The following is a 144179-nucleotide window of genomic DNA, read 5'->3' on the forward strand; positions in this document are numbered from 1 at the left end:
GTGTACAGGTCCACAGGTCACTGAAAGTGGCAATGTAGGTGGATAAAGTAGTCAGGAAGGCATATGGCATGCTTGCCTTCATTGGCAGGGGTATTGAGTATAAAAGCTGGGAAGTCATGCTGCAGCTGGATAGAACCTTGGTTAGGCCACACTTGGAATATTGCATGCAATTCTGGTCACCACATTACCAGAAGGATATGAAGGCATTGGAGAGGGTGCAGAGGAGGTTTACCAGGATGCTGCCTGGTCTGGAGGTTGGAGAAACTCGGTTTGTTCTCACTAGAGCGATGGAGATTGAGGGGCGACTTGATAGAAAATTATGAGTGGCATGGACAGAGTAGATAGTCAGAAGCTTTTTCCCAGGGTGGAAGAGTAAATTACTAGGGGACATATATTTAAGGTGAGAGGAGAAAACTATAAAGGAGATGTGCGGGGCAAGTTTTTTTTTACGCAGAGGGTAGTGAGTGTCTGGAATTCGCTGCCAGAGGAGGTGGTGGAAGCAGGTACGACAGTGGTGTTTAAGAGACAGCTTGACAAATACATGAATAGGATGGGAATAGAGGGATACTGACCTCGGAAGTGCAAAATGTTTTAGTTGATGGGCAATATGATCAGCGCAGGCTTGGAGGGCCGAATGGCCTGTTCCTGTGCTGTACTTTTCTTTGTTCTTTATCAAAGACCTTCTGGAAGTCCAGATATACTACATCTACAGGATCCCCATTATCCACTTTGCTTGTCACATCTTCAAGGAACTCTAGCAAATTAGTCAAACTAACTGGTCTATAGTTTCCTACTTTCTTCCACCCCTCCCCCCCTCCCCCCCTTTTTGAATAAGTACATTATATAAGCATTTTTCCAATCCACTGGAACCTTTCCAGAATCCAGGGAATTTTGGAATATTATTACCAATGCATCCACTATCTCCATTGCCACTTCTTTTAAGACCCTGGGATGTAGGCCATCAGGTCCTGGGGACCTGTCACCCTTTAATCCCAATAGTTTGCTCAGTACTTTTTCTCTAGTGATAGTGATTGTTCTAAATTCCTCCTTCTCTATACCCTCTGCTCTACCTGTTACTATTGGGGTGGTACTAGTGTCCTCCACCGAGAAAACTGAGGCAAAATATTGATTAAGCGTCTCTGCCATTTCTCCGTTCCCCACTATTAACTCCCCAGTCTCATCCTCCAAGGGACCAACATTCACTTTAGCTGCTCTCTTTCCTTTTATATACTTGTAGAAGTTTTTGCTATCAGTTTTTACATTTTGCTAGTTTTCTTTCATAATTTACCTTTGCTCTTTTTGTTAGTTTTTTAGTAACCCTTTGTTGATCTTTAAAAGTTTCCCAATCTTCCAGCCTGCCACTGACCTTTGCAATTTGGTATGCCTTAGTTTTTGCCTATATGTTATCATTAACTTCCTTGCTTAGCCATGGATGCTTTTACCCCCTCTTGCCATCTTTCTTCCTCTTTACAATATATTTTACTTGGGAGGAATTGAATATCTCCTTAAATATCTGCCACTGTTCATCAACTGTCCTGCCTTGTAGTCTTCCTGCCCAGTCCACTAGGGTCAAATCTGCCCTCATGTCTATGTAGTTACCTTTGTTTAACTCCAGAACACTAGTGTGGGACTCAAGTTTCTCGCTCTCAAACTGAACTTGAAATTCTAGCATGCTATGATCACTCTTCCCTAGAGGGTCCTTTACTCTGAGATCATTAATTAATCCCATCTCATTACACTGGCCATCCATCCATCTCCATCCCTGGCACCTGCTCATAACCTTAGTATTAGATCTGACCTGAGATGGGCTTCTTACCACACATCTGCCATTATCAAGACCACCTATTTCCATCTTCATAACATTGCCTAAATGCCCTTGCCTCAGTTTATGTGCTGCTGAAACCCTCACCATGCCTTTGTTACACCGAGACTTGATTATTCCAATGTCCTTTTGGCAAGTCTCCCTTTTCTACCCTCCGCAAAATTGAGTTTATTCAAAACTCTGCTACCCATGGCCTAACTGACACCAAGTCTTGCTCACCAATGTCCCCTGTATTTATTGATCCGCATTGGTTGCTGGTCAAACAATGCCTCAATTTTAAGATTCTCATCCTTTTTTAAATTGCCCATCCCAATCTCTGTAATTTCCTTCAGCCATATTGACCCCTAAATCTCTGCGCTCTGTAAATTGTGGCCTACTGGGGATTCCACATTTTAATCACTACACCATTGGCTGCCGTGCCTTCAGCTGCATAGGGCCTAAGCTCTGGCATTTCCTCCCCTTAACTCTCCACTGCTGCTCCTCTCTTTCCTCCATAATCTCGCTGTTTAAAACCAACCCTTTGTCCAACATTTTGGTCATCTGGCCTAATATCTCCTAATGTAGCTCGGTGTTTAGTTTTGTTCCGCAGAAACATAGAAATTAGAAGCAGGAGTAGATCATTCGGCCCTTTGAGCCTGCTCCGCCATTCAATATGATCATGGCTGATCCCCTAACTCAACACCATACTCCTGCTTTCTCTGCTTACCCCTTGACACCTTTAGAGTCTAGAAATCTATTTCCTTCTTAAATATGTTTAGTAACTTGGCCTCCATAGCCGTCTGTGGTAGAGAATTCCGCAGAAAAAGTTTCTCCTCATCTCATTCCTAAATGGCCTACCCCATATCCTGAGATTGTGACCCCTTATTCTAGACCCCCCCCGCCCCCTCCCGCCACCCCCCCACCCCCACCCCCAAGCCAGAGGAAATGTTATCCCTGCATCCAGTCTGTCCAGCCCTGTCAGAATTTTATACGTTTCAATGAGATCCCCTCTCATTCCTCTAAACACCAGTGAATACAGGGCTTATCGGCCCAAACTCTCCTCATACGACAATCCTGCCATCCCAGGAATCAGTCTGGTGAGCCTTCACTGCACTCCATCTATGGCAAGTTCCATGATCCACAAACATTCACTCCCTCCACCACCAACACACAGTGGCAGCAATGTGTATCATCTACAAAGTGCACTGTAGGAACTCACCAAGGGTCCTTAGACAGCAACCTCCAAACCCACAACCGCTACCATCTGAAAGGGCAAGGGCAGCACACACATGGGAACACCACCACCACCTGGAAGTTCCACTGTAAGCCACACACCATCCTGACTTGGAAATATATCACCGTTCCTTCACTGTCGCTGGGTCAAAATCCTGGAACTCCCTTCCTAACAGCACTGTGGGTGTACTTACACCACATGGACTGCAGTGGTTCAAGAAGGCAGCTCACCACCACCAAGGGAGGAGATCGCAGGGCCTCTGACCCAAATTTTTAATTCCTCTCTGGCCACAGGGGACGTGTCAGAGGACTGGAGAACAGCTAATGTGGTTCTGCTATTTAAGAAGGGTTGTAGAGATAAGCCAGGGAACTACAGGCCAATGAGTCTCAGTGGTAGGGAAGCTATTGGAGGAAATTCTGAAGGAGAGAATCTATCTCCACTTGGAGAGACAAGGTTTGATCAGGGATAATCACCATGGCTTTGTCAGAGGGAGGTCATGCCTAACAAATTTGATTGAATTTTTTGAGGAGGTGACCAGATGTGTAGATGAGGGTAGTGCAGTTGATGTAGTTTATATGGATTTCAGCAAAGCCTTTGACAAGGTCCCACATGGGAGACTTATAAAGAAGGCAAATGCACATGGGATACCGGGTAATTTGATAAGGTGGATTCAAAATTGGCTTAGTTGTAGGAGACAGAGGATGATGACAGAAGGATACTTTAGTGACTGGAAGCCAGTGTCCAGTGGCGTACCACAGGGATCTGTGCTGGGTCCCCTATTATTCGTCATTTATATAAACAACATAGATGACTATGTGGGGGGTAGAATTAGTAAGTTTGCGGATGACACAAAGATTGGCCGGGTGGTTAACAGTGAGGTTGAGTGTCTTGGGCTACAGGAAGATATAGACGGGATGGTCAAATGGGCAGATAAGTGGCAGATGGAATTTAACCCTGAAAAGTGTGAGGTGATACACTTTGGAAGGAGTAATTTGACAAGGAAGTATTCAATGAACGGCATGACACTAGGAAGTTCTGAGGAACAAAGGGACCTTGATGTGTGTGTCCATAGATCTCTGAAGGTGGAGGGGCATATTAGTGGGGTGGTGAAAAAGGCATGTGGGACACTTACCCTTATCAATCAAGGCATAGATTACAAAAGTCAGGAGATCATATTGGAGTTGTATAGAACCTTGAAAAGGCTACAGCTGGAGTTCTGTGTGCAGTTCTGGTCGCCACACTATAGGAAGGATGTGATTGCACTGGAGGGGGTACAGAGGAGGTTCACCAGGATGTTGCCTGGGATGAAACATTTAAGTTATGAAGAGAGGTTGGATAGATTTGGGTTGTTTTCATTGGAGCAGAGAAGACTGAGGGGTGACCTGATCGAGGTGTTAAAGATTATGAGGGACAGAGTGGATAGGGAGCAGCTGTTCCCCTTAGTTGAAGGGTCAGTCACGAGAGGACATAAGTTCAAGGTGAGGGGCAGGAGGTTTAAGTGGGATGTGAGGAAAAACCTTTTTACTCAGAGGGTGGTGACAGTCTGGAATGCGCTGCCTGGGAGGGTGGTGGAGGCGGGTTGCCTCACATCCTTTAAAAAGTACCTGGATGAGCACTTAGCACTTCATAACATTCAAGGCTATGGGCCAAGTGCTGGTAAATGGGATTAGGTAGGTAGGTCAGGTGTTCCTCACATGTCGATGCAGACTCGATGGACCGAAGGGCCTCTTCTGCACGCTGTGATTCTGTGATTCTGAAGGGCAATTAAGGATGAGCAATAAATGCTGGCCTAGCCAGCGATGCCCACATCCATGAATGAATTTTTAAAAATGCTCCTGTGAAACGGTTTGGGAAAACCGCAGTAGGTAAATGCATGTTGTTGTCGTTGTTGAGATGCTTATTGGCAGTAAAAGACAAGACTTTTATCCCATCAGTCTGCATTGAATTCAAGCAGTTCATTGTCTACCTCACTCCACCATCAGCCTCCATTACAAAGTTGATGAGGCTACCTTTCCTCTAGACGGGTACAGTGACATAAATGTCTCTCATGCAAGCGTGATTAAACATTCAGAATATGTGTTTCATAAAAAAGGCAATCAATAAGCAAAAATAGTGTCAATATAGTTTAAATAAATTTAAGACGCTTCACTACTTTAAAGGTGCTACATAAATGCAAGCTGTTTTTGTTACCCGGAGCCAAGTTTTCATTTTATCATTTAATTGGTCATAAAAGGTTATTTCAATGCACAAAGGAATGTTTTATAAATCAGAACAGATACTATTTGTATTGCAACAACTAGAGGTAGGGTAAAGCTGATTGCAAAAACAGTGCTCAGCCTTCCTGACATACCTGAGACTTATAATTCTTTTGCTATGACAAGCTTTTGCATGATTTAAAAAACACATTGAAAGTCAAGCATTTAACTTGGGCACACAATTGCAATAATGAAAAATGAACCAAATAATTACTTCTATTTGAATTCCTTCCTACAACAAATCAAGGCATTGATGCCCGGAACTATTATGTCAAGACTATGCAGAAATTTATTACTAATGCCAAATGGGCCTTTAAAAACAAATGTTACAACAGAGACACTCTGCATGCCTGCAGCTACTGTATTCATCAATGTCATAATAGGACATTGTCAGCGCTGCACTATCATACTGGCCAAAATGCTAGGATAATAGGGAAACAATGTGTGCTTATAGGTAGACTGAAATTGGGTCAAACCTAATACAAAAGTGTCAAAAATCATGCCAAATGTGATTTATAAAGTTAGCTTGATTGAAAGATCTTTATTAGAGTTGTCCTTCAAGACTTCACTGTGCCTGTACCAACCTGTGCTGGAACATTTTTATATTAGGTGTAAAGACTTGTTATAGCATTGCTATGACTCTGTGCTTGTGGGTTAGTAAATAGGCTGTCACCATGGGTAGATTGTAAGTGGTAAATATTCCAAACAGCAACAATGATAGTATTATAAATCAAGGGCGAATCTCCTTCACACAGTGTGCTGCTAACCTATGCAGGGCAGAAGGTTCCAACTTCTTTCCACAATCTGTACTGTATCAGTGGAGCTCAATTCAGGTAGAGGTTTGAGTTCTAAAATGGACCTCAGCATCCCTGCACTAGGAAGGGAAAAAATTATTCAGAGTGCCCACTTCTCATCTTTCCAGTGGCTTCTACTGTAAAGAGTATGTCTATGGACATCAAAACAAAACATGATTGAGGTTGGCTGCCAGGGTATCTTCCATGGTGAATTGTCTTCCAATGTTTCCGTTGAATCTTATTCCTTAAGCATGGCCATTTGGACAACAGCCCAAATGGCTCATACTACTGGCAATTTGAGAGTTTTTTAAAAACTAGTTCAAAGTCACTAGGAATAATCTCTAGATGAGAATGGCTGACACTGTGTTGATTCCATCCTCTCGAAACTGGGGTTAGGTTAATTCTACAAGATCATTACTAGGGCTGCATACATTTGTGATCAAGTCAAACACCTTGTACCTGGCACAGAGGAGTTGCTGCAGCTGTAGACCTTAATTTTGTACGAGTCAAAAAGGACTGTAATGAATACCAGCAGGGAAGGTTTATACATCAACTTATTTCAATCTGTGGAACTATTCCAGACATTGTTACTTATTGATACTCTGTCCTTTATACGCAGATGTTTGAATGCTAAACCAGGGTTATTGGAGCATGTTTTAAGTCACAAGTATGTTCTTGGATTGTCTCCAAAAATAAAGAACATTTTTTTTTCAAGCTTTTCTATGCTAACAGCAGCTATCAGCATCAATAACCTGAGATACCAGTTCCAGATACCGTTGCTTCTGGTTGTGCTATCTTGCTATGCCATTGAATAAATTTTTAAAAATGATGGGGGACAGCATATTTTTACAAATCCCTTGTAACAAATGGCAACTTCTTGTAGCAAAAATATGAATGAGTGCCTGCATGATATTCTATTTCTGGTATGATACCAGAAGTGCTGATCCCTGTTTGGGAGTCACACAGATTGCCAACTCTCCCAGCCACTCGCCTTGCAATATTCTGCGGTGAGAGTGAATACCTTTGACATTAAAGCAGCATTTGACTGAGTGTGGCATCATGGAGCCCTAGCAATAGGAACCACCTCCAATGGTGCAACCATACCTAGCGCAAAGGATAATGGGGTTGCGGTTGTTGGAAGCCAATTATCCCAGCCCCAGGATGTTGCTGCAGCAGTTCCTCAGGGTAGTATCCTCGGCCCAAAAACTTCAACTGCTTTGTAAATGTACTCTTCCTTCCAACATAAGGTCAGAAATGGGGATGTTCACTGGTTGATTGCACAGTGTCTCTTTCCATTCACAACACTTCAGATAATGAAGCAATCCATGCCTATATGCTGCAAGACCTGGATAAAATTCAGGCTTGGGTTGATAAGTGGCAATTAACACTTGTGCCACACAAGTGCCAGGCAATGACCATCTCACAGAATCACACAGTGCAGAAGAGGCCCTTCGGCCCATCGAGTCTGCACCGACACAAAACACCTGACCTACCTACCTAATCCCATTTACCTGAACTTGGCCCACAGCCTTGAATGCTATGTCATGCCAAGTGCTCATCCAGGTACTTTTTAAAGGATGTGAGGCAACCCACCTCCACCACCCTCTGCATTCCAGACCGTCACCACCCTCTGGGTAAAAAGGTTTTTCTTCACATCCCCCCTAAACCTTCTGCACCTCACCTTGAACTTATGTCCCCTCGTGACTGACCCTTCAATGAAGGGAGACAGCTGCTCCCTATCCATCCTGTCCATGCCCCTTATAATCTTGTACAGCTCGATCAGGTCGCCCCTCAGTCTTCTCTGCTCCAACGAAAACAACTCAAATCTATCCAACCTCTCTTCATAACTTAAATGTTTCATCCCAGGCAACATTCTGGTGAATTTCCTCTGTAACCCCTCCAGTGCAATCGCATTCTTCCTATAATGTGGTGACCAGAGCTACACACAGTACTCCAGCTGTGGCCTCACCAAGGTTCTATACAACTCCAACATGATCTCCCAACTATTGTAATCTATGCCTCGATTGATAAGGATAAGTGTCCCATATGCCTTTTTCACCACCCCACTAACATGCCCCTCCACCTTCAGAGATCTATGGACACACACATCAAGGTCCCTTTGTTCCTCAGAACTTCCTAGTGTCATACCGTTCATTAAATACTTCCTTGTCAAATTACTCCTTCCAAAGTGCATCACCTCACACTTTTCAGGGTTAAATTCCATCTGCCCCTTATTTGCCCATTTGACCATCCCATCTATATCTTCCTGTAGCCCAAGACACTCAACCTCACTGTTAACCACCCGGCCAATCTTTGTGTCATCCGCAAACTTACTAATTCTACCCCCCACATAGTCATCTATGTTGTTTATATAAATGACGAATAATAGGGGACCCAGCACAGATCCCTGTGATACGCCACTGGACACTGGTATCCTTCTGTCATCACCCTCTATCTCCTACAGCTAAGCCAATTTTGAATCCACCTTATCAAATTACCCGGTATCCCATGTGCATTTGCCTTCTTTATAAGTCTCCCATGTCAGACCTTGTCAAAGGCTTTGCTGAAATCCATATAAACTACATCAACTGCACTACCCTCATCTACACATCTGGTCACCTCCTCAAAAAATTCAATCAAATTTGTTAGGCATGACCTCCCTCTGACAAAGCCATGGTGACTATCCCTGATCAAACCTTGCCTCTCCAAGTGGAGATAGATTCTCTCTTTCAGAATTTTCTCCAAAAGTTTCCCTACCGCTGACATGAGACTCACTGGCCTGTAGTTCCCTGGCTTATCTCTACAACCCTTCTTAAATAGCGGAACCACATTAGCTGCTCTCCAGTCCTCTGGCACCTCCCCCGTGGCCAGAGGGGAATTAAAAATTTGGGTCAGAGCCCCTGCGATCTCCTCCCTTGCCTCCTTCAGCAGTCTGGGACACAAATCATCGGGACCTGGAGATTTGTCCACTTTTAAGCCTGCCAGCACCTCTAATACCTTGTCACTCCCTACATCAATTTGCTCAAGAACCTCGCAGTCTCTCTCCTTGAGTTTGATACCTTCATCCTCATTCTCTTGGGTGAAGACAGATGTGAAGTTTTCATTCAACATTTCATTGTCCTCTGGCTCCACCCACAGATTGCCCCCTTGGTCCCTAATAGCCCTACTCTTGCCCTGGTTATCCTCTTCCCATTGATATACCTATAGAATATCTTGGGATTTTCCACACTTTTACCAGCCAGAGCTTTCTCATATCCCCTCTTTGCTCTCCTAATTGCTTTCTTAAGCTCCTCCCTGCACTTTCTGAACTCCACTAATGCCTCCGCTGATTTGCTTCCCTTGTACCTGCTAAAAGCCTCTCTTTTCCTTCTCATCGTAACCTGAATATCTTTGGTCATCCATGGTTCTCTGGGCTTGTTACTCCTTCCTAACACCCTAGTGGGAACATGTTGAGACTGTACCCTCCCTATTTCCTTTTTGAATGCCCCCCTGCTCCTCTGCAGATTTCCCCACAAGTAACTGTTCCCAGTCTACCTTGGCCAGATCCTGCCTTATTTTACTAAAATCCGCTCTCCCCCAATCCAAAACATTTTTGTGCAACCTATCTATTTCTTTGTCCATAACAAGCTTAAATTGTACCATCTCCAACAAGAAAGAATCTAATCATCTTCCCTTGACATTCAACAACATTACTCTTGCTGAATCCCACACCATCAACATCCTGGGGTTACCATTGGCCAAAAATTAACTGGCCATATAAATACTGTGGCTACAAAAGCAGGTCTGAGGCTGGGAATTTTGTGCTGAGTAACTCACCTTCTGTCTCCCCGAAGCTTATCCACCACAAACAAAGCACTTGTTAGGAGTGTGCTTTTCACAACCCCAGGATGTCCGAAAGTGCTTTCGAGTCAAAGAAGTACTTTTGAAGTAGGCACAAGTCTGTCATGTGATGAAATACTCTCCACTTGCTTGGGTGACTGCAGCTCCAAAAGCACTCAAGAAACTCAAGGCTATCCAGGAGAAAACAGCCTGCTTGATCTGCACCGAATCCACCACCTTGAGTATTTGCTCCCTCTACCACTGGCATACAGTGGTAGCAATGTGTACCATCTAAACGATGCACTGCAAAAAATTGCCAAGCCTCCTTCAACAGTACTTTCCAAACCCACGACCTCCACCACTTCGAAAGTTAAGGGCAGAAGACACCACCTCCTGCAAGCTCCCCTGCAAGCCACAGATCATCCGGGCTTGGAATTATATTGCCTTTCCTTCGCTATTGCTGGGTCAAAATCCTGGAATTTCCTTCCTAACAGCAATGTGGGTGTACCTACACCACATGGACTGCAGTGGTTCAAGACGACTCACCACCACCTTCTCAAGGAAAATTAGGGACAGGCAACAAATGCTGGTTTTGCCAGTCATGCGTGAGTAAAAAAATGAACCAACTGAAGAACACTCTATATTTGTAAAATGCTGTACACTCTGATTGAGCCACCGAAAAATGGTGAAAAATAAAGAGGTCATGTTTGCATCCCTATGAAGAAGAGAAAACTGAGATAATTTCAAATCCTTTGATTTTGTTCATCAAAGTTGCCTTTCTTTGGTCATCCTTGTCTCAACAGGAAGTTATGAGTACTGTTGCAACATATTACCCACAGATCTGGCATGATACAAAACAATATCTGCTTATGGTTACCAAAATTAAGTCACACCAAACTAGAAATGTTAAAATACTGCCAAAAAGGGATTAACAAATGCATCCAGAAGCCACATCTGAGAGAAAGATCTTCATTATCATTGTTTAAGTCTGCTTCCCCCTTTCTTCTGCTATTTTATTAGTGACATGGCCTTGTTATAGCATATCTTTGTGTGTGCTTGTACTAACAAAAAATGTGAATTTGTATACCTAATGAGAAGGTGGTAACCACACAAACATGAATTTCTGCAATATAAACAACAATAGCAACAGATAACAGAAACATTAAAAAACTGTAAAATTTACAATCATGTTGAATATAACAATTAGAATGTATCACATATAAATTCTTATTATTTTAATATCTTAGGCAGATAGTTGTACATGTAATCCCTTAATTACAGAATTTTAATGGCACAGAAGGAGGCCATTCAGCCCATCGTGTCTGCACCAGCTCTCCAAATGAGCAATATGACCTAGTGCCATTGACCTGCCTTTTCCCCGTACTTCTGCACATCCAATACCCTCTCGAAAGCCTCGGTTGAACCTGCCTCCACCATACTTCCAGGCAATGCATTCCAGGCCCGAACCACTCGTTGTGTGAAGAAATTTTTGTCACGTCACATTTGCTTCTTTTGCAAATCACTTTGAATCTGTGCCCTCTCGTTCTTGATCCTTTTACGAGCGGAAACAGCTTCTCCCCACCTACTCTACCTACTCTAATCCAAAATCTGTATATTGGCTAATTTCATATTGCTAATTAGTAAGCAATTTACTGCTCTCAGTAAGATGATAATTTTGCTCTGTTCAAACTAGGAACAATGACAAAAAAAATGATTAGAAATTAGAATGCGTACAAGAGAAGCCTGGTGACGCCAAAGGTGATGAACTATTAAACATTGATGATGTACCTCAATGAGGATTGATGACCCTCTGATACCTCAATAAGGAAGGTTCCCAATCTTTGCTGAATCTTTCAATGGAAAGCAATACCAGCGGTGAAAATAGATGCGTAAGCATTCAAACTTTGCAATGGAGTCAGAACTTTATACTGGAATTAAATGAACTGTCAGCCATAAGGATCAAACATCATCACCAGCTTGCATTTATGTAATATTTTATGTAGAAAGTCGTCCTAAGGCACTTAACAGAGGCACAATTAAAGAAAAATTAGTACTGAAACAAATAAGTTATTAGGAAGAATAATAGAAAATTAGTCTAAGCAGCGAGTCTTAAGGAAATATTTAAAAAGGAGAAAGAAATAGAGACAGAGGGGTTTACTGAGCAATTCTAAACCATGAAACAACTTCAATCCTCCCTCCCCTCAGGAACCAAGTTGCCAAGGAAAATAGAGACAAACTCAGAATTTACTTCCAGGAATCAACTTCCTCATTCCCCAATCAGGAAAAGGGTTGCACATTCATCATTAAGCTAGCCAGGATCAGACAGTCACACTGCAGAAACAGTGAACAAACTATCCTTGCTAGTCCATCAGCAATCAGTACACCTACACATAAATAGTACAAACACTTCACATAAGTGAGATTAGAAGTTTCTAAAACCAAGTGGGAAACTGCAGAATATGAGCCAGTGAAAGTAACTGAAGACATGGTTGATGGGTAGTCTTTTGAATGTTAGAAGAGAAGGAGAAAACAGAGAGCAAAGCACATGGACTATGGTAGTTGATTACTCTGCTCTGATGAAGTGCATGGAACTGGTGTGCACAGTAGTCAGAAAGCAAATGACGAAAACTGGGACACAATGTCACCTGGGACAGAATGTGCTAAATTTTATGGTGGGTGGGCGAGGGATGGGGTGTGTGGGGAAGGCATATTGCTCAACCCAGCCACTGAAGAAAAGCCCGTTCCAAACTGACCAACTATAAAAAAAGGCCACCCCACATCAATAAAGCGCTGGGGCCGACTAAGCAAGTTGAGGGTCAGACTTCTGTCCCTCAGTAGAAGGATGTCCAGCCCTCAGGAGGTGTTTTTGCAGTCCCAGAAGTGCCAGAAGACTGTGGTGGGTGCTGCTGAGACTGCAAGGAGGCCTACAAAGAAGTATGATGGACACCAGGGACAGGGAAATTGAGCCTTTTTGGGAGGTGAGGGATCGGGCACCTTAGAGAGGGGGCCAAGGGTGGGGGTGTTGGGTTTTGGAGGCCAGGCAGGGAGGCACAAAGAAGAGTAGGTTCTTAGGGGGAGTGCCCCCGATGTGCACAGGGCATTCCCCAAAGGACATACCCCGCTTCCTTCCTGCCTGCTCACTAACTTTGGTGAAGATAAACGGCTTTCCCACTCGCACCTGCCTTCCACTGCCCAGCACATTATACTCTTTCGAGTTATCAACAGTCACAGATTGCAACTCTTTGAGTACAATCACAGTTCTTGGTTTTCCGGGAGCGGGACATGAACCCACAACCCTCTGATTCAAAGGCGAGGGTGCTATGAACTGAGCCACAGCTGACACCTCCCCAGCATATTATAACTCTTTTGAGTCAAAACAATTAACTAAATTAACAATAACAAGGGAGAAATTAAGCACAGCCCCTAATTCAGGTCAGCTGTAAAACCAAGGACAAAGTTTAAAGGAAACTTACAAACATTAAACCAAAATGTGATTAAAGGGGTCAACAAAACACCCCAGTCCCCGTGGTGCCCACCGGGCACGGAAGGCCTTCCCCAGCATATTATAGCAGAGCAAGTGGATTGAGGTCCTTAATAGGCCATCAGTTGGCCACTCAAAGGCTTCAATAGGCCTAATGATGGGTGGGTTAATGGGTGCCTTATTATGAGGACCATATTATAGGGATTGTTTTATGGGTAACAAGTCAGGGGTAGGTGAAAAGATGGTAGACGACCCGCCTGTCATATTTTATGTGTCTCTCCCTCCCTCTGAAAACAAGTCAGCTGGGGAGCATAAACACAGCCCATTATTGAGGAAGATTGCAGAGATTGGGTTGGACAGAATTGTACATGAAGACAGTTGAACAAGAATAGTGGGCTGGATTTAACAAGGGTGAGGTCATTATTGTCTTGAAGCTGGCCTTCTGCTCCCATCGGGGAGGAAGTCCTGCTTCCAAAATCTGCCAACCAAACAAATAGCTGGCAGCTCCAATCCCAATGGTGTCACCAGGAGCTGTAGCCACTGCTGAGATTGCAGCAGTCCGAGAGGAAAGAGCATTGCGATGGAGCATAGACTTTAGGTAAGTCCAGGGTTTTGACAGGGCTAGACTGGCAAGCCTCAGTGAGGGTAGACAAGGAACGGGATGTAAACGAGGGTCAGACATTCTTTGGGTGGGGGGGGGAGGGGGGTGAAAGTGGTGGGCCTCTGATGGGCACAGGGGCCCTGAAGAGGATGCACACAATCCCTTCCCAGCCCCTTCCCATCCAGTGAAACCTGGCGGGCTGGAAACTTGGTGCCAGCCTTACGTAAAATTCCAGCAGTGACAGGAGGGGGCTCTTAAGTGGCCATTAATTGGCCAATTAAGGGCTTCAATTGGTCCATGGGTGAGCAGGTCTTCCAATACCTCTCATGCCACTAGTAAAATTGCAATGGGAAAGCAACGAATAGGCAGTGGGAATTTTACGACTCACCTGTACGGGTTGCCAACCCACCCATGAGGGTGGGTTGGGGTGGGGGACAGGGGTGCCAAAAATTCAGCCCAGTGACTCTGTGTGTAGGACATCCTGCAAATGTTAGAAAGTAACTCCAGCTCTCCATCTAATTAAAAACAATTGGTAGAATCGTCCCAGATTTGAACTAAGTGCAATAGCGGGAATGAAAAACGACGTTTTACCCACTGGCCCCCGTGGCAGGTTTTCGCGCTGTATCATACCCTTCCCACCTCATACATTATGCAGTCACGGGAGACACGCCGGATTGCTGGCAGCACACCACATGGTTACATCACCGCTTCCTCATGCCAAGTGCCATATTCAGCCGTGCGCACACTTCTCAATGCTTGAGGCCCAGGACTGGTCCACTGAAGACGTAGCCTCAAAAGCCAGGAAGATTGCAGCCCCTGATTCAGTGATGCATCCATGGGACATCTTCTGGACACCTTGGAGGCCTGACATGAAGTCCTCTACCCCAACTTTGGCCGCAGGAGCCCATCAGTCTCACCACACCAGTTTGGGAGGCGGTGGCAAGCACATCACATTTACTGGCATCTCACTCACTGCCAACTCAAGGGACATCATCACTCACTCTCTCACATGCACTCTCACATCTCAATCTGGCCTCATCTCCTTAGGAGACTGCCTCCTCATCCCAACCATGGCTTTACTCAGCACAAACACACTTCTCATATAAGATAAAAGCAAAATACTGTGGATGTTGGAAATCAGAAACAAAAAACAGAAAATGCTGGAAAAACTCAGCAGGTCTAACAGCATCTGTGGAGAAAAAAAAAAGTTAACATTTTGAGTCCCTATGACTCTTCTTCAGAGCTAAAGAAAAGTAAAATATAATGAAATTTATATTGTTTAAGGAGGGGCGGGGGGAGAGGTGAAGCAGGTGGAGCTGGATAGGTGGAGGCAAAGGAGAGATTGCCAGAGATGTCATCGACAAAAGGACAAAGGGGTATTAATGATAGTGATACCAGCTAAAGGAGGTGCTAATGGTGGCATGGTAACCATGACCCAGACCTTCCTGTCACTTGCCATATCAACACCCCATCCTGCTCTCATGCCCACATAGAGCCATAGAGGTCTACAGCACAGAAAGAGGCCCTTCAGCCCCTTGAGCCTGCGCCGGTCAAACAAGTACCTAACTATTCTAATCCCATTTTCTAGCACTAGGCCCATTGCCTTGTATGCCATGGCATCGCAAATGCACATCCAAATACTTTTTAAATGTTATGAGGGTTTCTGCCTCTACCACACTTTCAGGCAGTGAGTTCCAGATTCCCACCACCCTCTGTGTGAAAAAATTCTTCCTCACATCCCCTCTAAACCTCCTGCCCTTTACCTTAAATCTATGCCCCTTGGTTATTGATCCCTCCACCAAGGGGAAAAGTTCTTTCCTGTCTACCCTATCTATGCCCCTCATAATTTTATACACTTCAATCACGTCCCGCCTCAATCTCCTCTGCTCCAGGGAAAATAACCCCAGTCTATCCAATCTCTCCTCATAACTAAAACTCTCCAGCCCAGGCAACATCCCAGTAAATCTCCTCTGCACTCTCTCAAGTGCAATCATATCCTTCCTATAATGCGGATTCCAGAACTGCACGCAATACTCTAGCTGTGGCCTAACCAGTGTTTTATTCAGTTCCAGCATAACCTCCCTGCTCTTATATTCTATGCCTCGGCTAATAAAGGTAAGTATCCCATTTGCCTTCTTAACCACCTTATCTACCTGTCCCACTACCTTAAGGGATTGGTGGACATGCACACCAAGGTCCCTCTGCTCCTCGGTACTTCCCAGGATCCTACCATTCATCGTGTATTTCCGTGCCTTGTTTGTCCTGCCCAAGTGCATCACCTCACACTTATCCGGATTAAATTCCATTTGCCACTAATCAACCCAACTGACCAGCCCGTCTATATCCTCCTGTAATCTAAGGCTATCCTCCTCACCATTTACCACCCCACCAATTTTCATGTCATCTGCGAACTTACTGATCAACCCTCCTACATTCAAGTCTAAATCGTTTATATGTACCACGAACAGCAAGGGACCCAGCACCACTGTGGACACAGGCATCCAGTCACAAAAACAGTCTTCGACCATCACCCTCTGCTTCCTGCCACTCCGCCAATTCTGGATCCAATTTGCCAAATTGCCTTGGATCCCATGGGCTCTTACCTTCATTATCAGTCTCCCATGCGGGACCTTATCAAAAGCCTTGCTGAAGTGCAAGTAGACTACATCAAATGCATTGCCCTCACGTACACACCTGGTCACCTCTTTGAAAAATTCAATCAAATTGGTCAGACATGACCTCCCCTTAACAAAACCATGCTGACTGTCCTTGATCAATCCCTGCCTCTCCAAATATAGATTAATCCTGTCCCTTAGAATTTCTTCCAATAGTCTCCCCACCACTGAGGTTAGACTGACTGGTCTGTAGTTCCCTGGTTTATCCCTTCCTCCCTCCTTGAATAACGATACCACATTGGCTGTCCTCCAGCCTCTGGCACCTCTCCTGTGGCCTGAGAGGTATGGAAAATTATTGCCAGCACCCCTGCTATCTCCTCCCTTGCCTCACTCAACAGCCTGGGATACATTTCATTCAGGCCTGGAGATTTATCTACTTTTAAGCCTGCCAGACCACTTAGAATCTCCTCCCTTTCTATGCCAATTTCTTTAATTATATCAATGTCCTTCTGCCTGATTTCCATACCCACGCTGTCCCTCTCACTTGTGAACACCAACACAAAGTATTCATTTGGAACTCTACCTACATCTTCCGGCTCCACACACAAATTACCACTATGGTCCTTAATGGACCCTACTCTTTCCCCAGTTATCCTCTTACTCTTAATGTACTTGTAAAATAACTTTGGATTTTCCTTTATTTTACCTGGCAATGTTTTTTTATGCCCCCTTTTTGATCTCTTAATTTCCTTTTTAAGTTTTCCCCTACACATTCTATACTCCTCCAGGGCTTCCGCTGTTTTGAGCCCTTGGTATCTGCCATAAGCCTCCCTCTGTCTCTTTATCCAATCCTGTATATCCCTCGACACCCAGGGTTCCCTGGATTTGTTGATCTCACCCTTTGTCTTTACTGGAATATGTTGGCCCTGTACTCTCCCTATTTCCTTCTTGAATGAGTCCCACTGCTCTGACACAGATTTACCTAAAAGTAGCTGCTACCAGTCCACACTTGCCAAGTCACATCTGATCTTATTAAAGTCAGCCTTCCTCCAATTTAGAACTCTGATTTCTGGCCCATCCTTGTCCTTTTTCATAACAACCTTGAATCTAACGGAGTAATGATCACTATCTGCAAAATGCTCCCCCAAAGATACCTCCACCACTTGCCTGGCCTCATTCCCTAAAATTAGGTCCAGGACCGCCCCCTCTCTTGTAGGACCTTCTACGTACTGGCTTAAAAAGCTCTCCTGGATGCATTTTAAGAATTCCGCTCCCTCTAAACCTATCACACTATGACTAACCCAGTTAATGTTGGGGAAGTTGAAATCCCCCACTATTACTACCCTATTACATGTCCGTTCTTGGCCTGCTGCAATGTTCCGGTGAAGCTCAACGCAAACTGAAGGAATAGCACCTCATCTTTCAATTAGACACTTTACTGCCTTCTAGACTTAACATTGAGTTCAACAACTTCAGACCATGAACTCTCTCCTCCATCCTCACCCCCTTCATATTCCCTTTCTCAATATTCATTCTCATTTCTTAATTTTTATTTTTTACCACTTATTTTTATTTAAATTCATTTTTATTCATTGTTTTTATCCTATTTTCAATCCTTTTTCTCACTACCATCCCCGCCCCCCCACCCCACCCCCACTGGGGCCATCTGTCACTTGTTCTTTCCAGAGTGCTTACCCTTGTCCTGCCATTATCACATTCCATTCTCCAACCTTAATGACACCATCAGCATCAACTTTAGCCAGTATCACTATCTTTAACACCCCTTTGTACTTTTGTCCATGACATCTCTGGCAATCTCTCCTTTGCCTCCATCTATCACTGGCCTTCCATCCAGCTTCACCTGCTCCGCCCCCCCTTAAACAGTATAAATTTCATTACATTTTACTTCTCTTTAGCTCTGAAGAAGAGTCATAAGGACTCAAAACCTTAACTCTGTTCTTTTTTTTCTCCACAGATGCTGTTAGACCTGCTGAGTTTTTCAGCATTTTCTGTTTTTTTTTCATATGCACTTCTCATTTGGCCAAGCATGCGCCTTGCTCACACTCTCTCCATCTGTCTTTATGCAGGGCAAGATCATGCACAATAGCCGAGTGAGGTCCCAGACTGGGGGTGGAGTGCCGGGCATCAAGGTCATCACTCCATTCGAGAGTCGAGCATTGGAGCTGGCTGAAGAGGACATCAACCGTTCCTGTGGTGATGGTGAGGTTGGATTCTCTATTGCTGGAGATGGTCATTGGCTGTCATTTGTGTGGTGCGAATGTTACTTGCCACTTGTCAGCCCAAGCCTGGATATTGTCTAGGTCTTGCTGCATTTGGACATAAACTGCTTCAGTATCTGAGGAGTCGCAAATGATGCTGAACATTGTGCAATCATCAGCGAACATCCCCAATTCTGACCTTATGATGGAAAGAAGGTCATTGATGAAACAGCTGAAGATGGTTGGGCCGAGGACACTACCCTGAGGAACTCCTGCAGTGATATCCTGGAGCTGAGATGACTGACCCCCAACAAGGACAACCATCTTCCTTTGTGCTAGGTATGACTCCAAATAGCGGAGAGTTTCCCCCTTGATTCCCATTGACTCCAGTTTTGCTAGGGCTCCTTGATGACACACTCTGTCAAATGCTGCCTTGATGTCAAGGGCGGTCACTCTCACCTCACCTCGTGAGTTCAGATCTTTTGTCCATGTTTCAACCAAGGCTGTAATGAGGTCAGGAGCTGAGTGGCCCTAGCGGAACCCAAACTGGGTGTCAATGAGCAGGTTATTGCTAAGCAAGTGCTGCTTGATAGCAATGTTGATGGACCCTTCCATTACTTTACTGATGATCGAGAGTAGACCGATGGGGCGTTAATTGGCTGGTTTGGATTTGTCCTGCTTTTTGTGTACAGGGCACACCTGGGCAATTTTACACATAGCCGCATAGATGCCAGCGTTGTGCTGGGACAGCTTAGCTAGGGATGCGGAAAGTTCTGGAGCACAAGTCTTCAGTACTATTGCCAGAATATAGTCAGGGCCCATAGCCTTTGCAGTATCCAGTGCCTTCAGCCATTTCTTGATATCACATGGAGTGAATCAAATTGGCTGAAGACTGGCATCTGTGATACTGGGGACCTCAGGAGGAGGCCGAGATGGATCATCCACTCGACACTTCTGGCTGAAGATTGTAGCAAATGCTTCAGCCTTATCTTTTGCACTGATGCGCTGTGCTCCTCCATCTTTCAGGATCAGGATATTTGTGGACCCTCCTCCACCTGTGAATTGTTTAATTGTCCACCACCATTCACGACTGGATGTGGCAGGACTGCAGAGCTTATTTATGATCCGTTGGTTGTGGGATCGCTTAACCCTGTCTATCACTTGCTGCTTATGCTGTTTGGCACACAAGTAGTCCTGTGTTATAGCTTCACCAGGTTGACACCTCATTTTTAGGTATGCCTGGTGCTGCTCCTGGCATGCCCTCCTTCACTCTTCATTGAACCAGGGTTGATCCCCTGGCTTGATGGTACTGGTAGAGTGGGGGTGTGCTAGGCTAGGAGGTTACAGATTGTGTTCAATTACAATTCTGCTGCTGCTGATGGCCTACAGCACCTCATGGATGCCCAGTCTCGAGTTGCTAGATCTGTTCAAAATCTATCCCATTTAGCACAGTGGTAGGGCCACACGACACGATGGAGGTTATCTTCAATGTGAAGTCGGGACTTCGACACCACAGCGACTGTGAGATGGTCACTCCTACCAATACTGTCATGGACAGATGCATCTGTGGCAGGTAGGTCAAGTATATTTTTCCGTCTTGTTGGTTCCCTCACCACCTGCCACAGATCCAGTCTAACAGCTATGTCCTTTAGGACTCGACCAGCTCGGTCAGTAGTGGTGCTTGGTTGTGGACATTGAAGTTCCCCACTCATAGTACATTCTGTGCCCTTTCCACCCTCAATACTTCCTCCAAGTGGTATTCAATATGGAGTAGCACTGATTCATCAGCTGAGGGAGAGCGGTACGTGGCAATCAGCAGGAGGTTTCCTTGCCCAAGTTTGACCTGATGTCATGAGACTTCATGAAGTTCGGAGTCGATGTTGAGGACTCTGAGGACAACTCCCTCCCGCCTATATACCACTGTGCCACCACCTCTGCTGGATCTGTCCTGTCAGTGGGACAGGACATACCCAGGGATGGCGATGATGGTGTCTGGGACATTATCTGTAAGGTATGATTTCATGAGGATGACTATGTCAGGCTGTTGCTTGACTAGTCTGCGACACAGTTCTCCCAATTTCGGCACTAGTTCCCAGATGTTAGTAAGGAGGACTTTGCAGGGTCGACAGGGCTGAGATTGCATTTGTCATTTCCGGTGCCTAGGTTGATGCTGAGTGGTCCATCTGGTTTCATTCCGTTTTTGTGACTTTGTAGCGGTTTGTTACAACTGCGTGGCTTACTCGGCCATTTCAGACGGCATTTAGGAGTCAACCACATTGCTGTGGGTCTGGAGTCACGTGACTAGGTAAGGACGACATATTTCCTTCCCTAAAGGATGTTAGTGAATCAGATGGGTTTTTACAACAATCAACAGTGGTTTCATGGTTATTATTAAACTTTTAATTCCAGATTTTTATTGAATTCAAATTCCACCATCTGCTGTGGAGAGCATTACCCTGGATCTCTGGATTACTCATCCAACAACAATACCATGACGCCATCGCCTCCTCTGATGTCCCAAATAGGATAAAAGCAAAATACTGCGAATGCTGGAAATCTGAAACAAAATCAAAAAATGCTGGAAAACCTCAGCACGTCTGACAGCATCTGCGGCGAGAAAGACAGAGTTAGCGTTTCAAGTCCGTATGGCTCTTCTTCAGAGCTGAAGGGAAGTAGAAATGTGGCGAAGTAGATACTGTTTAAAGGGGACGGAACAGGTGAAGCTGGATAGGAGGCCAGCGATAGGTGGAGGCAAAGGAGAGATTGCGAAAGATGTCATAAACAAAAGGTCAAAGGGTTGTTAATAGTGGTGGTACTGGCTAAAGGAGGTGCTAATGGTGACATTAAGAGTGGAAAGCAGAAAGTCATAATGGCCGGACCAACGTAAGCACTCTGGAAAGTGACAGATGGCCCTAGTGGGGGTGGGGTGGGGGGAAAAAAGATCAAAAAGGCTAAAAGCTGGGGATAAAACAATGAATAAAATGGAAATAAAAAATAATAATAATGAAAATAAGTGAGGAAAAAAATAATAAAATAAATAAATAAATAAACATTTAAAAATAAAAATGAATAAGAAAAAAAGGGGGGAATCAGAAAGGGGTGCGGATGGAGGAGAGAGTTCATGATCTGAAGTTGTTGAACTCAATGTTAAGTCTGGAAGGCTGTAAAATGCCTAATTGGAAGATGCGGTGCTGTTCCTCCAGTTTGTGTTGAGCTTCACTGGAACATTGCAGCAGGCCAAGGACGGACATGTGGGCATGACAGCAGGATGGTGTGTTGAAATGGCAAGCGATAGGAAGGTCTGGGTCATGCTTGCGGACAGACCGAAGGTATCCCGCAAAGCGGTCACCCAGGCTCCTTCACTTGAAAAGTGTGTTTGGGCCCTTGGATGGTGAGGAGGGGGCAAGTAAAGGGGCAGATGTTGCACCTCCTGCAATTGCATGGGGAGGTGCCGTAGGTAGGGGCTGAGGTGTTGGGGGTGATGGAGGAGTGGACCAGGGTGTCCCTGTGGAATGCCGACGGGGTGGGGGGTGAAGGGAAGCTCTGTTTGGTGGTGGCATCATGCTGGAGTTGGCGGAAATGGCGGAGGATGATCCTTTGAATGCGGAGGCTGGTGGGGTGAAAAATGGGGTCAAGGGCGACCCTATCATGGTTCCGGGGGGGAAAGGAAGGTGTGAGGGCAGAGGCGCGGGAGATGGGTTGTACTCAGTTGAGGGCCATGTCAACCACCGTGGGTGGGAAACCTTGGTTAAGGAAGAAGGAAGACACGTCAGAAGCACTGTTTTGGAAAGTGGCATCATCGGAACAGATGCAACGGAGGCAAAGGAACTGAGAAAATGGGGTGGAGTCCTTCCAAGAAGCAGGGTGTGAGGGGCTGTAGTAGAGGTAGCTATGGGAGCCAGTTGGCTTGAAATGAATATTGGTGGATAGTCTATCACCAGAAATTGAGACAGAAAGGTCAAGTAAGGGAAGGGAAGTGTTGGAGATGGACCATGTGAAAGTGATGGAGGGGTGGAAATTGGAAGTAAAGTTGATAAATTTTTCCAGGTCCAGATGAGAGTATGAAGTGGCACTTAAACAGTCATTGATGTACCGAATAAAGAGTTGTGGGAGGGGGCCTGAGTAGGACTGGAACAAGAAATGTTCCACATATTCCATAAAGAGACAGGCATAACTGGGGCCCATGCGGGTACCCATAGCCGCATCTTTTATTTGGAGGAAGTGAGACAAGTTTAAGGAGAAATTGTTCAGTGAGAGAACAAGTTCAGCCAGACAGAGGAGAATAGTGGTGGATGGGGATTGTTTGGGCCTCCGTTCAAGGGAGAAGCGGAGACCCCTCAGACCATCCTTGTGGGGGTTGGAGGTGTAGAGGGATTGGACGCCCATGGTGAAGACGAGGCGGTTAGGGCCAGAGAACTGGAAATTGTTGATATGATGTAGGGCATCAGAGGAAACACGGATGTAGGTGGGAAGAGACCGGACAAGGGGAGAGAGAACGGAGTCAAGATAGGAAGAAATGAGTTCCGTGGGGCAGGAACAGGCTAACATGATCGCTCTACTGGGACAGTCCTGTTTGTGGGTTTTGGGGAGGAGGTAGAAGTGGGCTGTCCGAGGTTGGGAGACTATGAGGTTGGAAGCTGTAGAGGGAAGATCTCCAGGGGAGATGAGGTCAGTGACAGTCCTGGAAACAATGGCTTGATGTTCGGTGGCGGGATCATGGTCCGGGGGAGGTAGGAGGGAGTGTCTGAGAGTTGGCACTCAGCCTCTGAGGTAGAGGTCAGTACACCAGACAACAATAGCACCACCCTTGTCAGCGGGTTTGATAACAAACTCAGGGATTGGACCTGAAAGAACGGAGTGCTCTGAAGAAGGGTCATATGGACTCGAAACGTTAACTCTGTCTTTCTCTCCACAGATGCTGTCAGACCTGCTGAGTTTTTCCAGCATTTTTTGTTTTTGTCCCAAATAGGATCCCTCTCTTAATGCATCTCCACTTTCTCTCCTGGCACATCTGACATGTCACCCTCAGGCAACCATGACCCCAACCCCAGTGCTGAGGGCACCTCGGATGAGGACCATGAGGACAGTATCATTGAAGACCCATCACAGCACTCACCCACACCCTCCACCATCGCAGCAAAGCACACCTTGGTGGGACCTAGATGCAAAATAGCCTCGGGATCATAATCTGGTGAGCACACCACACAATCTGTTCCACAGCAGGCAAAGGTAGGGACAGCCTTGGTCACCAGAACTTGGATGACTGCTGGAAGCAAAGCATCTGCTGAGTCTGAATCAGATGATGAGCCTTTGTTCTTGGTCCTCAATAAGTTGTTGGAGCTGCAAAGGCAATCACAGGAACATCAGGATGGGATGTCTGGTGCACTCTTCAGATTCCAAGGGATGAAGGAGGAATCTCAGTCTGAGGTGATAGCACCGGTTTGCTGAAGCATTGAGGTCAACACTGGCAAGATGGCAGCTGCCATGGAGACCTTGGTCCAGGGCATTGGTCCTGCACGGCTGTGCAGGCTGAACTCTATCACTGATGCCATGGTTGGCCTCCAACAGTGTCAATGCGAGAGGGGTGCTGGGCAGTTCATTCTCACTCCAGCATCCCCTACTCCTCAAGGTGTCAGCCAGGATAGTTGGCACCCATAGCGAGGAAGACTAGCAGTTCGACACCCTGGGGCCATCCACCCAGGAATGTCCGGCCGATACAAATCCCTTCTCCCTGTGATTCCCGCAGCTCCAACTCCACAGCCTAAGAAGGGTGCAGCTGGCAAAGGAGGCCAGGGCCCTCCAGGTCTCGGCCCTCCAGAGGATGCCCACCAAGTTCATCACAAACAGGGCTTAGCAGTCAGCAGGCTGCCTCCACCTCTGCTGTGGATGTCAGGGGACCACCAAGACATAGGAAAGTTAAGAAGGTGCAATTGCACAGCCTGAACATGGGTATTAATCACTTGTACATAATGTTCACTGTTGTCAATAAACTCCCAAGAATGTCTCCTTGCCAATGGCTCCTTGTCATGATGAGCAGTGTTCGTGTCACTCAGATTTGAAACCTTGGTCCCTGCAAGATAAAGGCAGGTGTCTCGTTTCAGGGCCTCTTCCCTGTACAGTGTGTAACCTTCAGACCAAAGTGATGGTCCGGCTTCCCATTCACTGGACACATCAGTGATGCCTGTAACTTGATGGCGCTTGCCATTGCTTCTAGAATGTTGTGGGCGGGCATCACAGAGTTCCATTATTCTCTCTGTGTGCTCTCAGCAGCTTTGAAGTGGGGCTGGCCTCCCCATCTTTTCAGCATCTGTGACTGGTGATGGTGTGCTCCTGAAGAGGACAGGTGCTGAAGGCTGGCAAAGGATCAGGTGCATCGAAAGTTTCACCGCTGCATCTCCATGATATGACCCTGATCACAGAGTGAAAGTGAGCTGACCTGAGCCAGACAGGAGTCAGACATTCACAGAGGCTATGTGAAGTTCTAAGAAGTGTCCACACTGCATGCCACCATCATCCTCCTGGGATCTAGCGACTATTAGGTCCTCCACTGCATCTCCATGACATGAGCCTGAGCACTGAAGAAGCTTGACACTGTCCAGGACAAAGCAGCTCGCTTGATTGGCACCACAACCACAAACATTCGCTCCCTCCAACACCGACGCACAGTAGCAACAATGTGTACCATCTACAAGATGCACTGCAGGAATTCACCAAGGCTCCTTAGACAGCACCTTCCAAACCCACGACAACTACCATGTAGAAGGATAAGGGCAGCAGATAGATGGAAACACCACCACCTGGAAGTTCCCCTCCAAGTCACTCACCATTCTGACTTGGAAATACATCACCGTTCCTTCACTGTCGCTGGGTCAAAATCCTGGAACTCCCTTCCTAATAGCACTGTGGGTGTACCGACACCACATGGACTGCAGCGGTTCAAGAAGACAGCTTACCACCAGCTTCTGAAGGGCAACTAAGGATGGGCAATAAATGCTGGCCCAAGCCAGCGAAGCCCACATTCCATGAATGAAGATAAAAAATTTGTGCTGCCATCAGTCGCACAGGAGTCAAATGTTCACAGATGCAAGGTGAAGATGTCAGGACTGTCTTCAATTCATCTCGTCATCATCCTCCACGAAACTTGTGGCTGTGAGGGCCGCCTGAGCACGTCTGCCTCATCTGGCCAGTGCGTTGGCCTCAACGCCAGCATTCTCGTCACCCCCTTCGATGTCCTCCTCATCGGAGGAGACATGCACCTCTTCAGCCAGGTCCTCCCCCCGTTGCAGTGCCAGGTTGTGTTGGGTGCAGTAGGCTACGATGATGTGCGATGCCTCGGTGGACTATATTGCAGTGCTCCGCTGGAGCTGTCGATGCAAGCGTCCATGCACAAGTGTATCCAAAAGGTCACGGATGCCATCTTCACGGGTAGCCCTTGTCCCCAAGGAGCCAACACTGCAGCATCTGTGGACCCTGGACGATTTCAGGGATCTGAGACCTGCTAAGGATGTAGGAGTCATGGACACTCCCTAGAAATTGTGCACAGGCCTGTAGAATGCATTTGTGGTGGTCGCACACCAGCTGAACATTCAGCAAGTGGAAGCCCTTGCAGTTGACCTAGCTGACTGCTTGTTGCCACAGGGATCTAAGCGCCACATGAATACAGTTGATTACACCCTGAACCTGTGGAGAATCAGAGATCTGTGCAAATCCCAGTGCTCTTGCTTCCTGGCTTTCTTGATCCCGGGCAAAATGCACTAATTTCTGTGCTTTCGCAAAGATGCTGCCCGTGATCTCCTGGATATACTTGTGTTTGTAGGCTTGCGAGATCCCGCACAGGTCACTTGTGGAGCTCTGGAAGGAGCCACTGGCATAAAAATTGTACGCCGCGGTCACTTTCATGGCTTCTGGCAGTGCTTGCCCTCTATGTCCACGTGGCGCCAAATCCTCCAGCAGATAGCATATGTGACCGACCAGTTCCCTAGATGGGTGCAGTCTGCTGCGATACTGATTCTCAGTCATCTTCAGGAATGAAAAGCGCTGTCCATAGACCTTGGGTCTAGCGAAGCACCTACGTGCGACAGCTGTCTGCGGACCTTCAGCTGCTTGCACAGCAGGCCCTACCACCCCTTCATCTTGAGGGAGGTGCTCAGCCCTTTGCCCAGCCAGGTGCCTCCGCCGCCCTCTTCTCCTTCTTCTCTGCTCCCTGTAAGCCATGAGGAATATCGCAAAATCACCAGGCTCCATGATCCTAATTTTCTCCTCCTGCAGAATCAAAGAGAGACACCTGGCTTAGCATATGTGTCCTAAGAGCCTCTCTTGGTTAAGTCTGAAGGCCCCTTCACGCATGCAGGAGGGTGCTGGCCACCACTTGGATGGCCATTGTGTAGTGCGCTTCAATGCTGTCTGAAACCCCTCTGACCTCCACCCCACTCCACTTGACCGATTGGCAGTGGCTTTGGCCACTGGACTGCATGCTGTGCTCTCAGCTCAGGTGCAGGCATTCTCCTAACCCTCACTGCAAGGCTGTGCTGTTAGCTTGAACTATGAGGGATACTGGTCCAAACATTAATAAAGACATTGCAAGGGGCTGTGACTGCCTCCACCACTGACTGCGCCATAGCTATCTTTTGCAAGAGGATTCTACAACTTGCCCAGTTATCAAATTGTTCTGCTGCCCCCGAAAACGCACATTAATTTGCAGTCTGCGTCCGAGGGGTGAAAAGTCCTGTTGGCACTTTCATATTTTTGCATTGCTTGAGTGGGCAGAAAAGCTTCAGAGGCCCAACTCCAAGCTTTTCACTGGAGCTGCTGCTGAACGGTCTCCGCTGCGGACGATGCTCACTTTTGACAAGATTTTACAAGTGCGTGGCCACTTCCATCACCACCCACCGTCCCCCAAACCTCCCCCGGCATGTGCTTCTGTACTTCCTTCTGTACTTCCTTCAGTCCGTGCTGCCTTGCCATCGCCTCCCCTACCTCCAGGCCTCACCTGCACTGGGGCCCTTGCCCTGGCACGGCATTGAAAGCCAGCCAGGAAAAGGCAACTTGCCTGTGCGCCACCTCCGCCCCCCCCCCTCCCCCACCCCTCCAACCGAATGCACGGCGCCTCTTCCTTGATGTTCTATGGGCAATGCTCATGAGTGCTGTGCAAGGTTGTGTGTACTTGCCTCCAAGTTCCCCTCGAAGTTCAGCTCGACAGCTGCATGCCTTTTAAAGGCAGTCTTGAAGCACGCCGTACTGAAGTCACGCAAACTTGGGCAGTAAATTTGACGTGGGGGCTTGATTCTGGTGAGCAGGGTTTATAACGAGATGCTAATATATCAAAATTAGGTTATCGATGTGCGGCAGCGGGAAACACAGCCCACCATTGACGGGTGGAGAGGACGATCGCAAACTGGTTTCACAATGGCGTGAAACGGATTTTTGGCCTTCTCGCCATATTGTCCCCCCTGCCTACCATCACACCCACCACCAATGGAATCAGACGTTTCCGCTAAATATCAGCCACCCAAAGAAAAATTACGCTAAGATTGCAGAAAATGTATTTTGTTCTTACAAAGCAACTGCAATAACACACTTGGCATGTGAAATTCTGAGACTTTTCCTTGGAATACTGGAGAAATGTATGCAGCCACTGGTTCTTCCCACTGGCTATCAACTTTCACAGTTACGGGTTCTCTCTACATATACAGACCAATGATTCAGTTTCCCCACACTGCTCAGTATGGATTTTCCTCAGCCAATAAGGCCAGATACTAGTGGACTTGCAGCCATAAATAAAATTCAGAATTGTAACTTTTTGAACAACTGTACTCTGAAATCCACTACAAGATGGAGGGGCAGATTCATTTTGCAGAACTACATTAAGTAGAAGCAGCTCAGCAATGTCAAGGGGATTGCAGAATGCTCTACCATATCTAACCACTTTTTTGAAGTAATTTCAATAAGGACTTAGCTGTTCATTCTCTTCATATTCAAAGTAGTTTTGGCGTTGTCCATGCATACTACCTTCACTGACCCATTGAATGCATACAATAACTTGAAGATAATTAAAAGCACCATTTTATTGACCACATCCATTCAAGCAATGCCTTTGTTGTTATAAATAAATTTATCTTCACAACCTAGCCTTTATAGATGTTGATTCTGTAATTACTTCTATACTCAAATACCCAACGTTTCATGGTGAGAACATGTGTGGCAGATATCTTGAAGAACTAGAAATGCCTTAGGTTGTCCATTTATTTTCCTTTAATTCAAAAGAAAACACTATTTTGCATTTTGACTTAAATTAACGGAATTTGAACATTCTTTGCCCTAGGCAGGACGTGAAAGTTCATGTGGTTCTGCTGTTTGCAATCACAGCATTCAAATTATGCATAATTTAGTTGCCATAGTTTCAGTCTGGGATCACATAAAGTCGAGCATAATTGTTACCAATGAGAGAACCTCTACACGTACCTTGGGACATCCAGCATGTGTTCATAACACACAGAAAAGGACCTGAATTAGTAGGAAATTACTTAAGTACACTCTACTGTTTCCTTCAAAGGCACATGAAATCATAATGAATGATAACAGGAACTTCTTTAAATGAGCATGAGTTTAAGGGATATTTTAAAGTGAAACAATTTACTGTAATGATATGGTACATTTAAAAATATCCTGTTAATTGGTCTTTTGTCAATAAAATTCCAGAGGTATATTCCCATACTGGTTTTTGTTTTTAAATGGTACTGGGAATAAAACAAAGTATCTTGGATACCTGCTGTCTTGGTATAAAAGATCACCAGGAATATTTAAACATATATTGAGATCTATCATATACAGCATTGACAAACCAAGTTTTCGGGTTATTAAATCTTCTCAAGGTCTCTTTGTACAATTAGTGCAAACAGAATTTAATCTGACAATGTGATATTCTAATTAAAAAAATTATATCTGTTTAGTGTAAATGAGAAATACTGGCAAAAATCACTCATTGTGTTGACAGAAATATCAACACAAATCATCCAATGATGATGAGACATAAACACAAACATTTACATCAAGCTAAAAACTGGAACTCTTCTTGCCTAAACTTTTACAAACTGCAAGCTAAGCACTAAATTAAAAGCAGCTACCGAAAGTGCCTTGTTTCAATGGAATTCCAAATTTTCATAGGCCTATGTCATACAGACAAGGTCAATTTTATAATAATGTAGTCAACAGGAATTGGCTCAAGGATACTAATGTCCCAGAATTTGACCTGAACAAGAGGACACTTTTATATTGAGTCTTTCTAGCCACTGACCTTTGTGAATCCATTAGGTTTACTCTGGAAATGCTGCTGGCTATGCAAGACCCTCGAGTTGGGAACCAGCGTCCCTCAGTTTATTAAATGCAATGTAAAAGTAGTTAAACTGTGAGCTGCTTTATCTCTGTCATCTCCTCCTCCCTCTTAAAATAGGGAAAAATTGTTTTTCTTTTAATTTAACAATTAACTCAAGTGTTTGGAAAGTTATTATTCCAGGCATCTACCATTGTAGATCTTTGTCAAAGGTGGAAGTAATCTGACATCTAAATGATTCAGAGATGAACAACAGGAACTATATGTATCCCAAGTCTATGATGAGTTTCTAGGGACAATACTAGGGAGTGGTAAAATTGGCTGCAGTTACTCAAGATGGGGGAAAAACAGGGTCAAAATTCTCCCTTCTAACCACTAAATAATGATCCCTAATAAAAGTGAAAGTGTTTAACAGCTAGAGCTTTGGGGGATAGGATTGGATTTAACTCTTATGTCTTCTTTGGTTAGATAACTTGTAAGCATCCTTGATATATGTTCACAGCTGAATTAGTTACCACTTGGGCAAGGTGCCCTGGGATGTTTTATTATGTTATAGGTACTATATAAATAAAGCTGTTGTTGTTATTAACAGCATCATCTTATGTATATAAACCATTCAAGTTTCAATTCCATTTTTATACCATCTGAACCCATGATGTATTTCTTTGTTTATTTTTTTTCTTTACTCTATCTAAATGTTATGAATCTAAATTGCCCTATTTGGCATATTAAAATATATAATTTACTTTTTTTGTTGCTTAAGGATTGGTATGATTCTTTGAAGTCACCACATTCTAATTAGCAGACTGCTGAAAGATTACAATAATCTACAAGGATTACAGGTAACAGAGATCTGATTGAGTAATATGCAAATGCCTTTATACAGATATTGCTATAGCATCAAAAGCCTTAACTAGCGTATTTTGGTTAAATGATGTGTATTTCATTTTTCAGACATAATTAAATTCTTTGTGCACTTCACAAATGTTGTCCTCCTCACCAGAAGCCTCTAACTTTTGGCTGGGGTATGTGTACTATCTGGTTCTTGCTGTAGCATCCTTTATTCACATTTGATCTACAGCTGTAAGCATTGCAATGCTATTTAATTGTAGTGGGGGTGGGTGGGGAGACATCACTGTCAACCCAGATCGTATCATCAATTAAATTCCACATATATGCATTTCCAGCAGAAGTCACTGGATAATGATCAGAAGAAGAAACTCAGGCTGATTTTTCCCCTCCTGAACCTCAGAGGCCAGTTGTAACACCTTTATAGCCATCCTGGTTGTGATTAGTTAACTCAGCACAGACCTGGGATCAAACCTAGGACCCATATGTTATTATGCTTCAGCTACTTTTTTGGATGAATTCACAGGGCAATTAGAGCATCCCTAAAATTTTCTTTCTTAATGAGATGTATTTTATGAACTTAATCTTTAGTTTGAAATTATATTTTCCATTACATTGTTCTTATGATTCAAAGCCACTAAAACTCATAGCAGCTTTTATACCACAGGTAGAGGCAATAACCATGAAAAATATTTTCCACAGGCGATTGACACCACCAGCTGCAGTGATTGAATTTAGTTTTTACAAGTCCCTCAGTCCCAGAAACTTCCTGTTCCCAGCATCACATTTGATTTTTCCATTTGAATTTCAATCTCCTTGACCTAAATATTTTTTTTAATTAATACTGAAAAGAAAACTTATAACATTACTTGCTATCTCAGCACAGAGGTCATCCTATACAGAATGTAAAGTGCATATACACAGACTGAACTACACATGTCCGTAGCTTGAGTGGCATTTGTACAGCACAGTCTTGCAACTCTTAACTTCTATCATATTTTGGTAAAAAATAAAAAGGACATTTTTAAAAATTCATTCATGGGATGTGGGCATCACTGGCATTTATTGCCCATCCCTAATTGCCCTTGAGAAGGTAGTGGTGAGTTGCCTTTTTGAACCGCTGCAGTCGATGGACTTTGCAGCGTTGACAGAGTTTGTCATTGTCGTTTCTGGTGCCTAAGCCAATGCCGAGTGATCAGTCCAGTTTCATTCCTTATAGACTTCATAGCTTACTAGGCCGTTTCAGAGGGCATTTAAGAGTCAACCAGATTGCTGTGGGTCTGGAGTCACATGTAGGCCAAGTAAGGATGGCAGGTTTCCTTTCCTAAAGGACATTAGTGAACCAGATGGGTTTTTACGACAATTGACAATGGTTTCATGGTCAGCATTAGACTTTTGCTTCTAGAGTTTTATTGAATTCAAATTCCACTAACTGCCATGATGGGATTGGAACCCGGGTCCCCAGAGCATTACCCTGGGTCTCCGGATTACTAGCCCAGTGACAATAACACTACACCACTGCTTCCCTAATCATTAATGGTACTAGACATTTAAATACATTAGGGGCAGAATTTTCCCCCCGTTGGGGGGGGGGGGGGATGGGGAGTTCAGGAGTGGGCGCATGGAGGCGCTCCTCCGATTGGTGCCCCCAATAGGCTTGCGCTTCCTGTGCGGATGGGAGGGGATTCCCTGAGCCGAGAGTACTCTCTTTCATGCTTGCACGCGAAAGAGCGCATTCATCCCCCTGAGGCTAAGAGCTGCCTCAGGGAGGTTGGCTCCACAGTAAAAAAATTTAAAAACAGAAAAAAAAAAATTCCTGACATGTCCCTCATTTGACACTGTCACAAGAGTTGGGACATGTCCATCACTTTTAGTTACATTTTTATTAAATTTTTAAAAACCTACATGAGACCTCATCCTGCCAGTGGATGAGGTTTCATGCTTTTTCCAATGCCCGCCAGGGCTCCCGGCCTGCCCACCAATCTTAAGGTTGAATGGGCAGGTCCACTAATTATGCTAATTACTTTGTCAATGGCCTCAATAGGCCATTGACAGGTTGGCAGGCACACAGCTGATTCGGATGAGCCACCGCCGACCTGAAAATTTATAAGAGGTGGGGTGACGTCAGGAGTTCTGCCCGACATCATCCCATGTCATTTTACGCATCGGCGAGCGGGCCCCACCGCTCGCCGACTGGGAAATCCTGTGTTAGGAGTAGTATATTGTGTTCCAGGGACTGCCTTCAGCATTTCAAACTTACCCAAATAACTGTGAAAAATGTGAATGTGGTTGTTGCTTTTGAAGCTAGGAATCAGTGACAGCTCAATCCAGCCCAGCCTCCTAGACACACACAGGCTCCTGGCATCACCTGAGCCTGAAGGAAGCTGCATATGATTAAAGTTTCCACTTCTATTTTGAGTATTACTAACTTCTCATAGACAGTCAGGGATGGGCAACAAATGCTGGCCGTTCCAGCGACGCTCACGTCCCATGAAAGAATTAAAAAGAACAGCTATAAATATTGAAGGGAAACCTAATATAATTAATAAGACATCTTAATTATATAGGTGGCTGAATTCATAGAAGTATTAAATAACAACAAAAAACGCTTGAACTGCAGAGCAAATCAGCATCTGGAAGGAAAAGCAAGGTTAATATTTTAGGTAGAACTCTTTAACAGAACTTCTAAAAGTTCAGAACCCCTTTTCTCTAATCCCCTTTTTTCTACATTCATTTTTATGGTTTTACCCATTTATTTTTATTTTTATTCATTTATCCACGGTTTTATCCCCCATCTATCCCCCTTCTATCCTGTTTTCTATCCTTTCTTCCCCCCACCACTGCCCCCTCCCCACAACCCATCCCCTACAGGGCCATCTGTTACTTGTTCCATGTTGTTCTTTCACACAATGCTACCCTTGTTCTGCTATTGTCACATTCTGCTTTCTCACCTTTATGCCACCATCAGCATCTTTTTTTTAGCACTAACCACTACCATTAACTATCCCTTTGTCCTTTAGTTCATGACATCTTTGTCAATCCCTCCTTTGTCCCCGCCTATCGCTGGCCTTCTATCCAGCCCCACCCCCCTTAAACAGTATAAATTTCATCACATTTCCACTTCTCTTCAGCTCTGAAGAAGGGTCATATGGACTCGAAACGTTAACTCTGTTTTTCTCTCCACAGATGCTGCCAGACCTGCCAAGTTTTTCCAACATTTTCTGTTTTTGCTTCTAAAAGTGTTCCCTGGGGAAGTAGTTTGTGTCCTGTATATATAGAATCATCCAAGTATGAACCCTGCTTTGAACTACATGAGAAAAATGCTGCCGTTTTTCATTTCATGAAATAAAGCACATGTTAATTTAAAAATTCAATATTAGATCTTGCAGTTCACTGTCATGTGAGAGAAACATCCTGCTATGGAGAAATGTAATATAGGCTTTGTAAACAGATTATACTTCCCAAACAAAAGGGAAGAATTCATTCAAATAATTTTACATTATTGGGGACACTTCATAATGTATATTGTACACAAAATCCATCATTATTTCTATATATTAGTAATAAATAAATTGTAGTAAAACATTCTGAAGAAATTTCTCTAACATTTTAGCACAGTTGTTAAGTCATTCTTTTGGAAAGAATCATAGAGCTTGCAATAAATAACATCTTACATGTGCTTCAAATATCCCAACGAGCTATTTCTGTAGTGCAATTACTGCTATAATGTATAGCCAATTTGTACACAGCAAGGTGCCACAAATGTTAGAGATAAATGACAAGATCATTTTATTTTTTAGGTATTGAGCAAGGAATAAATATTGGCAAAGCAATGAGAGGACTCATCTACTCTTCTTCAAATAGTGCCATTGGATCTTTTACATCCACCTGAGAGGATGTCCAAGTCCTGGCTTTGACAAATTATTCAAAAGAGGGAACCTCAAACATTTTAGCACTTCTTCAGTACTGCAGTAACGTGTTAGCCTAGGTTTTGTGCTCAAGTTGCTGGAGCGGGACTCCAACCCACAGCATACTGACTCAGAGATGAGAGTGCTACCATTGAACCAAAGTAGATCACAATAGGTGATGATGCGCTGAATTTTTAGCCCTGAAACCATAAAAGGATGAAGCCTGAAAACGTTACATTATGACATCTAGTTTTAGCCACTACATAGACCTAAAATTTTTGCCTCTGGCCATTAATAATTCTTCCCAGCATGCACTGATATTTTAGAGTTGATCGAGTTGCTGAAGAAATTATCTTGCAGTATAAACGATGTGGATTTTATAGCAATGATTCCAGTGTTGGCAAGCCATTTTTTGAGGCTGTAGATTTTGTATTGTAACATTCTATAGAGTTAATGTTTCACCCTTGTTTATATAATCATAGATTCTCACAGCACAGAAAGAGGCCAGGCGACCCATTATGCCTGTGCTGGCTCTTTTAGAGAACTCTCCGATTAGCCCCACCAACATCTGCTCACTCTTTTCCCATAGTCATAAAATTTTGTTTCCTTTTCAGGTATATATTCAAACCCCTTTTAAGAGTTGCTATTGAATCTGCTTCCATTAATATTTCAGACAGTGTATTCCAGATCATAACAGCTCTCTGCGTAATAACATTTCTCCTCATTCCCCCTTTGGTTCTTCTGCCAATTACCTTTAAATTTGTATCCTCTGTTTACTGGCCCTCCAGTCAGTTGAAACAGTTTCCCTTTGTTTACTCTAAACAAAACCTTTCAAGATTGTGAACACCTCAATTAAATATCCCTTTAATCTCTTCTCCCAGTTTCTCTAGTCTACAGAAATAGCTGAAGTCCCTCATCCCTCTACTTAACATATTGACTCTTGCACTTGCAGTCCTGCTAACATTGTAAGAGTGCTAATTCTCTACATGAACTGAGATGGTGAGTGACCATGCTTTGGCTGGTGGGTGGAACACATCACAATCCAGCCTGAGCTGATCCTCAATTGTTATTTGCACATGCACACTTCCATGCAGGGTCACTGGATAATCTTCTAGAGTGGAAAGATTTCCATTGTTGAAGCCCTAAAGCCAACTGTAGCACCCCTGAGTTTGAGCCGGACATACTGATCATTGAGCTGGACATATTGGTCACTATGGGCTGAATTTTCAGCTCGTCAGGTGGGCACGATCGTCGAGCCCAGGAGCAGCCGGGAAACCGACCCCCAACCGCGATCGGCCCACGACCACGATTTCACGCTGGCAGGCCAATTAAGGCCCACTCAGCATGAAATGCGACTTCCCAGTGGTTGGGAAGGGCCAGGCGGGGGCGGGGGCCTGGCGACCAGGTGACCAATTTAAAAATGGCATAGGCAGCCCCTTGAAGGTTGCTGGTGAAGAAGCATACAGACTGCATTGTGGACTATGGCCTCGGCAGCGGATGGAGACACAAAGCAGGAGGGCAGGTCGGGTGGGTACTCGGCCCCCTGCTTTTCAGAAGTGTGCCTCGTGCTCCTCCTGGAGGAGGTGGCTGCCAGGAGGGACACCCTTGTACCAAGGGATGAAAGGAGGAGGCCACCGCGCCTAACGAAAACAGCTTGGGAGGAGGTGGCAGCGCAGGTCAGCAACCATGAGGTTGTGTGGTGTAAATGGGTGCAGTGCCGCAAGAGGTTCAATGACCTGCTGCACTCAGGAAGGGTGAGTACTAGGTTGGCATGGATCAGCGTGGTGAAGTGTTAAGGGCTGGCCATCCCCCTGTGGAGCTCAGGGGTTTTAGAACCTGTGCACCAACTGTCAATGACGCCAGAGCTGACCAAGGGGATGAGCCCTGGTAGCTTGGGCTGAGTGCCTTGCAGCTCGAGGGCCAAGAATCGGATGTGCCCTGCAAGGTGTTCCTCAGGTAGGGTCGGCCAGGCTGCAATGGCACTGCAGATACAGAATGGACCAATCAATACTCCTCTGTCCTTTCAGAAGACAAACCATAACCAATTGGAGATGTCATGGACAGCAGAGGCCCGCCCAACCTGCTGTTGCTGACCACGATCAAGCAGGGTGCCCTGGAGAAAGAGAGCCAGCACGTTCCCCATGCAACCAGTCCTGGAGAGGCAGGGATGTCAGACGAAGGTAACAGTGCAGTGCACAGAGCTGAGAGTTTGGGATTGTGCAGACATTCTTGTGTAGTCTCTTAATTGATGGGAGCCTCAAACCTGGAGTCTTCATTGATCATTGAAAGGCGATGGCACCCTGATGCAGATCCCTATTGTCTCAGGATGTCTGGCATGTACAGTGATAGTGATGACTTTAACTAATGACATGTCCTTGTTCTCCCTTATATTTGCCAACCCAGAAGGGCCACTCCTGATGCCAGAGGACCACTGGGCTTCACCTGTACCTGCATCACACCCGCACTCTGAACCAGGCTCCAGCGCAGATACCAGCACCTCAGTGGGCATTAGATTGTTGGCTACATTGTCGGTGCACATTGGTGAGGGTCCTTCACACTCACTTGAGATGCAGGTGGAGGCAGAGAGTGCCCAGGGTGCTGGCAGTCAGAGGACTGCTGGAGACCAGGATGATATTGGGTTGAAGGCAGATGATTAGCCTCTGAAATCATCCATTAGGCAGCAGATACTGGACCACCAGAGGATGTGAGGGAGGATCTGGCAGAGATCAATGAGGGAATGCGTGCCATGGTCTCTGTTATGGAGGAGTCCATGCGGATCATCAACTCTGCGGTGACCCTCATGGCCGAGCGCACTGCTTCCTCCATTGAGAGAGTGGAAACTCTCATGGAGAGGCAGCTCCAGGTTTCAGAATCAGGGGTTCCGGGAGTTGCACTCGGACCTGCAAGCCCTCACACAGGCAATGACCTCAGGTGGTCAGTGCCAGTGTGGGAGATGGATGAGGCACCCAGTATCCTAGCTAGGTGCTTGTCCATCAATGGCGAGCAAGGAGGTCCATTGCGACCTCATGTTGGCGCACGACCTGCTTGACGTCTCTGCGGGCTCCTCTGAGAGCACTCAGAATGATGGCAGCAGCTCCTCCACCCCTCTGCCAGCGACCGTGGTATCTGATGAGGCTGCGATGACTGGGGAGATGCCAGCCGTGACACTGGCCGCTGCCTCCCAGGGGGGGCCAGTACAGGGTCCACTGGCCAGAGGAGAATCACCAAGGTCATCAAGGCCAACAGGACATCAGAGTCAGCAGGCTGCCTCCAATGCCGTTGCCATTAAGGGAGGGCACCAAGACGCAGCACTCGCAAATGTAAGTTTAGCGCATCATGAGCACAAGAGGGACTGTTCATGGGTGATCTTCTGTTCAGTTATGTTTGGTTTATATGCCTACTGTTGTGGACATCAACATCAGTATTGGTCATGTCAATGTGATTTGAATGTGTCAATAACATTAAATTTGCTTTTGTTGTGATGGCCTGAGTATGCTTCACCTTTTATTTTTGGTGCAGGGTATGCCCTTATGTAATGCTGGACATAAATAGCTCTAAACTTTATTGCACAGGCACTGAGTGGACTTTGGGTTCACATGACAGGGACATTTCAGACTTCCTGGATGGAGGCAGCAGCCCTGGCGGATCTTTGGCAGCCTAGCTGAAGGAGCATTGGATCAAGGCGTCCCTGGTATCCCTGAAAGTTACAGAGGTCTGCCTCCATGCCCTCAGATTTCTCCTCACCATGCTCCTCATCTGGCTCACTACTGGATTCATCCTCTGTGGCCTGTGGAGCTGCCTCAAGATCCCCTTCCTCCAGTGGATCCCCCTTTGCCAGTGCCAGATTGTGGAAAGCACAGCATGCAGCCACAATCAGTGACACCTGTTCTGGGGGGTATTGTAGTATACCCCCTGAATGGTCCAGGCATCAGAAGCGCATCTTGAGAAGACCTATGGCACTCTCTATCACCACCGTTGTGGAGGCATGACTCCTATTATAACGTTGCTCTGTTTCTGTTCTTGGGTGGCGGTGTTGCGTCATAAGCCACCTTTTCAATGGATAGTCCTTGTCACCCAGCAGCCATCCATCCAGCCGAACTGGAGCACTGGAGAGTATTAGCACCTGTCAGTGTCTGAGGATATAAGTGTCATGGGAGCTGAAAGGGTAACTTGCACAGACTTGCAGAATCTGCATCCCGTGGTCACGAACCATCTGAACGTTTATCGAGTGGAATCCCTTCCTGTTGACGAAGGCACCCGGCTGACCTGCTGGTGCCTTGATGGCCAAATGTGTGCAGTCGGTTGCACCCTGGATGTGGGGGAACCCAGCAATCACCGCAAACCCTCCGGCTCACTCAGCCTGGCTGGCCTTGTCTGTACGGTAAAGAGTAAAGAGCAGTACCCAGCTGAACAGAGCTTTTGTCATCATCTTGATGCAACTGTGGACAGCTGATTGGGACACTCCACACAGATCCCCCACTGACCCCTGGAAAGAGCTGGTTGCATAGAAGTTGAGGGCCACTGTGACCTTCAGAACCACTGGCATGGGGTGTCCACCCACACAGTCTGAGCTGACCTCAGGCCCAATCATCTGACAAATGGAGGTTACGGTCTCCCTGGAAGACGGAGCGTCCTTCGGCATTGCACCTTGGACTTGCTGAGGTAGCTGTATCACCACAGGATAGCGGCATCTTCTGCGGCCCCTTACGCCTTGGGCTACCTGCTGGCCCTGCACCCCTTGTGCCTGTGCCTCTCCTCCCACAGATCACTCTCCTGGAAGCTGCATTGGGACAACTGGCTTCCTCTCCCTTCTGCCCCTCTCTACCTCCTCTGAGGAAGTGACTCGAACAGAGACCACAATCCCCACTACCAGGGTAAAAGAAGGCTGTCTGATACCTGGAAGGGTCCACATGGTCTGAATCCTCTGGGAGACACTAATGAGTCCTGAAATGAACCCTAGAAATGCTAACAATGAAACCCCAAACAGAGATGAAGCTGTCAAGTACCAATAAGCAACCAGCAGCAAACTATCTCCAAACCTCCTCACTACTCACAGTGGCAATGCTTTTGACCCTTTTTAGCCCGCCCTTGGATGAGGGTTTGCAAAATGTTGGCTGCCTGCTTGCCCATTTTGCCCGTGCAATGAGCGCGAAATCGCCCAGGCAACATGAAATCTTAATCAATTTCCTTTTTAATGGCCTTAACTGGTCTCTTAATTGATGGCGGATGCGGCTCCGACACCCACACTCTCCTGCCGACCGAAATATCGCGCAAGCGCGGGATGATATCAGACTTTTCGCGAGACACCATCTCTTGCAATTTCATGTCCAATTGGTGTAAAATTCCGCCCTATATCTCAATAACATGCTTCCATTATCAACTGAGCCATTAGGGAAGGTATAAAGCAGGATTTCTAATCCAGAAATACCCACCACCCACCCCGGAAGTCCCCAGGTAAGGACTGCACAGCAATTGCCCGGGAAATCCAAACTTCCCTGAAATGGGAACCATCCGAAAGTATGACGTAAATCACAAATTTTGGAATGTTCCAACTGTCTTACAGTAATAATTACCTAGAAAAAGTTAGAAGAGTTAAAACCACTTCTAACTTCTGGGTAACTATTGTAGTGCAAACGTCCCTCCCTCCCACCCCAACCTCCCACGGGACTCCCATCACTTCCCCTGAACCCCCCACCCCCCAAGGGATCACTCGACTAATCCCCGACCCCATGGGACACCCCCACAACTGCCTTCCCCTCTCCCAACTACCCTCCCCACACCCCCACCGACCACCCGGTCACACCCCACTGACCACCTGACACCCCCATTGCCCACTGACCATTGGACACATCACACTGAACTCTGCCCCTGCTAACCAATCTCCACTGACCACCCACCCCCACCAACTAACCACCTCCCCACTGACTACCTGAAATCCCCACCAACTAACCCCCCTAACCAACCCCCCCACAATGGCCAAGTCTCAACTGGCCACCTGACCCTCAACCCCCCGACCACCCAAATCCCCAGTGACCGCTTGCCCTTCCAAACACCGAACCACCCCCACCCACCATCTCCCCAATGACCTCTGACCACCAGTTGGTGGGGGGGCGCTGACTACTCGGCCCCACCCCCCCACCAACCACCTGATCCCACCCACTGACCATCCCCCTAACCATCTACCACCCCCTACTGACCACCGAGCTACCCCACTGACCACCCAAAACCCTCCCACTGACCACCTGAACCCCTACTGACCACACGCCTCTGAACACCCAACTTCCCCACCACTGACCACCTCCCCAATAACCGGACAACCCCCAGCTGACCACCTGACACCCACACCCACACTGACCACCAGCTCTCTCAACATCCACCCCCCCACCACCATTGACCACCTTTCTAATGAACACCCCTCTGACCACTTGGCCCCCACACCCATATTGACCACCTGACTCCCCCATTCACCACCTCCCACTGACCACCCGACCCCCCTCCCAACAACCCAACATACCCCCCTGACAACCCCACACCCGATGGCCCCCCAGTCCCAAATGGACCTTACAAACCTATATTGTCACTGGCTTCTCAAAGTGGCTGGACCTTTAAATATCTGCTTTGCAGCGGCTAGTGCTGTAAAAAAGGGGGCATGGCTTCCTTATCTCGACAGAAGGCTTAGAAATCTGCTGTATTACGCTGTTCTCACCTGGCCTGAGTCAGAAGGTTGGATGAGAAAGAAACGGCTTCATTTCCAGGTAAGCAAGTAGGAGTGGAGTGGTAATCTGACTTACTACTCCATGCAAGTTATGTGCCCTTATGTCTTCTTCACAACTTACTTTCCTACCTATCTTTGTGTCATCAGCAAATTTGGTCCCTTCATCCAAGTCATTAATATAACTTGTAAATATTGGAGGACCCAGCACTGATCCCTATGGCACTCCACCCTTCAGACCGTCCAAACCGAAAATGACCCATTTATGCTTAATCTCTGTTTCCTGGTAGCTGAGCAATTCTCTATCCATATCACCCTCTACACGTTGAGGAAACTTACCCTGTCATGCATTCCCAACGCAACACATCCCTATTTTCCTAGCCCCCAAACCCGGTCTCTGCTCCCTCCACAACGAGGTTGGGAAAATTCAGCCTGCTGATTAACACCACGCCTAATGGATTTTACTGTATCCTTAATTAGTCAGGGAACTAACCAAAATGTGCTTTGTTTCTACATCCCATCTGATTTTACCCTCTATTGAAGTCAACAAGAAAATCAGCATTCCACCTGACCCCATGGGTTTCCCACCTGACAAGTTAGGTTAAAACTGCCCCATACATGTTTCCCAATGAAAGGCGTGTTACTGAATTTGTAAAAACAAAGATATATATTTGAGTATTTGAGGAAAGAAAAAAAAGTCAACATTTCGAGTCCGTATGACTCTACTTCAGAGCTAAAGAGAAGTAAAGATGTGATTAAATTTATACTGTTTGGGGTGGTGGAGCAGGAGAAACTGGATAGAAGGCCAGCGTTAGGTCGAGGCAAAGGAGAGATTGCCAGAGATGTCATGGACAAAAGGAAAAAGGGGTACTAATGATAGTGATACTGGCTAGAGGAGATGCTGATGGTGGCATTAAGGTCAGAAAGCAGAATGTGATAATAGCAAGACAAGGGTAAGCACTCTGGAAAAAACAACATGAACAAGTAACAGATGGCCCTTGTAGGGGTGGGGTGGGGTAGGGGACGGGACGGTGGTGGGGAAAAAGATTGAAAATAGGATACAAGGTGGGGATAAAACAATGAATAAAAATGAAAATAAATTTTAAAAAATAAAAACAAGTGGATAAAAAATAAAACTGAAAATGAATATTGAAAAAAGGGGATATAAAAGGGGGTGAGGATGGAGGAGAGGCTTCATGGTCTGAAGTTGTTGAACTCAATGTTAAGTCCGGAAGGCTGTAAAGTGCCTAATTGGAAGATGAGGTGCTGTTCCTCCAGTTTGCATTTTGCTTCACTGGAACATTGCAGCAGGCCAAGAAGGGATGTGTGGGCATGAGAGCAGGGTGGAGTGTTGAAATGGCAAGCGACAGGAAGGTCTGCGTCATGCTTGCAGACAGATCGAAGGTGTTCCACAAAGCGGTCACCCAGTCTGCATTTGGTCTCTCCAATGTAGAGGAGACCACATTGGGAGCAGCAAATGCAGTAGACCAACTTGAAGGAAGTGCAAGTGAAGTGCTGCTTTACCTGAAAGGAGTGTTTGAGCCCTTGGACGGTGAGGAGGGAGGAGGTAAAGGGGCACGTGTTGCACCTTCTGCGATTGCATGGGAAGGCGCCGTGGGAGGGGGTTGAGGTGTTGAAGGTGATGGAGGAATGGATCTGGGTGTCCTGGAGGGAACGGTCCCTATGGAATGCCAACAGGGGATGTGAAAGGAAGGTGTGTTTGGTGGTGGCATCATGCTGGAGTTGGCCGAAATGGCGGAGGATGATCCTTTGAATGCAGAGGCTGATGGGGTGAAAAGTGAGGACAAGGGGGATCCTATCATGGTTCTGGGAGGAAGAGGAAGGTGTGAGGGCAGAGATGTGGGAGATGTGTTGGACACAGTTGAGGGCCCTGTCAACCACAGTGGGTGGGAAACCTCGGCTAAGGAAGACAGAAGACATGTCAGAAGTGCCGATTTGGAAAGTGGCATAATTGAAACAGACACGACAGAGGCAAAGGAACTGAGAGAATGGGATGAAGTCCTGACAGGAAACAGGGTGTGAGGAGTTGTAGTCGAGGTAGCTGTGGGAGTCGGTGGGCTTGAAAAAAGCTGTGGGTCAGGGCCTCTTTTTTTGGTACATCGATGACTGTTTTTGTGCTGCTTCATGCTCTCGCCTGGACCTGGAAAAATTGATCAATTTTGCTTCAAATTTCCACCCATCACCTTCACATGGTCCATCTCTGACACTTCCCTTCCCTTCCTTGACCACTCTGCCTCAATTTCTGGTGATAGACTGTTCACCAATATTCACTACAAGCCCACCGACTCCCACAGTTACCTCGACTACAGCTCCTCACACACTGCTTCCTGTAAGGACTCCATCCCATTCTCTCAGTTCCTTCGCCTCCGTCGCATCTGTTCCAATGATGCCACTTTCTAAAATGGTGCTTCTGACTTGTCTTCCTTCTTCCTTAACCGAGGTTTCCCACCCACTGTGGTTGGCAGGGCCCTCAACCGTGTCTGACCCATCTCCTGCGCTTCTGCCCTCGCATCTTCCTCTCCCTCCAAGAACCATGATAGGATCCCCCTTGTCCTCACTTTTCACCCCACCAGCTTCCTCATTCAAAGGATCATCCTCCACCATTTCCGCCAACTCCAGCATGATGCTACCACCAAGCACATTTTCCCTTCACCCTCGCTGTCAGCATTCCGTAGCGACTGTTCCCTCCGGGTCACCCTGGTCCATTCCTCCTTCACCCCCACGCCTCGTCCCCCTCCCACGGCACCCTCCCATGCAATCGTAGAAGGTGCAATACCTACCCCTTTACCTCCTCCCTGCTCACCGTCCAAGGGCCCAAACACTGCTTTCAGTTAAAGCAGCGCTTCACTTGCACTTCCTTCAAGTTGGTCTACTGCATTCGCTGCTCCCAATGCGGTCTCCTCTACATTGGAGAGACCAAACGCAGTCTGGGTGACTGCTTTGCGGAACACCTTCGATCTGTCCGCAAGCATGACCTAGACCTCCCTGTCGATTGCCATTTCAACATCCCCAACGCAAACCGGAGGAGCAGCACCTTATCTTCCGATTAGGCACTTAACAGCCTTCCGGACTTAACATTGAGTTCAACAACCTCAGACCATGAAGCCTCTCCTCCATCCTTTTATATCCCATTTTTTTCAATATTCATTTTCAGTTTTATTTTTTATCCACATTTTAAAAAAATTATTTTCATTTTTATTCATTGTTTTATCACCACCTTATATCTTATTTTCAATCTTTTTCCCCACCACTGTCCCTGCCCCAAACCCCCACCTCCCCACACGCCCCCCGACCCCCACAAGGGCCATGTTGTTCATGTTGTTCTTTCCACAGTGCTTACCCTTGTCCCGCTATTACCACATTCTGTTTTCTGACCTTAATGCCACCATCAGCACCTCCTCCAGCCAGTACCACTATCATTAACACCCCTTTGTCCTTTTGTCCATGACATCTCTGGCAACATCTCCTTTGCCTCCACTGGCCTTCTATCCAGCTTCACCTGTTCCACCCCCCTTACACAGTATAAATTTCATCACATCTTTACTTCCCTTTAGCTCTGAAGAAGTCATACGGACTTGAATCTTGAACTGTTTTTTTCTCTCCACAGATGCTGCTAGACCTGCTGTGTTTTTGCAGCATTGTGTTTTTGTTTCAGATTTCCAGCATCCGCAGTATTTTGCTTTTATACATTTCAGTGTTTGCTTAAATTTCTCAAGTCTGCAGCCTTTGGCAAATAGGTGCAAACTGTTCCCTACTCACAATCATGATTCTTGTGTGTTGATTGGCTTTTGATTTCCCATTTCCTCTACTGCTCTCCTGAAGGTGCTAACTCTTGCTGGGAAAAGTTCCATAAACCACTGCTCCATTACAGCACCAAGCAATTAACAGAAAGTGGGATTAAAAACAGAACATATTGGACAGACTCAACAAGTCCATGCTGAGTATTTCCAGCATTTTCCCTTTTAATTTAAATTCCCAGCATCTGCAGTATTATGCTTTTGTAAGAGAAAGGGCCCTATGAGTAGACGTATAGTCCAAACCACCAATTTTGCAAATAACCAAACAATCTGTTGAGCTTTCTATACAATTGAATAGCGTCCTTGTATAATGCATGTCGCAATTCGCCACTGTTGACTGTTGAGGAGCTTTATTTACACGTCCTGCATCTTCCTGATCAGTATGAGCATCAGATAACATGGTCAGTATATCAGATTGGCAATGCATCCCTTGCAACTCCACCCCGTGCCTTGCAAACTCAAGGCAGCAAACAGTCCGCAAGTTTACCGCGCGCGGCAGGCTGGGAACTGTAGTCCCCACCGTGCTGGCGCGCTGACGGCAATGAACGGCCGCTAGCGCCATAGGAAAACTCCAGCGACCAGAAACCACCGCGGTGGGGGGCGGGGCGGAGGGCTGCACGCCAAGCGCTTTGCCTTGTTTTGGTCACGTGGGGGCGGAACGCTGTCCAATGAGGGCCGCCCGGGGGCGGAGAGGCTCCGGCCGAGTGGAGATTGTTCTTCACACGGGGAGCGAAGGAGACGATATCGATCGTCGCTGTTTGTACCTGCGGTGAATCGAGAGCGAGAGAGGCGAACGGGATAAGAGTGGGATTTATCCAAAAGTTCACAGGGAGGAAAAAAAAAAGTAGTACCAACTTTCTTCTGCTGCTGCTGTCGCCGCCACCATCTTCCCGATCGTCGTTTTTTTTCCCCCTCACCTTCGGTTTGGGTTGAAAAGCTTGAAAGTTTTTGAACCGTAGGAAAACATCGCTCCCCCCCCTCCCTCTCTCCTCAAACCCCCCCTCTCCTCACCCCCTCGTCCTCCTCCATCTTCACCACCCCGGTCTTGGATCCGGGAATCCGGGTTGGCGGGGGGGGGGGGGGGGGGTGGAATTCAAACCATGTCCCCGATCGTTCAACGGCCGTTGAGCGCGCCGGCGCTCCTCTTGCTGAGCGGAGCGCTCGCGCTGGCGCTGCTGGGCGCCCGGACCCCGAACGCCGCCGTCGCCGCCCTGGAGCAGCCTCGCGCCTGCCCGGCCCGCTGCTCGTGCCCGGGTCAGCAGCAGCAACAGCAGCTGCAGCGGGAGCTGCTGGACTGCAGCCGCCGGAAGCTGAGCCGGGCGCCGGCCCCGCTGCCCAGCTGGATCGTCCGCCTGTGAGTATCTTCGCTTCGTTTTCCGCACCTTCCAGAACGCGCGCCGAGATGCGATGCAATCGCAGTATTTATTTATTTTTATTATTATTAGTAGTAGTCACCGCACCGCAACTTTGCTCTCCTTGAGTTTCCAGCAACTTTTCTAGGCTGCCAGCTTTGGTGGGGGCCGTCTTGGGTCCAAACTCTCTCTCTCTCTCTCTCTTGCACACAGTACGGGCCACATCGGTGGGGGTGGAGGGGAAGAAAAAAGGATTTGGAATGGGTCTGCCAAAGTTGCGGCTGAGTTGAGGTCTGGATGATGGATCGTGGTGCCAGAAGTCTTGCTGCGTCTGCGTTTGATTCTAGAAATGCATTTTCTGGTTGCCATCCAATTAAAACAGTTGGTACCAACCCTCTCTATAACACAAGCCAGTTACAATAACTGCATTCAGTTAACAGCCCGTGGATTGCACTGGTCTCGCAGATGGCGTTTAAAATCAGGTTACGGTATTGCCTTCGGAATATGTCGAGTGCCGTCCAAAGTGTCCCAATTAAATTCCGCTCTAAAAAATTGGTCGCAATGAAGGTTCTGCGCTGCGAGTTTATTCAAGACGGTTTCCTCAATTGCACGGTTGGTTAACTTAGGAACGGCATGAGTTAATATGGACCCAAATGGTCCCGATGTGTGATCTGAGACCTCTGATCTCAGCCAGGTTGCAGCGTGCTAGCTATTTTGTGGCCCAGGTTTGGTGGAGGAAAGTCTACTGGGGTTCATAATTCTGATCGTTATCTGGATGCACATGCTGTGGAATATTGGGCGAGGACAGAATTGTATTTGGTCTGTGATGCTTTCTGCAGTGGAATAGTTGATATAGACTCAAATATGAACGCCCCCCCCCCCCACCTGGGTGAAGTACCAGAGTGCTGACGGTACATATGTCCCCAACTGTGTCCAAATGGAGCAAAGGTCCTCAGAAGGAAGAAGTATAGAACAAAGAAATCGATAGGAAAATAGAGGGGAAAATTAATTGAAGGATTATGTGGTAGTTGGAGTAATATTAATAGTATAGTTTTGTCCATAAAACTATTAAAGAAATCAAGGGATAGACACTCTCTTAAAGTTTTGCAATTCTCCAACCACATTTGAACATGAGCTGAAAAGGGTCTAAATGTTGAACAAAGCAGGAAAACTTGCAATTAGTTGTGGCTAATTCCTTTTAAATTAGCTCATCTGGAGGTCACGCTGCCTTATTCACAATACTTGACTAGCTCTTTTAACACACTTTTTCAAACATTTGAATGCCAATGGAATGAATAACTTCCAAGGATTAAATTGTAATAAATGCAACAGATTTCCAAAATAAGTTACATGATTTATAGAAAATGTGCCCTTTGTCAAATTAAAATGCCTAAACTTTGTATAGGTTACATATTAAATAATAGGTTCCAGTATATTCTATCTGACATTGAAAGTGAATGAATTTCTTTGGGTGAATACCCTTTATGAGATGTTCTTTTTTTCACCTCGTAGTGAGTTCTAACATTGCACTTTTTGTTTAGAGCCAAATTTTGAGGTTTAGTTGGATCAAACTTGGATTCCAGCTTTCCTTTATTATTGAACAATTATTATTAATAATACATTTTATTGTGCCTCATTTTAGTTGCTGTAAAATACCAGCTCCTTCCAAACATGAAATTAATTTTTCCAAGTTTTGTTAAGCATGATAAAGTGGCTCAAATTCTAATTTATGTGGTTAGAATTTCATTTTGACAATATCAGGTCAACCATTAAATGTGTTCATAATATTTAGGAGTTTGGAATTGCTTCACAGTAATGTCTTCTGAAAGATAATAAGTAGATTTTTTTGTATTAAGTATGAGCTAATAATGAAGCTCATGGATAGTCATGTTTGAATTATTCCATTATTTCATTCAGAGATTTGGATTTTTACTCAAACGCTCCTCTTGGTCAGTGGAGAAGTGTTAATGAGAAAAGCAGCTGTGAATAGTTTCCAGTTGTGTAAACAAGTACTAGCAGTGCTGTTGGTGCACAAGCTGTGATCACCCTTTGGAGAGTTCTGCCAGTTGTTCAAATATCAGTGAACATCTCTTCTGTTTACACCAAGCCATGTGTTAATGTTATCAGAGTGTAAATACTTATTAAGCATATTCACTAGCAATCAAATGTTTCCTGAGGAAAGTAATAGGCTGTGTTGGGGTTGATTTGAGGAAGTGTTTCATATAATTCACTGTCCTCCTGAAGCTAGCCTTGTGAACATGGAGTAATATAACAACTCTTCAGACAACATATCATTGGCCCATTGAAAAAACAGTTCTGAAATCTTCCTTTAATGTCCTTGCTGTGATTCTGGAATTGCTTTTGGAAGTTTTTTTTTATCCCTTTCCTAATAACAACAAAGAAATGAATGTAGACAGTGCTTTTCATGTCTTCAGGATATTCCAAAGTACTTCACAGCCAATTAATTACTTTTGAAATACAATAGACAAACACAGCAGTCCGTTTGTACACAGCTAAGCCCTTTAAAGCTCAAATGAAGTAAGTATTGTCTAGACTCTGGAAGAACTCCCCAGCTCTCCTTTGGATAGTGCTATTGGTTCTTATGTCCACCTGAACAGGTGGACATCATTCTTTCATTTCTTAACCAGCTAGAGGGGTTATAGTTTTTTTTATTCAGCCATCCTAGTTTGTAATCTGTTACACAACATTGTCACCCCATTCCAAAAAAAAGTTACCTGAACCACCTTTTTGATAACTATTACTTTATTCCTTGTTCCCTCCTCTTTCAATTTTGTGACCAAATTTAAATAGACCTCTTTCAAGCTTTTCCATCACCATCTCTTTATTTCCAAAGAGTGAAGTCCCAAGACAGATTATTTTAACTTAATCTTAAAATTCTGGAATCAGCTTTGGAATTCTCATTCTGGACTCCTTCTGTCTTTCCTTTTGTTACAAATATTGGAATTAAACCTCAGCACTAAAGATGCCCCCCCACTATGGCCATAAAATACTTCACCATCATCTCTTTAACCTTTAACAATTCTCTCATCTGTAACAACACATCTCAACATTTATTTGTTTACCAACAGTTTTAACCTATTCACCAAAGTCTTCAGGAAATCCACCTTCTTGTTCTTAAACATAATCTCTTGATTTTACACTTGTTGAAATTTATCTGTAACCTTTCTGGCGATTTACTTAGCCTATCCACATTCCTTTGAATTAATACCCATCAGTTAGCATTACTGGCCACTGCACCCAGTTTGGTGTCTTCTGCAGACACTGGCAACCAGTTTCACTTTTGACACCCCCATGTACCACCATATTAACTTGGCTCCCTTTCAACCAGCATAAATTCAACCCTATATTTTGCTAGATGTCTTATAGTTGTGGAAGCATCATGAAAATTTAAAAGTTCCACGATCCCCGCATTCTCTCAGGACCTTGTGGCATTGAAATTTGTCAGTTTAAGTGCTCTGTGAGAACCAAGTACTATTTATAAATTTTTAAAAGTACAGTTTAAAAAGTAAAAGTTGAGTTGGCAATAAAGTATTGGTGCCAACATGCGATCAGCTGTGATGTTTTCAATGTATTGTACAATAAAATCAGATGTTATTTTGATCACATTATGCTTCCCAAGATAGCTTGATACAGTCTGTCAAATGATAGCACAATAATTTATTTCCTTCAACAGCATTTCTCTAGCTTCTTTATGAAGCACTCACAAGGTATTTCATAGAGGAAATGCAGTCTGCAATGGTCGAGTTAGCAGAGATGGCATAAGAATGGTCAGAAATAAGATTGAGGAGGCTTTTAAAGACTGAGAAGAAGCTCAGTGGGGGGGTCTGGTGCAGGTTAGACTGTGTGTTACGGAGACTCAGTTACCATTATTCATCTTTTTTCAGGCATTGGAAAAGGTATTCTACTTTGTAAAAATTCTCCTGACCATTATCAGCACCATTCTATGACCGATAAGCAGCAGGCACAATTAGAATGAGGAAAGTTGAATATTTTTCATGTTTACAAGCTAAATAATTTTCTATATGCAAGTGACTTGGACAGTTATTAACTTGGAACATAAATGCAATTTAGGGAGAATTAAAGTTTTTCAGTAATTCCCAATTTATTGAGATTCCCAGCCTATTCCAGACCCTCAGCATGAGGCACTGGGCAAGCCTTTACCCCACAGTGCAAAATGAAAAGGAGCCAATTCCAACGTCTAACAAAAATGTCATCCTGGGAGCAGATTACATGCAAAAGTGAGTAAGGTGAAAAAAAAGGAACATTTAATTGATGAACTCCTTGATGTGAGAATTTAAAAATAAAAGCTCCTTCAATTGGGAATCAAGTTTCGAACCTCATGAACATTTACCTGATGCTTTGTTTTATGTGTAAATCAGTTCCAGTACAATTTCATGTTAGTCTAGTTCAGTTTTGTCTACGGTCTAAGTCTCTACTTGAATACAATCAGTGATTTACACCAATGCTAAGTGGTTATAATGTAATTCCCGGAGTCGCAGCATACCAGATTCCTGAGGGAAGTGGAGTCAAGGCTGTTGTCTCGAAGGGAATTTCATTCAAGTTGCCACACAGATTGTAAAGTCCCTGGCCTGATAAATTGCATGATCTTCGCTGACGGTCTGCAGTTGGCTTAGTGTACTTATTTTAAGGAAGGGGAAAATCAATTTGCTTCAATTCCTGATTGGTATTCATTAACTCCTGCTGAACGTGCAAATGTGTTACCTAAGGAGGCTAGGATCTCGCTTTCTGTGATGACTTCTTTGATAAATAGCTCTTGTTAAAAAGCATATTGGTCAGCCTTGTGTATTGGCATCAGACAGTTGGTGCCAGCCATAGAACTACTTCAGTGTGAATTGCTGCTTTCAGGGAGGAGGGGTAAAGGAAGAAAACTGTAGGGGAAGTAAAGAGAAATTAACTTTGAGTGCCAAAATATGCACTCTGTCGTAATGAGATTTTTTTTTTCAGAGCACACTCTTAAGACTGAGCTGTTCAACTTGTGTTGGCATTTGAGTAACTTTCAGTGAATTGAATTAGCTCTTTGTTGTCAGTGGATTGCTGTTTGACTGGTTTATTTGTTCTTTGAAGCTGTGGTCACAGTCATAATTACTTTAAATACTTCAGCACCTGTCAATTGCAGTGTAAATAAAAACGTGGAGAAAATTAACTTCTGCTTGGAGAAGTACTTCCAAATGAAAACCATAATTACAACCTAAACTGACCAAAAAAATAGTTAATTGGTTATTTTTAATGTTGGCTTTACTTGTTAACTGATCTTTTAGGTCTGTTCGGCCAAAAAGTAGACATAAATGGCTCTAGCATTTTTTTTGGCTATCATATATAAGGGTCTGTTCTGTACAAGTTTACTCAAATCCAGTGGTTGCGTAACTAATAAAATGTGAGACAATAAAGAAGTAATGCCTCATGCCATTTGTTTTCTATGGTCTATTAATGTTTGATCCACATTCCATAAAGTTTTTAAGTGGCCGTGTTTGACAATAAATGTGAAATGTTTGATGAAAAGACCATGCAACATAGTATGCCACATCAGACAATTCTTGCTTAGAGTTTTACAATAAGGGCCTTCCTAGTGTCTCTGGTAAGTTTACTTTGGATTGCCAGTGGGTTGCGGCATACCCCTGTCAAGAGTCAGCATTAGCAGGGCATGTAGCCCAGCATAAAAGCAGCTTCACACTAGATAATGAGGGAACAAGTGATAGAAGTGTGTACAAACAATAGGACTAAATAATTAATTGCAGCAGAAATAAATCACTTCTCAGACCACACATGGTTATAAATAGAACTAATAATTATCTGGGACTGGCTAAGACAATAATCTAATTGGGGGATTGCAAATGTGAGGGCAAAGCTGAAGCTGTTGATAAATTTCTAAGATTAGATCATAGCTTTGAAATCATTCTGAATCAACAATTATTTATAATTTATGTATTATTGTTTTGGAAGAGTGAGAGAATATTCAATCTTCAAAAAAAAAGAGACTTGTGGTGTCTGGCTTTTTACTTGTAATCTTTACGCTGTGGCTACTCAACACAGCAAGCACACGAAGACTTATGATTGTGAGATCACTACTGATTTATCAAGGAGTAATATTCGTTATCAATTATACGTGGAATTTCTCCAATGTGTGTTTGCTAATTTACGGAGCAACTGACATGACTTTTTTTAGAATATTCTAACAGTTGTTTAGATTTGCATTCACAATTAGCATTAAGTTACCTTGTATGTTTCTACTAATGGTCAATAAATCCATGGCCCACTATTAAACCCTTCAGCAAAATTCTGTCTAAACAGCACAAATTCACTTGGGGAAGAATTTTCGGGTAGGCAAGGAGGGGCTGGGTCCATTCGCCAACGCGTAAAATGAGGCGCAGTGACGTCAGGCGTCTGTCATTCAGACTTTCAGTTCGGCAGGCGTGCACCCGAGTCGGCTGCGTGCCCACCAAACGGTCAAAGGCCTGTTAAGTCCATTTAAATATCAATTAAAGTTATTAACTGAGCTGCCCGTCCAATCTTAAGGTTGGTGGGCAGACGAAGAGCCCAGGCGGCCTTCGCGTTTTTCATGAAACCTCATCCACGGGCGGGATGAGGCTCTATGAAGGGTTTACAAATTAAATAAGTTTTTTCATTAATGTTCCTTGACATGTCCCAGCTCATGTGACACTGTCACGAGGGGACCTGTCTTAAAATATTTTATTTTCTTTATTTAAACTTTTAAACCTTAAACTAATTTCCGAGGGACCTGTGTGCCTCAGGGAGATTTCTGCGCTCTTTTGCGCGCATGCACGAAAGAGCGCAGGCCCTGACTTGGGGAATCCCACCTGCCCCCATGCAACACCTCCCCCCCCCCCCTCAAAACGGGGGAAAATTTCTGCCCTCAGAATGGCAATCTTCTGGTACAACAATAAAATAAGTATAGCATGTAGAAGGAAAAAGTTTGGTATGAACAGTCATCCTTTTCCTGAAATTAGCACAGTAACTGTTAAGATCCAGTTTTAAAAAAACTGATTTTATTGCTATGGCAGCCAGGAAAACACATGGCAATGAGCTGTTCTCCACAGCTGCTTTTCTCCACAATCCAAACCAAAAACATTTAACATACAGATTGATTTATGAGTCACTCAGTATTGGTGTCTTAAAGTAGTTAATGCTTTGCTCTCCCTTCCCAGCACTTTTTTTTGCTGAATTAGCAGATCTACCACACTATGGTATTGATTAAAATCTATTTAGTTTTGCTTATGCAGATATTTTAACTATGGGATTAAATTTTTCGCAATGCAGGAATGGCCCTATATACCTATGACTAAATGGCAAAACTGCTATCCTGTAACACAAGTGCAGTTTGCAATTCTCCTGAGTTATGAAATTAGCCCCTTACAGTCTTTTGGCCTCCAGTATTTACCCCAGGTGCAGATTGTTTACTGGGTCACGATGTGGCCTTAGTTCCCTGCAGGAAGAATATATGGAGGTATTAATTTCTTCCAAGTGACGGTTGTTTTGTTCTGTTTGGTTTGGGGCTATTTCCTTACTTTCTTTGTTAACACCTTTCAAACAAGCATGAGAAATAGTTTTTTTTATAAAATGGAGAGCACGAGAACTTGGCTTAGCTAATTGAGGTGGGTAACTATGAACTGTTGACTTAACTATTCATTGCCCTTCAATGTACCAAACTCCTTATATTATGCGATCACAAATATATCTGAAAGTACTTTTTTGTGAAGATTTTAAAAGTACTTTTGAACTAAAGCAGGATCCAAGAATCGAGTGCACTGGGGGATTCAGTTCTGTGCACTGCTCCTCGCTATTTTGTTCTAGGTTGGGAGAGAATTTATATATGCTGTTCTGGGCACTGCTGTTAATATGGAAACACAGCAAATGCACACACAAGTTTGGCTCCTCATTTATTGCAAGAGCTAGCCTTGACCCAAAAGCTTAGTTGTACACTATGGGTTGTGTACACAGTGGAGCTTTGCAGATGGGAGATCTGCCTGTCTGCAATCAGCTGCTCTTATATTTTGTACAAACATCTGAAGTTGCCTCCAGAACAGACATCTTTTAATGTATATTATTTACAAATTCATAGTAACATTTAACAATACGTGGTTGCTGTTCGATTTATTCTGTAAGTAACAGGTAATTGTTTCCAAGTGCATTGTTTGTGTTAAATACTCAGGTTACTGATAAAACCACTAATCTATGTCTACATCTTGTGATTGAGTATTTGAGTATTTCCCACCTCAGCTTGTATTTAAGTTCCAAATTGCCAAAAAGCAAAATTACCTTTGCTTTTATTTCTCTTTTCTGTCCTTCTCCCCCCTCATTTTGATATGAATGGTAACCCTTTGGTATCTTAACCTATCATATTCATGAGTAAGTGCTGATAATGACTTGGTAGATAGTTAAGCCACCTATTCATACATGTAACAGATGCTGCTGCATTGTCATCAGTCACGGGAACCCTGACCCAAATCCACTGTGGCATTCAATTTGAAATTAAGGGCTGGATTTTGGTTTCCAAGGTGGGTAGCTTGAGTCGGGAAAACTCCTGACATGCTGGATTCACCTCAGGAACAAATGCCTCAAATCGCAAGATTTTCAGTCTGGGAGGAGGGTTGTGGGATGAAGTCTGACCCGCCGACCACAGAAGCAAATGCTAGGAGGATGTGGGGGAGGGCGAGTGTCAAGGTGGGCTGGTTAGAAGATCCGCCTTGGTTCTCTGGGACTTGGTTCCATTTGGTTTAGAAGATTTTAGGCCCTTAAACCCTTGTCCCCTCTACCCAACCCCCATGACCCCATATAAGCTCTGTGGCAGCTTATGTCTCCTAGCCCCCCCATGGCATTCATACTCTCAACTCATCCAGGATCTCAAGAAGTTTAGAGTGGGATATGTAAAAACCTTCAGATCATGGCAGTTAAACAGACCTTCTCTGCTCTTCAGGAGCATTTAGTTATGTCAAGTTGTGACTCCTATGCTAAGTTAAGGCCCTTGCAACAGCTAAAATGGGGCCTGTTTGAACTCAGCACTAAGCTCATGTGGCCCTGCTGAGTTCGGTTTCCCTCCTAAGTGAATCATACCCCCCCCATTTTTTCTTCAACTGGATCCAAGCCCTGCCCACCATTTTTATAGGTCTTCCCGACTCCACAAAAATCCAACCCCAAATCACTTGACAGAACAGGGATTAAATGAGGGCTCTTAATCTTCTATATAGCTCAGTTATTCATCAGACAATATCACAGATCTGCCTTTGGAGGCAAATCAGTTATTTTTTTAATACCCTGTCATCTGTGCATTCATTTGTAACAATAGTTTTTAACATTTTGTTTTAGACTGATTAATTTAGGAGATTTATGGTACGAGCAAGAATTTACTTGCAAAATAAACGAAGAGCAAATGCCAACAAGTAATTCATTGTGTGATGTGGTTTGAGAAGGCACTACATATGATGAGGCACTACATAAATACAAGTGTTGCATTTGTTAGCTGCCTTACAGGAGACTTTTTTAAACCCTAAATGTCACCTGTACTCCTGAAAGGAATGACCCATACTTTCAAGTTGTTAGCCCATCCTTAAATAGCACGTCCAAATAGTTATGTGGGATTAGTGAGTGTATGTTTTGTTCTAGGGACATCCAAACTTTATGGACCACATAGTTGCATACTATATTAAGTAGTAATCTGTATTTATATTAAATTGTTTATATTTGGATTTTACAAGTAGGGGAAAGAGCAGAAGTTATGATGAATTTTAACAAAATAAGATCACCTAAGTACTTAGTAAATTTCAGAGCTCTGTTGTAGAAATGGCTTTAATGCCTTTGAGAATGCACATAATAGATTTATCAGTATAATATCAGGAATATGAAACTAGTCATGAGGAGAAAGTTGAGATGCTGGGATGATTTTCTACTGGAACAGATACAGCTGAAAGAGATTTTAAATCGCAGCCTTGAAATTTGTGAAAAGAGTTGATAGTAAGTAGTCTTTCTCTAGTCACTATAATTGCAGAGTATTGAAAAGAGGTTATTGATTTTAAAATGGTCAGTGAGTGAATGTGGAGGAAGGCTAGGATGCATTTCTTTACGCAGAATGCTGTAAGACTATAAAATATTTTTGTTACAAGGAATAATTGAGGCAGAGACCTATGCATTTATTTGCAGAAAGTGTAGATAAATATTTTGAAGATACTGGGTTATGGAGAGGGAAAGCAGGATAGTGGGGTTTAGTTTTTCGATCACTTCAGCCAAGAGCTGATACATCGTTTCACATGACATTTGCCCACGTGGATAAGAAGTCTCCTGTTTCATGTGGAACAGTACCTTGGTAACAAGCTAGCACCTACAGAAAGGAAAGAAAGACAATGGTATAAATAAAATCTACAATGAGTTCTAGCTTTTGGTATGAGCAAACAAATTACAGGAAATCCCTGTTGATTCATATTTTCTTCTGACCAAATTGCAAGTTTTTTGGACTACTTGATACTGTTGTCCACTGAGTTCACATACTCATTTTTCAACAGTGGGATACTTGGATATCAATTAGGAGTGAAAATTGCAGCTGTGTTCTTTCAAAAATCTTCTCAAACCTATGAACAGAATAATCAAATGCAGCCCCCCTTTGACTGAAAACAACTAACCCAGCAAAAGTAGGAGATGAAAATTGCCAACTTCTGATCTGTACAGATTAGTGTTCTGCTGGGCAGTGACTGGCATTTGTTTCTTTGAACCTATTTACAATTTTTTTTGTTTCGGTCTGCAGTAAGTCAAATGTTTTCCATTAAATTTTTTTTTTTGTCTGGTTGACTTTTCCTTTCCTCCTAAAGGTGGTGATGACTGGTTGCAATTTCTGCAAATTTCTTTTTTTTTGGGTGGGAATGGGGAAGAAAGGGGCATTGCAGAGAAGCCACAGGTCGCCTTCACCCAGAGTCCAAATGCACACTTCACATCAAGGTTCAGTGGATAAAGACAAGAAGACTGACTATTTTTTTCTCTTCACCCCTTGCCCCTTAGCCAGTGATACTGAGGGTGATCACTTTGATCTCAGCAGCTATAGTGGAGGCAGTCAACCAAACCTTGATCAGCCATTAAACCTGGGACATTTTGGCCTTTTTGGCTCGGTTCCACTTTTCATAATAAAATTACCAACTTAGCCACGTGGACAGGACTGATGAGTTTTAATCACACTTGTGTGTGAATTTTTTTTCCATTTTATCAGCTGCAGTCCTAATATAAATTCAAATTTAATTTGAAACTTAATTCCTAAAACTAGTTCAGACAATTTTGTACCAGAAGAAGGTAACAAAATCAATAGTTTTAGAGGCTTAGTTTCTTTGGTCAAAACAACTGTGTCTAGAATTTCATTCCATAAATGGTGATTGTCTTGCCTTGGGATTTTTTTTTGGTGTGTGTGTGTGTATAAAGAAATTTATATGTGAAGTGGGACACAGCACTTTTCAAGGGCAAGTTGCCATATGTAGAAAATTCCTTAGCTGAAAATAATCCTTTACTAAAACAAGCTGTTCTTCTAGTAGAGACTTGCACCTATGTGCTTCCAGACTATAGTGTCTGTATTTTCTAAAACCCGTTGCATAAAAGTGCTAAATGGAAGGCTTTTCCACAAATGGAAAAAGTGCAGCTCGAGGTCCTTTTTTCCTCCCCCCACCCCCCCCAAAAAAAAAGCATTTTGGAGAGATAAGTTACTTCAGAATTCAACTGCATTATTTTTCTTTGCACTTGCAGTAGTGTGCCAGATTAATTGAAATACTTGACTGGTTCCAAAAAAAGTGATAAATAATTTAAAATATCTTTCTTAAACTTGTGTGCACAAGAGTGCTATAAATTGAGCTTGAGTGTGGTTCCAAGTTTCTCTCAAATCCATTTACCACCATGCACTCTAGTGTTTTTAATTTCTGCTAAATAGTTGTATTTTGACTTTTTGTAATCCTCTGCAGAAAGTAGTTGGGGCAACTTTATTTCAAATGGATTGAATGCTGTTTTCGCTGTCACTGATAGACTACAGATGGGATGGAGCTTGTACTCCAAGCAAAAGTGTCTGGCTCCAGTGTGGCAATTTTGCACAGCAGTTTTAGTAATTGGCGGATTTTGTAGTTTGAATCCTTTGCCAGCTCAGTACATGTTGCAACTGCAGCAGAACAGTTCTGCTCGTGTCTGTAGCTGTCTGGTGGGTCCCTTTACAAACATGCTTCAAATAATTTTTTTGAAGGTTTTTGGTTTAAGTTCTCTGGCATGGATTGCAGTTTTAAAAACTACTGATCATTAACCTCCCAGCTTAATTCATGACAAGGTTGTGCACAACCGTTGATGCAGAACAACTGATTGATTTCAACCAGAATAACATGTAAAAGCAAAATACTGCAGATGCTGGCAATCTGAAATAAAAACAAAAAATGCTGGAAATACTCAGGTCAGCAAGCACCTGTGCAGAGAAAGAGTTAATGTTTCAGGTTGAGATGACTTTTTGTTAACACTGTCGTTCTCCACGGATGCTGTCTGACCTGAGTGTTTTCACCATTTTCTTAAATGTTTCAGTATAAGTCAGAAACTTAATTCTTTCCAGTGAACAGCACACAGCATAAATTTAAGTAAAGACTTTCAGACTTTGACTCTTGCTTATATTTTTATATCCTACAGCATTGGAAACTTTTGCATTAGTATCCTTGTGGTTTAGTGATGTGTATCCAGACTTTCACTTGTATGTTTGAGAAGATTGAGTTGTAAAAAAGAAAATGTGTTTTGTTTTTGATTTTCTTCTCCCTCCAGCATGCTTCTAATACTTAGAGGCGTGTCGATTAAGCATGGTGCAGTATTATATGCTTTCTATTAGTTGTTCAAATCCTGTCTGAAAGCATGGTAACAGTTTGAACACGTCCTTTATTGGCTGAAAAATGTAATTTAAATGTTTGCGATTCAGCACGTTGTAAACATCTTGCACTGCAAAATTCTAAGTATATTAGAAACAACAATATGTTGTTAAAAAATCTTTGTCTCCATTTTCTTCTGAAGGCAGTGCTCCATACATTCTGTGGCACAGATACCTTTGCACCAACAGCTCTCTGTCATATTGTCTAAATAATCATTCAATCATTCAGTTAGCCTGGACAGTCACCACTTGGCACACAGTTTTACCCCAAAGGATGTCACAGCTGATCCTGTTCCCAGCTCGTCTATTTATAAGCTGTAACTTCCCAATGACTTCCTGGATCAGTGCACCACATATACAATTTCTAGTATGAATGATTAGAAAGCAGAGCAGGAAACCTGACCCTATTACCGTCTGTTCAACTCTGTGCCCCCAGAATACAATTGGAGTTCCACCACTGCTGTCCTGCTGTAGACAACTTAATTTGGAACAAGAATTAAACCTGTGACCTTCTTGGTTTGTGTGTCTCAGGGTTATGCTGCAAAATACCTACTGTGCTATCAGGCAGTTACTTTTTGTAGTTTAAAACTTGTAGCTTATTTATGAACTTAACTGATTTAAAAATTCAGCATGAGATGTGCATGTGAATTTAACTAATTTTCCCATGACCCCAGCATTGTAGTTTGTGCAGGTGTTTTTACTGATTATTCTGTTATTTTGTTGTAAATTACATACATTGAAATGGAATTACACATTAATATGTAATGTGTGTCATATTTTACAGGGATTTGAGCCACAATCGAATTACTTCTATCGATAGCAGCTTATTTAACAATCTTCATAACCTACAGGAAGTGTAAGTCTCTCAATTTCCTCTTAGAGATTAATATGACTCAAGTTGCATGAGATTCTAATCAATTTATTATTCATTTATAACTGTTTCACAATTTTTGACTTCCAGAAAAATAACCCACAACGAATTAACTGCGGTACCGAGCTTTGGAATTGTGGCTTCAAACATTACCCTTCTTTCACTGTAAGTGTCAAATTTTTACATAGTCTTCTAGCTTTATTTGAAATTTACGGTACCATCAGGCAGGCATGTATTGTGATGGTGTCCTGAGTTTCCATGGAAGCTGGATAGTTCAGGGAAAAAATAATCCGCACACTTTACGCTTGTGGCATGATCTATTATTCCAGAAGTGTATCACTTGGCATTGTGTCCTCTTGGTCAGAAGATTGTGGAAATGAGATCTAGACCACAGTTAAAATAATAATTTAAGTCCTCAATTTACTGTAGCCCTGAGTGTTGCTGCATTGTTGGACATGCTGTTCTTTGGATTAAATGTTAAAACAGTGGCATGAACCACCTGTATTGGTTTTTCAGGCTGCATTATTTAGAGAAAAGCAGTTCTTTTGTATTCTGACTCCTACATCTTAAATCACATTAACTGTTCAATCACGCTACTAGTCTGTAGCAAGTAACTGGTGCAGAATGCCACATTTGCCTACCATATGACTCGGGCTGTGGACAGGACTTCAAACTAACAAAGGTGGGGGAGGGTTTGGATGAAGGGAGATTTAGAAATCCAAAGAGAAAGGTCGTGGCATCAGAACAGTTTATCAATGTGGGTAAAGGCAACCAGAATGGAACAGGAAGGGACAGAGAGTTTAACATACATTGTACGTCAGCGAGTAAGGTAATTACAGGGAACAGAAGTAAAAAAATGAAATGAAAGGTTCTTTATCTGAACCCACAAAGCATCTGTGATAAGATGGATAAATTAGTGGCACAAATAGGGATAAATGATTTAGATCTAATTGCCATCACAGAAATATGGTTATAAGGTGATCAAAGTTGGGAAATAAATACTCAAGGGTACACACTATTTCAGAAAAACAGACTGAATCGCAAAGGAAGAGGGTAGCCCATATCGTAAATGATGATATAAGACATTAGTGAGAATGTACCTGGCCTCTCAAGATCATGAAGTAGAATCAGTATGAGTGGAAATTAGGAATAGCAAAAATCCAAAACACTGGTGAGAGTAGCTTATAGGTCCCCTAACATTATTTATACTATTGGATAGATAAACAAAAAATTATTGGAGCTTATAACAAAGGCAATGCAATAATTGTGGGGACTTTAACTTCATATAGATGAGGACAATCAAATTGGCCAGAATGGTCTAGAAGATGAGTTTGTGGAGTGTTTTCATAACAATTTCATGGAGTATTACACTGTAGAACTGACTAGGAATAAAGCTATCTTAGATCTAGTATTGTGTAATGAAGCAGGGTTAATTACTAATATCATGGTAAAAGATCCACTGGGAAACAGTGATCATAACACCATTGAATTCCAGTATTGAAAGCGACATAATCCAATCACAAACAAGAATCTTAAACTTGAACAAAGCCAATTACATAGGTATGAGGGGAGAACTGGCTAAAGTTAATTGGGCAAATATACTGAAAGGTATGATGGTAAATGAATAGTGGGAGACATTCAAAGAAACAATTAAAAATGTTCAACAAAAACCCATTCCATTGAAAAACAGAATTGAGCAAGAAAGACTCATCTGTGGCTCACTCAGGCAGTTTGGGATAGTATTAGATTGAAATAAGAGGCTTACAATGTTGCAAAAAAAGCAGCAGCAATTTTGAGGATTGGGAATATTTTAGAAACCAGCAGAGGGCTACCAGAAGGTTGATTAAAAAAGGGAAAAACATGAGAGTAAACTAGCCAGAAATATAAAAGCTCTTACAATCTTTTAAAAGTATGTAAGAAGGACGAGCGTAGCTAAAGTAAACACTGTTCCCTTAGAAGCAGAGGCTGGAAAAATCGTCATGGGGAATGAGGAAATGATAGAGGCATTGAACAGTTATTTTGTCCATCTTCACAGTGGAAGACACAAGTTTTCATACCAGAAATTGACAGTAACCTTGCAGCTAAAAAAGAGTGAGGAAATTAATATCAGCAGAGAAAAAGTATTGAAGAACTTGAAAGGACTAAAATCCGACAAATCCCCTGGACCTGATGGCTTACACCCTAGGGTTCTAAAAGAGGTAGCTGCAGAGATAGTGGATGCGCTAGTTATGATTTTCCAAAATTCCTTAGATTTGGGGAGGGTCCCACTAGATTGGAAGTTGGCAAATGTTACACCACTTTTCTAGAAAGGTCGGAGAGAGAAAATCATGAACTACAGGCCAGCTAACCTAACATCAGTTGTTGGGAAAATGCTGGAATCTATTAAGACAGAAGTCTTAACAATGCATTTAGCAAAACATAGTATGATTAGTACAAGTCAGCATGGTTTTACTAAAGGGAAATCTTGTTTGACAAATTTTTTAGGAGTTTTTATGGATGTAACTAGTAGGATAGATAATGGGAACCAGCAGATATATACCTGGATTTCCAAAAGGTATTTGATAAGGTGCCACACAAGAGCTTAATAAGGGCTCATGGAGTTGGGGTAATGTGTTACCATGGATAGAGGATTGGTTAATGGACAGGAAGCAGAGAATGGGCACAAATGGAGCATTTTCAATTTCGCAAATTTCTCCATTGTTGATTACGGCTAAGGCTCAGATAGATTTTTAGTCTCTCAGGGAAACAAGGGATATGGAAAGCAGGCAGAAAAGTGGAGTTGAAACCCAAGATTAGCCATGATCGTATTGAATGGCAGAGCAGGCTCAATGGGCTATGTGGTCTACTCCTATTTTTTGTAACAGCCACTGCACTTTAAAGCAATACGTTGTGTGAGGTGCTATATTAATGTAAGTATCATGTGTTGGATTTGTATTGTTGGAAAACTTTGGTACCTTGTATACTGTATGTTGTTTGAAAGCTGATTGTAGAAGATAGACATTCGTGAACTTGCCCTAGGTAGATGACTGCCATTGGGGTAAGGGAATTATGAATACAAGGATTGTGTTTGAGCTGGATTCACAAGCTCAAACTTAAATGTTGTATTTAAAAGCCACTATATGAATATATTCATGTGTGCTGTTGTGCTCGTTAGCTAATGGTGTGTGACTCTATTCTGCACTGCTTGACCACTGCATTGAATAGCTTTGACCAGAACATGACCAGAACTGCTTGATTTCAGTAACCTCACGCTGCCTTTATGCAATAATAGCAGGAATATGACATGACAAGTGATATCTTACAGAGGATTTGTTATTTATGAACCAGTCAAATGGTATTTTCAGTGATCAGAATCAGAGATTTAGGGGAGAGAAAGAAAGAGAGAATGCTTATCCATTGGAGCGCTGGTTCTCTGTAGTAATCCTGGTTACGTGGAAACGTCTGAGAATTGTCACTATAGAACCCTACTGTCTGCCCATTTATCCATCAGATACCTGCAGGACCAATTTTGTAGGTTCTAACAATCTCTTAGCACAGAAGAATCAACAACATTGAAAGTTAAGGAGCCCCATGGCATTGTAAACTGAGCTCCAGATGCATTTTAAATCTTCAGAAGCAGCCAGGCGTTTAATGTTTACTGCTCATAGTACTAAAATAAGTCTTTTGTGTTGTTAATGTTAGTTATTGGCCCCAACTCCCTGCTTTTTCCCAATTTTTAAAATCACATTGAATATGAATGTTTACAGTATCTGTATTTTGCTACAAAAGGTAGAACCTCTGAATGCTTCTATTGAAAGCAGATCAATCTTAATAAAACACCAAGTGTTTTTTTTAAATTTTATGTTGCACATACAAAGTCCCTCAAACCACAAGAGTGTAGGTGTGGCATGTAGGTCCAGACCTCCAATTATGCTGTTGTTTTGTAATTTAGGAAAACATATGACCACTTTGGTTTAACTCTTGCTTGTGACTTTCTCCATAAGTAAGCATGGCTCCCCAAACAGTTCTCTTGAGATTGAACATTTGTGTACGAAAATGTGCGATCAGGGCCTGTTTCCTTGTGCTACGTGCAGAATATGTCATGTGCAATGTCCCATCAGCATTGTGATTTTAAAAATAATTCTCCCAGGCATACCAAACCTACCATGTTTCTCTCAATATAAATTGTCGTTAAAGTTTCCAAGCATAGAATTAAGCACCGTAAAGTACTTAGTAATCTTCCAAATTTTCTGCTTATAGCCAATTTTAATCATTTCTTTCTACCACCTCATTCCCATTCAAAAGCCTTGCTGCTGCCCCTTATTTCACCAAATCTTTTCTTCCACCTTCCACACATATATTTACCATACATACCAATTGGAAGTGGGAATCCTAACTCTCTTCTTCGGCCCATTCCCACTAGTTCAGGGGTGTTGAAGTCAAATGTTTCATCTCAACTGGGGTTGAAACCAAACCTTCCTTGTCTATATGGATCAATGCCCCAATAAATAGTGTTTATTTTGTTATTGCTGGTTTTCACTTCATTGCTATTGTGAGAGTTTAACGTAGCCTGGAAATTGAACCTAGGTCCTCTGGTTTCTTTGGCTTAGTTATCTGCTGTCTTTATCAACCAAGTCATTGAGTAGTTGTGCATTGCAGTCCCACTACTCCATTTGAAGGAGTGTTAATATTTGTTTAATATTCAGATCGGTAGTTCCATTTTTATTCCCTTTGCTGAAATTTCTTTCTTTGAAGTTTTTCAGAAAGTTGCAAAATTTGATCTTTGCAGATACTGTATTCATATAGAAGCAGCATGAGCTTCGGAATGATACTGCAGAAACCTTTCTAGAACCAAACAACACAGCTCCAGCTCAAGCTAGATCCAGGGCTAAAGAGCAGTACTCTTATAATCAACATTGACGGTACCATATGTTGTTATATTTTAACATGAGCCACATGGATATAAAGAAAAGACTTTCATTTATATAGCTCCTTTCACAACCTCCAGACATCCCAAAACTTTTTTCAGCCAATGAAGTACTTTTGAGTTGGACTTGCTGTTGTTAATGTAGGAGATGCAGGCAGTTTGGCTACAGCAAGCCCCTAAAAATGGCAATAAGATAATAACCCGCTCTTCTTCAAAATAATACCATGGGAACTTTACAACGACCCTAGAGGGCATTTGGGGTCTTGGTTTAATGTTTCATCCGAAAGATGGCCCCTCTGACAGTATAGCACTCCCTCAGTACACACAGGGCATGTCGGCCAGTATTTTGTTCTCCAGTCTCTGAATTAGGAATGAATCTTCAACTTCTGACTCAGATGAGTATGCTACCACCGAACCATATCTACCATATGTAATTGTATCATGGTCATTTGTTGCACATTGTCTGAATGGAATTAGATAACTGTTTTGTTTTGATTTTCCTTTCAACTTCTTCTGAAAGCATCATTTTGTGTATGGATTATAGTTCCACCAAAATACATGACATCCTGCAGTGAAGTAGTCATTCTTTGTGAGGCTAGACTGCGAGTGTTGGTAGCCTGGGGCAGGGAACCAGCGAAGATCAATCCTGTCCGCAGGAACACTTGAGCCAGACTTTTCTGTCCTTTGAGCTCTAGGAGAGCAGATATTGACACTGTACAGCTCAGCTGCAGAATGCCCTTGTTACAACCAGAGACCTTGCTTCTGTTTCTTTACAAAAAGCTTCAGTTAGGATTGTGGAAGTTGAATAGCGATACATTTAGCAAATGGGTTATAGAAAAAGTTGACCATAAGAGAAGCTATGTGGTGTCGGTGGTGAGTATTCAGGAACACCACATTGCACAAAATGCTTGAATTAAATCAATGATGTGAAGATTGTTTGACCTCTTAAATGCGTGACAGACCAGAAGGTCAATGGTTTTGGTCTTCAGTTGACTATTTTGTCAGTCACATGCATAAGTTTTGTGTTTTTTCATTTACAAAGGTGATCTGAATTATTTTTGAGCCTGTCTGTTATCTCCATACTATTCATCGCCCATTTATGTGGTTCCTGCATAGATTTTGACATAAATACTTACGAACTAATGTTAGCTGTCGGGGGGAGATAAGTCTTGGCATATTCTCTTACTGCATTTGGTGACTGCTGGCTCGCAGTTTCAATGGTGTCAGCAGTACTTGGTTGTTAATTGTATATCAATTGGGTGTTAATTGTATTCTGGCTGTGGGTATTAATTGGAGACTCAACTGTGCACTTACAGGAACAGGCTGAAAGGGGGATTTTTTTTGGAGATGCACAATATACAATACTTCTCTGTAGATAGAAGCTTGTAAGTGGGGGAATAAAGACTAGTTTCCAATGTTCTATCCTTCACCATCTGGCTTTCTGAGTTTTCACATTGGCACCTCCTCCAAGTAGCTGTTGTTCATGTGTGATTTCTAAACAGTGACAGATGACAGCCTTGGTGGGACATTCCGTTGTTTGGGAAAGGTAGTTTTTTTTAAATATAAATGTGATGAGCTTAATGTGTCTGTTTTAAAACTGTATTCTGTGGAATTGCATCATCATTTGCAACTTTGGCACAACCTTCACTGCATGTGTGGCATTTCCTATTGGAGAAGGAACACACATTTGTAAGCCATAATACAAAATTTTTTATTCCGTGGTCCCTTTAATGAGAAACAGAATCATCTACACTTTGAAGGGCTTTGACTCATAAGATGAAATGAAACTTGGGAATTAGTATTGAATGTTAGCAGATAAACACGGGATGTTGGCTAATCAGACTTTACTCGGGGAGAAACTATACCATCACCATGTGTTAATTTTTAGCAAGGTTCTCCACTTCAGCCAATCAAACTTTCATTCTTATAGAAAGTGACATACCACAGTTTCTAACCTGAAATTAACATGTAGAGTAATTACTTCAAAATGAGTTTTGAGAGTTACGTAACACAAATTCCCAGGAAACTATTCAATTAATTAATCTGATCACAGCTCAATTACTTACATCTGGTGATTTATTGGGGTTTATTTTATTAGGCCCAGGTCAGCTGGTCCAGTCAGCATGTCTGCAGTGCTGCTTGAATAAGAGTTAAGTGACACATGATATTAATGTGAGCTTTCCAGGAGTGAAGGGGAAAACCAGATGGCACTTGGGAAATATGCCATTAAACATGCAAACTGTTTTATGCACTAATATTTAAAGGATAGGAGGCGAAACCTTAAGAATTTTTCTTGGGAAAGTTGTCAGGTGAAGTATAAATGCTGATTGTCTGTGGTCCACAGTAGAATTCTTATGAAAAAATGAAAAGTCTGATTTTCATAGTTAAATTAACAGCCGACGTTAATGAGCGTTGCATATCAAAGGCTGCTTTTATATTCCACGAGGCCTTTGTTGATGTAGCCAGATCCTGGAATGTGAGTTTCATGCAGCAAGTGGCAACACCACAGAAACAAGCTGGTTTTTCACTTGGCAAATCTGGCAAGTTTACTTTGTTGCTAGCTCTGTGAGGCTAGGGGGGTGGGGGTCAGGATCCAGCAGACCCAGTGTGGGACTCAAACAGGCAGCTGAATACCCAAAGGACTCCAAAGAAATCCCTTTTTCTGTCCGCCATATGAGGTACAAATAGATTAAGATGGCCTTGTAAGCAGGTCGATTTGTGCTATGAAATGTAAATGTGAAGATTACAAATAACAGTGTAGGTGTATAAAGCTTTATAACTTGGGGTGGGCATAGCTTTGAAGTGCGTAAACAAATGCTGGGACATAATAAAATGAGGTGATTTTAGATTGTAGAAATGTGAGGAAAGAAGAGAAGAATGTTGTGTTCAAGGCAAATGTGACAGTAGATTGATGGCTGTTTATTGATCTGAGATTTGTAAATTGAGACTGACGGTTTAAAGATACTGGAGTAGTGCTATCTGTGGCTTGAGCAGTGAACCAGAATAAAGCTTATATAAAGGGATGGAAAGCTTGTTTTTGTAGTATTATTAAACCTCTTTTGAAAAATCTTCTCAAATGAGTTTTGTACCAAGATAGAGTTGCCCATTGCTTAAAAATTGCAACATTACAAAAAACACAGCTGCTTTACAGTAATGAATGAATCAGAACTGAAATTCTAGTTCATACTGTTCTACGTAACGCACTTGTATAAATGAATATAAATAATGTTCGGTATTCTTAAAATGTCTGTGCCATGGTTTAAGAAGTCTTAACAATAACAAGTGAAAATAGTTTAAGCATTGAGTGTGGGTAGGAGTAGGAAATAACAGTGTCAATCTTCATTATTGTATAGCCTGGGGTATAAAGAAGTATAGTAATTGTAGTGCTTACATTATAGACAGCTGATATTTTATTGGATTAAAGATAATTTACTAAATGTTCAATTTAGTAAATTCTGCCCTGTAAGTTGAGGACATAAAAATAACCACTTCATGTGACATTGTTGCCTTTCGCTTCAGAAAGATTAAATTCAACATATAAGATTAAAAATGCTCCATATTTTAGGTGGTAGGAAGCTGTGCATCAATAAATTCAAAATCTTTCTTCTGTTAAATTTAGCTTTAAAGCCATTCCAGTGACAAGAACCGCTACTTTGACTGTAACTTTGGAAGGTAAATGAACTGGCACTACTGAGTATACATATACCAAGTCCTATTTGAAGTGGTTTTTCCTTCTCCCTGTCAAAACAGCAGCATTCTCCGCTGGTTGGAGTCATAGCTAGTACAAAGGAAGATGATGTGGTTGTTGGAGGCCAATCATATCAGCCCCAGGACATCACTGCAAGAGTTCCTCAGGGTAGTGTTCTAGACCAACCATCTTCAGCTGCTTCATCAATAAGTGACCTTCCCTCCATCATAAGGTCAGAAGTAGTGATGTTCGCTGATGATTGCAGTGTTCAGTAATATTTGCAACTCCTCAATACTGAAGCAGTCAGTGTCCATGTGCAGCAAGACCTGGACAACATATTCAGACTTGGTAAATGGCAAGCAAGATTTGTGCCACGCAAATACAGGTCAAGTATCCTTTATCCATAAATCCGAAAACTGAACAAGTCCAAAAACCGCACTTTCTTTGAACCTCGTCGAACTTTAGCACGGGACATATAGTTGTTTGTCTGCACTGTTTACCTTGCAATTTTTGTGGTGAACATGTGAAAAAGAAACTTATTAAAGGTACTCTTTATTATTCAGTGATGTATCTAACTTTGCTAGCCATTTTATTTACTTTGGACTATAGCTTGCCTAGGCTTAGGCTATTGTAATGTAAGTTTATATGCAGTATCCAAAAACCAAAATTATCTGAAATCCAAGACGCAGTTGGCCTTGAGGGCTTTGGATAAAGGATACTCGACCTGTACCAGGTAATGACCATCTCCAAGAATCTAACCATCTCCCCATGACATTCAATGTCATTACCGTCACTGAATCCCCCACCATCAACATCCTAGGGGCTACCATTTGACCAGAAACTTAACTGGACCAACCGTATAAATACTGTGGCTACAAGAGCAGGCCAGAGGCTGGGAATTCTGCAGCACATAAGTCGCCTCCTGATTCCCCACAGCTTGTCCGCGATCTACAAGGCACAAGTCAGGAATGTTGGAATACTCTCCACATGCCTGGATGAGTGTAACCTCAACTACACTCAAGAAGTTCAGCACCATCCAGTCAAAGCACTTGATTGGCACCCCATCCATATCTTAAACATTCACTCTTTCTACTGCTGACACATAGTGGCAGCAGTGTGTACCATATGCAAATACACTGCAGCAACTCATCAAGCCGCCTTTGACAGCACCTTCCAAACCTGAGACCTCTACCACCTCGAAGAGAAAGGCAGCCAACCCATGGCACCACCACTAGCAGTAATTTCCGTTCCAAGCCCCACACCATGCCGACTTGGTATTGCATCGTTGCCCTTCCTTCACCGTAACTAGGTCAAAATCTAGAACTCGCTTCCTAACAGCACTGTGGCTGTACTTATACCAGATAAAGTGCAGCGGTTCAAGAAGGCAGTTCATCACCACCTTCTCGAGGGTAATTGAGGTTGAACATCAAATGCTGGCCTAACCAACAACACCCACAGCTCGTGAAATAATAAAAAAAATTAGAATAGTGATGTAAATGGGTGTTTTTTGGCCGTATATTTTCTTTTGGTTTGATGTGGGCTGTGTGTTCAGCCTGTCCCCATAGGTCCGTATTGTGGTTTGTCTCCTGCTGGCATGTATTGCCAGACATGGAAGCAGGTTTGGTGGCCAAAAATGAAAACTGTAATTTGCTACTTTCAAATAGTTTCCAAAACCAATTGTTGGTGCTGTGTAATTTGCCCAGAAATGTAATTGGAGCAAATATCAGACACCAGTGGTTCTCACCATACTGCAGAAATAAATACACTATTTTTCTCTCTGTTATTCTCATCTCTCTTGTCCTAATTCAGTGTTTCAAGAACTGAACAATGCATTGACGTCGTGGAGTAGGTGTCATTAGTATTAGTCCAGGTTTGAATTGCATTCTTCACGGTATCTTTTACACACTTGGAATGTGTGAAACTCTGTATCTAATGTTGTATATTTGCTCTGTCTAAATCCAAAGCACTTGGAATTCCTTTCAAATAGTGTTAAGTACATCTTGTACAAGATAAATCTGAGCTTCACTCTGCACTCACGGTGCTCACCCACCTCTCTCCCACCCCCCCACCACTACCACCACCAAACTATACTGCTCCTTTCTATCTCTGACTTCTGATTAAGATTATTTGAGCTTATTTGTACAGTACTAACTACTTTGCATCCTGAGGATGATGGGTCAGAGAAAGCTGAAGGCATTTGTCTCGCTCAGATAGTAACTTCATGAATAGGCGATTGTAATGCCTTTACCTTCCCCATCACACTCTAATTTCACATGTTTCACAAGATAGATATTGATTGCACAAAAAGTTGTATTGTCGCATTAAATCATCCTGCTAATAGTTTCTGTAATGTGTACAATCTTCAAAAATCAAATCATGACATAAGAATTTAAAACTAAAAAAACCCTGCATGCTGGGTGACTAAAGTGTTTTAATCTAAGTTTGCGTAGATGAGATTCTCGAGGATTTTTTTTTTCCCTTCACTCTCTCATGGGATGTGGGCGTCACCGGCAAGGCCAGCATTTGTTGCTCTTCCCTAATTGCCCTTGAACTGTGTGGCTTGCTAGGCCTTTTCAGAGAGCCAACCACATTGCTGTGGATCTAGAGTCACATGAAGGCTAGACTAGGTAAGGATGGCAGATTTCCAGCCCTAAAGGACATTAGTGAACCAGATAGGTCTTTATGACAATCTGATAGTTGTCATGATTGTTATTACTGAGACTAGCTTTATAATTCCAAGTTCATTAATTGTATTTAAATTCCACCAGCTCCTATGGTGGGATTTGAACCCATATCACCAAAGCTTTAGCTTGGATTCTGGATTACTAGTCACTGTCTCCCCATGATGTTATGTGCTGAAATAAAATTTTATACTTATTGCTGCATTGTGCCAAGAGTACCAGTTTATAGCTGTGATTTAATCCAGTAAGTCCCCTTAACCTCTGCCAGACAGTTCTGTCATGAGATGGAGAAGGAATATGAGCTGAAGTTGGCTTTGTCAGCTGTTGCAGACCTCCCAGCAAGCAAGCTATGAAGTGGTATCGTCTGAGGCCTCGGTACAGGTGGCTTGCTCTGGGGAAACAAAATGGAACACCCAACATGTAATTCTGGAAAAAAAAAGTGGAATTCTTTTGAATGTATCTGTGATTTCACAATTTAACCTGGTTTAGGGGAAAAGGGCACGAAAATTTGAAACTGCTGTAAAAAGAATTTCCAATTTTCTCTTCCCTTTTTAAACACACTGATTCCTTTAGGGGAGTAGTTGCACGAGCAGCAGCCAAACTCCAGTACCACAAGTGTTTATTTTCACCTGGGAACCTTGATGGTGGGTATCCATAGACTATTCCAAACATGAAGGGCATTACAGCTGAGCTTGGCCCTGTCTCATCCTGTCTTAGCTTAGCATGTGCCCACTTGCAAATATGGTTGCTATAGCAGTATAGAGCAGGAGAATTGAAGGACAGTTAAGACAAGGAAACTTTGCACAGAAATTGGTTAGGGTCCCCTGCTACCACATAGTGCTGTTGAAGCAGAGTGCATAAATTCTTCTAAATTGGAATTACTTCGATAGACGGAGAAAGGATGTGGGAAGCAAGCAGCTTCCAATAGGATTGGAGAAAGATACCAATGCAGACTTGATTGGCTTGTTTTAGTATAAAAAGGGGGAGGCGGTGACATAGTGGTAATATCACTGGACTAGTAATCCAGAAGACCAGGCTAATGCTCTGGGGACACGGCTTCACATCCCATGATGGCAGCTGGTCGAATTTAAATTCAATTAATAAATAAATTTAAAGCTAGTCTAATGATGACTACGAAACCATTGTCAGTTGTCGTAAAAATCCATCTGGTTCACTAATGTCCTTTTAGGGAAGGAAATCTGCTGTCTTTACCTGGTCTGGCCAATATGTGACTCCAAACCCACAGAAATGTGGTTGACTCTTAACTGCACTGTGAAATGGCCTAAAGGCTAAAAGAAATAAAACCGGACGGACCACCTGCCATTTATCTAGGCACTGGAAACTACAACGGCACACTCAGCCCTAGCGACCCTGCAAAGACGACCTGACTGACATCTGGGGGCTTGTGCCAAAATCGGGAAAGCTGTTCCATAGACTAGTCAAGCAACAGCCTGACAGTCATACTTACAGAACCATACCTTTTGCAGATAATGTCCCAGACACCACCATCCGTGTGTCTGGATATGTCCTGTCCCACTGACAGGACAGATCCACCAGAAGTGGCAGCACAGTGGTATTCAATCAGGAGGGAGTTGCCCTGAGAATCCTCAACATCGACTCTAGACCACACGAAGTCTGTAGGCATCAGGTCAGACATGGGCTGGAAAACCCTCTGGTTACCACCTCCTGTCCCCTCTCAGCTGATGAATCAGTATTCCTCCAATTTGAATGCCACTTGGATGAAGCACCGAGGATGGCAAGGGCACAATGTACTCTGGGTAGGGACTTCAATGTCCATCACCAAGTGTGGCTTGATAGCACCACTCCTGACTGAACTGGCTGAGTCCTAAAGGACATAACTGCTGGACTGGGTCTCTGGCAGGTGGTGAAGGAACCAACAAGAGGGAAAAACCTACTTGACCTCATGCTCAAAAGTCTACCTGTCAAGGATGGATCTGTCCATGACAGTATTGGTAGGAGTGACCACTGCACAGTTCTTGTGGAGACATAGTTCCGTCTTCACTTTGAGGATACCCTCCATCGTTGTGTGGCACATCACCGTGCTAAATGTGATAAATTTCAAACAGATCTAGCAACTCAAAACTGGGCATCCATTAGGCACTGTGGGACATCAGCAGAATTGTATACGACCACAATCTGTAACCTCGTAGTCTGGATATTCTCCACTCTGCTATTACCACCAAGCCGGGCTATCAACCCTCGTCCAATGAAGAGCGCAGGAGGACATGCCAGGAACAGCACCAGGTATAACTAAAAATGAGGTGCCAACCTGGTGAAGCTACAACTCAAGACTACTTGCGTGCCAAACAGCAGAAGAATATGTGATAGACAGCTAAGCGATCCCACAACCAACGGATCAGGTCTAAACTCTACAGTCCTGCCACAACCAGTTGTGAATGGTGATGGGACAATTAAACAACCCACTGGTGGAGGAGGCTCCACAAATATCCCCATACTCAATGATGGGAGAGCCCAGCATATCAGTTCAAATGACCAGGCTGGCATGTTTGCAGCCATCTTCAGCCAGAAGTGCCGAGTGGATGATCAGTCTCTGCCTCCTCCTGAGGTGCCCAGCTCCACACTTGCAGTCTTCAGCCAATTCGATTCACTCCACGGCTGAAGGCGCTGTATACCGCAAAGGCTATGGGCCCTGACAATATTCCAGCAATAGTACTGAAGACCTGTGCTCCAGAACTAGCCATACCCCTAACCAACCTGTTCCATTACAGCTCCAACACTGGCATCTATCCGGCAATGTGGAAAATTGTCCAGGTATATCCTGTCCATACAAAGCAGGACAAATTCAACCCAGCCAATTAACACCCTTTCAGTCTACTCCTGATCATCAACAATGTGATGGAAAATGTCGTTGACAGGATCATCAAATTGCACTTGCTCAGCAATAACCTGCTCCAACAGCAGGTGGCTACAAGAGCAGGTCCAAGGTGCAGAGTAACCCACCTCCTAACTCCCCAAAGCCTGCCCACAAGGCACAGGTCAGGAGTGTGATGTAATGCTCTCCATTTGCCTCTAAGTGCAGGTCCAACAACATTCAAGTTCGACACCATCTAGGACAAAGCAGCCTGCTTGATTGACACTCCCTCCACCACTAATGCACACTGGCAGCAGTGCATACCATCTATTAGATGCAATGCAGCAACTTGATAAGGCTCCTTCGACAGTGTCTTCCAAACCCAAGACCTCTACCACCTAAGAAGGACAAAGGCAGCAGATGTATGGGAAGGCCACCATCTGCAAGTTCCCCTTCAAGTTGCACACCACCCTGATTTGGAACTATAATTGCCATTCCTTCTCTTGTCGCTGGGTTAAAATCCTGCTTCTGCCTTCCTAAAGGCGCTGTAGGTGTTCCTACAGGACAGGGGCAGCTGAAGTTCAAGAAGGCAGCACACCACCACCTTAAGGGCAATTAAGAATGGACAATAAATTCTAGCCTGCCCACATCCCATGAATGAATTCCTTTAAAAGCCTTTGGAATCCTCCTTTGACCAATCGTGTCTGTTCCCGCTGCTTTCCTATAGATGCTACAGTGAAGTACATTACCCCTGCTACTGTCCTGAAATTAACTAACACAGCAAAACCTAGTAATTTGAATCTGGGACCTTCCTAATCAGTGTGAGCCAGAAAGTGCCCTTGTATGCTTTTCTGCCCTATCAGTACTATTGGCTCTGGATGTGCATGGCTTGCACAGCAGATGGTCAGACCAAAGTAAACTTAGTAGATTTAATGCAGCTAGGAATGCCCAGTAAAATTGGACCTTTCCAGCTGCTAGCCTTAACAAATCTGGCAAGTTTATTTTAGTAAGATTTGTTGAAATGACTGACTCCTTGCAGATGTGTGATTGCAGGGTAGCAATAATCCTCCAGTACCACTATTGGCAGACTTTATGCGACACTAATATGCAACACCTCAAAGCAGAATCAAGTACTGTCTTTTTAATTCATTTATTCATTATGGGATATAGACATTGCTGCCAGGGCTCTCGAGAAGGTGGCGTTGAGCCTCTTGACAACTGAGTGGGTTGGTTAGGCCATTTTAGAGGGCAGTCAAGAGTCAACTGCATTGCTTTGAGTCTCTGCCATTCTGCCCAATCTAGGGCAGGATAGCCGATTTCTTTGTTGAAGGCATCAGTGAACTACATGGTTTTTATGACGATCTGGTAGTTTCATGGTCATCATTACTGATACTAGCTTTTTAATTAATTTACTTAACTAATTGAATTTAAATTCCTCAGCTGCCATGGTGGGATTTGAATTCCTTTCTCCAGATCATTTATTGGCCCCGTAACATAACTATTATGCCCTGTTTTTACAAATACACCTCCAGAATTGTATAACATGCTAACACAAATACAACAATATAAAAGCAGGTAGAGTATCAACTTTCCTCCTTTTAAAATACACTTTGGGCTTCTTTAATAGGCCTGGAGTGAAGTCTTCGGCCATTTACAGTTCTAATCTGAAATCCCTAATGCCAAATTGTGTGAGAAGGTATTTGAATGTGTTAAGTTTCGTACAAGCAAGCCAAAGTTTGAATGGTTGGTTTCACATCCAAATTCAAACTGGATATTCGGGTTTCATTCTTTGCAAGCACTCCATTTTGAGTATCTGCTCACGTTTCGGTTTGCAGTGTGCATTTCTATTGTTTGAGAAAAATTAACTAATTGCCATTTCAAGATCTTTGGGACACCCACGCACAAAAGATGCCTTATTACAAGTTGTGGTGGTTTGTGTTAAGCACCAGGTGAAAATTTGCTCTAGTTACCTAGCTAGTTCAAATAGGCAGTTGTTCAAGTATTGCAGTTTGATTGCTGTATAGTCCTTTTCTACTCCTTTTTCCTTTGCAGTCAGTCTCAGAATAAGGCGTTGGACTGAGATGAGAACTTTTTTCATTCAAAGGGAGCATTGTGGATGCTCAGTCATTGAGTGTATTCAAGGCAGAGGCCAATATATTTTTGGGTATTACGGGAATTAAGGGATAGTGCAAGAAGATGGAGTTGAAGTAGAAGATATTGTTGAATGACAGAGCGGACTTGAGAGGCCAGCTTGAGCTCCTATTTCTTATATTCCTATGTCATACTGACTCTTTTATTAAATTTGTAATGTTATTGCAATGTTTTGTGGAATAAAATTACTTTATTTAGAGTGAAATAAGTCTGTGATGTTTGTCTATACTGATCAAATCTGACCGTTATACTAGCAGATAATATACGGAGGTGAAACAACAGCTTGCATTTATATAACTCCAAGTAAAAGAACATCTCTGGGTGAACAGTAAACAAGAAGTGAAGGGATTTGAGATTGAAGGCATATAGTAATGAATTTTCTACAAGGCGTTTGAAGGATTGAGATGGAAATAAGGCCAAATTGTTTTGGAAGAGAATTTCCAGGGGGCAGAAATGTAATCTTTGAAAGTTTGGCTACATTTGGTGAAGTGGAGGGCTGAGGTCATAGTCTTGAGTTGGAAGAGCAAAAAGTGTGGACTGGGAGGCATGGGTTTGGATAACCTTTTCAAGAAAAGGTGGGGGGGTTAAAAAATGAAGATCACAGTCATAGAAAATATTTGGAGGGATTAGAAACAGCTGAGAGCGATGGGCAAAAATGAGAGTGATGGCTGTGAATGAAACTTCGGGCGAGAATAGAAAAGTTTGCACCTTGCCCCTTTAGAGGCTGCTCATTTATTTATTATTAAGTTTCTAGGTTTGCTGTTTCGAGTGAGAAGTAAGCCGATCGGTCCTGCCATGTACTGTTGCTGTGGATCCTAAATTTTTTTTTCGGATTCATTTAAATTTCAAAAATATAACTCACTACTGAATTAATTGATAATTTCAAGAATGTTTATTAACGATAGTTGGAAACGATTTATGAACTGCGTTATCAAAACTACAGTGTGAGCTATGTCACAGCCCTCTTGCATTGGTTGTTGGATGAAACAATCAGGAACATTTCACAGATCAAACCCAAGACTTTCCAGGGTTCAATGGCTCAACTACCCTCCTAAGCAACTGTGGACGTCCCCTTCCTTCACAGCTCATTCAAAACAAAAATGTGATTTACCAGTTTGAATGCAAGAAATCCCTATCTTTTAATTAACTTTAATAGTTCGCAGTAACAAAGGTGTCCATACATAGAAGATGACAAAATCAGTGTGTATTCCTTGCATTTTCTGCTAAACACTGAGGATAATACCAGTCATAGAATAAATGCTATGCAACCTTTTTTTTTCTCTTCTTCCTTTTCTCTAGATTTAGCATGCATTATTGTTCAGGTAATGGCAGTCTAGTTATACTTTGTTCAGTTTTTTCCTTCCCTCATCCAGAGATGCTGCGGCCAACCTGCAATGTCCCCACCGAAAGCCTGTGTAGAATTGGCAAGCTCAGCGTCTGCATGATTCAGTACTAAAGCCTAAAGTGTACTTCCTTACAATCATCAGCAAATTGTTTATTTTAATTTTGATAGTATGAGTCCTTTAAGTTGTTTGAATTGGACCAATAGTTGCACATCAGTCATGGTCTCACATGCCTAACACTTTAGGTAAGTTACAGAAGAGCACATGAAACATGTCCAGTGAGGTAATAACCTCACTTGAAAATGGAAATAAGTACAATAATGTGAAAGATGCAAACTTTTCTATTCTCTCCCAAAGCTTTATTCACAGCCATCACTCTCATTTTTGCCCAGCACTCTCAGCTGCGTATAATCCCTCCAAATATTTTCTATGACTGTGATCTTCATTTTTTTTAAACCCCCCCACCTTTATTTGAAAAGGTTATCCAAACCCATGCCTCCCAGTCCACACTTTTTGCTCTTCCAACTCAAGACTATGACCTCGGCCCTCCACTAATGTCCCCATTTGTGTAGTTTTTCATTTCTTGAAGATCTAATTTGTCCGTTTTCTTTTTTTTGTCACGTTCCTTAGTTATTTTACGCCCATCAGACAGAAAGATGCAAGAGTTATCTCTTCAATAGTTTTACAATATATATTATGCAATGAGCAAGACTGCAGTACAAAAAATTCAATAAAAAGTACCTAACTCATCATCATCTCTGAATTTGCTATGGGGCCTGTGAGCAACTCATCCTATAACTGTTTTCCATGTTTCATGGTCATCGCCCCTGTATGCTATTATGCTGTTTCCTTTGTCTGCTCCAGAACACAACATTACTGCTGGATCACCTTTAATCTACTGCTGGTTTTGTACTAGACGTTGCACTGATTTCACAATGGTTGAACTGGAGGGACGAAAACTGATAATCAAATATTATTGATGGACGTAAAATAACTGAGGAAAATGACAAAAAAAAGAAGAAAATGGACAAATTAGGTCTACAAGGGATGAGAAACTACACAAATGGGGACATGGGACTGGGAAAGACTACTGTGGTCCATCTAGCCAGCCACACTATCTAATAAATTACATATCACTTGATACTTAGCCATTTCCTGAGCGTACAGGTGCAATCAGCCCTCACTGATCGTTCCCCTTCAATCAGTTATATCTCATCTGTTCATCTTCTCAATTTGCATCATCTCACACTGCTGTGGGGAAAAATTCTTCTGATTTGTTTGTTGTAGTAAATTCATAGCTGTTTATAAACAACCATTTTGCAAAATTTCCTGCAGCATTTTGCAGACAACTTGTTTCTCAAACCTAATATACTTTGTGTAAAAACAGTCCACCTGACACTTGCTTATTCCAGAGTACTTAATTTTTGTGTGTGTGAGCTTTAGCATTGACTAATGGCAAGCTTCACAGCTCAGCCATCTTTCTGCACCCATGCATATACTTTGCAGCTAGAGTTACTTGTTGGCTAGTAACAGAAACCCTGCTTTAGGTGCCAAAGCCAATTGTACTGGTATTGCTGTCACTTTTGTGCCAGATCGACACCGCACATATATTGAAAAAGACCAGTTTCTTGTTCCAGAGTTTGCTTTTTCAGTGCTGCTCTCCAATTTTCAAAATTTCCTGAATTCAGTGAACTGTCTGTTGCAATTTCACTAATTTGAATCCCCCTTATTTCTAGACTTTTAAGATCCATGTTGTCCAAATAAGGTTGCCCTTTTTTTTATTAAGCGCATCTAGCCTTTTCACATGTGTCTTCTGAAAATAACATTTAGATCTAACTACTTTATACACAGGCTGGCGAATGTATGGAAGGGAGGGGGCTGGTCATTGAGGGCAGATTGCACGTGTAAGTTCAAGAAATGGCTAAGTATCAAGTGATATGTAATTTATTAGACAGTGTGGCTGGCGAAATGGACTACAGTAGTCTTTTCCAGTCCCATGTCCCCATTTGTGTAGTTTCTTATTCCTTGGAGATCTAATTTGTCCACTTTTTTTTTACCTTTTCCTCAGTTATTTTACATCCAGCAATAATATTTGATCACCTGTTTTTGTCCCTCCAGTTCAACCATTGTGAAATCAGTGCAAACTCTTGTCCAATGTGTAGTACAAAACTAGCAGTAATGTTGTGTTCTGGATCAGACAAAGGAAACGGCATAATAGCGTACAGGGCGATGACCATGAAACATGGAAAACAGTTATAGGATGAGTTGTTCACAGGCCCCAAAGTAAATTCAGAGAAGATCGTGTTAAGTGAGATACCTTTTTTATTGAATTTTTGGTACTGCAGCTTTGCTCATTGCATAATATAAACTGTAAAACTATTGAAGAACTAACTCTTGCCCTTTTAGAAACTTTGTTTGTTTATAATTAAGTCTCTAGGTTTGCTATATTGAGTGAGAAGTGAGCCCATAGGTCCTGCCATGTATTGTTGCTGTGTAATCCATTTGAACTTGAATAATTTATTTTTGTATCTTGTGTCACTCATTCCACCCCTGAGGACTCGGGAAGGCCACTTATATCATGGGCCGCTGTCTCAAGACCTAGCCTTAAGAGGGCTGCAGTTCCAATTCAAAAGGTTGTGCTAACTTCCTCAGCGACTGCGAATGTTTCAAACAGAAAGTGTTTCTTGAAAAATTGATTGCTTTGCACTTGCAATGTGATTACATCAATGATACGAAACAGTGGTATTTTTCGTGTACTAGGTTGGAGTGTATACTCAGCCACTGGGATTTTCTGGTCCCGCCCACGGTGGGAATCGTTGTGGCTGAATGGAAAATTTGATGACTCAGCCAAGGTCGGTTGACCCTGGGTGGGAATTTCCAGTCCTACAGCAGGCGCAATCAGAAAATCCCAGCCTACGTCATGACAGCATCATTATGAGTGCATACATGTACATAGTGATGATTGTGCCCCTGCTAGCACACTTTTTACTGGGCTCATTGAGACTTTGAAACAGGCAATGAGATTGAAGAAGCAAGGGTTAATACAAGACAGCCTGCACATTTTTTAATAGACAATCTTGGCTGAGTAATCTGATTGAGTATTTTTGAAGTAACAGAAAGGGATGATAAAGGTAATGCAGAAGATGTATATATGCACTTTCAAAAAGCACTTAATGAAGTATCACATAACCAACTTATTCAAAAAAGCAACTTTGGTACGTAATTGGCCAGGCAATAGGAGGTGATGCGTAGCGCTGAATGCATGCTTTTCTGGAGAGGAGTATGCAGTGGGAATCCCCAAGGATCATAAGGACTATTCTTTTTGTCTATATAAATAACCTGGACTTGGTTATGGAGACTAAAATTTTGAAGATTGCAGGCAATACACAACTTGGCAACGTAGTAGATAGTGAGCATTGTAGCAGACTTCAGTATGAACACAGTCTGGTGAAACGGTCAGACACATGGCAAGTCCAATAATGTAGATAAGGTTGCACTTTAGATGAAACAACATGGAGAGTTAATCTAACTGGTACCGTTTGGAGGGATGTGCAAGAACGGAAGAGATGTATATTCATAAATTTTGAAGGTGGCAAGATAAGTTTTAAGGCAGTTAAAGTGCATGGAACTGTTAGTTTTATAGATAGGGGCATTGCATTCAAAAACAAGGAAGTCATGCTAAACCTTTATAAACCTCTGTTTAATCCTCAGATGGAGTATTTTGTATAATTCTGGGCAGCACACTTGAAGGGTGTCAAGGTCCTAGCAAGGGTAGAGAGGAGGTTTGCCGGGAATGAGGGACTTAAGTTATATGGAGAGATTGGAGAAGCTGGGATTGTTCTCCCTAGAGCAGCAAGGGAAAGGTGAGACCTCATAAAGGTATTCAAAATTCTGAAAGGTTTTTATAATTTTTTTTTCCACCTTGCTCTATTTGCACCGTGGGTCAGTAATCAGAAGTTGTATATTTAAAATAATTAAGCGTTATTCAGATTTGGAATGCATTACTTGGAGGAGTGGTAGAAATGGATATCATTGAAGCTTTTAATAATTAGGCTAGTGTTTGAAGATGAATAATTTGCAGGATTATTGGGCAAAGGATGGGGTGTAGCACTATATTGGACAGCTCTTTTTCAAAGAGCCAGCACAAGTTTGGCAGGCTGAATGGCCTCCTTTTTACATGCTGTAAGATTCTATAGTCCTAATGTATATATGGAAAATGTATAGAAAACTGTCTATTCTGTTTCTTTCCCCTTGTGTTTGCAGTTTTCCCCTTCAATCCACCCTTGCCTTCTCACATAAGTTGCAACTTGTGTACCGATACAGTTCCATGGGTGATGATCACAGCTCTTCACAACTGACTGCACAGTAAATATTGGCTGTCTGTTCAGCCATGGAGGCCAGTAGGAGCTAAGGTGACCCTGTCCACACAGGTATTTGTAGCAGAACCACTGGCTAGTGACCAAGAAAAAACATTTTCTTTTCTCTCCCTCATCCTATCCTAAGAACACTGAAGCAAACCCAATGCTCTGTGGACTTGGATGAGTTACTGAGTAGGCCAAGCACTGAAGCTGAGAGTTTTCGAGCTCACATTAGTTTACTGTTCCATTACCTGATGCAGTAGTTCCTGAACCATCAGAGGAGAGATCCCTGTTGTTTGGATTGTGTGATTACTGCTCGCAGGGTTGTATTTCCCCAGCCTCCCCCTGTTTGTGTAATTTTAAAATAGTTAGTCTCTCATCTCTCAGTTCAGCGCGAATACAAAATAAACAACCCCCCAAATGCACTTAGCAGATTAGAGGAGAGAGAAATAAAAACAGAAAATGCTGGTAAAACTCAGCAGGTCTGACAGCATCTGTGGAGAGAGAAACACAGTTAATGTTTCAAAACTATTCTTCAGAGCTAGAGGAGAGAGGAAGGTGTGTTCTGTATTGGACATGGGAAACCAAGGGCCTTTCTCTTTGACCTGCGGGGGCGAGCCCTGCACGCCGACTCATAAAATGACGTGAGGTGATGTCGGGCGTACGTCCCGAGGTCACCGCGCGTCATCACGATCCTTCGTTCGGTGGGCGTGTGCTGGTGTCACCTGTGCGCCCGCTGAACTGTCAAAGGCCTGCTAAGGCCATTAATGAACCAATTTAGGCAATTGACGGGGCTGTCCGTCCAACCTTAAGGTTGGCGGGCAGGCGAAGACCCAAGCGGCCTTCGTGTTTTGCATGGAACCTCATCCATGGGCGGGATGAGGTTTCATGAAGGTTTTATTAAAGAAGTAAAAACATTTTTGACAATTCATAAACATGTCCCAGCTCATGTGACACTGTCACATGAGGGGACGTGTCTGAATAATTTTATTCTTTTCTCCAAACTTTAAAACTGAACTTAATCTCCCTGAGGCAGCCTCCGTGCCTCGGAGATTTCTGTGCTCTTTCACATGCATGCGGGCGGGCATCATGCTGGGCGGGCCTTAATTGGCCCGCCCATGTAAAATGGCGGCGCGCAGCCGATTGCGGGCGGCGATCAGCCCTGCTCCTGACCAGCTCGCCCAACAGGCAGAAGATTCTGCCCCAATACTCGTGAGCCTGAATGCTGGTATTAAAGGAACACATTTATTTTGAAAGTTATAATTTTAACATATTAGCATGTCAGAATCTCTATTAATATCATTAATGGAATATGCACATGCTTAGTGTGAAATGTAATTTCCTAGAAATGACAATTTAATCGGAAGCTTAATACTTGCTATTGGAACTGAATAAAAAGTGGAAGTAAATTCCAACTGTAACCCATGAAGTTATACAGAATATATTGAATCGGTGTTGCACTTTGCTTGCTTATACCAGCATAAATAAACTCCCTTTATAAATAAATCAGATCTCCAAGTAAGCATCCATAAATGGTTTGTGCAAGTTTTAGAAATATTTAGTTATGTAAATTTTAAATGGTGGAAAATTGTACATTTTTCTAATTGATCCCCTTTGGTGATCATTCATGATGCTATCATTTGAGCATTGGTAAAAGAAAACTGTAATAAAAGTTATTTGAATGTACTTTTAAAATAATTCCAATAACTATTTATGGGTAAATTTCAGGAGTAAAACTGCTCAGTCAGCATTTGAGGTTTTTATGCTCAGCCAGAGATGTTTGAGTTAGTAGAAATCAATTCTAGACCAAGATACAGACAGTGCTTCTTTTTCTTGTTTTATACATTTACAGATTGGTAATTTTACTCTGGTAGAAATTTCACCTTGCCTCTTGTCAATTCAAGCCTCAGTCCAAGCACACAATCTTGTGCATTGCAGTTGCAATGCAATAATGACTGACTACAACGCACTGAGAGATGCTGTTCTTTAGATGAGATGTTCAAAATCTCATGACAGCATTTGAAGAAGAGCAGGGAGCATACTGGCTACTGCTGTTTTCTCAGTCAATATAATCAAACAGCAGATTAATTTAGTTACTCATTTAAATTTGCTGTTAGAATTTTTCCTGTGCATGAAATGGCTCCAACCATTGCCTACATAAGTGACTACAGTTCAGAGTTGTTCATCATTGCTTGCAAGTAATTTTAGATATGTCAAGATTATATAAATGCAAGTTATTCGTGCACTTATCCAGCTTTGAATCATCGTTCTATTGCACAGAATTGGACCCCACACCTTTGCTGGCTTTCTCAAGCTTTATCCATTTTACCTTCTTCATTGTCTTATCATCTTCCTGTAACTTTTGTAAGATTTCCCTTTCTGAAATAAATACCCCCCACCCAACCAACCAAGCGTACCATGGCAGCTGGCTGGCCGCCTGATAGTTCTAGTGGGAAACCTGATCCAGTTTGAGACATGCTGGACTGTGGCTGGAGATCTGGCACCCAGAGAGAGCCGGTCAGTTGCAGGCTGCCACAAATAAGTTATCAACTTTTTTCAATGCTCTACAGTCTTTTTAGCCTTCTGAACTCAAGCTGCTATGTTTTGGTTAAGAAGATATTTGTTTTCTCAGAGTGCAACAACAATATTGATTTTTCCAATTTTGTCTACACCTCTAATATATGCTATTTTGCTACACCACACTTTTGACAGGAAAAAGGTTATAATTACCGAAAATAAGGTTCTATTTAATTTTTTTCATACTAAATGTAAATTAATTATAAGTATGGTACTTTGCGTTATTTCAAGAGGTTGTGTTTTTGTAAAAGTAGATTTTGTTCAGCTGATTTTGATTTCTCTGCAGGTCTAATAATAAAATTGTTGAGATACAAGCTGAACAACTGACACCATTTCAGTCAATGGAAACACTGGACCTCAGTAACAATCACATTTTTGAACTGAATACATTCCCTCCTCTACAGCTTCGATATCTGTAAGTATATTGGATAGTTTCGAACGCATTTTCTGATAATCGTGCTGAAAGAATTCTGCTTAGCAGATAAGTGACGCTTCAGTTTAAGCAGAGAAAACTGGAGCCTTTCAACTTGACTTCGTTCAAAATATAGAACCCTATTTATTTTGCAGGCTGCCTTTCACCAGGCAAAACCCTGTTGAATGCATTAAATTTCCCTTGGAAGAATGCTTTCCGACATTCCCCTGAGCACCATGCTAGTAACGACAAATGTAAAAAGTAGCCACAACAACAGCTTGAATTTATTTTGTGCACGTAATATAATATAGAATAATGCCCCAAGTCTCTTCACAGAGGTGTAATAAAAACAAATGGATTTCAAGCCAGTGGAGGGAATATTAGGAGTGGTTATCAAGGAGGGTAATGATTAGCAGAGAGGCAAGAAGAGATGGCAAGGTTGGCCAGGAATGTGTATGGGAGGTGTATTGACAGGAAAACAGTGAATTTGGAGGAGAAAACACACTGGTGAGCTGAGTCACAGCTAATAATGACTTTCCCATTACATTGGGGAACTTTCCAGCTCTTCCCATTTGGTATTTACAGCACCAATTGTGAGATAAACGAGTTAATCAGCCACAGACCAGCTTCCGCCCGACATCACAGAATCACAGTGTGGAAGAGGCCCTTCGGCCCATCGAGTCTGCACCGACACGTGAGAAACACCTGACCTACCTACCTAATCCCATTTACCAGCACTTGGCCCATAGCCTTGAATGTTATGACGTGCCAAGTGCTCATCCAGGTATTTTTTAAAGGATGTGAGGCAACCCGCCTCCACCACCCTCCCAGGTAGTGCATTCCAAACCGTCACCACCCTCTGGGTAAAAAAGTTTTTCCTCACATTACCCCTAAACCTCCTGCCCATCACCTTGAACTTATGCTCCCTTGTGACTGACCCTTCAACTAAGGGGAACAGCTGCTCCCTATCCACCCTGTCCATGCCCCTCATGATCTTGTACACGTCACTGCGCGTCATTTTATGTGTTGGCGAGTGGGCCCCGCCCCCACTCGCCGACGCATAAAATCCTGCCCTAAGGATTGAAGCTAAGATTTTGGATGTGAATGTGGAATGACATCTGTTTTTTTAAGATATTTTTGGAAGGGGGAGGAGGAAGAACTAACAAGAAATCAGATTAAATTTGTTCAGTGAACGCTTCTGCAAATGTCTTTGGTGTAGTTTTACAGATCACAGATCCCTAATCATGAGTGTGTTCTTGTTTAGGTACATCAACAATAACAAAATAACTTCTCTGGATCCTGGTTGCTTTGACAATCTTTCCAACACACTTCAAGTCCTAAAATTAAACCGGAACAAAATTTCAACTATTCCTTCCAAGATGTTTAAGCTGCCACATCTTCAGCACTTGTAAGTTCATTTTGTGTCAAAATTGCAAAAAAAAAAGCGAATGAATTTCTGGTTTAAATATTCAAATTCTACGGCCCCTGTTCAATTTTGTTTAAAATGGAAAAATTTGTTGTTCTGCCATACCAGTCTTTCTTTATTTAATTTTTATTTTGTTGCAGGGAACTCAGCCGCAACAAGATTAAAAAAGTGGACGGCCTTGCGTTTCAAGGACTTAGTGCTTTGAAATCTCTTAGATTACAAAGAAATGGCATTACTAAACTCATGGATGGAGCTTTCTGGGGACTGAGTAACATTGAGACCTTGTAAGAACTGCTTTTAATTATTTAGCATGGTTTTACATGAACAGTTCATAAACCAAAAATAGAATTGAGTTGTGAATCTTAGACACAGTAAAATATTTTATGTTCAGATGTTCACAAGTTATGAAATCACTTCATTTGAGTTTTAACCAAAAAACATTTTCTTTTTTAAACCAAGTACTCGGTTCAGCAAAATATGTAAAAAAAAAGAACTTGGTTGTAAAATGAGCTGCTTTCTACCTTTTTGGCCTCGCAGCTTTGGCAATTGACTCTCATTCCAGAGACTCCAGCCACATGGCTTCGCTCTTTTATATTGCCTTTGCCAAGCTTTTTAACTGTGTAACAAACAGGTAAAAGAAATAATAAAACCCTGTTTTTCAGGGTAATGCAAGTTGACATTGTTGTTAATTTTTTTTTTCAGACAACTAGATTTTAACAATTTAACAGAAGTAACGAAAGGATGGTTGTATGGGTTGCTCATGTTGCAGCAACTTAACCTCAGCCAGAATGCCATCAACAGGATCAACCCAGATGCCTGGGAGTTCTGCCAGAAACTCAGTGAGCTGTGAGTAGCTTTTATTCCATTCCAGTTTCAGTGTAGACAAAAGCCAAAATGTTAGCTTTGTGTTTGTGAGTATTTTTCATAAAGTTTTTTTTATGAAGATGACCAAAGCAATGCTTCTTATAAGAGGTAAGATACAAGATTTCTTTTCAAACCACAAATGACTTGTTTGTTGTGCTGCTCTTTTTCTACTTCAAATTTAGGAAGATGTGGTAAACCAAAGAGCAGAGACAAGGCAAGAGAGACAGGTATTAATATGGACAACGATAAACAGACTGTGAGGAAGGGACAGAGAGTACAAATCTATGAAATCAGCAGATAAGGCTAGATGCTACAAAAAGGACAAAACTAAAGGCTCTGTATCTAACATGTAACACGTAGCATTCAAAACAAAACAGATGAACTGATATGGTACTTATTTAATTCTATTTGCACTCTGATAGCCATTACAGAGACATGGCTACAGGATGACATAGATTGGGACCTGGATATTGAAGGGTATGTAACATTTAGGAAGGACAGAAAGTTAGGAAAAGCTGGATGGGTGGCTTTACTAATTAATGATGGTGCTAACACATTAGAGAGGGATGACCTAAGTTCAGGAAACCAGGATGTAGCAGTGGTTTGGGTTGAGATGAGAAATGATAAAGGCAAGAAGTTACTTGGAGTCATGTACAGGCCCCCTAATTGTAACTACATAGTAGGACAGAATATAAAAGAAGAGATGATGGCAGCTTGCCAGAAAGATACAGCAATAATCAAGGGGGACTTTGATTTACATATAGACTGGAAAAATCAGATGAGTAAAGATAACATAGGTGGGGAGCTCATAAAATATTTTCTGGATAGTTTCTTAGAAAGGTACGTTCTGGAGCCAACCAGAGAGCAGGCTATACTAGACCTGATATTGTGCAACGAGATATGATTAATTGATAACCTCCATAACGAAGGCACTCCTAGGTAGCAGCAATCATAACATGATTGAATTTTACATTCATTTTGAGGGAGAAACAAGTGCGTCCGAGACTAGTATTTTAAACTTAAGTAGTGCAATTCTGAGGGCATGAAAGCAGAGCTAGCTAAAGTGAACTGGCAAATGAGGTTAAGGGATATGTTAATAGAAGTTCAGTGGCAGACATTTATAGGGATATTTCAGAATACACAGAATATATACATTCCAATGAGAGAGAAAAATTCCAAGGAGATGGCCCACCATCCATGTTTCACTAAAAAAAATTAAAGACAGTATCAAACTTAAAGAAAAAGCATATAATTACGCAAAGACAGGTGGCAGGTCAGAAGTTTGGAAAGAATATAAAGGCCAGCAAAGAATGACAAAAAGATTGATAAGGAGGGAAATGTTAGAGTATGAGAGAAAGCTAGCTAGTAATATAAAGATGGATGGTAATAGTTTCTATGGGCAGAATTTTTACCTTGGCAGGCAGGCGCATGCCCGACCCGCTCGAATGTAAAATGACGTGCGTTGACATCGGGCGAGCGTCCCAGTGTCAACGTGAAGTCCCGCGATATTTAGGTCAGTGGGCGCGTGCGGTAATCGGCAGCGCACCCGCCCGCAATTAAAAGGCCAATTAAGGCCATTAAAAAGATAACCTAAGTTTTTTGCTGCCCGTCCAACCTTACGGTTGGCGAGCAGGCGAAAAGGCCAAGCGGCCTTTACATGTTTCCAAGGGCGGGATGAGGTTTCCAACAGCAAATAGCAGTAAAATAAAACATTTTACACTTCATTTATAACGTGTTCATGTGACAGAGTCACATGAGGAATCAGGTTTTATAACATTTAAAAAAAATTTTTTGGAAAACTGTTCATCTCCCTGAGGCAGCTCTGCGCTTTGGAGATTTTTAAGCGTGCACTCACGCGCAATTGCGACGTTCATGCTCGCCGCCTTCCTCTGCCTGCACAGGCAGCGCTGAGCTCGCATTTCACTCGCATTTAATTGGCCCGCCCGCCTGAAATTGCGGCCCTGCCCCGATAGGTGGCAGTCAACCTCCCGACTGCCCCCATCGAGCCCGCCCGATGAGGGCAAAATTCTGCCCTGTGGATATTTAAATAAGAAAAGAGTTAACAAAGTGAGCGTTGGTCCTATAGAGAGTGCATCTGGAGAATTGATAATGGAAAGTGAGGAGATAGCAGATGAACTAGGCAGGTATTTTGCTTTGTTTTTCACTTTAGAGGACACAAGTAACATCCTGGAAATAGCTGTAAATCGGGAAATGGAAGGGAGGGGGGAACTCAGGGAAAATTAAAATCACCAGGGAAGTGGTATTGAGCAAATTGTTCAAAGGCTACAGGCTGAATAATCTCCAGGTCCAGATGGACTTCACCTAAAGTCTTGAATGAAGTGCCCAGTGAGATAGTTGATGTACTAGTTTTAATTTTCCAAAACTCCCTGGGCACACTTCCAATCCGCTCGAGCGTAAAATAACACGTGATGACATCAGGCGAGCATCCTGACGTCATCCTGACGTCATCCCGTGCTCACATGGTGATGTTGGGTGAGCGTCCCGATGTCATCCAGCGCTCGTACAATATTTCGGCCGGCATGGTTGCGGAAGTCGGAAGAATCCCTGCCGACAATTAGGGCAATTAAGCCCTTTTAAAGTTCCAATTGACTCCGATTTTTCATGGCCCATCCAACCTTACAGTTGGCGGATGGGTGAATCTGCCAGGTGGACTTTGCATTTTTGATGAATCCTCATCCGCAGCGGGATGAGGCTTCCGTTCTTAAATTTTTTAAAAAATTGTTCGAATAGAATTTTCATCATCGATATGTTCAGGTGACTGATTCTGATGCGTGGACATTTTTTTCTGAATTTTTACCTTTATTGATTTGCTTTTCAAATCTTCAGCTCCCCCGCACCCATGTTTACATCAATGCCCTCCCCTCTCCCTCTCCCGCCCTGGCATCGCTAAGCAGTTCAGCGTGCTGTTAATTGGCCAGCCAGCGTGAAATCTTGGTCGGGGGCTGATCGCGGCCATCAGTCCATTCCGAGGCCACTCCCAGGCCTGCCGATCGCACGCGCCTGCCCAACTAAAAATTCTGCCCCCTAAATTGGGGGAAGGTTCCTTTAGATTGAAAAATAACAAATATAACTCCTTTATTCAAAAAGGGAGAGAGACGGAAAGCAAGGAACTATGGGCCAGTTAGCCTAACATCTGTCAGAGGGAAAATGTGAGAAGCTATTATTGAAGATGTTCTAGAAGGACACTTCAAAAAATTCAAGGCAACCAGGCAGAGTCAACATGGTTTTGTAAAGGGGAAATCATGTTTAACCAATTTATTGGAGTTCTTTGAAGGGGTCACATGGGCTGTGGATAAAGGGGAACCGGTGGATGTACTGTGCTTTGATTTCCAGAATGTATTTAATAAAGTGCCACATCAAAGGTTATTGCAGAAAATAAAAGCTCGTGGTGCAGGGGGTAACACATTGGCCTGGATAGCTAACAGGCAACAAAGTTGGCACAAATGGGTCTTTTTCTTGTTGGCAGGATGTAATGAGTGGTGTGATACAGGGATCAGTATTGGGGCCTCAACTTTATACAATTCATATAAGTGACTTGGATGAAGGGACGGAAGGGATGGTTGCTAAATTTGCTGACGTCACAAAGATGGGTAGGATAGTAAATTGTGAAAGGGACGTAAGGAAGCTACAAAGTGACATGGATAGGTTGTGAGTGGGCAAAGATCTGGCAAATGGAGTTTAATGTGGGCAAATGTGAAATCGTACATTTTGGCAGGAAGAATTATTAAAAAAAAGCTTATTTAAATGGTGAGAGATTGCAGAGCTCTGAGATTCAGAGGGATATGGGTGTCCTGGTGCATGAATCACAAAAGGTTAGTATGCAGGTACAGCAGGAAAGCTAATAGAATGTCATCATTTATTGTGAGGGGAATTGATTATAAAAGTAGGGAGGTTATGCTTCAGGTGTACAGGGTATTGGTGATAACTATTTGGAGTATTGTGTACAGCACTGGTCGTCTTATTTAAATAGAGATATAAATGCATTGGAAGCAGTTCAGCGAAGATTTACTAGACTAAAGCCAGGAATGGGCAGGTTGCCCTATGAGGAAAGGCTGGACAGGTTAGGCTTGTATCCACTGGAATTTAGAAGACCAAAAGGGACTTAATTGAAATCTTTAAGATCCTGAGAGGTCTTGACAGGATGGATGTAGAGAGGATGTTTCCTCTTGTGGGAGAATCTAGGTTGTTGTATTTGTTTAAATAACAGAAATGACTACACCTCAAAAGTTACCCTACGGCTACGGTTTATTTGGGGCTATTTTGAGATGTCCCAATGATGTAATGATGGTGTATAATGCCTTTTTTGTGAAGATAACTTTCTTTAGAAATTAGTCATTGATAATGGATAACTTGTGGTTGATTGACATTAATCTCCACATTCTAGCATGGAAGCTGTGCTCAAAGGGAGTGCAGTTTGGAGAACCAGAGCTACTGTTAATTATTGAATGCTGTTTGGCAAATGGCTTGGGCCTCTTTTTTATAAAAAAAAAAAATCCCTCTTTAAATTCCTGCATTAGGTCCTTTTATCAAAAACTTTTTGGAGTCTGGGGAAGGGTACTGGGAAATCATTGCAGACAGTGTCCCAGTAGAATCAGTGCTTGAAGTGATCCTTTCATCCGCCAGTCACGAATACCCTACTGACCATACACCCCTGTGGGGATGCTAGTGCTGGAGAGAAGTGGGTACCTGTGGAATTTTGGGGCTGTTGACTTTAAACAAGCATTGTAATGAGAATGCTACACATTAACCAGCAAATATGGGTTGTTTGTCCAATTGTAGCTTAGCTTACGAAATTTGTGCAAAATTACAACAATCTTTACACTGGGCTGTTTTTATGGCTGCCCCCCACCCACCCACATGAATGCAAAGTGGGGCGTGATATTGTCGGGTTGGCAATGTGACATCATCATGTCAGTCTCCAAAATTATGGCAGGCGAGTGGCACAGAAATTGGTAGCCCGCCTGCCATTTTGTAATTATCAGTAGCAATTAATTAGTAATGACCCAGTCGCCCACAAGTTTTCATCGCCCAATGCATTTTTCAGACGTGGGACTTGAAAACATTTGGTCATTTTTTTCTGGCAGCTGTGACAAGGGAGCATGAGGGCAGAAGAAAAGGCTTGCAACCAGAACCATGGCTGAATGTAGCAACAAATTCTGCTGGGGAAGGTGGTAGTGTTGTTTCAAATAATTTTTAAATCCATTTTGAACCTTCTTTACAAATAAAAACAGATATTGAGATCAGAGGGCCTTTAAATTTGTACCCGTGACCGACTTCCTGTTGCAGCATAACCCCTCTGCTGCCTGACATCCTGGGCAGACTCACGATTTGGGTGTGGAGCGGCGTCCCCTTTCCACATCTAATTGGCTACCTTCCTGCTGGGCAGCTACTAATTGGCCAGCCGACGCGTGAGTCAACAAGCTGAAGCAGCGGTAGCTAGTAGACCACTCAGTTTCTATAGTGTCTCTCCCTCACCCCCGCCAGAAGAGCATAAAACCCAACCACATGTTGCATATAACCTGTATGAGTTGCTTTAGTTTAAATGGAGATTGTTGCTAGTGCAAAGATCATAGCAACAGTTTCAGGCAGGAAAACGTCCTTTGTCGATTTAGCCCGCCTATCCACTCTAATCCCTTGCTGCATTTCTAATAAACCGGAATCCCATGTTAATACTTGGGTTTGTTTATTTTCAGCTATGCGTGGACATGACCTGTCATTTTAAGACAGATATATATTTTTAGGAGCTGGTAAAACTGGGTGCACAAGTTTGCTGCCATGCTGCAGAATATTGATTTCACAGTGTAATTTCAGGAGCTGAATCTCAATTAGTAAAATGATATAAAAGCAATCCTACTAAGCAGGGTAGAATTAAACTCGGGTCTCTCGTGGGGCAATTTAGTATGTATTGTAATAATGAGCCTTGAAGCAAAACCCTCCTATTAACTTTCTGACTCACTGGTACAGTATTACAATACAAAACAGACCCAAGTTCAAAACTGACTGTCTAAACTTGAACAGTTGCGGTTGTGCTGAGATTTGACAAAATTTCAGTACGCTCCATTGTTTTAATCAGACACTGCTAGCTACCTGCTGGGATATCTAATCTTTTAAGGGTTTTTTCTCTCCCTCCAGTTTTTCTTTACAAGTCCTCTCCTAAAAGGATCCATAATTTGTCATTATTAGGCTTGAGTTGAGGAACAGAGGGTGAACTGTCAAATGGTTGGGAGTCTTTTTTTTTATACAGAGGGAGAAGGAGATGGGTGAGCAAATTTGTGGGCAAGTTTCAAAGGTGTGTAACAAAAGTAAGAGTAGTGATGTTGAGAGAATTGCATTTTTCTCAGACTACATTAAGGTAATGAAACACTAATGGTTTGGAAGGAGAGGGATTTCTCAAATATGTAGAGGCAACTTTTGGATCAATATATCTCCACTGCAACAAAGAAGGAAGCATGTTGGATCGGTTTCCGTACGACAGTTGGAGTGTGATACGGTAGGATATCGTATAACAGTGACCGCAGCATAATTCAGTTTAGAGTCACTGTGAAAAGAGATCAGAAGTAAAACTGCTCAACTGGGGAAGAGCTAATCTGCGATATAAGAATTTATCTAGCACAGATTGAGAGGAAAAAGCAATTGCAGGGTAAAGTAGTAACAGATCATTGGGGGGCATTCAAAGAAAGTGAATGTGCAGATTATAAACTAGGTGTATCACCTTGAGGGGAAAAAATAGAGCATCCATTACAGCACTGAGCCCAATTTGAATTCCACCAAGACCACTCCGCTCTAGACCTCACTACAGCCCTGGTCAAAACATGGACCTTGCTACCATACTATGTGAACTTGAAAAATTTGGAACTGACCAGGGATCAAACCTGATGTGTTTTTGGTTTGTATGGTCCAACAGGTTACTAGATAAACTTGTTGAACCATTGGAAAGATATTGAATTTGAGATCACTTAAGTATAACTAGTATGGATCCTCGTACCTTTATTTGCTGTTCATGATGCTCAATTTATTTTTCCCATTGACAGAGATGTTTCATTCAATGAGTTAACACGTCTAGAAGATTCCAGCTTCGTTGGCCTGAGCCTCCTTGGACAGCTGTATATTGGAAACAATCAAGTGAGCTACATTGCTGATGGTGCCTTCGGAGGACTTTCCAGCTTGCACAGCCTGTAAGTTTTATAAATGTCCTCTGTTTGTTTGTAGGAAAATAATAATGGTGTACGTGTGAAACACAAGTGTTTATTTCAGCCTACATTTGCCAAGATGTTTTCTTGGTGCTTGTGCTCTCGTCAGGTTTCTGCCCCGCCACAGTACCAAAACAGCTCTTTATGTCACAGATGACAATGTGTAAGTGTGACAGTGGTAAACTAACTTCCCTCATTCTTCTCCTCTGTGCCTTTGCACAATTGACCCCCACATTCTCCTCTATCATCTAGCTGGGTTGGATTGCACTCACCTGGTTCCACTGTGATCTATCCAGTCACAGCTGGAAAATCACTTTCGATGGCTTCTCTTCTCAATTCTACTCCATAATTCCTGGAGTCCCCCTTGGATTTATCTTTGTCCCCCCTTATTTCCAATCTTGATGCTGTCCCTCAGCATTCAAAAGCAAAGCATCAGTTTCTGCATGTACACAGTTCTACCTCAGCACCATCTCTCTAGAACCCTCCACTTTACCTAAATTGTCAGATCGTTTGTCAGCGTCCATTAGGTGCCAGAAGCTACAAAGGCATTCTCATTCGACCCTACAAGGTCCTCCTCAATACACGTGTAAACTTGTGCCAAAATTGGGAGAGTTGTACCACATATTGGACAAGCAACAGCCTGACGTAATCGTACTCATAGCCAGTGTTCCAGATTCCTCCATCACCATCCCTGGTTATGTCCTGTCCCACTGACAGGACAGACCCACCAGAGTCGGCAGTACAGTGCTATACGGTCAGGCGGGAGTTCCCTGGGAGTCCTCAACGTTGACTCTGGACCCCATGAAGTTGCATGGCATCGGTTCAAAAACAGGCAAGGAAACCACTTGCTGATTTCCATCTACCACCCTCTCTTAGCTGATGGATAAGTAGTCCTCCACATTGAACAGCACTTGAAAGAAGCACTGAGGGTAGTAAAGGTACAGCAATCTACTCCAGGCGGGGGATTTAAATGTCCATCACCAAGAGTGCCAGTGTGGTCAGTAGTGATGCTGCTAAATCAGAGTCCTGAAGGACCAATCTGCCAAACTGGACCTGCAGCAGGTGGTGAGAGAACCAATGCAAAGGAAAAACCTACATAACTATGCCCACTCAATCTATCTGTTGCTCTGTAAAACACACAACCCAATGCCAGAACAGCCAGAATTTGGAGTGGGGGTAAAACATTCCTTGGGGAATGAATAAAAACAGAAAATGCTGGAAATACTCAACAGATCATGCAACATTTGAGAAGTAGTTCTGCTGGCTGCTTCTAACTGCTGTGTGCTGGTAGTGGACTAATATAATCAGCTTGCACCTGGGTTAGGTGACTTCACAGGCCAACAAAGGTGAATGTTGAAACTTTTAATTTGTTGTTAAGTCCACCCAGCAATCGAAATGGAGCTCAGATGATTGTTGCTTAGCCTTATCTAATCAGATTTCTTATCTGTTCTGCTTGTACAGTGGTTGTAAGAGCTTATTTCACCCCTCATGTCTGTACTTTTTTGAGTGGGTTTGAAAGGAGCCAATAAAACATAATTAGTGGTAACACTCTGAAAGCTTGATTCGTGGTTTAGTGGATATAAAATCCAAGGAAGCTCATAAATGATGCATGTAGGGCCATTGAAGGGCAGGTGTATAGCTGGAGATGATTATTAAGACCCTGGGCCATTCAGCTGGCCGGTGAAAGGATAGTTGAACCTGTTGTCCGTTTGAAGTTAAGTCAGTGTAATTTCATGTGGGCCCTTTTTGTGCCACAAGAATTAATAAGAACCTATTCATCTTAACCGGTCTTTAATATAAATTGATTTATGCAGCTTTTACCAATGGCAATGGATTATTTTTGACTTTCAAAATGTCTCCTCACCTATAAAATCTTTACGCAGTTTATTTTTAAAGCTTAGAAACTTCTGTTCTGGTCAGTAACTTAGTAGTTGTCTTTTAATAGCTTGGTGATGGTAAAAGCTTATAACTGAACATACTCGGTGAAATATAACCTTTTTATGCAAATAACATGTATTTGTATTAATATCAAAGGTGGCTTACAGTTCAGTTCAAGTAAGTTTGAGTTCTCGGACACCGTTTTTTAAATTTAAATAGCATTGAGCCAAATTGATATGAAACAAATCCATATTTTACAAAACATTTACTTATCTATTCCCTTTGATTCCTTTTATTTTTAATCCACCCAAACAGAGACTTGAAAAACAATGAAATATCGTGGACTATTGAGGACATGAATGGGGCTTTCTCTGAATTGAGCCAACTTAAGAAATTGTAAGTGCTGGTTATTTTGTTTATGATGGGATAATCACTAAATAACTAGGATGGTTTCAGTGTAATGTTTTGTGCGTGTGACCTGAATTTAGATGCAAAGATAGATCAGAGGTGACTTTAAATGTTGAAGCAAACTATTTCAGGCTCAGTGAGCCCTATGGTATGGAAAGTAATGAGGGCCCTCTGCTCTAGGGTGAGGAAAGTAAGCATGTCTGCGGATATGCTTTGATCAGGGCAGCTCGATACAGCCATGCAATTGGAGATGCTGTTGGAACTCGAGGACCCTGAGCTTTATTTTGAAAATCTAAAATAGGATTGTGCTTGAATAATAAGTCAGACAGAAATTACCTCATATAGTGCAGAAGACAGGGCAGGTATAGCAACAAAATTGGATTTCTTGTTAAACAGAGTGATCTTGCCTGCGACTGCAGATTTTAGTTTCAGAATTTTCGACTAAGGGGTTAGCAAAATGGTGCTGCAATAGTTATTTCACAAAAAGTTTGTGTGATCTCTTGCTTGCAAAATGTGTCTCTTATTAGAATATAGAAGAGATTTTTGTATGAAGTGAAGCTTGATTCATCTATCTATTCCAAAGCCCAGTTAATACTGCTGATTTTACTCAAATGTGCACAGTTCTGTTGCCCTATAATTAAAATGAAATGCTTATTCTCTAGGGGACTACAGGGAAACCGAATTAGATCAATCACAAGAAAAGCATTTTCTGGCCTGGATGCACTTGAATACCTGTAAGTATCTCTTAATTCCAGCACAAACGGTGCTGAATGCTTCAGCCCGTTAAATCATTAGTATGTACTTGCTGATAAAGTGGTAAATGATCATTTTAAGTGTGTATTAATTGTAGTGTATCGATGTAGAGATGAACACTTTGAGCCACGCCAAAGACCTGTGGATTTTAATTGTTTTTGCTTATCGTCACTTTACAATCAAATTATGTTATTAGTAGCCTTTAAGCAATCAGAGCTTACTAGTCCTCTGAGTGCAGTCACTCTTTTTTAATGTTTTTAACCCAATATTTTAAATTAGACAAAGTTGGAGTAGTAATATGGAGTAAAAAAATTACTAACTGTGTAGAGAAAATTTTAGTGGGTGTTGTACTTCATGAATACACGTTTTAGTACACTTTTTTGTTTTTTTTTTCCAGTGATCTGAGCAATAATGCAATTATGTCTGTCCAAAGCAATACCTTTACTCAAATGAAGAAACTTCATGAATTGTAAGTGAAACATGATTGTGAATATTCTGTAACATGAAGGGCTGCAACTAAATTTTGGATCTCTCTTGGGTGTATTAAAAGCAAAGTGATTGCAATGTTGCAGTTTGATTTTGAATTCTTTTCTCTTGTGAATTTATTTTACTTGCATGATATTAGAGCATTTGTTTTTTTAGGTATTTGAACACTACAAGCCTCCTTTGTGATTGCCAACTAAAATGGCTGCACCAGTGGGTGACAGATAATGGATTTCAGCCATTCATTAATGCAAGTTGTGCTCATCCCCAGTGGCTGAAAGGCAAAAGTATATTTGCTACCAAACCAGAAGACTTTGTATGTGGTAAGTGATGAGCTTTTTTTAAATGCAAATTAAAATCTCTTAAATCATTTAAGAACCAAAAATTGTTAATATATGCCTAATATGAATTATTCTCAAATGTCTTGTTAATCCAAACTTTGCATAAAGCATCTGTCTCTATACAAATTATCACACTGAAATATTCCGCAGTTACTGTGGGTTTTTGTTCTTGTTTAGTTTAAATTTAATTGGAAAATGATTCCTCACAGATGACTTCCCCAAACCTGAGATTATTGAACAGCCTGAAACCCAAGCAGCTGTAAAGGATTCCAATGTCAGTTTCATCTGCTCAGCAGCGAGCAGCAGTGACTCGCCGATGACATTTGCCTGGAAGAAGGATAATGAAGTGCTTCATAATGGCGAGATTGAGAACTACGCACATCTTCGGTCTCAAGGTGGCGAAGTAATGGAATATACTACCATCTTGCGCCTTCGACATGTGAATTTCAGTAGTGAAGGAAAATACCAGTGTGTCATTTCCAACCACTTTGGTTCTTCCTACTCCAACAAAGCTAAGCTAACTGTGAACAGTATGTATCAACTATTTTCACTGCTGAAAGTTAATGTTGGTATATAGTTTTAAATATATTTAATTTGAAACTTTCCACCTGAACATTTCGTAGCACACAAAAGCCAGTATTGGAATGTTTGTTAACACCTCTTTAGACATCTGAAACACTTCACATACAATTAATTACTTTGAAATATGAGAACTGTTCTGTATAAACAAGGACGGCAGTCATTTTTTGCACAGGATTTCTCCCCCTGTCCCTCCCCCACTCAAACAGCTTGTCAGATGAAAGACCAGTTAATTTTTTTGGTGATGCTTAGTAGAGGAATGATGGCCAGGGCATCTATTCTTTGATTAATATCAGGCACCCTCATTTTTAATGTCTGATTTAAAGAGGCAACACCTCCAGCATCCCCACAAGAACATAAGGAATGGGAGCAGGAGTAGACCTAGACCCTATGGCCTGTGAAGCCTGCTCCACTATTCAGTACGATCATGGCTGAATATGGGCTTCAGCTCCATTGCCTGCCTACTCCCCATATCCCTTAATTCCCTGAGAGACTAAATATCTGTCTATCCCAGACTTAAATACAAGAAATTGCACTGGGATGTCAGCTGGGATTGTGTTCTGAAGTCTTAGATTGAGGCTTCAATCTACAAACTTCTGATTGTAGCGTGAGAGTGCTACCAAATGAGCCAAGCTGGCACTTGTGGCACAGTGAAATCCTTGCCAATAAGTGCTGGTTATTTTGAACCCCTTTTTCCTTCTCTAGTAGGAACTTCAGAAACACGTGTTCTCATTTGTCACAATGGCAGCAACGTGTTTGGTTTATGTCCATTTTTCTTGCCCCATCCTGATGGTCTTGTGAGGCAACTGTCTTGGTACATACGCCTGCTTTAACAGAAAATAGGTGTGCTCAAAAATGATGCTGTTTATATTGAGTTGACAAGTTGTGCTCATGGACCAGTGTTCTGAGATCACAGTTTTTTTTTTCTTTTTATATTTGTCTTTTATTCCTGTAAGCCTTTCACTATTTTATTGTGTGTTCAAACTTCGATATATAATCAATGGAAAGTATGGAAATAGCAGCATTAACTATGTGCTAAACTGATTTTAAAAATGCCATGACTTCACAACTGGCAATCTTATTATAACAACGATGTAATCCTGTGTCCTGCTTTACACTTCATTCAGTTAATTTGATCAATTTTGCCTAAAATTACTTTAATATGTAGTACTCTTAGATGGCAATTTTCTCATGTCATGTTATTTGTGGGGAGGCAGTGGCGTAGTGGTAATGTCACTGGACCAGTAATCCAGTGACCCAGGCTAATGCTCTGGGGAATATGGGTTCAAATCCCAGCATAACAGCTGGTGGGAATTTAAATTCAATCAATTAATAAATCTGGAATTAAAAGCTAATCTCAGTAATGGTATGCTTTGGCGCGCTGCGTATGTACCTACAACACATGGACTGCAATGGTTCAAGAAAGTGGCTCAAAACCACCTACTCAAGGGCAATTGGGGATGAGCAATAAGTGTTGGCTGAGCCAGCAATGCCCACATCCCATGAAAGAGTTAAAAGAAAGGCCATTGTCGATTGTCGTAAAAAACCCATCTGGTTCACTAATGCCCTTTAGGGAAAGAAATCTGCTGTTCTTACCTTGTCTGGCCTATATGTGACTCCAGACCCACAGAAATGTGGTTGACTCTTAACAGGTAATTTGGGATGGGCAACAAATGCTGGCCTTGCCAGTGAAGCCCGCATCCCATGAACAAATAAAAATAAATAAAATTGCCTGGATGATATTTGCTGCTTTATTGACTCTATTGTAGCAACACATGTTGTGCTCTGCCTACTAGTTAAACTGAGAAAGAAACTGTTTATTCCTTTATTATCTGGCCACCTCTGTGTCACAAACGGCAGTCAGTGTTATTGGAACAAGTAGCAGAAGTGTATCAATCACAGTGGAATGAAGAGAGAGAGACAGAGAGAGAGTGTGTCTCTCACAAGTTCACATATAAAAAACAATTGCTGGAAATCTGAAATAAGCAGAAAATGGCAGAAATACACAGCTGGAAATCAATGATACTCCCACAGAACAGATCAAACCTCGCTACCTGTCTTGCTTCTCATGGAAGGTGACTGATCTGCTTGCTATATATTTCCTGTGAAAGGAAAAAAGATGGGTAGTGATACGTCATCTGCTCTGTTAAAACGTACACACCTGAAACTTCACTACCTGTCTTTTCTACCACGGATGCTGTATATTTCTGGCATTTTCTATTGCCTTATTTCACTTGTAGTTAAGGTGTGAGTAGACTCATGGTTGTGTATAGAATCCAGATGTCCATTAATGTCCAATAATATCTTCCATAATTTTCTCTTTTTGTGCTTTTCAGTGTTGCCATCCTTTACAAAATCACCAACAGACCTTACTATTCGGGCAGGAGCAATGGCCCGTTTAGAATGTGCTGCTATTGGTCATCCAACGCCACAGATAGCCTGGCAAAAAGATGGTGGCACTGATTTCCCTGCTGCACGAGAAAGAAGGATGCATGTTATGCCAGAGGACGATGTATTTTTTATTGTAGATGTGAAAATAGAGGACATTGGAATCTATAGTTGCACAGCTCAAAATAGTGCTGGAGCCATTTCAGCAAATGCAACACTAACTGTACTAGGTGAGTCAATGTCGTCATTTAACAAATGTAAACAGAAATTTTAGAAATAAATGTGTCATTTTGTTTTGTAATATAAAACAGAGAAAGTCTTGTTTTCTTAAAATGTTCAGCTCAACATAGTTGAGAAATTATATTTTGCAGCTTGTGTGATCTGCAGTATTTAGCCAATGCATTCTTTTTGAGTGACGTTAACAACAAAATAAATAGATTCTTATTTCTTATGATATGTTTTTTTGATCCAGAAACGCCTTCATTTGTACGTCCTCTGGTTGATAAAACAGTAGCAAAAGGTGAAACTGCGGTTCTGCAATGCATAGCAGCTGGAAGCCCTCCTCCAAGGTTAAACTGGACCAAAGATGATAGCCCTTTAACAGTGACTGAAAGACACTTTTTTGCTGCTGGAAACCAGCTGCTGATTATTGTAGACTCCAACCTGGAAGATGCTGGGAAGTACACCTGTGAAATGTCAAATACCCTTGGAACTGAGCGGGGCCATATACGTCTAAATGTCATTCCTATACCAAACTGCGACTCTACACAGAGTGCTGCACCATTCGAAGAGGATGGATGGTCTACGATTGGAATTGTAATCATTGCTGTGGTCTGCTGTGTGGTTGGCACTTCTTTAGTCTGGGTGGTTATCATTTACCATACAAGAAGGAAGAGTGAGGACTGCAGTGTAACAAATACAGGTGTGAACACGCTTTGTGCTTGTAAGCTCATAATTACTTAACACTAAAAACACAGATGTCCTATCTTAACTTTCTCTTTCCATTCCTATTAATTTTGAGGAGAAGAGTTGGAAATAATAATAGCTTGTATTTTTAATAGAACTTTTCTCTTTCACCACCGCACCCCCAACCCTGCTTCCTCCACTTGACTGCATTCAGTCTTGCCGGGATAGGGTACAATTCCATAAATAGAGATCACCTGATTAAAAGTGGTTGTCGTTTGTGACTGGACCTTGACCTGTTAGTATTGGTACGCTATTCCACAATGGGGAGGATCACAACCTAGCTTAATCCTGAAATTGTTTCACATCCAGGCATGTATACTAACAATTGGGGAAAGATTTTTATTCTTTCCCCCCGCCCCTTCATGCAAACATCCTGGGAGTTGTAGTATTCTGACTTCCCATTGAGATAATTTAAGTCAACACATATTAGGGATTGAACCTGAGATGTTACTAACATGTAAGGCTTAGCTATTCACTGGATTGAATTACAAAGCCATCATGGGAACTGGCAAACTTTTTCCTATAAACTCTTGTTTTTATTTAACCTGTTCTCCCTCCCCATCCACCCTTATTATAAGTAAATAAAAACAGGAATGGTCCCAAGATAATTTAACTCATCGCTTGCACCTGCATTTGCATTTTTGTGTTATGACACACTGCAGTATTTTGAAGGCATTGGAGACAAAATGTTCTACATTTATTCCCAAGTGTAAAACATATTGTTTCTGTTCTAACAGTTCCTTAAGCAGAACAGTCTGCTTTAAAGCAAACTACCTTCTGAGTTTTTAATTATAAAAATGATATGGAAGAAAAATAGGGATAAAAAAGCACTTTGAAATTTTAATATTTAGAACTTTTTTAAAAACAGGTTTTGTTCTTTCAGATTGACTGACTTGTCAATTACAGATGACATACCTAGATAATATTGCAGCATCACTAGACATTATCCCTGATCAATATAAAGACCCAGCATCTTTGCTTACTTTTTCTCATTCCTCCCTGTCATTCTTTCTCTTCTGAAGGCTGTAAACCATGCTTTTGTAGACATTCACTTTTTGACTCTGGGGTTAATTACAGTCAGCCTGACCCTGTCTTCCATTGGTGTCCCTAAAGTCCTCCAGTAGGAGGAACCGAGTAGTGACCAGAAACAAGAACCCTTTCCCTCCTTGCCAGTGGAGCTCCTGAGGCCAATTGTTTTGTACCCATCATTGCCCTCAGTGAGTTGGCCTAACCTAACACAAGTGATAGTGTCATATTCAGTTCTCCTTGGCCTGCAGAACTCAGTGCCACCTCTTATGGAGCACTTATACACACACTGAGCTTCTTACCTTGCTGCTACTTTATTTTCCTTAATGGAAGAATGACATGATTTTGTAGTCTTGTGGATTTCAAATTGAATGCACTAAATTACAAAAAGTGGCTCTTTCAAAGTTGTAATTTTTATGGTTAATACAAGGGTATAAGACCATAGAAGAGATTATAATAATTACATACAACACACCAGAGTGTTGTTTAGAAAGGAGATTACAGAGTAATTTCCAAAAGTATTTATCCATCACTTGCCATATTCAAAATTGGCTGCATTTGCCATAAATGTATTAAACCTAAATATGTTCTGTACTAAAGGGACCTAACATGACTTTAAGGAATTTTACTCGGTAGGTTTTCTAAACTGAGTTAAAACAAATATGTTCTTATGATAATTTATAATTTTAAATTATAATATTTGTTTCACAGATGAGACAAACTTACCTGCAGATATCCCAAGCTACTTATCATCCCAGGGAACACTATCAGATCACCAGGAAGGGTATGGACGATCAGAAGCTGGAAGTCACCATCAGCTTATGACTGCTTCTATGAATGGATATTTACTTCAGCACAGAGGAAGTGATGGTAAGCATTCAAACTAATTTGCATGGGGAAAATCATTAATAATCCAACTGCCTTCATTTGCACTGAAAACTGGTGAATGTTGACAACTTGTACGCACACGAGTCCCAGCTGCTAAACCAAAATGATATGCTTTGGGCATTGACTTCCACGTACAAGTATTCCAAGGGAGTTGGTTGGCTGTCTTTTAGAGGGAAGATGAAACTATTCTAAAACACTCCCTTAACAGTTTGATAGCAAGCAGCAGGGCGGGATTGGAGATATTTTTGAGATGTGATAGCACTTATATGAATGTAACTTCCTTTCTTGAGGTTTTTGTTAAAGTAGTGATGTGCAGGAAAAGAGATTTTTTAGAACAAATAAAACCAAATGCATATGAACCAACTTGATTAGAAAATGTGTTTTTTTTTGTTTAAGATCTTTGTCACATTGACAATGGAAGTGACACAGATATAGAAGGTTTGGCCGACCCACTAGTTTTTCATGACCCGGACCGAGCAGGCTCAGTGTACATGGGAGGAATTGTGTATGATTCTGAAACGCTGGAAGGAATCCATCAGCAAGGTAAATGCAAGTAAAGTACTTTGATACAAAACCGCAATACTGCAGGTGCAGAAATGTTGACCATGCAAAACGTCTCTGTTTTTCACTGTAATATTTTGTTATTCAAACCAGGTGGAAGCTCCGATCAGATGGTAGCTTGTGCAGGTGCCTACAATGATTCCAGCATACATTCAAAGAAAAAAGAATATTGTCAGTACACCCAGGTGTCCCCAGAAGACCCCTTCGACCAAGCCATTGCAAAGATAATGGTACAGCTCCCAAATTCAAACTTGTTCAATTCTATGCAAACTCTGCACAAAGGATCTGCTGTCAGCATTCCAGTTTCCATAAATCCAGGAAAATTTCCAGCGACCATGTATGGTGGTAGGTATTTTTTTTTCTACTGATTGTACAATGACAGGATTGTAAAAAGCCTAATCGCGCACGTTGAGTGACCAAATGTTAACTTTTTTAACCATTGCAGTATTCCTTTTTTTAAGGGCAGAATTTTTCATCCTGCGGCAGGCGCATGCCCGACCTAAAAGGGAGTAAAATAGTGTGCGGTGACGTCGGGCGAGCATCCCGACTTTCACGGTGCAGTCTCACGATCTTTCAGTCGGCGGGTGCGCGCGAGAGATGGTGGCGCGCCCACCGACAATTAAGAGGCCTATTAAGGCCCTTAAGCAATTAATTTGTTTTTATTTTTCACTGCACACTTAACCGTTCAGTTGGCGGGCGGACGAATAGGCCAAGCGACCTTTGCATTTTTTACGAAACCTCATCCACAGGCAAGATGAAGTTTCCAACGGTTACTAAGAAAGAAAAACAGTTAAAAAAATTTTAACGTCAGTTTTTACATGAAGAGGGACATGTGACTGAATCACATGTGGGGACATGTTTATATCATGTGTGAAATTTTTATTTTTGTATTTAAAATTCTTGAGTCCCCTGAGGTAGCTCTGTGCCTTCAGGGAGCTTTCAGTGCGTGCTCCCCCACACATGCGCAGACTTCAGCGCTCGCGCTCCTCCCGCCCCCACCCCGGCAGCGCAGAACGTTTCAGCATGTCTTTCTGTTAATTGGCTAGCCAACGGGAAATCGCAGTTGGGGCCTGATCACCTACGGTGGTCCGTTTTGCAGCCGCTCCCAGGCCCACCTGCCACTCCCACCTAACGAGGGGAAAATCCTGCCCTAAATGTCCATTTTTTTCATCAGATAATATTTAAAGGTGATGTAGCACTGATTTCATTTTTAAAATTGTTTCATTGCTTGATAATTAAAGCACAAGCACATGTGTTTTTGTAAATTTCACTGAGAATCTTACTGTGCTGTTTCATCCATGTTTTCTTCATTCAGTGACAAAATACACATGCTGCGCGCATGCAAAAGTCAATTTGTTTCAATTACTTTCCATAACCCAGAGCTATTTTGGCAAACTAGTGCTCTTACCAGCCTGACTAAAATCACTTGCCTTGTCATAAACTTCTTGTGTAACTTGAAATTTAGAAGCCTATGAGGTTCAGCTACTCACTGAATAAACTGGTATCAGAGGAGCTGTCAGTAACAGTTCAGAACCTTTTTTTTGGCAATGTATGATCACATTTCTATAGTAAAGTATATAGACCTAAAATTGGACTATTAGATTTAATTGAAAAAAGGATATGCACTGCTTTTTAACTAGATCCTTTTAGATGCAGCATCAGTTCAGTGTCAGTGTTTGTGCTAGTTTCTCATGAGCTTTTTTTTTGGGACTTGGGTTGAAAAAGGGAGAAAGATTTGTGTCAATAAAACTAAACTGGCAACTTGAGTAATGTTCAAAGAACACTATGGTTTTTGTGGTTCAGTGAATCTTCCTAATTCTGCTTTTGTTCAGGATTAAAAATATACAGATCCTTTCTGCTCCACTGGATAAGGAGGGGAAAGAATTTATCTTATGGCTCCATCTTCCACTGGACATTAATATGTCGCCAACTTAAAAATCCTTTAGTAGATTTAGAAGTAACTTCATGTGTGACTTTTTTCCCTTTGAAAACCAGCACACTTGGAACTACTATGGTCCATTTACATTTCTGTAAGATCTGTCACCACAAAAATTGAACTACTTCGTTATTTTTCAGATTACATTGTGTGTTACCCTCAGACTTGTTATAATATTCCAGTTGCCAGCAAAAGCGGTTGCTGTAAATTTTATTCTGAAGTTTGAACAAGACAAAGGATAAAGAGTACGCAAATGTTTCATGCATTAGCTAGACCTTTTTAAATTTGTAGTCCATTTGTATTTCTGTGTGTACAGAGAACATAAGATATAGGAGCAGGAGTAGACCATTTGGCCCCTCGAACCTGCTCCACCATTCAATACGATCACGGCTGCTTTTCTGCCTCAACTCCACTTTCTCACCCATTCCCCATGTACCTTGAATCCCTGTGTTACAGTACTGTACTTCATTCTTGATGTTTTGTACTATATTGGCCCATGTCTTTTTCTGAAATTTTTATTTATATATGTTGCATTACAGCAAATGTGCTTTTCAAAAACTAAATTTGATATTTAGAACTTGGTGGTAAAAGCAAAATTGTATAGATTAGCAGTTTGACAATTTGTGCAACTAACTTGGAAGATCTCATGCTTTTTTGACATTTGCCTCTCTTTTTTGTTTCAAGGGACATTTGGAAAGCCCTTGTGGAGAACATTCCAAGATCCCTATTCTGACTGTTCCCAAGCAGCTGCATCTCAGTCATTAACTCTTCATCATAATCCTCATGACTCATTGGACACTGACTCTGAGGCTGAAGAAGAGTCAGCAAATCCCTCAGTTTCTGTCACTGGGCAACACAGTAGTACTTATGAGCACAGCGTTGATAAATGCAGGACTCCAACATTTCGACCTTACAGAGTTAATACGTAGACATCACCACCACACTGAAATTTATTGTACCAAAGAAAGACTTGGAACAAACTACCTCATAAAGCCGTGTTGCTTCAGTTCTCCAGAAACTGATTCTTTCATTTAGGAAATACTTGTATCTTGAACTGGTTGTAGATCGGCATAAACTGATGATTGATGGACCAAGAGGAAGCATTGCCAATGTATGCTTTTATTTTGAGAACACTATCCTTCTGAAGTATGATGAATTTGCTATATTTTTTATTATTTTATACTTTTTTTTACTGAATATTATAAATTTTTCACCTGTAAATTATGTAAATAATTAACCAGTATTTTACCTATGTTTGTATAATAGGGGATACTTTTTTTTTACTGAAACTTCTTGTTGGTATGCTAGAATTTATCATTGGCGGTACAGCATGTTAGCTATGTGGTGCTAAGTCTGACTATAGGTCAGAATTTTAGTGCCTTGTTTGCACATTTATGTTGACAATAAAATGACATTTGGCTTTAAACTATGTTTCTAAAGGAGCCTGTTGTATTTGTGTTCTGACTTGAGTTTGTTGACTACATAATCTTTGTAACTTGCATTATGCTCTTAACAGCCCAGCGTAGCCACTGTCGAAGTTGATTGAGTAACCTTGACAACATACAGAAGAAGAAAATTTGCACTTAGAGGTGTGATATTTTGTGTTGAGCCTAAAATGATGAACATTGGCATTAGACTGCAGTATATGTACCTTATGAAGGAGCTGTAGCAGTATAGATATTTGTGTTTCAGCAGGATAAGTTTTGTGATCTAAACATTAGGTGCCTATATTTCTGTGGTTTATATTGCTGTAGTACACCATAATGATCGATATAAAACGTAAAGATCAACTCCTATTTTCCTTTTAAGGAAGCCATAATTGCTCAGGTCCTACATCTTGTAATTTATGGATCTTCCCAGATAAGATCCTGTTTACTGAGCACTATGGTAAATTATTTTTAAAGGGCATTCTTTGTGTTGCTGTTGAATCCCTCAAATTGTATACAGAGGAAAATATCACTAAAGTTAATTTGTTATTTTCTGTCCCTAATTGTTCTGTCAAGAAAATAAACTTATTCTTGCCCATATCCCTTATACTTTCAGATTTCTGGTGGTGCCATGCTACCCAGTCAGTAGGATATGTGTACAGATTGTCTGGAGAAAGTTACACTTTCTTTAACAAAATACATAATCTTCTCATTCTTTCCACAACTTTAGTGTCTTACCTGCTTCACAGTGACATTCTGACAGCCTGGATTCTATCAGAATATTATGTATGGCTAATTGCAGATACAAATCATTGTCCTGTATTCAAAGTATGTATAGTAGTATGTCTAGCCATTGGGATTTAAGCTTTTCTTAAAAAGTCTGTGTGCATTCAAAACAAACCTCAGGTTAGTGTAAGATTTATATAGTTAGGCAATGTATAGATATACTGCAAGAGAGATTCTAAAGGCATCAAGGGGTATGGGGAGACAGTGGGAGCACGGTGTTCAGATAGAGGATCAGCCAGGCTCGAAGGGCTATTCTTGCCTCTATTTTCTATGTTTTAATTAATTTTTTAACTGTTCACTCTTGACTTCTGACTGAGTCACAGTTAACCTATTTGTAGTGTAAAATCTATAGAAAGGTACTACTAAAGAATTCCCAACTGATTTGTTTTAATTTGCGCATGCATTACATGAAAAGAAAGCAATGACTCATTTCCCCCCACTAGGAATTACAAGTTGGATTTCTCAACGTTCATGTGATTCAAAGGACTTGAACATTCTGATTGAGAATAAGGGTCCTGACTTAGCAGACCCGCCTCAGTTTAAAAGTCCCCCGTTACACCCAATTTTCACTCTGGGAAGGCAGGGGCCCGATAGGTTTGAGTCTGCTGACCCTGGGAACAGATCCTAGGCGGCCTCAAGCATGGGCAAATGCCAGGGCTGCTAGTTAGAAGGCCCGATTTAGTTCTCTGGGACATTAGTCCAAATTGTTTTAGATGCAGTTTAGCCCTCACAGCCCTTCACCTCACCCACCACCCCCCTCACCCTTCATTTCCCCATTCCCTCATTGACCTCTCCCATGCCCTTCATAACACCTCATCAGAATTTTGCAGCTTTTGTGCACCCTGTTGTACATTTCCAATACCTCTCCTCTTGCTTGACTCTGCTGGTTGGGCCAGATTTTCAGAGTTGGGAAATCTTTACAGACCTTTAAAAATGTTGGGTGGGAACTGGATGTGGAAGTCCTGCCTCCATTTCTAATATATCCAGTTTTTTGCAGCAGGAGGCAGGGTTTGACTCACACATGAGGGAAACCCAAACTCAGCAGGGTTATTAAGCTTAGTGCTGAGTTCAAACACCCCATTTGGACAGGTCCAAAGGCTTCAACCCACAGTGTGAGAATCACAAATTGATGGAGTACACAAATGCTCTTGAAGGGCAGATAAGGTCAGTTTAAATCTTATGATCTGAAGTTGTTTTAGATTATCCGTTCTTTTGAAAAAGGCTGAATATGTCAGTGACAGTTCAAAAAGAAACCCTCTGCTGGACTGCTTTGATTGACTTGACAGGCCATCTGGTATAGGTTAGAAAAAAATTACTATCTGTGCGGTTTCAGTAGAGGTCTTTGACATTTCCCTAAAGGCTATTCATTATGAATGCTTGGCTAATTTCCAAAAGCTACAATTATCTTAGCAGGGGAGTTTGCAGTTTGATTGACAGTTTAAAGAGGCTATTAAAGGAGTAGCTCACTTTGAATAGAAGTTTGTTCTTATAAGAGATTAACCACTTGATATTTAAAAGCTTTAAATGGATTTCATGAAGGGGAGTATTTTTTTTCACTATCAATTTTATATGACTCAGAGCTGTATTAGATAGTTTTTTTTAAAATTCAAACATTTCCGTGGCTCCTGAGGTATGTCCTTAGTGAATACTGGATGAGTGGCTATAGGGGTAGGTGGGGGATGAGTTGGAATGAAGGTGGCATGTGAGTATGAGAGAACATGGAGTTGGGTGGGAGGGTGAGGGCTGGTGGACCTAGCAGCTTCTATAACAACTGTGACAAAGTCCCAGGGAACTGAGGCAATGCTTGTAATCAGCTCACCTTGGCCTCTGCCTGCTCCCGGGGCTGCCCAGGACCTGCTTCTGGGGTTGATGAGCCTGACTCTATCCCACCCCCACCCCTCCCCATCACCCCCGCAGCGAAAATTGGGCATAATGGAGCCCCTTTAAACTGAGGTGTGCCTGTCGAGTTGGGAAATTTCCTGACTAGTTACCACCTTGACAGTGAAAATCCGGTCCCCTTTCTCCAGCACATTTATTTCAAGATTCTTGGCATCCAATTTATGCCTTGTCTGTTCCAACCATATTCCCCTCTTCCCTTGACTCTTGCTGCTTACCCCTCACTTGATTTGTTGGTGACGAATTCTTCAATGACTACATCCATGCCTTCTGAAGCTGTCCCCCTAAACATCACATTTCTCTGCCTTCAAAAACCTGCTATAAAATTCTCTGACTTCGTTTTGCACCACAGTTCCCTAATTATTCCCATACTTTGAGTTTGTGCATTTGGTTGACCATCCTAAGTTGTTGGGTATGCAAGGAGTGCAGTACAAAAATAAACTGTTGTTTTAAGTGTGCTAATTTACTACACTGTCTGGTTTTGCCTACCCCAACTCAGTCTTCCCTCTTTTCTTGAAGTCATGTTGGAGGTGATTACACCAACAATGGTAATACCAATGCCTCATGCAAAAATACATTGTTTAGGCTCACACTTAAAGAATGTGCACTGGACATTCAACTGCGCTGTTCAGTTGTAGTGGCATCTAATTCTCATTTGACTGACATGTCCACTTTCCAGTGATGGCCATTGAATAGCTACCTGGAATCCTGTTGGGACACTGAAGTTTAACGATATATTTTCGCAAGCACCTGGCCTGCGATCAGCTAACTCATCACAGACTTGGATTTAATTTAGAATTTTCAATTGTAGCATCATTCGCAATCTTTCAATTACTCTTTGTGTGAAAAGGTGCTCCTTGATTTCACTCCTAAATGGCCTAGCTCTCATTTTAAAATATGCCCTCTTAATCTGGATTATTTCCCTTATCAAATCCTATTATTGCTTTGAACACCTATTAAATCAACAGTCAGTGCTAAGATTAAGGGGATACATACCAAGTTTATGCAGTACGTCATAATTTAACTCTTCCCCTGGTAAGCAATATATTTAATGACTGTATTTGCTCAGCCAAGGGGCTAATCCACTTAAATGTTCAATAGATAAAAAAGACAGGTTTGTAGTTTCATTACTTGGTAATTCACTTAATAACTACATACCTGTCCTCTATAACTTTCTTTCTGAACTACTCCACCTTACTTTGTTTTCATCATTGCTTTGCATTTATACCACTAATTTACATTTTCAGTTGGAGGTAGAATTCTCCAAACAGTGAAGGCTGTCAACAACATTTGTTTTCACATTCTCTGCAGTTCAGCCTTACTGCAAGTACTTCAGCCAGAAGGTATTCCTGGGATTGAAAAGTGATCCACAATAACTCAAAACTTCATTTGCAGCCGTTGGTCACAGTTAAGTTTTAGCCTTTTATTTCTTTGTGGCATCATCATCTCAATTTCTGCAGCTGCAGGAGTGGTCTGAGGCTACATGGTAATGCAATATGAAATATTGAAGTAATTTTGAAGCAACTGGTACTAAATGCAAAATTAAACCTGGGGAATCTCACTTATTCAGGAAGAAAGGGAGAAAGAAAGTATCAAGAGTTGAAGATTTGCATTTATTGCATGACAACTGGCAAACATTGGTCTTCACGGTAAACAATCTGGTACAATGAATTAGGATAATTCATTTTCGTTTGTATCTGGATTTACTGCACCAGCACAATGAGCATTCAATTGTTCGCAAGTTACTTTGATCCATAACATTTTTTCTGTGTAGCTGTTTTAAGCACCATGTTGCACAAAGATGGCAGCTTGAGACTTGAGTGTAGTGAGGACGAATGCTTAAATCCAGGAATTTGGGATGTAAGAGAGTTTTAAGGGTTGATCACTTTCTAAAGGCTAATCAAGTTTGCATTTAACACAACTGTAACAGTAAATTGTTGTTTCTTTCAGTCTTATTGATAATCAAAGTCCTTCCCTGTCTAGAGGCACTTGCAGGGTAGTTAATTTGGTAACTATTTAGATCAGGTCCCTAGCCAGCAGTGACTGACTCTAAGTGAGTAGGTTTAAACTTTCTAGCCACGATGAGATTCAGCACATGCACAAAGTAAGTCACAACAAGGTGTACACTGGAGACTGAGTGCAACGAGGCTGAGTGCTTAAATCCAGGAATTTGGTGCAGTGAAGGGGGAGGTATTGTTCTGGCCTTTCACAAAAAAACTATCTCCTGACGCCGAACTAAAGCACGAAGTTGGCACCCTCTCCGTCTGCTGACACATACGTGGTTCCTCTCGCCGCTGCTGTCATTGTGCACCCGTTGAACACTCAATGCCTCCCACTCATCGTCCTACTTCAGACTCTTTGCTACCTCCTTGCTGTTTCATTCGCCACCTCGCTTGCTGCCCCAATCCCAATGTTAGACCACCCTGCTCACCGCCCCCTCCCAATACTTGGCCACCTCGTTTGCCACTCCTCTCCTGAGCTCTTGCTGTCAGTGAGTGGTAAACAGTGAAGAAGTAGAGCAACAAGTGGGAGGGAGGCAGTAAATGATCAGGAGTGGGGTGGCTAGTGAGGCAGCAAGGAGGGTGACGAGCGAGACAACCAAGGTTTGGGAGCGGGGCAGCAAACAAGGTGGTGAGGTCGAATCGCAATAGTAATTCTTAACTGGTGTTTTGGGGTCCAATATTCTGTGAAAACTGCAATCCTTAACCATGGTATTAGGCCAACAGACTGAGATCACGTATCATTAAAATCTCTGCACATCGGAGAAACATTTGAAGAAATACATTTTATTTCTGTTGCACTTGTTAAAATATCTTTTCGCCGCTCAAAATTACAGATGGTCTTATTCTTTGATGCAGCCAGCTACCTGCGGCATCATTGACAGTGTTGTCACAGGCACTGCTATTGCATATGCAGTGAGTGCACCCCCAACAGTTGTGGTGTCACGCAACACAGCTTATAAAAAGGAGTGGTCCAAAAGAGGGAGCTGGAGACAGGCGAGACCTGAGAGATGAAGCCCAGAGGCATTATGTGTGCAGATAAGTTTTAAGTTTTGTTTCCCTTCTAAACTGAGGCTTTAGTTTAGGTACCGGGGCGATAAGTATTATATTGAATGTATAGTGTAACTAGTTAAACACCATAATAAAACTGCAGATAATTGTTAAATGATATTCTAAACTTGTAATCTAAGTAATTAAGGCTGAAGCATTTGCTACAATCTTCAGCCAGAAGTGCTGAGTGGATGATCCATCTCGGCCTCCTCCGGAGGTCCCCAGCATCACAGCTGCCAGTCTTCAGCCAATTCGACTCGCTCCCTGTGATACCAAAAAATGTTTGAAGGCACTGGATACTGCAAAGGCTATGGGCCCTGACAATATTCCGGCAATAGTACTGAAGACTTGTGCTCCAGAAGTTGCTGTGTCCCTAGCTAAGCTGTTCCAGTGCAGCTACAACACTGGCATCTACCCGGCTATGTGGAAAATTGCCCAGGTATGTCCTGTACACAAAAAGCACAAATCCAAGCCAGCCAATTACCGCCCCATCAGTCTACTCTCTATCATCAGCAAAGTAATGGAAGGGGTCATCAACAATGCAATCAAGCTGCACTTGCTTAGCAATAACCTGCTAACTGACACCCAGTTTGGGTTCCGCCAGGGCGACTCAGCTCCTGACCTCTTTACAGCCTTAGTTCAAACATGGACAAAAGAACCGAACTCCCGAGGTGAGGTGAGGTGAGAGTGACTGCCCTTGACATCAAGGCAGCATTTGACAGAGTGTGGCATTAAGGAGCCCTAGCAAAACTGCAGTCAATGGGAATCAGGGAGAAAGCTCTCCGCTGGTTGGAGTCATACCTAGCACAAAGGAAGATGGTTGTGGTTGTTGGGGTCAGTCATCTCAGCTTCAAGACATCACTGCAGAAGTTCCTCAGGGCAGTGTCCTCGGCCCAACCACCTTCAGCTGCTTCATCAATGACCTTCCTTCCATCCTAAGGTCAGAAGTGGGGATGTTCACTGAAGACTGCACAATGTTCAACATTTGCAACTCCTCAGATACTGAAGCAGTCCATGTCCTACGGCAATCAACAATGGTTTCATGGACTTTATTTTATTGAATTCAAATTCCACCATCTGTCGTGGTGGGATTCAAATCTGGGTCCCCTGAGCATTACCCTGGGTCTCTGGAATACTAGCCTAGTGACAATACCACTATGTCACTGCATCCTCCCTCTGCAGTTGAAGCAATAGTGAGTTTAGAGTACCGTTTTGGGTAGTTCAGGGAGAGATAAGAGTTGGGTGAGAAGTATCAAATAAATGCTTAAGAATTCACTGGAAGAAAACCATTTACATGTGCGCCAGTCCCAAGCAAGGAGACTTTGTGTCAAGCTAGTGGTAACTCTTTACTAGTTTATGTGTCTGTAAAGATATTGCTGGGTAAAAGAATATTGGGAAATTGAATCATCTTTTTGTGTTTGTATTGAGACCTTTCCAACCTTTTTGTCTGGTGTAGTATAGTTCATTTTTCTTGTTTGCATAAATATTTTATTCTTTGTGCTAAAACTTTATCAGTGGACTGCTGTGAATTTGTTCAGTAACTTTCTGCCACGTTTTAATTTAGGGTCTGTCACTCTGGGATCTAAATTGTCCAGTATTAACATCAGCTGGAATCTTAACAGAAAGAAAGACTTTATGAGAAGGATGCACCATCCATGGCTAACTAAGAAAGTTAGGAATGACATCAAATTGAAAGAGAAGATGCAAAGTGCTGCAAAAATTCATGGTAGGCTAGAAAAAAGAATTTAGAAACCAGAAAAGGGTGACTGAAAAAATAATAAAGACGAAGAAATTGGAATATGAGAGAGAACTAGCAAGAAACATAAAAACAGACAGTAAAAGCTTCTATAAGTATTAAGAAAGGAAAAGAGTAGGGACAGTGAGTATTGGTTCCTTAGAGAGTCAGGGTTGGAAATTACTAATGGGGAGCAAGGAAATGGCAGGCTTTGAACAAGTATTTTGCATCTGTCTTTACAGTCGAAAACATAAAAAGCATCCCAAGAATAATAGAAAAGCAAGGGGCAAAAGGGAGAGAGAAACTTAAAATTAACACTAGAGATATAAAGTACTAGGAAAGCTAATGGGACTAAAGGCTAACAAGTCCTCTGGTCCTGATGGCCTGCATCCTGCATTCAAGGAAATGGCTGCAGAGATAGTGGATTCATTGGTTGTAATCTTCGAAAATTCCCTAGATTCTGGAAAGGACCCAGCGAATTGGAAGTCCGCAAATGTAACACTATTATTCAAGGAAGGAAGGAGACAGAAAGTAGGACATTATAGGCCAGTTAGTCTAACATATGTCTTTGGGAAAATGTTAGAACCCATTATTAAGGAGGTAGTAGCAGGACATTTAGAAAATCAATATAATCATGCAGCATCATTATGGTTTTATGAAAGGGAAATTGTATTTGACAAATTTATTAGAGTTCTTTGAGGACATAAAAAGCAAGGTGGATAAAGGGGAACCAGTGGATGTGGTGTATTTGAATTTCCAAAAGGCATTTGATAAGGTGCCACATAAGAGGTTATTGCACAAGACAAGCGCTCATGGTGCTTGGGTGATTATTAACATGGATAGGGGGTTGGCTAACTAATAGAACACAGAGAGTCAGGATAAATGGTCATTTTCAGGTTGGCAAATTGTGACTAGTGGAATGCCACAAGGATCAATGCTGAGGGCTCAACTATTTACGATCTATATTAATGACTTGGATAAAGGTACTGAGTGTATTGTAGCAATCTTGCTGATGATACAAAGGTAGGTAAGAAAGCAAGTTGTGAGTAGGATGCAGAGTCTGCAAAGGGATAGGTTAAGTGAGTCAGCAAAAATTTGGCAGATGGAGTATAATGTGGGATAATGTGAGGTTTAACCACTTTGGAAGGAAGAATAAAAACGCGGAATATTATTTAAATGAAAAGAACCTGCAAAATTCTGCAGGGCAGAGGGATCTGGGATACCTTGCACATGAATCATAAATTATTAGCATACAGGTATAGCAAATTATTAAGAAGGCAAATTGAATGTTCACCTTTATTGCAAGGGAGTATAAAAGTGGGGAAGCCTTGCTACAACTGTACTAGGCATTGGAGAGCCCGCATCTAGAGTACTGTATGCAGTTTTGGTCTCCTTCCTTCAGGAAAGATATACTTGCATTGGAAGCAATTCAGAGAATGTTCACTAGGCTGATTCCTGGGATGAGGGGTTTGTCTTATGAGGAAAGGTTGAACAAGTTGGGCCTATACTCATTGAAGTTTAGAAGAATGAGAGGCAATCTTATTGAAACATATAAGATTCTGAAGGGGCTTGACAAGATAGATGCTGAGAGGATGTTAAAAAAATAATGGATCTTCCATTTAAGATAGTGATGAGGAAGAATTTCTTCTCTCAGAGGGCCATTAGTCTTTGGAATCCTCTTCCCTGGAGAGCAGTGGAGGCTGGGTCATTGAATATATTCAAAGCGCAGTTAGACAGATTTTTGATTGATAAGCGGGTGAAAGGTTATGGGGGACATGCAGGAAAATAGAATTAAGGCTAAAATCAGATCGGCCATGATTTTATTGATTGGTGGAGCTGGCTCAATTGGCTGAATGGTCTACTTCTGCTCCTAAGATCTTATGACCACTTGCAGAATATAGTATCACATGCAGAAATTGGAGACTGCTTCCTTTTAAGTTAGCAAGGAATATGTTACAAATGATTGATAAAAGTTAAACCCTGCACCATCGTATTGGATAGTTCCAGCGGAGCAAATTTAAATGATTGATATACAGAGGAGCGGAAGAGGCATCTTATTTTGTTCCTTTTCTTACTTAGTTATTGACCTTACACTGAATCCATTAACAATCTTGTTTAACAGCTGCTCTTACATGTGAGATAAATGATTGACAGGAGAAGAGAAAGTGTATTGGGTGAATCATTGATTGATTTTCTCTCTGTTATTCACAGCATCAACAGGGAACAAAAGAGCAGTGTTAGGATGTCAAGGTCTTCCAGGGTAAAATAGGCAAGGACAAAAGCTTGGAAAGTGCATGCAGACTACAAAAAGCAAAGATATTGCATGCTACCATGAATGGAATTAATTATTGTAAATCAAAGAGGCTGCCTTGTATAAAATAAATATTAATCAGACTGCCAGTTGAGTTTTCATTCTGCTTTTTAAATCTTATTTTCGAGGCAAAAATGCTGGGTTTTATTTTCCAATGCAAAGAACGTTGCAAGTATATAAATTTAAATTCATAAACAACATTGTACCAAAACCTGTTCAAATTTACAGTCGGTTGTAAGATTACTAGTACTTAGATTTATTGTTATTACAAAAGCATTAGCTGCCTCTCGAGGAGCTCTTAAGTTATCACCTTCATCAAGAGCATGTTAAATATGGAGGGGAATCCAGTTGTGCATATTGAAATATTCATTGCAAATAGTACCCTCAAATATACAAGAAAAATACTTCTCAAAAGTTAAAAAAGGAATTCTAACATTAAATGCAAAGCACTCAACTGGCAAAGTACAAGGTTGTTAATTGGAATACCACATTCAGTAGTTAATGGGGCATTCTCTTCATCCAGGTTTTTTTTCTGCTGGGGGCAATGTCACAACATTAGAGAGTTTCAGCAGGCTTAATTCTTGGAATATGTATGAAAGACCTGTTCTGAAAGAAGTTGGAGAAATAGCATAGTGTTCACTACCCCCTGTTACTCTTGTCCATTGCCTTTTAATTGCTTACTAGAAAATTAGCTATTGGTTATTGGTGCCTGGTGCTCCTGGCGTGTCATGAACAACATGGCTGGAATATCAGTAAATAATGTCTATGAGGTGATCTTCTGCTAACCAAACATTTTGGACACAGGGTGCATTATCAGTCTCCACTTGTTATCTGAATAGTTATAACATTAGATATCTCAAAATCTACTTAAATTATCCTAGCTATACATAAATATATGCTCAAATAAAATTTTTCTTCCCACATATTTTTGCTCCCGAGTCGAGAGCACAAAGTCAAGAACACAAGAAGTAGGAACAGGACTAAACTGGGGAGTGGGGGTGCTATCTGGAGTTGGGCCCACTGCCTCCAGAAACTGTGCAGAAGCAACCACAGATGCTGCTAGGTGCTAAAGTGGGCTATTTAAAAAGCCCATTTGTCCCAGCTACAATAAAAACAAGAAAACAAAAACAGCCCTCTAGCCCTCACACCCCTTCATCCCCCCACATACTCCCCATGGCAACATCCATGTCAACTCATGCCACCTTATGCCCCCACCCACACCCCCATGGGCCCTTCATAACCTCCATGCCATCCTATGCCCCTCTACCCACCCACATGGCTCTTAATATCCCCTCTGCCAATTTAATGGTAATTCACGTCAACCCATGACTCCCAATCATCCCCATGGTGCTTTATAACCCATATGCCAACTTAGGGTCAACTCATGCCAACCCATGATCCCCATCCATCACCCTTTGCCCTTACACAGTCCATGCCAATTCACCCAGTATTCACCATGGGCAGACCTCAGAAGTCATGTGGAGATGAAATAAAATAAGGTTATCTGTCCATTGCAGACTTCACTATTTAAAAAAACATTCATTCATAAAAACCCATTCAATACATTTAAATTCCTTCAAGTAGTTAATCCTTAATAAAAACAAACATTTACTTCAAGTACTTAATTCCTTATGGAAGCAAACATTTGTGTTCATAGCCCCACATTAAAAATTTTCTAACCACTTGGAGCTGTCAATCAAACTATGAATGTACAGGCCCCTCTATGATAATGATAGGTTGCAGAATCAATCATTCAGCATTAATCCTATAATGCTAACCCTCAGGTCAAAGTCAATAGACAGCTAGTGAATTTGCAGGCAATGACAACAAGCTGTTTTTTCTCAACAATTTAAAGGGCTTGGGGATTTAAGTGACTTAACAGCTTGACAGTACCACTAAGCTTACCCACTTTTTATACATATTCATGTCTACTCTTAACAATTCCAAGGCCCCTGACCTCTCCCAAAGGGGCATCTGACCTCTCCCAAAGGGGCACCTGACCTCTCCCAAAGGAGCACATGATCTCTCCCAAAGGGGCACCTGACCTCTCCCACAGGGCACCTGACCTCTCCCAAAGGGGCACATGATCTCTCCCAAAGGGGCACCTGACCTCTCCCAAAGGGGCACCTTACCTCTCCCACAGGGCACCTGACCTCTCCCACAGGGCACCTTACCTCTCCCACAGGGCACCTGACCTCTCCCACAGAGCACCTTACCTCTCCCACAGGGCACCTTACCTCTCCAAAAGGGGCACCTGACCCCTCTCACAGGGCACCTTACCTCTCCCAAAGGGGCACATGATCTCTCCTAAAGGGCACCTTACCTCTCCCAAAGGTGTACCTGGACCTTTACAAAATGGTACCCTGCCTCTGCAAATAACTCGGGCAGCTTTAGACCTTTTCCTCAAGTTTCTAGAGCCCACAGGTCATGTTTTAGACATCCCAGTTACAAAATTTGCATCTGTTTGAAGGCAGCTTCACTTTTACATGTGCAGTAGCCCCTGTGAACAATGGATGTGCAACTACAACCCACCCCCGTTTGCTCCCACCCCTGGTGAAAATGGTGGGGTTTCAGGAGTCAGAGGCAGGAGTTCTGGAATCAGGGCTTGGGCGCCATTTTGGCTAAAGCATGGTACCCTTACGGCTTTGTGAAAATTCGGGCGACAGTCTATCAACAAGTCGTACTTATCCATCACCCATCCTTGCAACCCGCCATTGACTCAGGGCATTAACTCAAAATCATTATTCTTGTTTACATTGCTTTGCTTTACTCTACCTTTTCCAGCCTTCTTTCAGTCTCTGCTCTTATAGCTCTGGTCTGCAGCCTTTTGGCCCCACACTCCGGAACTCTTTAACACTACACCTTGCTGCACCCTTAAAACGGCATCCCCGAATAAGAAGTGATTTGAGATGTTTTGCCAGCTTGAAGGTGCCATATAAACATACATGTTTCTGAGACAGCTAATTTCATTAACTATATGGCAAGAAACATTACCTGTATTAATAATACTTACATTTGCTAACCCAATGATGAATGAGTTACAGCACTGGGTAGGAATCATGCCTGTAGAATAGCAACTGATACCTAAACTATTCCCATCGACTGGCAGACTTTCTTATTAGCATATATGGGAAGTAAATTGGTGCCTGAATGAATGTTCCCTCTAAGCAAACATTCTTAGGTTGCCAAAACCAGAATACTGGACTCTTAACTATGAAACCACAACTTGCATCTCGGTCATTCCATTCTCAGTTCACCCCCCCCCATCTCCTGCCGAAGGTGGATCATATTCGATACAATTCTACAGTTGTTGGTAGCCCTCTTTACATGAATGGCCATTCTTCAAGTGTTGGCTATCCTGTCAACTGACCTAGCTTCTATTTCAAGCAATGCTCACTGCCCAGCAAGCGTGAATGGAGTGATTTTTCTCCTCCCTTGTCAAGAGCACTTAGGCTAAATTTCGTTGCTGCAACCATTGATCCAGATAACTCAGCAAAAACTAGGTACTGAACTTGTGACCTTCCCAATTTGTATGGTCAAGCACCATACCAAATAGTGTGTTTACCCACTAAACCATTGGTGGATTCCTGCAACCCTGTGTTTATTGACACTTCATCAAAGGCTTTCTCACATGTGGCAAGCTGTTCTCTTTCTGCAGCTACTGAGTACAACTTCAGGTCATTTTAACACTTAATGGAGGTGGTCATGGGTAGAGCCTTGCCAAAACAAGAAGGATTGATAGAGGGGCCAATAGGTATAGTAGTGTGATGATTTTATTAGTAGGCTAATATCCCAGAGGTCATGAGTTTGCACCACACTGTAGTATGTTACGAAAGTGAATTCAATAAAAAGGCTAATTTGTGTGTTAACACCAAAAATATCCATGAAAACTGCTGAGCTTTTGTAAAAATTAAGGTAGCATGACTCCAGTCCTATTGTACCTCTGAGTATCTACTCAAACCTAGCCATAAATTAAATTGTTAAAATAAGAAGGTTAGAATAAAGTTTGCTTTATAAAAGGAAAATTTCAAATGAGCCAATGTGGCCAAAATCATTCTGCACTCCAGATTAGTAGAATCTCCCACAGTAACATTTTGATCGGGCAGATATCGAATAATTACATACTGTATCACATCGCAATATTTGGTGAAAGCATAAAAAATGTTCTGAATTATGCTTTATATTTTTCTTGGTAGCAAACCTAATTACAGTATTTCACATTGCTAACTCTGTATGGATATAATCCCAACATATGCATTTTGCTGGTTCTAATAAATTATTTTGATTGAGAAAGTTTCTCCATTTTCACTGTGCTTTGATTTTAGCAGAAGATGGTAAAATCTTCACAAAATCTGCATTTTCTAAAAAATTGGTGTGATTAGGAATATATACATCAGTATAGTAAGACTCAACTATCTGCCATGTATTACTGTGTCTGGAAACAGATTTGCTCTCATCCAGCTTGTCCTTCAAGTTGTTTGTTTAAAATTCATTCACGGGATGTGGACTTCGCTGGCTGGGCCAGCATTTATTGCCTATCCCTAGTTGCCCTTGAGAAGGTGTTGGTGAGCCGCCTTCTTGAACCCATGCAGTCCATGTGGTGTAGGTACACCCACTGTGCTGTTAGGAAGGGATTTCCAGGATTTTAACCCAGGATTCCCATGGAGGCCAGTAGCTTTAAAAAGCAATGAGGAACAACCGATGGACATGGCTACATGTTTTAAGACTTCTACTGTAGAAAACACGCTAAATTCTACGTAGATCAAACATTAATTAACAGGCAACTAATATGCCATCTAAAGAAAAGGAACTTTCACATGAACCAACCAACACAATCGAGATATTTGTTACAACTCCTTTCACTGTGCACTGCACTTCTAGCAGGCGTGTAGCATTACAAGAACAAATCCAATGTTGCTCCTGACTCTTCAGCACTTTTCCCTGCCATGCTAGATCACAACTGCCAGTATCCTTCCAAAGCCATTCCACTCAGTCTGAGTCTTCCAGAACCAATTTCTAGCAGCAAGCTGCCAGGCCCACCTTGGCAACTATTTGTTCCTTAAATCTCCAAAAGCTGAACAGTTCCGCTCCCTTCCTTTCAAACAGCAAATGAATTCCTACAAGCATCCTGCTTCTCCACAGCAGTTAGCTGCTTTGTCCCTCCACACAGCAGTAGTTGTTCTCTCGCTCCCTCTGTGTGTCACAAAAGCAGCTGCCCTTTACTGTGAGTCACTGAGGAAAGGTGTGGAAACTGTCACTTGATTTCAATAGGTTTCTGTTTGAGTTTCACCCCTTTGGCAACTAGATCACATAGGCATGTCTCTGAGATGGGATGATTTCGGAATTCACAGTTTTATCTTAAAGTAAAGGAGATATTTTAAAACATAGTCATCTTGTAAAGTCCAAAATTTGTAACAAAACAGCAACTAGAAATGAACCATTGTGCTCTCTAATATAGTCAATGTAATCAAGTATCATATAAACAAAGAGCACCTATTACATTACGTTTATTCAATGGATAGACCCAGATAATTAGTGCACAAGCAAAAAATTCATAAGTTTGTTATGAAACTGAGTCCAGCCTTTGAATGAATGTCATGTGTGAAGCAGGTGAAAAGGAGGGAAGGTAACTATGAAAGCAGTTAGTCGGGTTCGTCAGCTTAAATATAGAAACAATAAATGATCTCAGCATGGTATATGGCATTGAAGTCATGGTAATTCACAAGTTACATTTCTAACATTTAGAAGGTTAATAGAATGACAACAATTAACCTTAACAGTACAGAGATCCAGCCTGGCAGATACATCAACGAGATGAAAAGAAAATATGTTCAGCTCTTTTCCTGGATGGAAAATAGGGGCAAAACGAATCAGTTTTGCAGGGCTATGCTTCAAAGATACTTGAAAGACAGGTTGAATGTTTTTTCAGGCATCCCTGGCAGCCACCTAAAACAGGCATTAGACCTCTTGCATTTGTTAACACCTGTTTTTAGGCCCATTTCAGAAATTAGCCAGCATAGAGAAAAGCAGGCGTTGATTAGCTGGTCTGCGTGGGGCTAAAGAGCTGTCTTTAAATGGACTGCTGGAGGCCATTACTGAAAAGGTAATTATACTTACCTTAATGTGGAGCTGAGAAGAGAATGAGTACTCCTGGCTCATTAGCACGATGACAAACCAAGATGGCCTGTGTTTTACCCTCTCCTGTTCTTCCAGGCTCTCCCCACAAGGAGTGACTTCAGGGTGGCTGCTGGGCAAGGCGGCTTGGCTCAAATTCGAGGGCAGCAAAATGGCTTGTTGCATTTGGAAGTTTGACAAGAACTTACAGGAATTATTATGACGATGCCCCAGGACATCATCCTCGGTGATTCTCGGGCAGACCTCTTCAGAGCTGGGCAATGTGCACACCTCCCCATTTATATTGGGAAATAAGCCAGAGGAGTTATTTTCCCCTATATTTGTGACTGAGATTGAGATCATTTAACCATATATTTGATGGCCAAATATAAAGTGTTGCTGTTTGGTGCTGCCTCACCAATCACAGAAAACAAAAGAACTTGCATTTATATAGTAAAAGCAAAATACTGCAGATGCTGGAAATCTGAAATTAAAAAAAAACAGAAAATGCTGGAAAAACTCAGCCGGTCTGGCAGAATCTGTGGAGAAAGAAACAGAGTTAACGTTTCAAGTTTGTATGACTGAAGGTGGTGGCATAGTGGTATTGTCACTGGACTAGTAATCCAGAGACCCAGGGTAATGTTCTGGGGACCCTTGTCAAACTCCCAAATCCCACCACGGCAGATGGTGAAATTTGAATTCAATAAATATCTGGAATGAAAAGTCTAATGATAATCATGAAACTATTGTTGACTGTTGTAAAAACCCATCTAGTTCATTAATGCACCTTAGGGAAAGGAATCTGCCATCCTTACCTGGTCTGGCCTATAAGTGATTCCAGACCCCTATGTGAATGACCCCTAACTGCCTCTTTGAAATGGCCTAGCAAGCCATTCAGTTGTATCAAACTGCTAAAAAGTTTAAAAGGAATGGAACCAGATGACCACCCGGCATCGACCTAGGCACTGTAAACGAAAATGACAAACTCAGCCCTGTCGACCCTGTAAAAGTCGTCCCTACTAACACCTGGGGCTAGTGCTTCACAGATTAGTCAAGCAACAGCCTGACATAGTCATACTCACGGAATCATACCTTACAGGCAATGTCCCAGACACCACCATCACCATTCCTGGTATGTCCTGTCCCACCAGCAGGATAGACCCAGCAGAGGTGGCATCAGAGTGGTATATATTCAGGAGGGAGTTGCCCTCGGAGTCCTCAACATCAACTCTGGACTCCATGAACTCTCATGGCATCAGGTCAAACATGGGCAAGGAAACCTTCTGTTGATTACTACATACTGTACCCCCTCAGCTGATGAATCAGTACTCCTCCATACTGAACACCACTTGGAGGAAGCACTGAAGGTAACAAGAGCACAGAATGTACCCTGAGCGGGGTACTTCAATGTCGATCACCAAGAATGACTCGGTAGCACCACTACAGACCGAGCTGGCCAAGTCCTAAACAACATAGCTGCTAGACTGGGTCTGCAGCAGGTGGTAAGGGAACCAACAAGAGGAAAATAAGAAGCCACAGGTGCATCTGTCGAATTCAGTATCGGAAGGATTAATCACCTCACAATCCTTGTGGAGACGAAGTTCTGTCAATACCCTCAATCATGGTGTGTGGCACTACCACCATGCTAAGTGGGATAGGTTTTGAACAGATCTAACAACACAAGACTAGCCAGCCATGTGGCACTGTGGGCCATCAGCAGCAGCAGAATTGTACTCAACCACAATCTGTAACCTCATGGCCCGGCTTAACCCCCACTCTACCATTACCACCAAGCCAAAGAACCAACCCTGGTTCAATGAAGCGTGCAGGAGGGCATGCCAGGAGCAACACCAGGCATACCTAAAACTGAGGTGTCAACCTAGTGAAGCTACAGCACATAACTGCTTGAGTGCCAAACAGCATAAGTAACAAGCAACAGACAATAGACACTCAGCTCCTGACCTCATTACAGCCTTGGTTCAAACACAGACAAAAAAGCAGAACACCAGAGGTTAGGTGAGAGTGACTGCCCTTAACATCAAGATATCATTTGACTGAGCGTGGAATCAAGGAGCACCAGCAAAACTGGAGTCAATGGGAATCAGAGGGAAAACTCTCTGCGGGCTGGAGTCATACGTAGCTCAAAGGAAGATGGTTGTAATTGTTGGAGCTCAATCAGCTCAGTTCCAAGACATCATTGCAGGAGTTGCTCAGGGTAGTATCCTCGGACACTTCAGCTGCTTCATCAATAACCTTCTTTCCATCATAAGGTCATAATTGGGGATGTTCGCTGATGATTGCACATGCTCAGCACCATTCGTGACTCCTCTGATACTGAAGCAATCCATGTCCAAATGCAGCAAGACCTGGACAACATTCATACTTGGGCTGACAAGTGGCAAGTAACAAATACGCCACACAAATGCCAGAAAATGATCATCTCCAGCAAGAGAGAATCTCACCATCGTCCTTTGACATTCAATAGCATTATCATCGCTGAATCCCCCACTATCAACATCCTGGGGGTTACCATTGAACGGAAACTGAACTGGACTGGCCATATAAATGCTGTGGCTACAAGAGCAGGTCAGAGGCTAGGAATCTTGTGGCGAGTAACTCACCTCCTGACTCCCCAAGGCCTGTCCACCATCTACAAGGTACAAGTCAGGAGTGTGATGGAATACCCTCCATTTGCCTGGATGAGTGCAGCTCCAATAACACTCAAGAAGCTTGACACCATCCAGGACAAAGCAGCCACTTGATTTGCACCCCATCCACAAACATTCACTCCCTCCACTGACGCACAGTAGCAGCGTGTGTACCATCTACAAGATGGATTGCAGGAACTCACCAACCCTCCTTAAACAGCACCTTCCAAACCCACCATCACTGCCATCTAGAAGGACAAGGGCAGCAGACACATAGGAACACCACCACCTGTCAATCCCCTCCAAACCCCTCACCATCCTGACTTGGAAATATATCGCCGTTCCTTCACTGTTGCTGGGTCAAAATTGGAACTCCCTCCCTAATAGCACTGTGGGTGCGCCTACACCACTTGGACTGCAGCGGTTCAAGATGGCAGCTCACCACCACCTTCTCAATTGCAATTAGGGATGGGCAATAAATTCTGGCCTAGCCAGCGACCTCCACGCCCCATGAACGAATTTTTAAAAATGCGTTGAAGAGTCACATGGACTTGAAACATTAACTCAATTTCTCTCTCCACAGATGCCACCAGATTGGCTGAGTTTTTCCAGCATTTTCTGTTTTTATTGAATTTATATAGCATCTTTCACAATCTCAGTACATTCCAAATTTCTTTGCAACCAATTAAATATTTTTTGAGGCATGATCATTGTTGTAATGTAAGAAATCAACCAATTTTTACACAACCTAAGGTCCCACAATCAGCCATGAGATAACAAGCAGATATATATTTTTGGTGGGTTTTGGTTGAAGGACAAATGTTGGCCAGGAGAATTGCACTGCTCTTCAAATAGTGCCACAGAATCTTTTTCATCCACCAAAGAGAGTAGACAGGGCTTCAGTTTAACAGCTCACCTGAAAGACAGCTGCATCCCTGACACCGCAGTACTCCTCCTTTACTGAAGCATCAGCCTTGATGATGCACTTAAATGCTATAGTGGAGTTTGGAACTCACAGTCTTCTGGCCAGAGATGAGAGTGCTGCCATTGAGTTATAACTATGGTTGCTAGTTTTCAGGTTAACAGATGAAATATGACCAGACATTGAATAAAAACCAGCTACCAGAAATCTTAAATTTAGCAAGTTAACCTTCTGAGAAGATGCTGCTGGGGATCTCAATGGTACATTTTTTTCAATAGTAATGCTACCTCCTTCCATTTGGACCCTGCTTTTATTTGAATTAACCAGGGCGCCCATGTCTCCAGTGACAAGAAATTGAATTGAGAGGAGCACAAGGGGACCAGGCCTTCTGCATCTCAACTACATGTTAAGAGGTCACTCAAATCAGGCATAAAGGACAAAGTTTATGAACAGCACAATATTTGAGGAGCAGACCTAAATGGTGTCAGTTGAAAAGGACACATGTAGAATAGATTAAGAGACAATGTTTTAAACATAAAATAACACGATCAACTCAGATTTACTGAATGGAAACTAAAAATACCAAACTTTGTACAAATAATTTTAAAAATCAGTAGAAATTCCCCTCATGAAAATCAGGAACCCTAGCCACCACTGATAGCAAATAGTCATATTCATATATGTGTCTTTCTTATAAGTGCTGGCAGGCTAGAAATGAGGGAATCACAGCCAAAACTGTTAGAACAGTTGGGGGTTGAATTGCCATGGGGGTTCTCACAATTGTTTGCCATAGCTCCTCCAAAACCCCAGAGAAAACAATGTGTTTTCATGCTGTTTTTGTAGACCTTTTACCAAAGATGCAGTGGACATTAGGGAGAACACCCATGGAAATTGAGCCTCGAGGTGTTTGTTATGACTCTGTCGTCATCGACGTCTGCACTCAAGCAGATTCATCAGGGATCACTGGAGAATGAACACAAATGGAAATTCTGATCTAATTCCCTTTCCCTAACCCAGGAATATGAAAGCCAAATGTAACAGTGCTCATCCTGCTGCGCTGAGATCAGCTAACTCGTTGTGTCATTAGGGGGTTCCTGATCCTTCTTAATTATGGAATAAAATCTTACTCTCCTTAACAACAACTGAAAAACCATATGTGTCTCCCATCATGTGAGCAACAAGCTCCAAAAGCATATCTAGGCTATATAATTGTGTGCAGTGGACAGCTATACACAAGATTTAATGGCAGACCAGTGGTGGAAATTTAAATGTGCGTTACTTTCCCAAAAGCACCCAACATACATTTCAAGAACAGAGATTTTTGGTTAATAGTCAGGCTGATCTGGACAAATATTTTACACAGTTGAAAAAACACGCACTATATGAAACTGTATTATGTAATTGTGAACAAGCATGGCAGATGAATCAGCTATATTGTTCATCAGCAATTTGAAAGCTGCTTAAACTTCTCCAATCAGAGAATGGACAGTTCAGTTACTTCAACTCCAAGTGTGATTAACCAGTAATTTCACTTATTGTGCAAAGACTTACATCTCATTTTCATACCTATTTCAAAGGTTATTATTCAGGATTCCAAATGAAATATTTCTCCGAATGAACGATTGGATCTCCTACTTTCTGCAGAATGGAAGCCCATTTATAATTTTTTTCCCCAAATGTTGCCTTTTGATTTGTTCCATTTGCCACACCTACAGGCATGGACTCATGCTGAATTATGTTTTCACAATCCTCCCTATCAGAGTGGTGATTCCTCATGTATGAACCTGAACAGCCAATGCAGCTTGGCTATTAAAGTGATCAAAACTGTGCCCAATTCTGTCTTTGTTTCGAGCCCTCACATGCACACCTCTGGTAGAGGCCACTCAATAGCAATCTTAAGTAATTCTTCCTCTTCCGGATTGATTTTTCCTTTCCCCTGGCTAGGGTACAAGGTATAAAGTTGCAGTGATAGCCTGACGAAGTTGACCTAACGTGAATCTGTCAGCTTGTACCACTTTGTACCACACTATGCAGTGTATTTATCCAATAACATATTAGGCTGGATTGATTTTCTATACCGCCACTTAAGGGTAGATGAGGGATCATTTTCTTTTTACTACTGGGCTCTCCAGCTGAAAACCATCGCAAGTTAGAATATTGTTTCTCCAGATGTAGTTCCTGTAGATGTTGCTTGGTAGGATATGGAGAACATATTGTGCTGGCTTATATTTTATACCCATTGAACAAGTGCCATACACAGAGATTACTAAATTCCCAAGAAATGCCAGATTCACCCATGCTATCCATTGCTGGTTAAAAAAAAACGTTTTGTTGCTTTCCTTCCCTAGGCAACTCTCAGGTCTGCTTAAACTATTTTAGTAGAATGAATTTTAAACTTGGCATCAGATGATTGTTGGAGAATTTGCAGAGGAGTTACAGAAGTTACACTAAAAAAAACATTTCAATGGCTTATGGACCATTGTCTTTGGGGAAAAGAAAAGAATTATTTAAATAACTCCTGATTCAACACTTCATCCAAAGCAAAAGTAATGTTCTCCAGTATAGGGACAACAAAGCGGAAACCACAGAGGAAGCCAGTATATTACTGAACATCATTCTTATTTATGTTTCTATTTTAAAAGATACGACTTCTTTCGAGCAGGTTTAGGAATAGGACGTACATACGCTGGATTATTTTTACCATAAAGAGTGGGAAGCATTGCAGAGGACTAGTCATTCCGCCTCCAATAGACAACTAAAAGAAAAAAAAGGAAAGATTTGCATTTACACAACACTTTTCACATTCACAGAACATCACAACATGCTTCATGGCCAATGAGGGTGCTTTCGAAATGGAGTTACTGTTGTAACATAGGAAATTTGCATCCAGCAAATTTGCTGCCAATTTGCATCCAGCAAGCTCATCCAAGATGATAAGCAAGGTTAATTTGTTTTTAATTGATATTGGCTAAGGCACCAGGGATAACTAGCCTGTTCCTCTTCAAAATAGCACCATGGATTCTTTTACACCCACCTGAGAGGGCAGATAGGGCCTGCATGTCTCATTTGAAGGTTGGCACCTCCGACAGGGCAGCACTCCCTCAATACTGCACTGGAATGTCAGCTTGGATTTGTGTACTCAAATCCGGGAGGGGGACTTGAATCCATAATCTTCTGATTTAGAGACAATTAACTGAGCCACAGCAGGTATCTTTAGATACCCAAAGGACAATTTAACATGCTGTATAAATGAAAATTATTAGTATTAATATCCCTGGAGCTGTGACACTGGCATCGTGGTTCTAATCCTGAGGTAAGAGATTTTTTGGGGGGGAATAGCTCAGCATTTTTGGACTTCCAGCACAGAATGGCCTACCTACCTGTAATGCCATGGCACGGCAGTATTGATTTTCAACAGGACTTAGATGTTTTAAGAGATGGAAGGAATTCTAGGAAGGTCAAGAAACAAACAAAGGACCCCGTGCCTTCTTTTTGTTCAGAATATTCAATGAAAGCATCAAAAATAAACTGCTAGTTTATCAATATATCTTTTTAAGAAAAACAAAATGATGTAGATGCTGGAATGTGCTGATAAAAGATCATCGATCTGAAACATGGGCTGGGGTTTTACTGGACCACTTAGAGCGAGTTTGGAGGTGTGGGTGAAGGGGAGGTGGGGGTGTAAAATGAGAACGGACCGTATTTGGTTGGAAGTCTGACGCTTTGACATCGTTTCTGGTTTTTACCAGCAGCAGGAACCATGGAGGGCAGAGTAGGATACCAACTAAGTTACTTGAAAGGCCAATTAACTCCAACTTTTAGCGCATTTCTAATTTTATCAATGCAAGGGGACCACAGGGCTTAAGAATCCCCATCAGGATAAATGAGGCAGCAGGGAATGGGGGATCACTAATGGCTCTCTAAGGAAGCCATCGGGAGAGCTAACGTGCAGTGGCAGGGATGGTAGTACATATACATTGGCAGAAGGAGAGAGAAGCTGCCAGGACTGTGGGGCATGTGGCCAGGGTTACATAGGGGCATAGTGGTACTGAATCCTTGAGGAAATCCTTGAGGTTTGGCGGGCATGGTGGTGCGATGGGAGTTTTGCCATCTGAATAAAAGGTCTAGAAATCAGAGAGTGAACATCTGCCATGGGCCTCATCCACCCAGGCCTCATGGTCCCCATTGAGGAGGTGGGGCAGCTCAGAGCGAAGGAGGTCCAGGCACCAGTGGGGGTACATCAGCACACTCAGGACCAGCAAGGAGGCTGGTCTCGGGGTGGTTATGCCACAGAAGGGCACAGAGGGGCACACCAACAAACACCTGTGTGCGAAGGAGGCTATACCACAAGAAAGAGTGTACCACCTGAAGGTGAACTTTCTCCAAAGGTCCAAGGGGCAGCAAAGACTGCAGTTTTCCAGGGAGGCCGTCACTGATCTCTGTGCCATGCTGCAGGATGAGTTAGATCCATGGGGATTGATGATATCTAATGCTAGTGGTGCAGAATATCAACATGGCCCTTTCCAGGGATCTACTTGGGACATTCGCTCCCTGCACCACCAACGCATAATAGCAGCGGTGTGTACCATCTACAAGATGCACTGCGGGAATTCATCAAGGCTCCTTAGACAACCTGGACCATGACTCTACCACTGAACATCAAGCTATTGTTTCCAGGACTGTCACTGCCCTCATCTCCTCCGGAGATCTTCCCTCCACAGCTTCCAACCTCACAGTCTCCCAACCTCTGACAGCCCGCTTCTACCTCCTACCCAAAATCCACAAACAGGGCTGTCCCGGCAGACCGATCATGTCAGCCTGTTCCTGCCCCACAGGACTCATTTCTTGCTATCTTGACTCCATTCTCTTTCCCCTTGTCCAGTCTCTTCTTACCTACATCCACGATTCCTCTGACACCCTACATCATATCAACAATTTCCAGTTCCCTGGCCCCAACCACCTCCTCTTCACCATGGACGTCCAATCCCTCTATACCTCCATCCCCCACCAGGATAGTCTGAGGGCTCTCCACTTCTTCCTTGAACAGAGGCCCGAACAATCCCCATCCACCACCACTCTCCTCCGTCTGGCTGAACTTGTTCTCTCACTGAACAATTTCTCCTTAAACTCGTCTTACATCCTCAAATAAAAGGTGCGGCCATGGGTATCCACATGCTCCACAGTTATGCCTGTCTCTTTATCGGGTATGTGGAACATTCCTTGTTCCAGTCCTCCTCAGGCCCCCTCCCACAACTTTTTCTCCGGTACATCGATGACTGTTTCGGTGCTGCTTCATGCTCTCGTCTGGACCTGGAAAAGTTTATTAGTTTTGCTTCCAATTTCCACCCCTCTATCACTTTCACATGGTCCATCACTGACACTTCCCTTCCCTTCCTTGACCTTTCTGTCTCAATTTCTGGTGATAGACTATTCTCCAATATTCATTACAAGCCCACCGACTCCCACAGCTACCTCTACTACAGCTCCTCACACCCTGCTTCCTGTAAGGACTCCATCCCATTCTCTCAGTTCTTTCGCCTCCGTCGCATCTGTTCTGATGATGCCACTTTACAAAACAGTTCTTCTGACATGCCTTCCTTCTTCCTTAATCGAGGTTTTCTATTCACAGTGGTTGACAGGGCCCTCAACCATGTCCGGCCCATCTCCCGCGCATCCGCCCTCACACCTTCTTCTCCCTCCCAGAAACATGATAGGGTCCCCCTATCCCCCTTGTCCTCACTTGTCACCCCACCAGCCTCCACATTCAAAGGATCATCCTCCGCCATTTCCACCAACTCCAGCATGATGCCACCATCAAACACATCTTCCCTTCACCCCCCTGGCAGCATTCCGCAGGGACCGTTCCCTCCGGAACAGCCTGGTCCACTCCTCCATCACCCCCAACACCTCAACCCCCTCCCATGGCACCTTCCCATGCAACTGCAGAAGGTGCAACACCTGCCCCTTTACTTCCCCCCTCCTCACCGTCCAAGGGCCCAAACACTCCTTTCAAGTGAAGCAGCATTTCACTTGCACTTGCCTCAATTTAGTCTACTGCATTCGCTGCTCCCAATGCGGTTTCCTCTACATTGGAGAGCCCAAACGCAGACTGGTTGACCGCTTTGCGGAACACCTTCGGTCTGTCCGCAAGCATGACCCAGACCTCCCTGTCACTTGCCATTTCAACACACCACCCTGCTCTCATGCCCACATGTCTGTCCTTGGCTTGCTGTAATGTTCCAGTGAAGCTCAACGCAAACTGGAGGAACAGCACCTCATCTTCCGACTAGGCACTTTACAGCCTTCCGGATGTAACACTGAGATCAACAACTTCAGGACATGAACTCTCTCCTCCATCCTCACCTCCTTTTTGATCCCCTTTTTTCTAATAATTATTATTTTTTTATATATATATTTTTCTTTTACCACCTATTTCTATTATTATTTTAAAATTTTATTTCCATCCATTGTTTTATCTCCACCTTTTAACCTATTTCGATCCCTTCCCCACCCCACCCCCACTAGGGCCATCTGTCACTTGCTCATCCTGCTTTCTACCCTTAATGTCACCATTAGCACATCCTTTAGCTAATATCACCACTGTCAACACTCCTTTGACCTTTTGTTTATGACATCTTTGGCAATCTCTCCTTTGCCTCCACCTGTCACTGGCCCTCTATCCAGCTCCACCTGTCCCAACCCTCTTAAACAGCTTATATTTCACCACATTTCTATTTCTCTTTAGTTCTGATGAAGAGTCATACGGACTCGAAACATTAACTCTGTCTTCCTCTCCACAGATGCTGTCAGACCTGCTGAGTTTTTCCAGCAATTTTTGTTTTTGTTTCAGATTTAGACAGCACCTTCCAAACCCATGACCACTACCACCTAGAAGGACAAGGGCAGCTGATAGATGGGAACACCACCACCTGGAAGTTCCTGTTGGAGACACCATGCCCCTTGACCCCCTTTCACCTGATGACTGTTCCGCTGTGCTCATGGACAAGACATTGGTCTGCAGGTTGACCTGCATCTCTGGCCTGCTGGATCTGGCTCTCCATGAGTGTCATCAGCCTCTTGATGGGGAAAGCCAAGTGTGTACATGTCAGAGACATGGTAGCACTTATGGCCTGGGTATTCCTCCACTGTCTGTGCATAGGTATATATAGCTTCTGGCTATAAGAGATGCCTTCAGCTTGGGGCTCACCATGGGCCTGGTCTCTCCCAGTCCTCCGACTGTCAGTGGCCTTGGCAGTCACAGGCTCTGACAGCTGAATGGATGCCTCTGTGATGTGCTCTCCAGCTTGCGACCCTGAATCTAATCGTGAAAGCGTTTATATGAGAGTATCTGCTCTGGTGAAGAGTGTAGGGGAATGATGTGAACCTGCATCGTCTGAGAACTCCTCCTCCTCAGAGATGGCCCGATGGCCTCAGATCTCTTGAGCTCTTTGTACATCGGCTTGACCCTGACTTACATGAGAGAAGATAAGCATGCAAGGCTTAAGGGCTTCCCATTTCCTCATTCCAGACATGCTTGCTGCAAAGATCCATGTGTACAACATTGGTCACATTGGCACTATGCCTTTTAAGTGTCAGGTGTACCCTTGTGCACCCACACTCATTCTCTCTTGGGTAGGTATGTCTGTCTCCCCAGCAATAACTGCACAATAATTGCCAACTCCAAGGCCTCCTCCTCCATGGGGCTCACAATGTGGCGATACGGCAACCCTCTGTTAGTCTTGGCCTCTCATTGTTGTTGTTTGCTGTCTTCTCCAGCAGGCACAAGAAGAAAGACTGTTCGTTTCCCCATAGGGACAAGTACAAACGCCTATGCTGATAGAGGCCCAGTGGTCCCTGATGGGGGCACATGAATCCCACCTGTATCGGGCCATTCTTGAAGGATCTTGTGGGTGTTGGCAAAGGCAGATGGGCTTCTCACTAAGGTGCAGTGACGCCTTTGGCAGGATATGCTGCTGCGTAACTCCCATGCCATTGACTGTGTGGTCACTCCCTCTGCACCAGGTGCACTATCACAAGTTACCACATACAAGCCACAGAGGTATGGAAACATCACCTGAATGAGGTCATTGACACGCTTGTGACACTGGACCCAGGTTCTGCGGGTGGCCCCACACCTGCTGTCCTGCTCTGTGAACTCTGTCCAGACTGGCTTGGCCAGGTGAGCTCTCTCCTCCTCCTGATCCTGGGGAAGAGGACCTCCCACCTTGCCCTTACAGCCTGGAGGAGAGGCTGTAGCGGGGCATTATTGAGCCGTGAGACCACCTGGGGTCTTTTTTTTATTCCGTCATGGGATGTGGGCATTGCTGGCTAGACCAGGATGTATTGTCCATCCCCTAATTGTCCTTGAGAAGATGATGGTGAGCTGCCTTCTTGAACTGCTGCAGTCCGTGTGGTGTAGGTACACCCACATTGCTGTTAGGGAGGGAGTTCCAGGATTTTGACACAGCAAGAGTGAAGGAATGGTGATATAGTTCCAAGTAAAGATGGTGAGTGGCTTGGAGGGGAACTTCCAGGTGGTGGTGTTCCCATGTGTCTGCTGCCTTTGTCCTTCTAGATGGTAGTGGTCATGGGTTTGGAAGGTGCTGTTGAAGGATCCTTGTTGAATTCCTGCAGTGCACCTTGTAGATGGTACACACTGCTGCCACTGTGCATTGCTGGTGGAGGAAGTGAATGTGTATGGCTGGGGTGCCAATCAAGCGGGCTGCTTTGTCCTCGATAGTGTCAAGCTTCTTGAGTGCCATGGAAGCTGCACTCAACTAGGCAAGTGGAGAGTATTCCATCACACGCCTGATTTGTGTATTGTAGATGGTGGACAGTCTTTAGGGAGTCAGGAGGTGAGTTACACACCGCAGCATTCCTAGCCTCTGACCTGCTCTTGTAGTCACAGTATATATATATGGTTAGCCCAATTGAGTTTCTGGTCAATGGTAACTCCCAGGATGTTGATAGTGGGAGATTCAGTGATGGTAATGCCATTGAATGTCAAGGGGCGATGGTTAGATTCTCTCTTGTTGGAGATGGTCTTTACCTGGCACTTGTGTGGCGTGAATGTTACTTGCCACATGTCATAGCCTGGATATTGTCCAGGTCTTGCTGCATTTGGACAATGACAGCTTCAATATCTGAGGAGTCGTGAATGGTGCTGAACATTGTTCAATCATCAGCGAACATCCCTAATTCTGACCTTATGATGGAAGGAAGGCCATGGATGAAGCAGCTGAAGATGGTTGGGCCAAGGACACTGCCCTGAGGAACTCCTGCAGTGATGTCCTGGAATTGAGATGACTGAGCTCCAACGAAGAAAGCCCAGCACATCTTCCTTTGTGCTAGGTGTGACTCCAACCAGCAGAGTTTTACCCCTGATTCCCATTGACTCCAGTTTTGCTAGGCCTCCTTGATGCCACACTCGGTCAAATGTTGCCTTGATTTCAAGGGCAGTCACTCTCACCTCACCTCTGGAGTTCAGCTCTTTTATCCATGTTTGAACAAAGGCTGTAATGAGGTCAGGAGCTGAGTGGCCCTGGCAGAACACAAGCTGAGCGTCAGTGAGCAGGTTATTGTTAAGCTACTTGATAGCACTGTAGATGACCCCTTCCATCATTTTACTGATGATGGAGAGTAGACTGATGGGCGGTAATTGGCCAGGTTGGATTTATCCTGTTTTTTGTGTACAGGACATACCTGGGCAATTTTCCACATTGCTGGGTGGATGACAGTGTTGTAGCTGTACTGGACCAGCTTGACTAGGGGCGCAGCAAAGCCTGGAGCACGTCTTCAGTACTACTGCCAGAATATTGTCTGGGACCATAGCCTTTGCACTACCCAGTGCCTTCAGCCGTTTCTTGATATCACATGGAGTGATTCGAGTTGGTTGAAGACTGGCATCTGTGATGCTGGAGACCTCTGGAGGCCGAGATGGGTCATCCACTCGGAACTTCTGGCTGAAGATTGTTGCAAATGCTTCAGTCTTATCTTTTGCAGTAATGTGCTGGGCTCTCCCATCATTGAGGATGAGGATGTTTATGGAGCCTCCTCCTCCAGTGAGTTGTTTAATTGTCCACCACCATTGACATCTGGATGTGGCAGGACTGCAGAGATTAGATCTGATCTGTCGGTTGTGGAATCGCTTATCTCTGTCTATTGCTTACTGCTTATGCTGTTTGGTACACAAGTAGTCCTGTGTTGTCGCTTCACCAGGTTGACACCTCTTTTTTAAGTATGTTTGGTGCTGCTGCTGGCATGCCCTCCTGCACTCTTCATTGAACCACGGTTGATGGTCTGGCTTGATGGTAATGAGAGAGTGGGGGATATGCCGGGCTGTGAGGTTACAGATTGTGATTGAGCACAATTCTGTTGTTGCTGATGGCCCACAGTGCCTCATGGTTGGTCAGTCTTGAGTTGCTAGATCTGTTCAAATTCTATCCCACTTAGCAGAACGGTAGTGCCACACGACACGATGGAGGTTATCCTCAATGTGAAGACAGGACTTTGTCTCCACAATGACCGTGCGGTGGTCACTCCTACCGATATTGTCATGGACAGATGCATCTGCAGCAAGCAGGTTGGTGAGGATCCTCTTGTTGGCTCCTTCACTACTTGCCGCAGAACCAGCCTTGCAGCTATGTTCTTTAGGACTCGGCCAGCTTGGTTAGTAGTGGTGCCACCGAGTCACTCTTGGCGATGGAGATTGAAGTGCCTACCCAGAGTACATTCTGCATGCTTGCCACCCTCAGTGTTTCTTCGAAGTGGTGTTCGACATGGAGGTGTACTGATTCATCAGCTGAGGGGGCGTGGTACATGGTAATCAGCAGGAGGTTTCCTTGCCCATATTTGACCTGATGCCATGAGACTTCTTTGGGTCCAGAGTTGATGTTGAGGACTCCCAGGGCAACTCCCTCCCGATTGTATACTATTGTGCCGCCAGTTGGACAGGACATATCCAGGGATGGTGGTGGTGGTGTCTGAGATATTATCTGTAAGTTATGATTCTGTAAGTATGACTATGTCAGGTTGTTGCTTGACTAGTCTGTGGAATAGCTCTCCCACTTTTGTTACAAGCCCCCAGGTGTTTGTAAGGACTTTGCAGGGTCAATAGGGCTGAGTTTGCCATTGTTGTTTCCCGTGCCTCGGTGGTTCATCCACTTCCATTCCTTTTAGGCTTGATACATCTGAGTGGCTTGCTAGGCCATTTCAGAGTCAACCACATTGCTGTAGGGTCTGGAGTCATATGTAGGCCAGACCAGGCAAGGATGGCTGATTTTCTTCCTAAAAGGGCATTAGAGTTTTTAGAACAATCAACAATGATTTCATGGTCATTAATGGACCTTTGATTCCAGATTTTTATTGAATTCAAATTTCACCATCTGCCGTGGTGGGATTGGAATCCAGGTCCCCATAGAATTACCTGGGGTCTCTGGATTACCAGTCCAGTGACAACGTCACAACACCACCACCTTCCTCTGCCATTGCTGCTGTAGCCTTCAGGAGACTTCCTTAGTTGGTTTGAGGCTTCAGTCAAGGGAGAAGCAGCATTAGCAGCAGCAGGTTGGAGTCCTTTATTCATGTACGAACCAACACAGGGTTGTCCCCCCCCTTTAAATGTGTCTCCAGCCCTGCTTCGGAATCAACTGACTCTGAACTCGCCACCTGTGGTTGTGCCTCAGAAAGCCTCTGCACCTTGCATTTCTTAATTGGTTGGCTGCTGCGAGATTAAATGTGGCCAGTTGCTTATCAACCAAACAGAGACAGGACTCTCTTCTGGTGCTGCCATCGTGACCTTTGCCCTTAGGACAAAATTCAGCCCATGAGCTTGTTTCCCTCTCCACAGATGCTGCTTGACCTGCTGAAGTTTTCCAGTGTTTGTTCTCTTCTTAACAAGTTTATCAAAAAGAGCATAAAAGCCCATATTTCACAACATTATGGATGGGTTTAGTTATGGGCTCCAGCACAATCTCAGGGGCCTGCAATTTGTGATGTCAGTACAGCCCTAGTCAAACCACACCACTTGATTTTATTTCATTCCTGATCAAACTGATGAGTAGACCAGTTTTGTTTTTGGAAAATGATTTCAAAAATATACTTTATAATACTTAAGTATGGAATTTTGTAGAAGATTCATGTGGCTTAGCCTTGATCCAGAACTAAGGGCCTGGATCCAAGCAGCACACACACATGCCTACTTTGGAGACTGCCAGTGGTATGTCTCCCAGACTTCCTAACATCACAGTTAGAAAAACTAAGGCAGAGGTCACAGCAGAAATGTTTAAGGAGAGTACTTCTTACTCCCTTGAATAACATAAAATGTTTCCTTTTCTCTCTATTCTGAGCAGCTGCCTTTATACAGATGCTAAGTACAAAGGGGTAGAAAGCAATTAAATAAATATTAGATGGGTTCTATAAAGTGTGCTCTGCTGTATTGCTGCTCAGGTGGTGAAGAGAAAGACCTATCCCAATTTGTATTGGACTGATAACTCACTGCAGTCCACTGCTGTTAATTCAAAATCACTCCCACATAGAATATACAGCACAGAAACAGGCCATCTGTATTCCGACTGAGTTTCCTCCCATTCCATCTAACTGACACATCTCAACCTTTCGGCACATCTTTCTATTCCCTTTTCTGTCATGTACTCATCTAATTTTGTTTTGAAAGAACCTAAGTAATTTGCCGCGATGACTTCCGGTAATAGCAAGTTCCATTTTCTGAGTAAAGGCATTTCTCCTTGTTTCCCCATTGGATTTATCAGTGACTACTTTGAATTTATAACTCCCCAGATTTGGATTCTCCCACAGGTCTTTTTTATTATTTCATGGGATATCAGGGTCACTGGCTAGGCCAGCATTTGTTGCCTGTTCCTAATTGCCCTTAGGAAGGTGGTTTTGAGAAGCCTCCATGAACCACTGCGGTCCACGTGGTGTTGGCACGCCCGCAGTGCTGTTAGGGAGGAAGTTCCAGGTTTTTTGACCTAGCAACAGTGAAGGAATGGTGATACATTTCCAAGTCAGGGTGGTGTGTGGCTTGGAGGGGAACTTCCAGGTGGCGCTGTTCTGCTGTGTCTATTGTGCTTGGCCTTCTAGGTGGTAAAGATTGCCAGTTTTGAAGGTACTGTCGAAGGAGACTTGGCGAGTTGGCATTCTCTCAACATGTAACCTGTCCAGCCCATTCAAAATCTTAAAGACTGCTAGAGTCCCCTCTTTTTAAAAGAAAGAGAAAAACAACCTGTTCAATCCTTCCCAATAGCTATAATCTCCATTACTGAATAACTTGATGTTTTCAGGCTAGAAGTCTCCATGTGTTGTGGTTTTTACATAGGTAAATTTGAATTACTGAATAATCATGATTTAAAATATAAAATTGGTGAGTTATATGTTGAAATCTATATTTGGTAGACTGGTGCAAATAAAGAATTCATTTTGCTTGAGGTGTACTGTAGATATATCGATCAGATGTATTATTAAATATTTCTCCAGCATTGACACAGATCTTTTAAAATGTGTTTTAAGTGTATTTTTGGAGTGAATAATTGGAATGTGGGTAAGGTCTGTGAATGAGCCCCTAAGGCAAAGCAGTGATTAAGGTAAGAGCGGGTATGAAACCACCAAAATCTTAGCTATTGAATCAGGACTGATATCCACAGGGAAGAAAAGATGTGTGGCTCAGAACGTAATATTTATATAACTCGGTAAAAGATGCTCTTTGGTCTGCCTGAAATTTGATGGGCTTCCAGTGCAAAGAGTCGCCCTCGACCGAGAGTTGCAGACTGGCACATCCCAAGGTCCAGGATTACATGCTGAGGGACGCACTAAAGCTTGGGGCACCGCCGTAGAGGTGCAATGGGGAAGGGTTACTGTCTAAGACCTTTTAGCCATATTACACCGACAGGTTGGAAACTGTAGAACTACTCAAGCTGTATGCCTGACAAGGAATGTACATTGTAAATATCAAGAGTATTGACATTGTATTGAGGCACCTCAGAGTGTAACATGCTATGTGGAGAAAAGTTGAGTTTTATTGCACCTTCTGTAATTTTCAAGTTGAAATGATTTGTAATGTACTTTTACAAATTTTATGAATGAAGTATATTTTGGGGAAAAAATATTTCTATAACTGCTTGAACTTGAAGGTATTTTCCTTAGCATTTTCTGATGGCCGGGTAATAGGCATCGTTGAGTCGTGAGATGAGCGGCCCATCCCTTGGACGTGTTATCCACATAACCAGGATAGGCATTCTAAGTGATTCCTTTTGAAGGAATTAGTTCCTGTGGTCAAACATAGACTATTATCTCTTCGGAGTTTGAAAAACCTGCTTAGTGGCTTAGACTTGCAATACATTTCCTACTTCTAGTGCTTTTACATACCCCCACTGTGCTTTGAACTAACAATCCCTTTCAGTCTGAATGATGCCCCTCGAAATGAAGAGAGTAACATCTGACCTTGATGCTACACATCAGTTGTTATCTCTTTCAATTGCATTAACCTTTTCTAAATTCAGCTTTCTGGAATGATCACAGGGAAAGCCAAGCCATCAGAGCACAGGGATAATAGTGTTGGATGCTAATGAACCTTTACTGAGTCATTCATGGACATTGGGGTTAGTGCAGGATCTAAATTTCAAAAGCCCTTAATTGGCTGTAAAGCAGTTTAGGATGCCCTAACGTTGTGAAAGGTGCTTTATAAATGCAAGCCCTTTCTTCTTTCTTCCTTTCAGAGCACGTGCTTTGAGGATACTTATCTTTGGAAAATATATTTTGGCTGATCCGATGTTTTGGCGGAGGTGAGTTCTCATTTTTGCACAATGTCCTTGCTATTATCTCTAAACCTTCTAAATTTTCTGCCACTCCATTTTCAAACAAATCTCTGGATGTTTTCTGGCAACAAAGTCATGTATTTGCATTTGCCTATGGGAATCTGCTCCAAGAGCAAGCCAGTTCTCTAGTTAATGACAGTAATTAATGCTTGAAATTGGGGACTGTGTGTGCTTGTTTGCTTGAGATCAACAACAGAATATAAATGCAATATTTGTCTCTCCTGATAATGACAATTCTTAATAAGGAAAATGATATGGCCTGGAGCTATATAGTGCCTTTCACAACCATAGGATTTCTCTAAGCATTACCTACTCGATATCGTACCATTGTGAAGCGTAGTCATTGTAATGTAGGAAATGTGGCAGCCAATTTGCACATAGCAAGCTCCCACAAACAGCAACATTGTAATAGGGGAGAGAGGGTGGTGTAGTGGTAACATCACTGCATGAGTGATCTAGGAATATGGCTCCAAACTCCACCACCACAGCAGCTAATGAAATTTAAATACAGTTAATTTAAAAAAAATATGCACTATAAAGCTTGTCTCAGTAATGGTTATCATAAAATTATCATCAATTGCAGTAAAAACCCATCTGGTTCACAAATGCTCTTAAGGGAAGGAACTCCACCTTCCTTATCTGGTCAGACCTAAATGTGATTCCAAACCATGCAGCAATGTGGCTGACTCTTAACTTCCCTCTGAAATGGCCTAGCAAGCCACTCAGTTCAAGGGTTATTAGGGATGGGCAACAAATGCTGGCCTTTCCAGTGATGCCCACATCCCATAAAAGAGTAAATGACCCAATAATGTTGATTGAGGGATAAATATTGGCCAAGGCACTGGGAATAGCTTCCCTGTTCTTCTTTGAAACAGGGCCGTGAGATCTTTTATGTCCATCAGATGGGCCCTCGGTTTACTGACTCACCCTCAGTACTGCACTGGAGTGACTGGAATTTTGTGCCCTAGACTTTGGAGTAGGACCTGAACCCACAACCCACAGAGGCAAGGTTACTACCATAAGCCACAACGGTATTAAAGCGCCCTCCTGCCCAATCAAATTCTCTCCCCACCTCAGATCTCGCTTCCAGGAGGGGTGTGAGGGGGGGGGCATTAAATTCTGTCCAGTATGTGTGTATGTGGCTATTAAGGAAGGGCAAGTGCTATTTGGAGGGCACACTGTATTAAATGTATTTGATGGTTTACAGGTAGGATTTGTGCTTGCCCTCAGCTTT

The 144179-nt window shown here is 42.7% G+C and overlaps 1 protein-coding gene across 1 annotated transcript; it reads left to right on the forward strand.

The window, feature by feature from the left end:
* The first annotated feature begins 46535 nt into the window (after positions 1 to 46535).
* lrig3 (leucine-rich repeats and immunoglobulin-like domains 3) lies at positions 46536 to 108654 on the forward strand. Its single transcript, XM_078567843.1, has 19 exons — positions 46536 to 46789; positions 60485 to 60556; positions 60662 to 60736; positions 85395 to 85523; positions 86785 to 86928; positions 87087 to 87230; positions 87649 to 87792; positions 94863 to 95006; positions 97215 to 97295; positions 97970 to 98041; positions 98458 to 98529; positions 98703 to 98866; positions 99094 to 99414; positions 101800 to 102081; positions 102324 to 102773; positions 104555 to 104713; positions 105128 to 105274; positions 105386 to 105637; positions 107913 to 108654. Exons 1-19 carry the CDS (start codon positions 46536 to 46538, stop codon positions 108155 to 108157), a joined length of 3351 nt encoding a protein of 1116 aa, XP_078423969.1. The 3' UTR covers positions 108158 to 108654.
* Positions 108655 to 144179: the final 35525 nt, after the last annotated feature.

This window comes from Cetorhinus maximus, chromosome 22 (assembly GCF_964194155.1).
Source record: "Cetorhinus maximus chromosome 22, sCetMax3.hap1.1, whole genome shotgun sequence".
Classification (NCBI taxonomy): Eukaryota; Metazoa; Chordata; class Chondrichthyes; order Lamniformes; family Cetorhinidae; genus Cetorhinus; species Cetorhinus maximus.

Coding starts and splice junctions, on each gene's coding strand:
- lrig3 (XM_078567843.1), top strand. CDS start 46,536: ATGTCCCCGATCGTTCAACGGCCGTTGAGCGCGCCGGCGCTCCTCTTG. Junction 46,790..60,484: donor CCCAGCTGGATCGTCCGCCT/GTGAGTATCTTC, acceptor CATATTTTACAG/GGATTTGAGCCACAATCGAA. Junction 95,007..97,214: donor CTTTCCAGCTTGCACAGCCT/GTAAGTTTTATA, acceptor CCACCCAAACAG/AGACTTGAAAAACAATGAAA.